This window comes from Sabethes cyaneus, chromosome 3 (assembly GCF_943734655.1).
Source record: "Sabethes cyaneus chromosome 3, idSabCyanKW18_F2, whole genome shotgun sequence".
Classification (NCBI taxonomy): Eukaryota; Metazoa; Arthropoda; class Insecta; order Diptera; family Culicidae; genus Sabethes; species Sabethes cyaneus.
Window position 1 is genome coordinate 50,563,143 of NC_071355.1, and position 144,179 is coordinate 50,707,321.

The following is a 144,179-nucleotide window of genomic DNA, read 5'->3' on the forward strand; positions in this document are numbered from 1 at the left end:
TTACAGAAAGCACGTGTGGAATAGTAGTGGAATAAGGATGGAATAAACGTGGCGCAAACGTATCAGCAGCATTGCTGACAGCACGTGCAGAATAAAAGTGGAATAAATGTTGCGCAAACGAATCAGCAGCATTGCTGAGAGCAACTGTGGAATAGTGATGGAATAAGGGTCGAATGAAAGTTGCGCAAACGTATCTGCTGGATTGTTGAGAGCAAGTGTGAAATATGTGTCGATTAATCGTCGTACAAACGTATCAGTAGCACCACCAAGAGCAGGTGTGGAATAAATAGTGCTTGATGGCAGCCAATAACACCAATAACTTGAATGACACTTTATACTTTACACTTTATAATTTATGTAAATAAATTTATATTAGGTACACTTTATTTTTTTTTTTACAGATTAAGAATAGAAAAAAATTGCATTACCACTTTTAGCAGAGACAAGTCTTTGCTGGTCGTGGCAATCCTTTTATTTGTTTCTGGACGGTATGTATCTTCTCCCTCGGCGTGTCGTTATCCCTCGTCCAAGGCAACCAGCTCTGCTTGACGCTTTGCGAGTTACTCACAATAGATTTGCTCAGCGAGATGAATTGCGTCGGGCTAAAGCCGCCAGAATTGTTATGGTCGGGTGGCATAGTGGCGATACCACCACTGCTGGTAGCGCCGTACCGTAATCGCGTGACCAGCTCCCGCTGCCGGTGCGCAAAAACCCCACTTCTGCTCGTGCCATCAACTGCTGCTTTTTGTTTTTTAGATGAAAAAAACTAAATCCGATCCGATGACAAATATACGTAGCGTTTAGCTCAGGAAGCAGTACTATCTGCTTAAACTAATGACGGGGTGACAATTCAAAGTACAAAGTACTATTCCTCTGCGGTACTGGCACGAACCACTTCTGCTGTTAACTAATCACTGCTGCTGCTAACTAATAACATCACTGCTAACTAACTGAAGAATCGCACACAATGTTCGCAGCTAGCCGAAAGTTCTGGATTTCCAGTTTTCAGTGAATTTCACTCAGTAGCACCGCTCACCGTCGTCAATATTCAAGAGAAAAAAAACTTTGCGTTGTGAGTGTGTTATGTTGCTTGTATTGCTGGTGGTACAAGCGAAATACTTTAGCACAAATAGTTTATTAAATGTTTAACACGTGCAGGATAAATACTTCTAAAGCAATCTTGTACAGCAGATGCCAAACATGATTTAAGAAACTACTCTTCAGCGCTTAAATGTATTTTAGCCCATTTTTGTTCCACGCTTGACAAACTTAAACTGGTAAATCCACATCGGCTAAAAACTCGGCGCCTGTCATCTGTCAGATTATCTCAGATGTGTTCGTCGATGGCTTCCGATCGTCAAGATGTAAGTTCGAATCCGGATGAATGAAAAAAGTATAATGGCAGGCTTGATAAATTTTGAGTCAACCAACGATTTCCTACTAAGTCTCTCATTAAATTATAAAAATACGAATACAAAAGTGAACATGAAAATAACGAAACCCACAAAATAAAATAACAGTAGCTACTTCCTGCATATTTTATTCTTTTTGCTTATCTAAATATTGAACTGCTGTGGAATAAACGTAGCTTCAGTGTCATTAGCAGCAGTTTAATAAACATCTCTATGCGTACTGAATAAACGTTTTACTATACGTTGATTAACAGTCATACAAACGCATCTTCCACGTCCATATTCAGCACTGTGCTGTTTAAATTCTCCAAAACCAACTGTATAAGCATTGAACAGAGGTGTTTAGATATACTTTAAAAGCAGCTATACAACATGTGCTGAATAAAAGCTGTCGGTGAAACGTTTAATAAGCAAAAATTGTTCCTTGGGAATGGACACCAATACTAATGCAGGGTCGAGTCGATAGTACCTTTCTAATAAATATTTTTTGGTTCACCTCATCATAACAACTCTTGTCACTAGTGTTTGACTGTATAGAGATTGCTGACATTTATCTTATGCACACTTCGCCACGTATACGTATACGCGATGTGTATTCATCATGAAATTTTTTTTCCATAGCGAAATCGTTTCGCGATGCACACAAACCACCAATACAGTCAGACACTAGCAACCCTTATTGGTGGTTTGTGTGCATTGCGAAACGATTTCGCTATGGAAAAAAAATTTCGCGATAAACACAAATCGCTTATATTGTACCTCGCAGCAACGAGTCCTACCTCCTACGCAAATTTTTTTTATTAATAATTATGCTGTACTTACTAAATACATTGAAAATATGCTCGTGGCAAGGAGGGGTGCAGTGAGGAGGCAATAACGAAAAACTGATGGTTCAAATTGCTAAATTGCAAACATGTGTGGCATACGCAGAAAATAACCACGCTAATAATTTTCACGTGGGACTCTAAATAGGTGGAAACTCCGCAATACGTATACGCGGCGAAGTGTGCGTGCGGTAAATGTCAGCAATCTTTACACGCAAAATAATCCACACGTCCTTTCCACGTGAAAAATCACGTAAATTTCTCTACAGGGAGTTACGTGACTTTCAGTTGAACGTTATTGGAAAATACAATAACATCCCAAAAGGCCAAAAAGGGCCGTGAATACAGAGTTCCCACGCATCATTTATTCGTTGACTTCAAAGCCGCATATGATACCATCGACCGGAAAGAGCTATGGAAAATCATGGACGAGAACAGCTTCCCCAGGGAGCTCATCAAACTGATTAAATCTACGATGGATGGTACACAGTGCTGTGTTCGGATTTCGGGTGGATTGTCAAGTTCATTCGAATCACACAGAGGGCTTCGTCAAGGTGATGGTCTTTCATGCCTGCTGTTAAACATAGCGCTACAAGGTGTTATGAACCGAGCGGATATCAACACGCGGGGCACGATATTCAACAAATCTAGTCAATTCGTCTGCTTTGCCGATGACATGGATATTATCGGCAAAACATCTGTGGTGGTGGCTGAACAGTACACCAGACTAAAGCACGAAGCAGAAAAGATTGGGTTAAAGGTAAATACGTCTAAAACAAAGTACAGCTAGCCAGCGGAACCGAGGTCGAACGACTCACTGGTAACGGCGGACAATGGTACCAGCCATGAGATTCGGAGGCGTATTATCAGCGGAAGTCGGGCTTACTATGGGCTCCACAAGCAATTGCGGTCGCGCAGACTAAGTCCCCGTACAAAGTGCACCCTGTACCAGACGCTTATTAGACCGGTTGTTCTCTACGGGCATGAAACATTGACAATGCTCGAGGAGGACCTGCGAGTGCTCGGAGCTTTCGAGCGACGAGTGCTAAGAACGATCTTCGGTGGCACACAGGAGAACGGAGTATGGAGGCAGAGGATGAACCATGAACTCGCACAGCTCTATGGCGAACCCAGTATCCAGAAGGTGGCTAAAGCTGGACGGATACGATGGGCAGGACATGTTGCAAGAATGCCGGACAACTACCCTGCAAAGATGGCGTTCGCCTCAAATCCGGTAGGAACGAGACGACCAGGAGCGCAGCGAGCAAGATGGTTAGACCAGGTGGAGCGAGATCTGGCGGAGAATACTCGGTGTCCGAGGAATTGGAGAGCGGTAGCCCTCAATCGAGTTATATAGAGAAACTGTTCAACAGGCTTATGACGTCTTAAGACGGCAAGCCACCTAAGTAAGTAAGTAAGTAAATACGACGTATGCTCATTATCTGTAGATATTATGAAAATAGAAAATATTTTCGGGAAAATTCTCAAATTTGGTGAAAAATATTGAAAGATAAAAAAGTTACGGCCATTTTAGTGAATTTTGCGGTACTAAAAATTATGTAGACCTTAGAGGGGTTAATTGAAGCATTTATTTCGGATATTAATAATAACCAATATTAATTATTTAATGAAAGATTATTTAATGAAAGAAAGATTTTTGCAACCTACCACTCACACCTCAATCGGAGATTTGAACACGAGAACTCCTTCTTTCGGTAACTAGATGCAGAACACTGCTCCGTTGCTGAAAAATGCGATCTGCATCGCTTTTATTCGATGTGCTAAATAGTCGTTTACAACAGCCTCGAAACGAACTTACACTCAAGAAGAACTCTGCATTGCATTGGTACGAGCACTTTTAAAGCCTACCTATCCAGGCAGCAACAACTCGTATATCGTACGTAATATTGTACGTAAACTATCGTAAATATCTCTTAACAAATTCGGAATCGTAAATATAGCATAATAAAGCGCGCACAAGTTGATATTCTATCGTTTATAATGGTAGTAGCAGACAAACATACGATTTCAGCACAAAATTGTATAGCTGTATGAAGCTGGTCTCACTTAATCGGATTGTATCGTATGGAAATACCTATATAAATGTATCGCTTATGATTATCCCTCAGTGCGTATATCGCCTCCAAAATGGTACGACTAAACAGATTTTGCGCGTCGAATTCGATTTTGTTGGATACATATTAGTACCAACGGACAAGCAAGTTGATTGCTTCCTGAAGCTACCACAAGACATTGCATCACTGCAAGTGCAGAGTGATTTTCAAGAACCATGCATACTGTGAACCGTGAATCGAGCCATATATACCAGTTCACTCCGAATCCGAACATATCCTGTTCCTTACCAATTCGTTATCCTTCGCATTAAAATGCGTGTTTCAAAGTTCGGTAATACTAGATGTTACTAAAAACATCTCAGAAAACCGAAAAATATTTCAATTAGATGGTACCAGTCCAGCGGATGTTTCGGTATGAAGAGAGCTTTAACCACAGAGAACAGATTAACAGGCTCGAAGGAAGTAATCGATTTTTTGTGTGTAAAATCTGTTGGTAGCGCCCTCCAGAAATAGTTTGCCAAACGCATCAAAAAATATGCATGTACCTTTATCAATATTTCTTTGTGTTGGAGTTACATAGCAGCGATGGCAGCGACATCAAGATTTAGTTTGCCACTTACTGCTCGAGGGGTGCTCTATTGAAGGATTACTTGTTGATTACATAAAAACTTTTTACACACTTTTTGTTAATTACCTGGTAGTCTGTTCTCTGTGCTTTAACTGAAAGATAAGCTGTCATGCTGGACCACTGGACCAATATTTCGGCTTTACTCAAATTGTATGCAGATGGCAGTCTTGCTGCTGGGTAGTACTGCGAATACTCTTGATATTAGGGATAGACGACGTAACAAAATCGTAGGGAGCACCTTGTAGGCGATGTTGACCAGCGTAAAAAAAAGCAAAACCTTATGAGAATAAACATCTTTCTAAGGCTTGACCCTTCTTTATCGACACTGGTTTATTAGATTAGCATCGTATCATACCTCGAAGCTAACTGGATCGTTGACCAACGCAATGCCCCGGTAATAACATCAATCTATCCAAACGCCCTCTTTGTTGATGGGACAAACCACATCTTCTATCCACTCATTCGGTAGTGTCTCCTTCTCTCAAATCATTGAAATTATCCTGTGAAGGGCTGTTGCTAGCGGTTCTTGACCATTTTTGCAGAGTTCTGGCGGCGGTCCGTCCTTTCGTGGTGAACTCATTCCGCGCTCGTCGCTATTTGGTCAAATTATTCCTCGTAGCAGTGCTTAGGAAATTTTTTCAAGCACTTTATACCCCCGCCATCGCATCACTTGTTGGCATTCCGGGCTAACGAATCTAACCGGGCGCGCTCGAAGTTCCTCCACATAGCACCGCGGTTGCGGCCTCATTGACGGCCGAGCGTATCCTGCTCTATCCATCTTCGAAGGTTGAGGTTGCTGGAGAAGAGGGTAAAGATCACTTTGGGCTTTGACCCATCACCAGCTGTACATAATTTATAATTGAACACTTCCATTTGATTTTTCCGTAAGTGTCCAAGTTATGTGTAGCTGCTGATGGGGTCCAAAATACGTTGGTCACCCTACTTGGTGAGATTTCTATCGTTCACGTGAAGAAAGTTGGGAGACTACGGTGGGCCGGCCACGTTGCAAGGATGCCGGACGACTGAGCAGTGAAATACGTTCTCTTCAAGAACCCCACCAGGAATAGAGGGGTACCACGTGCTGATGCGATGGCTCTACCGGGTTGAAGCCAACTTGCCTGTGTCGAAACGAGAAGCTTTGATCAACCACGTCAGTATATCGTCGGTTTTCGTGTATTATCTGCACAGCTGTTCGACTGTATCATAAGCTGCTCTGAAATCCACGAAATGAAATATGGTGCTTAGGCACTGTTACGAAGCCTGCACTCGTGTGGTCTAATTTTCTCAGCCGCATGTTCTTGTTCTAATGAACACACTACTGGTATGAGCATCTTTATCGAGCTACCATTGCCACTCCTGAGCAGTTGACATCGAACGCCCACGAGGGCCCGCACTCTTACCCGCGTGTGAAGCGAAGGCGTAATAAGAAGAAGAATAGAAGAAGTAAAGCAATATATGCAGCCATTCTACATCCTACTCACGCTCGCGGGCTGTCGGTAGCTCATGAACTGTTGGTTTCGTGAACGTGCTGCGCAGAACAACGCTACGAGACTGTGTGCTCGCGAGTGTGTCGGTAGCAGAAAGTATGCACACTACCCCTGGGTACTCTAAATTCGTCGGTGAGAACCACTATCCATGCCCGCTTGCCATTTAGTATTATGCTTCTAAGCAAGTTGCGCAGTTTTCTTAGTTACTTTAATAAAGACTTAAGGATATTTCTTTCCCGCACTCAGTCAGAAAGCGAACACATCACTGCTTCATCCATCAATTCTTCTGTTTTAATATGTATATGTATATATCCATCCACGAATCCTCATCAATATATAAACATCTAATAATTATCATATATAGGTTTATCTCTCCTTACGTTTGTTCTGCATCGTCGGCGGCTCGTATATATATACACTATACATCGACATTTCACGGTGTCCGTCTACAGTTATTGTTACATCTCCGCTAGTCCTGTTTCACTTACCTTAAATTTTAATACACATTTCATATAGCATTCCGATTGTTCAAATTTTGATTATTCCCTTCTGCAAACTCTCCTTCCACTCTTCCTTCAGCAGCGCCCGATCCGTCTGTGTCTATAAATTTACATATAAAATATTCAGTTCCTTCACGATTTGCATTGTTTGTCTTTTTTTTTTTGGCGAGCAACAGCATTACTGTGGCTGCTGCTGCTGCTTTATGTTTTTCGCTACGATGGCCTATATTCTACAGGGGGATATTCCAAGCCAAGCCTTGAATATGCGATTGGAGGTGTGAACTCAGCAAATGAAGTTAATGTTGATTCAGTTGATTGATGTGACTGTTGAAATAATTTAAAACGTTTCCGAACTAAACAGTTTAACATGCCCAGAGAATATTTTGCAGCTGCATTAGAAATTAACCCGGATCGCATTTCCAAGGTTAGACTGAATGATTTTTTCTTATTCACAGGGGAAAGAAACCTTCTTTTTTTATTCCATATTTGCATTTATGATTATGTTGTTACTGTCATGCTATTGATTGAGTGTGGCATCGCTAGTACGCACGGACAGCAGCTCAGCTACTAACTACTGCGAAGTTAGCAACAGTACAGTATTGGAAACCCAAGCAAGTTTCCTTCGTGCGTGATTCAGCTGCCTCTTGGTGAGAAGCAAGAGTTGAAGATCTGAACTTTGACGAAAGTTGCACATTTCAAGACGGGCTATGGAAGGGTTGCCCCTTCTGGCGCAGGACATTTTGAACGGAGGACCACGCCTCGATATGTGTAACCTTCGATATGCATCAGAATAAAACCAATTTGTCACTAGCAAAGCAGTATCATTAAGTACATTATCTACTTCTGCCAAAAGACAGAGTTTGCACAATTTTCTCAGATGCATTTGATTAAGTGTTTTTTTTTTTGTTCTGTCTATGTCTGTCGTCCAGAGTATATATAAACTTTTTTTACTTATAAACAGTTCATTACTATATATAGTCAACAGCCATGTAGAAGTTTTGTTTTGTTGCTCTTATACGAACAAAAAAGTTCAACGGGACATAAAAGTTCTCTTGTATAAAGATTCGACCTAAACTCACAACAAAGTCTAAAGGAAACGATCTAACACTTTGCTGCTAGCTTCAAACTGTTCAAAAAACATTACACGAAATACGACAACAATTCTGCTATCAAAATCAATCAATTCTTTCCGCGAGATCAGCGTCTAATAATCAACGAAAAAATCCAACAGCTTACTATAGAATCTCTAGAACACATAACAATAAAGTTCATCTGTTAGGAGGATTCTCGAAGGTGTCGGCACATCCTGGCGATGGAATCGGGTGGAGCGTTGTGCATCGGATATCGATTCATGCGGCGGAACTGGTTGTATTGCAGGAGAACGAGGAGCACAGGGAGGATCAGCTGTTCCACTACAGCTGATCTTCATCCTATAAGCCACAGTCGAAGCTCTCGCCCCACTCACTGTACCGGCTGTCCTGCTTCTGAAGGCGCTGCTGACATGCCTCCAGGTAGCTGTCCTGGATCCGGTACATGCCACTGTTGGCCTGATACATTAACGTTTCCAGGATGCGCTCATTCTTAATTGCCTTCGACGGAAGGACGATTTTGATCAGTTCTTGCGGGGAAATCCGGTGTAACTTCAGATCACGTGCCAATCGCTCCATAATGCAGCGGAACTCCACTTTGGCGTCCGTTTTGGCCGATGCTTTCGATTTCACCTGCTCAAAAATTAAAAGAAAAGATATAGTGTCATAATTTTAACAAAATAAAATTGATTTGCACCTTTTGCTTTGCCCACGCTAGCATCGCTTCAAATTTGCGCACTTCAGGAATCTCCAGATTGCGGCACATGATCATCTGCACCATACTTTCGCTGAGCGTGAGGAAATCCGACGTCTGAAACAAGGCGTACGCACGGGTTTCGACGAACGCCAGAATCATGTTCACCAGCTCGGAAGCGGACGTGTACCGCCAGTAGTAGTTCTCCAGCGAGGTCAACATCGGACAGACGACGTCTATCCGTAGGAACTGTTTTGCGTGATGGAAACAAGCCTGTAACAGCTCGGGGAGATCGTAGTGTTCCGCGGCACAGATGAGACCTGTCAATCACAATCATGTTTTAATTACAATCCGATTACGTATACAACTAGCAAATTACCAGGGATTGATATGCACGTCAGTGGACAGCTGCCGGTATGTAAGTAATCCAGCAGCACTCGGAACGTCTCGGGATCGAACTCAATGATGGTGAACTCAGTCTGTGCTAGCTTCGCTCGATCCACCTTCTGCGCGTCGGCACACACGGACAGTCTTGGAACGGCCAACTGGTTGGCATTGGCCTTATTTTTGGAACTACTCTCTTTGCCATCCTTATCTGTAAAACAAATCAAACCAATAACATCGAACCCGCCAGACTATGCTAACAGTGAAAACCTAACCTGAACAGTCCTGCGAGGAAGCCCACTTCTTCTTGTCGTCGGCATTAAGCTGGGACTGCTGTTTCCGAATCGATCGTCCCCAGCCGGCCGTGATTGTGCCGAGACGTGAGAAGGCGCGCTTCACCATCGGCGACGAGGGAACACTTTTCGGTCGGGGCGATTCGATGTCTGGCACCTGGAGAAAGTTACTGCTCTTCGGTCGCTGGTTTTGCGGCGACAAAAGTGTTGGCGCTGGCCGTGCCAGCAGCTCGGCGACCGGAACTTGGGGTGATCCGAACCCGGTTTGGATGCCATACAGCATTTCCTGTGCCAAGGGATATAAAATTCGTAAATTTCAGTCACTGAAAACTATGGAAAAATACCTGAAAAACGCGACTCCGCACGCCGAGGATGGCGCGGACGCCGATGAAACGGGCCCGCTGTTTCGACTGCTGCCCGACCAGGAACACCACATCGAATAGCTGTGCGTTCTGAAGACACGACGGTTCTGAGTTTAAAAATACGCGTGTAAAATCCTTCGCTAATTGATCGTAGTCCTCGAACTGATCTCTAACCGAATCTAGTAGCGGTGAAGAAGGCCTCATGTGTCCTGCGAAAGGTGCAAAACAAATCAGAGCGCGGTGTTAGATTGGAGGGTTTCGATTCGCTTTCGTTAACGACGAACGGCGGAATACATCGACGGTGGATGTGGGTTGGGGAGAATGGTATTAAACTTTGATCCGCCGTAACGCGATGGTCCAGTACGAAGTTCGGTTATTAGATTAACCCCCACAACCTTCTTTCTAATAAATAACATTTGATTAAATTTGAGGGCGCCCAATAATAAAGTAGTACATATGCCTCTAAACCAGGGTTAGACTACAACAGAAGACTGTAAAGTCTAAAAAAACACTTTAAAACTTTAAAATTACTTTACTAGTCTTCAAGAAGCCTAAAAATGTCTGAAAATGCTTAAAGTAATCTAAAAAATATAGAAGCAATCTAATAGCCGTCTAAAAAATCTAAAAACAGTTTTAAAGAAGTTTTCAAGATATCTACAAACAGTCTAAAAAAAGTCTAACAGAAGTCTAAAAAAGTATAAAAGAAGTCTAAAAGACGTTTGAAAAGACAAGTTTAAATTAAAACTAGAACAGTCTGATAAAGTCTCAAAGAAGTATACTGCTGCTACTGGCATGTCTGTCCCATTTATATAGGAAACTTCATAGATAATGGGACTGTTATGGGTGTAGCGGTAGTATAAAAGCTACAGTTAATGTCTAAGGGGCCCAAAAAAATTCTGAAACAATTCTAAATGAGGTCTAAAAGATCTCTAAAACTAGCCGTAGGGAAGTAAGGAAGGAATCTAAAACAAGGCAAAAAGAGTTCTGAATGAGGTCTCAAGGAAGTCAAAAACATGTCTAAAAGAAGTCTAAAGAAAGGGACTAGCCGGTTTTCCATACAAAAAATGCCCCCGAACCTAATTAAATTAGGCAATGATTCAAACAAAGTACTTGACCTGGGGAGCATTTTGGCAAATTTTCAAATGATTAGACGCCATCTTGAATCAGTAATGGCGGCTAGAGTGAATTTCATTTTTCGCAATTAACTCCGAAACCATAAAAATCTGAAAAAAATCACAAATGTTATGGTCACTGCAGGACACATTCCCACTGTTTTTTGCGAATATCACAGTAAAAAAATCGAAAAAGTTTTCAAGAGCTTTTTTTTTCAGTGTTCCAAAGATGGCGCCGCTTTTTTTCTATCAAAAAATTGTTCAATCAAATGTATAAATAATATGGTTTTTTTAGATTTTAAGAAAATGTGGATGGCGGTCAATTTTTCTTTGAAAAGTTCAAGATTAAAATTGCTCTTAAATGTAGTTCAGGAATACATCAATAGGTTACTAAACCAACATACTGCTTACACTAATGATAATTTATGATGGCTGGTAGTGCTTTTGAAATAAGAATTGTGTTTGTATTTGAAATTTTATTTCCACAAGATGCTTTTGAAAATATTTTCGATTTTTTTTACTGTGATATTCGCATCGGAAAATTTCCAAAAAACAATGGAAATGTGTCCTGCATTGAGCATAACATCTGTGATTTTTTTTTTCTGATTTTTATGATAATTGGTTTCGGAGTAAACTGCGAAAACTGAAATTCACTCTAGCCGCCATTACTGATTCAAGATGGCGTCTAATGGTCTGAAAATTTGCCTAAATGCTCCCCAGGTCAAGTACTTTGTTTGAATTATTGCATAATTGCATAAATGCAAGGTTCGAGGGCATTTTTTGTATGGAAAACCGGCTAGTTAATTTAAAGGTAGTCTAACAGAAGTCTAAAGAAAATATAATAAAAATCTGAAAGAATTCTAAACGAACTTCTAAAAATAATCCTCAAAGCATACGGTGGAAAAAAGTTTTAAATGAAATCTAAAAGAATTTTAAGAGAAGTTTAAAAAATATTTCAAATAAGTATAAAAGAAGTCTGAAAGAAATCTAAAAGAGGCTTAAAAATTACTAAAACTAGTCATAATAAAGTCTGGAAGAAATCAAAAAGATGAAAAGAGTTCTAAACGAAGCCCAAAAGAAGTCTAAAAGTAATCTAAAAAGTATAAAAGAAGCCTAAATGAAATCTAAAAATAGTCTAAAAAACCTAAAAGAAAGCTAATCAAAGTTTAAAAAATTTAAGAGAAGTTTCAAAGGAATTAAATTGTAGTCTACAAGAAGCCTAAAAAAAGCATAAAAGAAGCCTAAAAGAAATCTAAAAGTAGTATAAACGAAGTCTAAAGAAGTCCAAAATATGTCAAGAAACCGAAAGAAGCCTAAAGATGTCCAAAATAAGTTTAAAAGAAGTCTAAAAGTTTAAAAAAGTCCAAAGCATGTTTAAATTAAATTCTTATTCTAGGTCTGATAAAAGTCTGAAAGCAGTGTATAAAAGATATCCAGAATAAGTCTTAAGGATCTCAAAAAAGTCTGAAATAATTCTAGGTGAGGTTTAAAAGATCTAGCCAAAACTAGCCATAAAGAAGTCTGGTAGAAATCTAGAATAATGCGAAGAGTTCTAAATGAAGTCTAAAAGAAGTTTAAAAGAAATCTAAAAGAAGTTTAACAGAAATCTGAATGAAGTCCGAAAGTAATCCTAAAGCGGTTCAAAAGAAGTCTTAATGACATCTAAAAGTAGCTTTACAAAGTCTTAAAGACGTCTACAAAAATCTAAAAGAATTTCAAAAGAACTTTAAAAATAATCTCAAAGAAGTTTGGCAGGAATTTAAAATAGTTTTGAATTAAGTCTAAAACAAGTCTAAAGAAGTCTAAAAGAAGTCTGAAAAAATATGAAAGAAATATAAAAGAACTCAAAGATTGTCTTAAAACGTCCGGTAGGAATCTAACAGATTTTTAAATAAGAATTCTAAGAAAAGTCTAAAAGAAGTATTGCTGGTTACAAGGAAGATTGTCCAATCAATAAGTGCGCAATCGCTCATAAAGTGCTATTTTGGCTTAAAGCGTTTCGGTCCCTTCGGCGCACTTATTGCTTGGAATGCAACGAAAAAGTGCGCCGAAGATACCGAAACGATTTAATGCAGGATCGTATTTTTATGAGCAATTTCGCACTTTGGATGGTATAATTTTTCTTGCAATCAGCAATATAAAAGATATTCAAACCCTAATAAGGAACCCTAAAAAAAGTCCGAAAGAATTCGAAGAGTTTAAATATCTCTAAAAAAGAACTAGCTATAAGGAAATCTGGAAAGAATCTAAAAAGAGCAAAAAGAGTTCTAAATAAAGCCCAAAAACAATTCTGAACGAGGTTTAACAGAAGTCTATATGAAGTCTGAAAAAATATAATTATAAAAGAACTCTAAAAATAATCTTAAATATGTCCGGTGGGAATCTAAAAGAGTAACGAAACTAAAATGAAGTCTAAAAGAAATTCAAAAAAAAAGTTTGAAAAAATCATGAAAGAAATCTAAGACACCTAAAAAAAGTCTAAAAGACGTTTAAGAAAAAGTCTAAAATAAGTTGAAAATAAATCTAGCAGAATTCTTAAAGAAGTCCGAAAGAAGTATAAATGATATACAAAACGAGTCTTAAGGAACTCCAAACGAAGTCTCAAGAATTCTAACTAAAGTTTTAGACAAGTCTAAACTAAGACTTCTATTAAGAAGTCTAAAAGAGGTTTTAAAATAATCTAAAAAAGTCTAATAGCAGTCAAAAAGAAGCCTAAAAGAAACCTAAAAATAGTCCAGAAGAAGTTTGAAAGGAGGGTTCAGTCCCGGTGTAATGGTTAGCATTCACGCCTCTCACGCCGAGGACCCAGGTTCAAATCCCAACCCCGCAGAAGTCACGAATGACTTAAGCTGTTAATGTGACTATAATCCTATAAAAAAAAACTTTGAAAGGAGTTTAAAAGACATCTAAAAAAGTCTAGAATAAGTCTGGAAGATGCCTAACGGAACTCCAAAAGAAATCTGAAAGAATTCTAAACGGGGTCTAAGAGAACTCAGTTATTTAACCAACGGTTATGACGAGGCCATTCCTCCTATAAATAGCAATCAATGCACTAGTGCAATCGTCAGCTCAACTTGAAGTGTAGAAGAACTTCTCCAGCATGTGTAGTCACAATAATTTTCAAAAACTAAAATATCCCGGTAATTAATCCCTGATTTACTGTCGATTTACGGCCTTTATCTGTTCTGTTATTGACATTCCTGCCGCGCAGGTTTGAGTGAACATATAACGGGTGGCAACTAAAATTTTGGAATTTTTTTTCTCAAGCTGTCAAAAAAAGACAAAGATACTTGAAGAAGATCTGATTTACCAAAATTGAAGATACATTATCCATTGTTGAAAGAAACTTAGTGTACATTTGAAAACAATTCGTAATCGGCTGTTCGGCGAAGCTTTCGTTTGGCGTCGAAACAGGAGCGTTGTACGGCCTTCATGTCAACCTTACGAATGCATCTCTTGATTCTACCAATCAACTGTTTGGAATTCGTGGCTCTCCAGTTATTTTTGTACATCAAGGAACTCAAAATCCTGAAGCAATCTTCGATTGGGCGCACTGAGACAGATTTTTCGGGTCGTGGTTTGTGTTTTTTTGGCGCAATGCGATGATGCTCTATCCGACCAAAACACGTATTGTCCATCTGCATGATGTTTTTGTAGAAACGGGATCAAACGGAATCTCCAAACATTCGTCTGCAACACCTTAATTGATAGTCAAACCAGACGACTTGTTGTTGAAGAAATGAGAAAGAGAACGATGTCCTTCTGCGTCCATAAGTTTGGCTGGTCTTCCACTACCTTGCTTGCGAATAGTTGTTGGGCATCTTAGGATATGGTAAACAGTCGAAGCCGCAACATATTTGCTTTCTAAATGTTGTACCACATACTTTTTGCCGAGATTTCCGTTGCAGTTCGTTGAAGGGTACAACGCGCTCCCGGAATGCTTTTTGTTTCGACGCCATTTTTAGCAAAACTGGGCAAGCATAAACAAAACCAAAAATATTAACATAAAGAGGAGAAAGAGAGCTAATACATACATACTCTCATTTCTCTCTGAGCTCTTTTATTGTTGAGTATAAGGGCCGCGAAAAAATTCCAAAATTTTAGTTGCCACCCGTTAGTCAGTGATATAGGTTCGATTGGCAAGGACCTGTTGGACTTTGGGTTTGGTCGATTCAAAGGTTTCACAAAAGAATAGTTTCGGGTGATTGCCACTGAATCTGCTCTGTCTAATCATCGATACGTAAATCAACTTTATCGGAGGTTTCACTCTATCGTTCCGAGATTTACACCTTAAGGACTGAGCTCGAAAAAATTCGGACACGGAAATGTTATTACAATAAAATTATAAGTTAGTTCGATTTTAAATGTACCGTGTATATCCAATCAGCGAATTAGGTTTTACTACGTTCCTCCCCAAGTAACATTTTGGGTTTTTTTTACGCTCTTATGATGGCATTTAAGACCAAAATTAGTCATGAAGAGTACAATAAAACTTACATTGTTGCTTGAGTCTAGTTGTTTTCATGAACAATTTCATAAAACCGCATATAAAACTATAAGCTCTACTAGAACTCTCTGATGACCGCTTTAAAACTGCCTTGCGACCAAGTGGCCCGCTCCTCAGAAGGTTAAGAAGCAGATTAATAGCTCGAGTCGGTTTACCACGCTCTGCAAATCAGTAATAAAACCGATTGTGCTTTGCAGCTTGACCGTCAGCGCTATAACTTAATGAAGCTTTTTGCTTTGTTCTACAAAGCTATTAAGTATAAAGCATGCTCTGGTAAAAAACGAAAGTAAATACCCGTGAGCAGAAATGTAAAAGTTCTATTGTCGGACCATCCTGCTCGATTTTGTTTATAGCGACCATAATAAGTCCGATAGAATAAATAATAAATTTTCAGCAGTTTCTGAGTCTTGCAGCATATGCGTATTAAATTTTATTGTGCATATAGTACGATGATAGGTGGATATAACAAGCGCGCCATCGAAGTTTTGCAATTTTTGAAGACTATTTGTTTGAACCAAATAAATAAATTTAATTGGTCAGTCTCAATTTCTAGCAAAATCATTCTAGTTGTATTCAGTGACTTTTTTTCTGCAACGCACAGTTTGCAAAATACCTAGGAATGGCCGAAATAATTAATAGCAAAATAGATATAATGACCGAATTGCAAGCAACCGAATTACAAATGGCCGAATGTCATATTCGGTCGAAAATATTTAATGGTTAAACATGCTAAAATAGGCTAAAATATGCTTTAGAAAAGTCAGCCTCACCTTCTATTTACGTTTGGGCACGCCTGTGTCTTAATAATACCAAGAAAAACTAATATACATTCCAGGGTCCACTCTGTTGAGAGCAGTATTGCCGTGCTGTGTTCTATTAAAACCTTTGGAGAAGCTAGGTGGTCTCAAATTGCTTCCTTACGGAACGCCACACGTATAAACAAGGGGCAAAGAAACGCATTCTGCGTTCTTCCAGTTTGGTAGAATGTTAACCATGACACACGCTATGTCCGAAGGCACTTATTAAACATGTACCTCCGATTTTTCTTTACAGGATGTTAGTATATTCTATCTTGGGTTTTTTGAAAAATTCAAATTTTAAGTTATTTATTTATTTACTGTTTGATGGGGCTTTCAACCGTTGGTTGGTTCCCCCCAAAAAAATTTTTAGTTACCATAGGAGTCATTTCCTAAGCGATCTTACCCGTTGTAATCGACCACCTCCGATTTCAATCAAATTTGGTTTAATTGTTCATTCCAACCCCACATTTAATTTCCCAAAATTTTTGACGAATTGATCAATCCCCCTTGTAGTCACATGCAGTGAAAAACGAATTTTTTTTCGAAAATCTGAGAGAAATAGAGAAGTGGCATTGCAAGGGGGATTGATCAATACGTGCAAAACTTTGAGAAATTGAATGTGAAACTTCACTGTTTTACAACCGGAGCGAACGACGAGTTTGTAAAAAATTGTATAATATTTTTTAAATAAATTATTTCACTTAAAATTTGTCTGTGTGATGAAATAGAGGTTCAAAACTATATTACTGCTTTTTTCGATTCTCTTTGGTACACAAAAAAATCAATCCCAAAGCATTCTAAAAAACTTTTTCGGCATGTTTTTCGAACACGTTTCCTACAAAATATTTTATAAGCTGTATTATGATTGTTGTTTTCTCAAAAAGTAGAGTACAATGAGACGAGACGTTGGTAGTAATTTGGTAGTGCTAGTTTAATAAACACGTCAAAAATGATGGGTGTTTCGCAACCGGAGCCGTTTCACAACAGGGGACAATCCCCTACTTTTGCGATTGAAAATAAGGCTACGAAGATGTGCATACAATCCGGGAATTCGCCATGGGCAATGTGCGGGAATGATGATGTTGATGGTCTACAGGTACCAGGGAGTCCTTGGACACCAAGGTTATTCAGCTATAGGTTTACTTGATTTATCTTCAAGAAGTCTATGACAACGATTAGGGCTGTACTCGTAGAAGCCGTTAGGACCAATGTCATTCTTGTCTTTGCACCATACAAAGCGAAACTAATTTTAATCGCCGCACACGAGGACAATATCATTTTGAGAAGCACTCTTCCAGCGTTCACGGACCGTACTAATGATTTTTTCTATTAGACCAACTGACCAGTTTTTGTCGTAAGGAAAACCTAGCAAACGTTCTGGACTTGGCTGACTTGCTCCGAAAGACCAAGTTTCCTGGGACGTATCTCGCCTTGATTGAGATTTTTATCATCCCAGTTGAATGTTGAAACGCCCAGTGAAATACTCAGGTAAGAGGTACCTGTTGGCATAAACGAGTCGTAATAACAATTAAAAGATCCTCGACAGCTGACGTCAAGCTTGGTCCGCTGCCCTCTTACGTTCTGGTAATAAAACCACACGTCATCACATCAGTTGCCGTTTGTTAACAAACTAAAGTCTATAAAATGAAAAAAATTTTATTCCTAAAAATTTGTTTTGACCCTAACATAAACGCTTTGAATAACTATAACACTGTCTGATTTGCACCAAACCCCATTCACTGTTCATCAACTACAGGAAATGTCATTGTTAGTAGAGTCAGGATTACGCGAACATGTAGGACACAAAATAGGAAGGGTTTTAAGTATGCATAGCATAAATTCTCCAGTTTTATATATATCAAAAATATCGTGAAAAAAAATTAAGTTTTGAGTCACGGTGATTGAATTATTCATGTCACTCGATAGAGTTCAATTGCTCGTTCACTTCCCCCTTCGTCGTAGCTGCACATGGTAGCTTCAGTTGAAAACCGCCAGAATATACCTTCAACGACTACCCAGATACGTGAGCGGAAAAACATTGCTCCAAAAGATAGACGAACGTCATTCATTGTATTCAGAGTGCAGAGGAAAGCAAATATTTAGAGTGCGGAAAGCATACGAGCAAACAGACAGCAAGAAAAAGCTACACTGCCCATGGATGCATAGTCGACGTAACGACCAGCACCATGATTGTTGAGAAAACACATTTTTATCGTGAAAAACGTTTAAAGCCATATAATCTTTGCTATAAACTTTTTCAAACGAATAATCTGTCCATTTAGTAGAGTTTATTAATCAAAACAGGACTGATGGGGTTTTATGATTCATTCCTCATTTATTGTGTTTAAAAAATGCGAACGCCAGTTTATGTGAATAAACAGACTGTTTTTTGAACGATTATTCCCATAACTTGGCGTAAAGCTACAAAAATAAATAGGTTGCTATGCTGATTGATTATGCGAGGAATTACGTCAACCATTAGCATCACGTGAAACCAATAGCAGAGAAGCTCGATTTTCCTAAATTTCTCGAATATTTTCGAACAAACATATGTTGTTTGAGTATTGGGCATGTGAACAACATAGTTAAGAGTGCGTAGGACCGAAAAAGTACATTTTGGTTATTTTGGCTTTTACGTCAACTATGCATCCATGGGCAGTACAGGGTACAAAGCAAGAGCAGAGCAGTTGGCTAAGAAAACGAAAGTATTTCAGTTTCAGCACTTGATAGATTATGGCACACTAGTTCAGACAATTGAACCAAGATGGTCATATTTCCTAGTTTTACAGAGACATATGATATACCGTGCGCACAACTGAGCTATGAAATACATTAAAGGCTAGTGGAAGCGTTCAGTCTATGCACAAAAAACAGAGCAGAGTTTGAAGCAGATAGCTGAAATGGTAGTGAATCTGAAGCATTGGTAGAAACTAGGCTACGCAAGAATGTGGAAGCTAAAAGAGCCAACAATTTTGAGTAAATCACTGCTGAAATTATTTACGGTAAACGTGCCAACAATAGCATCATTAAGCAACATTTATAAAATTTATATTTTTCCCACAATAGGTATTATATTGCGACGATGGTGCTTCATTTTTTATTCAATTTAGTTTCCCGTCATTTGTGATAAAGTAACGATATCAAAAGATAACAGCAAATAATACAGAGAGAGAGAGAATCCGATAGTCGGAAGAGAAGCCTTTCTACGGATAGCAGTGCCGAAGCGAAGTGAGTTGATGAACGAAATGAGACAGTGTAGGAGTAGAAGAGTGCAACACAAATAGAAAGATTTGCTCCGGTGCCCGGGTTGGCGAGTCTCGGCCAGTCGAGACCGTGTTGAGTGCTGAGTGTGGTTGTTGAGCATGTGCTGAACAGGAGACAGACAGAGATAGCGTTTGTTTGCGAAGTACATACTATGCGGCACATAGACGCGCATACAGCAACTAACTGTCACTCGTAACATGCAAGGATCCTCACCGATGGGTCTCCACGAACCCCTTCGGTATGGTTTGGGGATCTGTCCGGTTTCGGCGTGGTTGGCCAGGTTGGCCACGATGTCCTCGAGCATCTGCGAACGGGTGCGCTCCTGCATCCGGGCGAACTTGGGCGCCGAATAGGACGCCCGCTCGCCGTTCACGATCTTCGTCAGCAGCCATTCCCTAGTTGGGGGAGGAGAATCGAAGCAAAAAAATTAAAAATCAAAAATTAAATCCCTCGAAAGATAGAACAAAATAATACCTAAACATAGGACCCTTTTCGAACACCGATTGCTCCCAAAGATACGGTTTGTAGGCACCAACTTCGTCCCTCGTAACCACCGACACTTCGTAGCGGGTCGGTTTCCGTTTAATTCGAGCTGATACACGAACCTGTATGAATAAAAAAAATTCAAATACCAATTATGAAAGTTAAAGGATTAAAATTTTCGATTTGAATAAGTCCAACTTGAAAAAATTCCCATTCTGTTTCATTTTTCACCAAGCATTATTTAGACTACCACTCGCCTCCATCAGAAAAAAATAACCAAGGGAACGCAAAGTGCTTTTGATTCGAGAGGAAAAAGCATACATTAATAATCGATGACACTTAGCCAATCTTTGCTGGTGTGCACCTCCCAGCTCAGGGACGTTTTCCCAGTGTCAATGACAGTCTAGTTGTTGTGAAAACCTTCATTCCTTCTTTATGATGGTCCTAACTCATCGGATTTTTTTTATCTTCCCGAGACACTATCTGTTTTGTGCACAATCACAGCAGCAGCGCAGCAGCGGTACAAAAATGGTGTGCACAAATTCACGGACGAGCGGCATAGCAAAAGCAAAATTGCTAGTAGAAAAACCAGCCACTGGAAGCTTCCGCTGCTGGTGAAGAAACCGCCTCAAGAGGGCCTCCAAATGAACACTCGGGGAGTCGAAAAAGTCTATCGTTGATGGTGCTTGGAAGCTGCGGTTCATTGTTGACGAAATTCGAACGACAGAAGCGTACGTTTGGTCTGCGAGGGATGTCTATGATGGCTGGTTTCCATTGCCACTGTGAGCCTAACCAAAACAAAGTGTACTTAATTTGTTCCCCTTGACTGTACATCCCGACGAGAGGATGAAGAATTGAGCAGTCGAGTGATTTCATAATTTATGGGAAAAATGAAGGCGGAGATTTACATCTCTACCACTCCGGCGAGTATTTTCAGAAGACTTTTGATAACTGCGTTTTGTGCTCTGGTATTCACAGTTTCTACGAATCTACGCTTCAAAACGCTCTTATACAACAATCTGCAGAAGTGTACTCCTTATTCGTTGACATTGAATAAATAAAGCAGGCAACCGGGGCGAGACTTTATCTACCGAACCATCTTCTGTGTTATTATTTCAGTGCTTCAGTAGGTAAAGGTTTCCACTATTTGAACGTAACTGACTCACCAGAATAAACGTGTGTAAAAAATGGCTCTTGATGCACGCCGGACTGAAGGCGGTATTGTCCGCCTCGAGAAAGACAACGCAGACAATGTCGTTGCCGATGTGGCGCTTCCGCTGCAGCTTCTGCGGGTCGTGCCGTTCGTACGGCAGTTGCGTAGAAACGTGAAACATAATCTCTATTGAACGCCAGTTTGTATAAACGGAGTAAAGTCCTGCAAAAAGGAAGGGAATCAACAAACATCAAAGTTAGCCACGGGTTGCGCACGTCCTGGCAGGAACAGCCAGCAGGATGCTACTCTACTACCTACCTGTTAAATCGTGAACAGTGTCAAGGCCGCCTTTGTATTTATCAAAACCACGTAATCTAACTTTATCACCTAGTAGCTGTAAAAATTCCTCAAATAACGGTGAATTTTCATTATTGTCTAAAATTTGTTCTTCGGTATATTGACCCTCCTTCACGTAGATGACGCCCACCTTCAGTTCAGATTTTATGAAAACCTGTCGGTCGGTGAATAAAGTAAAGAATGTAAAAGTAGAAGATTAAGTGCCTTTCGGAAGGATTTGCTACCGGGTTTGCTCACCTGATCCAGTTTGAGAAGTTCCTCCGGGGTATCTGGCAATTGTCCTAACGTTAAAGGTGGATTTAAGTTTACTTCCTTACCTAACGATCTAACTACTTCTTCCCTATTATACCTGTTCGAAAGAAAAAATAGAATGAACATTCATTATACCTACATATTATAAAATTGGTATTAAGATTTCGATATCATGTTGATGATGATAAGGGCTTGTTCGCGACAAAATCTGGACACCTCAATTTTGCAATAAAACAAATTTGCTAGAAGTTTAATCCACGAAACAATTTTATATCATTTATGTGTGTATCGTTAATAATTATCAAACAAATTAACATTACTTATTTGGTCTGCTTGAAAAATTGGCGAACTTTGGAGTTTAGCCTTGCCATGAGGATTAGTGCAGACTTGTTGGCAACTAATTTAGCTGCGTTTGTCCAAGATTTTTGAAATTTAACTATAGTTGTTGCTCGTTGTTTGTGTTGAGACAGCTCTCTCTTCACCAAAGCCCAATACCGCTCGATGGGGCGTAACTCTGGACAGTTAGGTGGATTCGCCTCCTTCGGTACAATATGGACTCCATCAGTATCATACCATTCCAAAACATCTTTGGCGTAGTGACAGGATACCAAATCAGGCCAAAACAGCGACGGTACATCATGGCTGTGTAGGAACGGTAACAATCATTTCTGCAGGCATTCTTCACGGTATATTTCCTTGTTAACCGTTCCCGTAGTGATGTAACTTTTGCTTGCTCGACCACAGCTGCATTTGGCCTGCCATACTAAATATTTTTTGGAGAACTTGGCTTTCTTCTTTGTCCTAAAATGCTCTGCAACGCCTTTCCGTTTCATGGCAGTGTAAAAAGGCATACCAGGAAGCTGTTTAAAGCCTTCTAGGACATACGTTTCATCGTCCATTATAACGCATGGAATTTTCGTTAAATATTCGCGATAAAGCTTACAAGTGCGTGTTTTGGCCGTCGTATTTTGCTTATCATTACGGTTCGGCACAGTCCTCATCTTGAAAGACTTCATGCCTTGTCGTTGCTTAGAAGTGTGCACGAATGCTGGCGTCATTTTTATTTTACGAGCAATGGTACGTACAGAAAGATATGGTCTCCTCCGTAATATTTGTTTTAACTTCGCATCCTCGTGGAGGCTCCTCAGATCCGTTTTTGTTTCACTTCCCTTCTTCCTAGCTGTTGTCAAGCGAATATCGAACGATTTTAAAACACTGTGAACAGTGCTAGGAGGAAATCCAAGCTTTTTGGCAAGTTTTTTTAACGAGAGATCCGGATTTTCATTGCGACCGCACTCAATTGCTTTCGCACCTGCTCTTCTTTCGACGCCATTTTACGCTGAGCGCTTGTAATATAAACAAGTGTTATATTTTCAGAAAGAATAGACATACGTCTACCACTCTGCAAAATACTTCACTCATTGTTTATGTATTTCCGAAGCTGTGTGTGTTTAGGGGTGTCCAAATTTTGTCGCGATATTCTAAATTTTTATGTCCTTATTTATGATATTCTAAAGAGAAATTCGCCGTATTTGGTTTTTTATATACTGTTTTGGGGAAGAGTAAATGTTTGATATGACAAACATTTAGGTGAACTGTTTTTATATTTAAGACCTTTTAAAGATTTTGATCATTCAGGTGCTTTTTATATATCAAGAGATTTACTTTTCCAATGTTTCGTTTTAAAACATTAATTCGAAAAACTGTTGGAGTTTACTAAATAGTATCTTATGCTTTTCGCTGCCTGACAGCCGCCGCCATAATTTACTGAAGCTTTTTGCTACAAAGCTATAAAGCATACAGCTTGCTCTGGTAAAAAGCTAAATCTGTCTGAAATTAAAGAAAAGAAGAAAACTTTATTCCAAATTAATTTGACGCTTCAAAAATCAATGTTAACTTGAGGGGTCAATCCCATCGTAGTGGTTAGCATTCACACCACTTACGCCGAGGACCCGGGTTCGAATCTCAACCCCGCAGAAGTCACGAATGATCCAAGCTGTTAAAGTGACTATAATAATAAAAAAATGTTAACTTGAAAATACTTGAAATGTGAGCAAAAAATTAAATTTTTACTGTCAGATCATCCGAGTCGATTTAGTTTATAGTGAACACAATAAAATATCCCATATAATAAATAATTAATTTTCCGCAGTCTCCGTAGTTGTGCAGCATATGCGCATCAAATTTTATCGTCAGCTAGTAAGCTGACCCGACAAACTTCGTATTGCCACAAATTAAACTGTGTTGTTCATAAATCGTAAATCTCCGATGACCTTTGTCACAATCTCGAGTTTTGCAAGTTTCTGAGGAGTTCATTGGTGGTTTAATATTCAAATTTTCCTCAGAGTAAAGTAAAAAAACTCCCCCATTGCTTAGCCTGATAAAATAAAGCGGATAGCATTAAAATAGTCGCCATGACTATATAACATTTCGCCGCATACCGTTTTGCGGAACACCAATTCTCGATTGACCATAACGCGGAATACAGAGTTTCGCGGAATACCATTTTGCGAAAAACCTTACGCGGGATGTACCATTTCACGGAAAATGTTTTCGTGGAAAGTACCATTTCGCAGGGGTTATACTCTCCTTACTCGCTGTCGTTCGTTCGGACCCAACTGGAAGAAAGTAATAGAGGTCAGTAGACCTAGAAAAATGAATAAACCTAATCGATAGTTTTTGATGATCTTGTTTTTGTCTAATGTTTTATGGAAGAGTCTAAAATTTCTCGACTTCGATTGATTTGTAAGTTACGCGAAAATTTCTGTTTTATTTGTATGAGAGTCCTTATCCCCCTACCACAGGGGTGAGGCGGCTAAAGTCATAAAAAAACCTGCCTCTAAAAACCTCCACATGCCAAATTTGGCTCCATTTGTTTGATTAGTTCTCGAGTTATGAGGAAATTTGTTTGTCATGTGTATAGGAGCCCTCCTCCTAAAGTGGGAAGGGGTCCTAATTCCCCATAGAAAAAATTCTTGCCTCTTAAAACCTACACATGCCAGATTTGGTTCTATTTGACTGATTAGTTCTCGAATTAAGAAGAAATTTGTATTTCATTTGTATGGAAGCCCCCCCCCCTCCTGGAAAGGTAAGGGGTCCTAATTCATCATAGAAAAAATTCTTGTCTCCGAAAACACCTACATTGCAAATATGGTTCCATATGATTGATTAGTTCTCGAGTTATGAGAAAATTTGTATTTCATTTGTATAGGAGCCCCCCCTCCTAAAGTGGGGAGAGGTCCTAATTCACCATAGAAAAAATTCTTGACTCCAAAAACCTTCACATGCCAAATTTGGTTCCATTTGCTTGATTAGTTCTCGAATTATGCAGAAATTGGTGTTTCATTTGTATGGGAGCCCCCCCTCTTAATGGGGGGAGGGGTCTCTAACCATAATAAGATCCTTCCCTGGCCCCAAAAACCTCTACATGCAAATTTTCACGCCGATTGGTTCATTAGTTTTTGATTCTATAAGGAACATCCCGACAGACAGACAGACAGACAGAAATCCATTTTTATATATAAGATTTAAAATCAATCCGCCATCACTTTTTTACAATTTTTCAAAACTAGTTGTTTCAACTGGTTAATCTCAAACTTTAGCAAAATCATTTTCGTTGCTACTTGTGACATAAAAACCGATGGATGATAACATTCTTTCTGCAACACGCTTTGCAGAATTTTTACTTGGGTTATTATCAAACTTTGCTTTTTATTCTACTAAATTCATTCTTACACTCAAAATAATTTTCACGTCGAAATTACGTGAAAAGTTATGTGATTATTTTCCATCTAACTTTTCCCGTATTATTTACGTGAATTTAACGTAGTTTGCATTAGTATGCGTGCATTTACGTGGAAATCAGATAGATGTTATTGTATTTTCCAATAATGTTTAACTGAAAGTCATGTAACTACCTGTATAGAAATTTACGTGATTTTTCACGTGGAAAGAACGTGTGGATTATTTTGCGTGTAACAATCTCTGCGGTCTGCGTCTCCCGAGCAGGAGCGAAGAGCAAAATAAAATAAAAACAATATCAAACTGAACTATAATGCTATATTTTGTTATTGAACAAATATGGACATACATTGATAACACATTTTGTTATTGAGTAGATATTTGGAACATTGGTTGTAAGATGAGTTTAGTAACTGATTTTGTTATCATATCTTATTGTGACCTTAAAATGACATTCGATATATTTAATAAAAAAAATTTATTGATTAGAGATTTTAAATTATAAATATTATATGAATTGATTTTGTAATATGTCATATGCTACTGTTTTTGTTATTCAATAATACCAAAATATGTTATTCCAAACTCTGAATACAGTCATATTATTGCTTTGTTATTCAAGTAACATAAGTAGTTATTCTTTTGGCCTAAAAGGAGCAAAATTTTGATATTATTTTTTGTTGTTTTACTAACTATGTCAGCCAAAACAAGACCAAATTTTGATATGAGTTACTCGATTTCCATAACACATTTTGATATTATTTTGCTCTTCGCTCCTGCTCGGGCTGCCTGTACTGCAGGTTGAGAGTGGCTCACGACAACGTCTGATCCGAAGCTGATGACTGAATTAAGAAACGGTAGTCAAGCTAGAATATTATGAGATTCGGTACCGTGGCCCTCATAAGACAAATAACCTAAACAATAATTACTACGGACACACTGGCAAATACAGATAGGAATATTCGGTATAGATCAAGGCAAAGAAACATGACTGGCGAATAGAAACGCGTTAAGTGGAACTGCAATCAATAAATTTCATAAGTGACGACCGGGTCCTGCTCGAACAGCTTGAAGCCCGCAAACTCAGCACCCACGAACTGAAAGCAGACCCGACGATGCACGACAGGAATTAACGTACGATAGTTGTTCGCCACGGGACATCAAGATCGTCATCAGGGATATGGACGCCCTGGATATTGATCCTCCCCATCAACTAGTAGCAGAACATTTGCACTCAAAACTGTAAACCGTAACCCGTAATCAGCCGAGAACTACGCACGAATACTGGATAAGGCACTGCCTTCAACGCTCGAAGATGGCCATCGGAGAGGCCGCTACCGCGGTACTAAGTGAAAAGTTCCGGAGTATACGACAGGATGCGGGAACCCCCTTCGGCCTTATTAACTAAAAACTAAAGAACTAAATAATCTTGTCGCCAACCATAAGGGTTTACGGTCGAAAATCGAATCATATACATATCATATATCACTCTAACCTTCTTCTTCTTCTTCAGCAGCATAGAGCCGGGGTGGCTCGTGCTGTTTCAAGCACTCGTCTCCATTCAACTCGGTCTTGGGCCACTCGTCGCCAATTTCCTAGTCGTCTCAGAAGTCGCAAATCGCTTTCGACCTGGTCGAGCCATCGTGCACGTTGGGCCCCCCTGTTCCTGGTGCCGGTGGGGTTGTTGAAGAGGACCGTTTTCGTCGCACTGTCGTCCGGCATCCTTACGACGTGTCCGGCCCACCGTAGCCTGCTAATTTTCGCTAGATGTACGATGGGAGTCTCCCCAAGCAGTGCCTGTAGCTCGTGATTCATACGCCTCCGCCACTCTCCGCTTTCAGTTTGTACTCCGCCAAATATCGTCCGCAGCACTTTCCGCTCAAACACGGCAAGGGCGCGTATGTCCTCCGTAAGCAGCGTCACGGCTTCAAGTCCATAAAGAACTACCGGTCTAATAATGGTTTTGTACATTGTTAGCTTCGTGCGGCGGCGTATGCTTCCTGATCGTAGCGTTTTACGAAGGGCAAAGTAGGCCCGATTTCCCGCTTGGATGCGCCGCTGGATCTCCTTACTAGTGTTGTTGTCCGCGGTCACCAGCGATCCCAAATACACGAACTCTTCTACCAGTGGGTTTTGTTCTGGCCAAAAATAAAAGGGGAATGTCCCCACCTACTTGGCGTCTCTAAACGATTTTTTAGTATGAGGATCTCATCTTCCTATTCTTCCTATTCGTATCTTCCTAATAATAAATGGCATTCCGCATGTGGGTGCCTCGCTCGCTCTCATTCTCGCATAAGTTCATTTCGCATGCTCAGCGCATGCTGTGGTAAAGAAATTGATAAACGAATTCAGTCAAGCGGAGAGCGCCTCCCGCCTCTCGTCACTTAACGTGTGCACTCTCATCGAACCAAGAGGTTACCCGTCGTAAATGGCAAAGCGGCTGGTGGTGATGCGTCGGTCAATTAGATTGAGGTAGTCTACAAAAATTGTTCGTATGTTTGTTTCTCCTGGATAAACAAGGGATGTAGAAGAAATAGTTTAAATAAGCGTTTTGTTGTGTTTAACTTCAATGTGCGAAACTGTGTCCACCGTTCTTGGAAAGGTTTTATGTTTTTATGCCTATGACCAACACGACTACTTATATTTCTGCATGGATTAACCGGGATCTGATTATCCGGATACTGGAGAGATTTCGAAATTGGGTTGAATAGCGCGCAGGGTCGTTATACCATTAAAACACAGTTAACGCTATGGTGAATTTCGTGCAACTTCATTCAACTTCGATAAAGACGAAATTTCGCCAAAGTTCCACTAGGGAGAACTCGACCAAATACCGACCAGTTGACCACGATCCAGAGCAATAAAAAGTGCCAGAAGGAGGGCGGATGTCGTAAGGAATTAGAAGAAATGTTCCGAGCTAATGACACGAAGAACTTTTACGAGAGGGGTGAATCAATTCCGTAGAAGCTACACACTGAAACCTGACACGTGTAGGGACTAGGGAAGGAATAATCTGATCACAAACGAGCGCGAAGTGATCGACAGGTGGAAGCAGTTCATCAATGAATACTTTAACGTAAAACGTTGACGACGGCTCTACACTGGGGTTTGCCCAAATTTTGTAAAGAGCAGAAACTATTGGAGGAATGGTAAACGCCGCCTACAAGGTACTCTTCACGATCTTGTTACGCGAGCTATCACCGATAGCACAAGTTTTATAGGGAATTAATAGGCGGATTTCATTGGGACTCGCACCAGTGCAGATTACATTTTTATCATCCGACAGATTTTGCAGAAATGTCGGGAGTGCAACGTGCCCACGCATCACATCTTTATTGACTTCAAAGGAGCATACGATATAGTCGACCAAAACCAGCTGTGGCAGACTATGGCACAAACACGTATTTTTCGACAAACTGACGCGGCTGATCAGTGCTGTGCATCTCGGGAACACTCTCGAGACCCTCTAAGACGTGGTGAAGGTTGAGGCAAGGATGCTAATCAACATCGATTATGAGAAGATGATCTGACGAGAGGTCATCGAAACGAGTGGCACAATTTTCAGCAAAGGTAGTCGACTTCTGTGCTTCACAGATGATTTGATATCATAGCCAGGAACTTTGCGACGGCGGAGGTAATCTACGTCATACTGAAAGCGGAGTCTAGAAGGATTGGGTTAATAAATAAAATAAATGTGTCCAAGTCCGAAAACATGAAAAAAGAAGCTGAAAGAAGACGAACTAGAGGTGGTAGATGAGATCGTGTATTTGGAATCGCTGGTAATTGCTGACAACAACATTATTATTTGGCGATGTACGAACTGAAAGCAGAGTGGCGAAAACGTTCGAATGGAAAGCTACAAGTACTCGACAGATTCCCATCGCAACTCTGGCAAATCTTAGTATGATACGATGGGCTGGACACATCGTAAGAATGCCAGACGACGGTGCGACGAAAATGGTTCTCTTCGGAAACTCCACCGGCACCAGGAACAGAGAGGCTGCAATGATGGTGTTTGTCTCTAATCCGCTAGGAACAATATAACCAAGGACACAGCGACCAGGATGGTTAGACAACCTTTGAAAAAGGAGGAGTGAGATCTGGCAGAGAGTACCCGGTGTCTGCGGAATTGAAGAGCGGCAGCCCACAACCGAGTAAATTGGCGAAACTTTGTTCATTAGGCTTTGTCTTAGTATGGCAAGTCACCTAAGTAAGTTGTTAAATGGAAAAGGAAACATTATGTGTTCCTTTCAAATGTATATCTCGACGAATAATCATGTAAACTATTTACAAAATTTTACGTTACACGGTTTTTGTTAAAAAATGTGAAGCTTATACGGATGCTGTAATCGCTTCTGCTAATATTCCTGTTGGTTTAATGTAGATAAGCATGGACGAACTGACATGACATTAACATGTATGCCATTTATAATGAAGATCCGTGTAGGCATCCCGGAGTTATGAAGGTTATATAGACAGATAAGTCGTTAGAACATGGAGAGTTTTTTATAATCTGGAAGCAGACTTTCATATTCCTGCTCTTCAGAAGTGGCGACCATTGCAGAGGAACATCTGAAAATGCTACGACAGGGGTTAATAGTAGTTAGCAACTTTGTTCTTGCTAGAACAAAATACAGTCTTCCTTCTGACCAACACAGATTTATGCCTAGTCGATCCGCGAGCGACAAGCATTTGGGTTTCACGTCAACCTTCGTATTCCATATAGAACAGAAAGCACAAGTCAATCTGTACGGATATAAAACCAACATTCGATCAAATAAATGGTTTGTACTACTAAAGAAAACTGTGTGACTCTGTGCTTCGCGGAACTATACGGAATAACTAAGTTCTTACATATTTAAGAGTGCTCTGCGGTTGCCGATTAACTTTTTTTCTCCTTCCAGTTTACTAATTTCTCTGTTCCTCAAGGTGGCAATATGGGACTTCTGGTCTTCATATTATTTTATAACGATACTAGCTGACCCGACAAACTTCGTATTGCCACAAATTAACCTGTGTTGTACATAAATCATGAATCTCGGATGATCTTTGTCACAATCTCGAGTTTTGCAAGCCCCCCAGTGGGAGGCGCTTCCGACGGCGGGTCACCGGCAACACTCGCGACCGTCTCGTCCTGAATGATCTAGTGTTACTATAGATAGTTTTTGTGGTCTTGTATTGACTAATGTTTTATGGAAGAGTCTCGAATTTCTCGAGTTCGATTAGTTTTTGAGTTTCGCAAAAATTTCTGTTTTATTTGTATGAGAGTCCATATCCCCCTACCACAGGGGTGAGAGGTCTCTAACTATCGTAAAATAAATTCAAGACTCCAAAATCTCCCACATGCCACATTTGGTTCCATTTGCTTGATTAGTTCTCAAGTTATAAGGAAATTTGAATTTCATTTGTATGGGAGCTCCCCTCTTAAAAGGGGAAGGGGTCCTAATTCACCATAGAAAATATTTTTGCCTCTAGAAACCTCCACATGCCAAATTTGGTTCTATTTGCTTGATTAGTTCTCGAGTTATGAGGAAATTTGTGTTTCGATTGTATAGGAGCCCCCCCTCTTAAAGTTGGGAGGGGTCTCAATTCACCATAGAAAATATTCTTGCCCTCGAAAACTTTCACATGCCAAATTTGGTTACATTTGCTTGATTAGCTCTCGAGTTATGAGGAAATTTGTATTTCATTTGTATAGGAGCCCCCCTCCTAAAGTGAGGAAGGGTCCCATTTCATCATAGAAAAAAATTTTGTCTCTAAAAACACCCACGTGTCAAATTTGGTTCCATTTGCTTGATTAGTTCTCGAGTTATGAGGAAATTTGTATTTCGTTTGTATAGGAGCCCCCCTCCTAAAGTGAGGAGGGGTCCCAGTTTATCATAGAAAACATTTTTGTCTCCAAAAACATCCACGTATCAAATTTGGTTCCATTTGCTTGATTAGTTCCCGAGTTATGAGGAAATTTGTATTTCGTTTGTATAGGAGCCCCCCCTCCTAAAGTGGGGAGGGGTTCTAATTCACCATAGAAAATATTCATGCCCTAGAAAACTTTCACATGCCAAATTTGGTTCCATTTGCTTGATTAATTCTCGAGTTATGAGGAAATTTGCATTTCATTTGTATAGGAGCCCCCCTTCCTAAAGTGGGGAAGGGTCCAATTCATCATAGAAAAAATTTTTGTCTCCAAAAACACCCACATGCCAAATTTGGTTCCATTTGCTTAATTACTTCTCGAGTTATGAGGAAAATTGTGTTTCTTTGGTACAGGAGCCCCCCCTCTTAAAGTTGGGAGGGGTCCTAATTTACTATAGAAAATATTCTTGCCCTCGAAAACCTTCGCATGCCAAATTTGGTTCCATTTGCTTGATTAGTTCTCGAGTTATGAGGAAATTTGTATGGAAGCCCCCCCTTTTAAAGAGGAGAGGAGTTATAATTCCCCTTATAAAGAGGGGAGGGGTCTCAATTTATCATAGAATAAATTCTTGTCACCGAAAACACCCACAAGCCAAATTTTGTTCTATTTGCTTGATTAGTTGTCGAGTTATGCAGAAATTTGTGTTTCATTTGTATGGGAGCCCCCCCTCTTAGTGGGGGGAGGGGTTTCTAACCATCACTAAAACCTTTCCTGGCCCCAAAAAACCTCTACATGCATATTTTCATGCCGATTGGTTCAGTAGTTTTCGATTCTATAAGGAACATACGGACAGACAGACAGACAGACAGACAGACAGAAATCCTTCTTTATAGGTATAGATTACTTTACTGCTTCGAGTTGGTTGCAAGCTGCAAGTCGACGGTAGTTCGTTCTATATATGATTGTTTCCGGAGGGCTTCAAAACCTCTCTGTTTTATCCGGCAAATAACAAGTCATATATCAATGTTCGAAACCAGGGGGGTCCCGTAGCCGCAAGTTACCAATTGAACAAAATGGCCTCCACGATATTTTGCCTTGAAAAGTTACCGGAAATTATTGAATTCTGCATAGATTTTTGCAGCGTCCCGCATGGAACCTAGCAAAATAAACTTTTACTCGGTTTTGGGCACAGACAAACGGACATAACTCTTTGAAGAATATCTTACCAAAACTTATCGTCATATGTATGCAAACTTGCACTATCTATGGTCGACATTCTCAGATATTAAGTATAGAAAAACGGCCACTCACCTATCAGCAAAAACACAGGAGGCTGGTATCAGTCCATGTACGGTGTACGATATAGCTCTAACTAATATCCGAAATTGATCGCGCCCGTTGATCGTTTCCTGCTTGATCGAGAGGATGACCGGACCGAGGTCCTCGTCGTTGGTGAAGTAGTTCCAGTGCTCGGTCCCGTAGAAGTACTTCTCGTACGTTTCCTGCTCGACGGAGGTAAGTTCGAAACCTTGCTGCTGTTCCCACTGTTCCTCGATTGCTGTCTTTTTTCTGCGGAAACGCTGACTGGTGAGTGCGAGTGAAATCACCCGTTTGGTGTACGTGCGTGCGTGTATGAGTGTGTGTAAGCGTGTATGGTGTTAAATGTAAGTGTGAAAGCATGTGTGTTTTTGAAAGATGTAAAGAAACAGAGAGAGAGAGAAAAGATCGATTCTACTCTACTTCTACATTGATTGGCTACAGAATGAAATGAGCTGTTGCGAGGACAGATCCTTGTAAGAAGAAAGCACGGTCACCAGTGTGTGCGTGTGCTAATGTTTCAGCTACCTTGGCACATTGTCCGAATCTTCGTCGTCCTCGTAGAGGTCGCTGCAGTTTCGCTCCAGCGGTGGGTCGATGCCACCCCGTGCAGCATCCTCGTGCTCAGATTCGCTATCGTCCCAAATGGTGTGCTGGTTCGGGAAGGCAATCTTCTGGCGGGAACATTCGATCCAGTAACCGGGCGTGGGAATCAAGTTGTGCGGAAAATCCTCGCAGAATTCGTCTGAAAGTAGTAGAGCGTAAAAATTGACTTTCAATAACTATACTTTTGTGTACAGGTAAACTAATCAAAACAGGTACAGTTCAATCGATTTAGTAATCAACTACCAAAAAAACTAACTTAAATTAATCCCAACACTAGCAACAAATATCCGTAAGGAAGTAACCGATAATTACTGTTAATTCATTTAGAATTCAGATAGCAGAAAGGAAAAAAAGCATATACGGCTTTAGTCCCAAACTAGGTTAATGGCTTGCTGAAGCACGCCATTCGAAGCTAGCTTTACTGCTTTGATGCCCGAAAAAAGGTATTTTTTGACTATTAATAATTAATGATATAATTAGATGATGTTAGGACAAGCTCTTTCGGTGTTGCTGGAGTGTAGGTATTTATGTACCTACCACGACACGATATACTGTCCTAATATGTTTATTTTTCTTTTTCATGTAATGTTTCCCGAAAGGGCGTGGAAAGCCAAACCACTAACGGGTTCTTGATGAGTTGGCCGCTTCATACGACAGTATAATGTTTATGTTTACTCATAATGTTGAATGGGACCGCTGCTGCTGTTCGTTCATGTGAGAACAAAAAAATACAAATTGGGGTGAACAGGTGGCCATTCCAGATATAGTTAGCCAATGGCTCGTAACTCGCAGCTCGATTGTCTGGCCAATGGCTGTGGTTTCTTGAGGGAAAGTTTAGCAATATGTTTTTGTATCACGATAAAACCCACGTTGAATTTAATTGAAATTGAATATAACTCTGCCTAGTGGTCCTGTTTATAATGCTAATAGATCGGTTATTTCCCAACCAATAATTTCCTTTGAACGATATTTGTATCAATCGATTCAAACATTTTCTGCGAATTAAATAATATACAGCGGTTTCCCGAATAAGGCGGTGGGTGGTGGTGTACGCCTGCGGCGATTTCTTAGTTGCCTACCAATCAATAAAGTTGATTTTTGGTACATTGCTAGTATGTGGTATAACCTAGTCAACTACCAAAAATCAACTTTATTGGTTAATGCACAGCTGAGATATCGCGATGGGCGTTCAGCACAACCCATCGCCGTATCCAGGGGGTTCCTGTATATTGAAACCCATTTATTTTTGAGAATTCAAAATAACAATCAATTCATTATTCAATAATTCAATATTTGAATAACGCATAGATGTCGTGCATCGTCGTAATTGATGAATAAGCCAACATAAGCACAGATTGTCAAATTAACGTAACGAGAATGTACGGATGAAAAAAGTGACACAGTCTCGCCATCCGAACAGGTCTGAAACTATTTTGTTCATAGGAACCTAATTAAATTTGATGTCCTGAGAGTAAAATGTCATTAATGGCATCGGATTTAAATCATTGGTGGCATAAAATTCCTGCCAAAAAAAAGTTAGAAAATGTATTGTTGTTATACACCTAAAACCTAAAAACTATAAATTCTGTTAAACTGATAAAATAATTATTGCGTCGTAGATTTCAAATAACCCCTGTTCGGATAAAATAGCGATACAGCCCTATCTATTATCGACAGTACAATTTTTTACGATTATATATATAAAGAGTAACGGGAAGTGAATCTAACCCTCTTTTGCTTAGTGATCGCTATAGACCTCGTTATGATGTCTAAAAGGCATCGTGAAAGTTATATCATATATTATAAATTGTGTTATTAAATTGGAAATTACTAATGATATTTCGTAAAAGTTAATTTGATGAAGGTATGGCAATTTGTGTTATTTTCGCGCTATACAGTATTAGTAAAACATATTAATATTTCGGTGTAGGTTAGAGTCATCCGATAATGGCTATCGACATAGGCAACCAAAATTATATTGTAGTATCTATCGTAAGTTATAGTGAATTTACCATCCGTGAAGCAAGTTATAATTGATTCTATTTAATATAGTCGTAACCGTGACAAGTTACATACCTTCGGAAAGTTATTGTCATCGAACGAAGTATTGTAAGTAAAAGTCTAAAACCTTTGTAACTTAAGATTTGCTAAATAAAATTAATCTCAGTTCGAGTTTCTTCGAACAAACGGATTACGAAAAGTTTTACATTAATAACAGAGAGTTCTACGTCAACTTCTCGTACATCCCAAGGGGACGTATAGTTTAAATTTTTGGTATTGTTGATTTTTCATCGGCACCTGTCTATCCCATACTCCGCCGACAGTGGTTGCGAAGAGGCGACTTCACTTCAGGACTCTAAATATCGATCCGTGTATCAAGATCTCTGGCATCCAATTGAGATTATACCCTAGTGAGTTGAAATATATGGCAGTCGGGCATTTTATTTTCAGTGATTTTAACTTTTTATCGATTTTCTGTATTACTAAGACCAAAACCAAGACCAAGATCAAGAGTGAACCAAAAATGATATCTATACCTATAAAAAATGAATTTCTGTCTGTCTGCTTATCTGTCTGTAAGTTCCTTATAGACTCAGAAACTACTGAACCGATCAGCGTTAAAAGTTGTATGCAGGGGTTTCAGCGCCGGGGAAGGTTCTTATGATGGTTAGAGATCTTTTCCACTTCCAATGCCCCTCAAGAGGGGCGGCTCCCATACAAATGAAAAACAAATTTCGAGTATTGCCGGCAACCCGCCTCACTTCTGTCTAGGTTTATTTGTTTTCCTAGGTCTACTAATTTCTATTATTTTCCTTCAGTTAGGTCCAAACGAGTGACAGAGAGTAAGGAGAGGATCACCCCGGCGAAATGGTACTTTCTGCGAAAAGGTTTTCCGTAAAATGGTACATTTCGCGTAAAGGGGTTTTCGTGAAATGGTATTCCACGAAATTGGTTATAAATTAGCTATTTTATAAAGTTTTTGGCCTTCTGTTGTTGGACAATCGACGGGGGCACAGTGGTCAAATTTTGAAAAAACGCGGACATTAGCAATTGGGTAAAAATTACGTAATTTTTTAAGGGTGATGTCTTCAGAGAAGTTTGATAATAAAATATAGCGCATCTTTCTGCACTATTAGGGTGACCGTGAATTCACCTATTAGGGTGATACGAACTTTTGTTTTTTTTAAATAATTTCATGAAAAAAATTTTCTTCAAAAAGTTGCAGTAGGTACATACTAAAATAAGCAATTTTGCTGAATACATTAACTATCTATCTCTTACCGGTTGCGAAATATAATGATGTGTTAAAAAGGAGCGCTTAAAAATCAATTATGCTCAATAACTTTGCACACGATTTTTTACTGCTTTCGAGTGTCCTACAAAGTTATTTAGTATGCTAAAATACACATTTTAACTGAAGATTGTTTGTCACTAGGACGCATGTTTAATAAGTTACTAGCTGAGTGCCCGATCTTACTCGGGGCGCCTTTGTCTCACAGCAGCTTGTACATCAGTTATTGTAACCGACATGCTTATAATGCAAAAATATAACGCTTGTTCCTCTTTTGGACGTTCCTCCCCATTTGTCAGCTCCCCCTGTTTTGTCTACTTGGTCACTTACACATCTGTTTTCTTTACGGAAATCCCTATAAAACCCTACAAAGAAAGAGAAACAAAAATATTTATCCCATTTGCACCTTCCGCTAACAATGGCCCTACTCATAGGTAATGAATAGTTTTGTTATTGTACTTTTCAAAAAAAAGTACAAACAACCTGTCACTCCTTCATCTCACTTCAAGACAAAACTTGTTTGTAAACAATGCTTTTAGTTTCACCACTAGGAGCAAGTATGCACAAATTATTGGCCGAGTCCACGCTGAAACATGCCACATAAAGTTGACCATGGGGAAAACATGGAGTTCTCAGATCAACTCCGCACTGTTTGAATGATTGCCCCCGTGACTCAGATAGAGTCGGCCAGCAACACTTAGCACTAATGGTCGAACACTTTTTATATGGGTCACTTTGATTCGGTGCATAATTACACTTGATCTACAAATCTACAGCTGCGAGCATTGCCGTTTAGTGTTTCGTATTTTGATTTTTTCTGTTGTACGGATAAATTGTTACAGTCATGTAGGCGTTACTCCCACCTTCCTGTCAGCAACCTCTTGTCATCAGCTCCCTCTTTTGTCCCACCGTCACTTAAGGAAGAACCGTCCAAACATTTCGGAGTCTTTCCCCTGTTACACCTATTATCAACCCTTTCAGTTCTGATTCCCTTATATCAAGGAACATGTGTGAAAGGTTGATAAAGAACGGTTAAGACGTTTCGGAGTTATCGTCTCCGCCCCCCCCTATTAGTCCCATCCCCCTTTGTCAACCCCCGGTGCTGATTCCCTGATGTCAAGGAACTTGTGTGCCAAGTTTGATAAAGAACGGTCAAGGCGTTTCGGAGTTATCCCATCCCCCCTATTAGGGACCCTCTCCCCCTAGCAGGGAGCCTCCCTCCCTCGTTTTTGTTAACCCCCCAGTGCTGATTCTCCTATGGCAAGGAACAATTGTGCCAAGTTTGATGAATAACCGTCCAGGCATTTCGGAGTTATGGCCTCCCCCCTTTTACAAACCCCCCTTTTGTCAACCCTCCAGTACTGATTCTCTTATATCAAGGAACATGTGTGCCAAGTTTGGTGGAGATCGGCCGAGGCGTTCTGGAGTTATGGTGGAACATACAAACATACAAACGTACAAACATACTCACGCTCACTTTTATATATAGAGTAGGGCGGGGCATAAGTGCGATGTTTGAAGTTGTCACAAATTTTCGTGAGATATAAAGAAGGACAACAACATAATATATTTTATAGTGATGCAGTAAGTCAATGCCTTCACATTCAACTATAAATCATCTGCGGTAATCGTGTTTTGCAAAATAAATTCTTCTTTCTACTGATCAAGTGCAGAAACGCGCTTTTACCCCACTAGCGGGGCAAAAGTGCGAATACCGCGGGGCAAAACTTCGAAGCTAAAATCCATGAGATTAGTCCAGCAGTAGCTAACAAAACCATATTATCTTCAATCTGCGTTATGTTGTGGTAAGGAATATTCTCAATTTGCACCTTTTCTATTTTGCGCTGGTGTATTGCAGCCTCCATTAGATCGAAACTTTTCCAAACGTTTATCTGTTATTTCATCAGCGGAAACACATTGTTTTTCTTCAGCCAACATCTGTAGAGCACACAGTCTTCTGCAGATCTTTCATTTCTAGTATCTGTAATATAGTGACTAAAGCTGTATATAATTAGCTATACATTTTTGCGTTAGATTCAAGTTTACGTTAGATTCAAGCTGTCAAAGTAGTCACCCATCCATGCCAATGTAGAAAATTTACTCGGAATCTGTACCGATAAATCATTGAATCACACTTTTAGCCGCATCGCACTTTTACCCCTTCTTACTCTTTAGAAGATAAAATAAATGAAAAAAAAATTTGCAATATTAAAAAAAAATTTATCAATTTCGGGCAGCTTCGCTTAAATTAGACAAACATTGGGTGAAAGTACTATATTTTATCTATCAAAAAATAAATCCATCAGGAGCACTCCAAAGGAATCTCAGAAAAATCAATTGAAAAATGTGTTATTTTTTGATAAAATTTTTTATAACTCATTAAATATGCATCTTCGTGAAAAACAGTCTTCAGAGAAAATATGTATTTTAGCACATTGAATAACTTTGTAGAACATTTGAAAGCAATAAAAAAATTGTGTGCAAAGTTATTGAGCATAATTGATTTTCAAGTGCTCCTTTTTGGCATATCATTATATGCTATTATATGCAACGGGTAAGAGATAGATAATTACTATACTCAGCAAAATTGCTTATTTTAGTATGCTCTGCTACTTTTTGAAGAAAAATTTTTTTTTTGTAATTATTTGAAAAAACAAAAGTTTGTATCACCCTAATAGATGAATTCACGGTCACCCTAATAGTGCGGAAAGATGCGATATATTTTATTATTAAACTTCTCTGAAGACGCTACCCTTGAAGACGCTACCCGCATTTTTTACCCAATTGCTCATGTCCGCGTTTTTTCAAAATTTGACCACTGTGGGGTGGTGGCGAAAAAAAACAAAGAGATTTTTTCAATCGGGCAAAAACAAAGCGTTTTAAGTATTTTTACCTAAAGTTTAAACGTGAAAACCAAATCTATTCTTGCTTTTCATATACATGTTATTGTTTTCCAAGCAAAAACCTACGAAACGTACGACAAAAACGAAAGCCATTTTTTTGTTATTTTTCGGAAATTTCAATGTTCGAATTTCCGCTTCTGTTCCGTGCTAGAAGCGTTAAATCCGCTCGTACACTCGTTTTTCGAGTTCTTTTGGTTGTAGAGCGCACAGACAATTCATTTTATTAAAATAATAACTTTTATCCTGCAAATTATTTTTTTACCCCCCGATTTCTCAAGCCTATATCAAAGGGGGGCGGAGGTGACAAAAACTTTAAAAAATATTTGCAATGGCCTAAATAGCCTAAAAGTACTAAGTACTAAGCCAAAACTGATTCAAAAATGACGAAAAACGCACAGAAATTCGTAATAACATTTGAAATAAATCAACTTTTTGGCAAAAACCAAATGTTTCAAATTAAAAGTATTTTATTTTGAATCATGCCTTATTTCAAAGGTTAATATAAACAATTCTAGTTTCATAACCAAAATGCCAATTAGAGAAATGACTCAAGAATGATTTGAATAGGATAAAAGACAATAGAAAACGATACAAATATAACAAGAAATAGCGGGCGAATATGTACAAACATAAAACAGAAATAATGCAAAAAATTGAAATAAATGAGATACAAAAATGATTCACAAATACAATATACAAATGCCTTGGTGTGTGACTCAAAAACATACAAATACCGTATGATAATTATACAAAAATACAAATATAAAAATGATACTAATAATAATAGTTGAGCTGATTAGTGTTACACGCTATGAAAATGAGCCAAACATCTCTCCCCCCGCAAAAACCATTTCTATTTAGGTGCATGTATTTTCTTAGGTTTACTGGGTATGAAATGGGGAAGGCAAACGAGAAAGTGATCAATGTAGATTTTGCCAGCCCAAGCTCCTACCTAGCGCCTCCACGCGGCCATCCCCGGTAATACTCTATTGAGTAGCTAAGCTAGCGGGTGCGATGCTGCGTGGTTCCCAGATGCCAGACCTCAAAACTAAGATTTTGCGCATACGGCTGAGCCACCCGGCCTTGGTAGCAGGTAAGTCTAATATGTTATTTTAATTATTTGTTTCGTTTTAGCTCATCAAGTATCTCCTACGATTAAAACTATGCCCGTAACAAGTTAAAATGATACACATGGATATCATGGATATGGAAGAATTTAAATTAATTATCGGATATTAGATGCATTGATGGAAATTCAAATGACGCAATTGTCTTTCACGCGACGGATTGCTAGTGAGATTGTTGTATTTTTTCATATATATATATACTCAATATATACTATATACAGTTTATTATTGAATAAATCTTCCTCATGATCCTTATTGTTTGCCTTGCCCTACTAACATGATATACTCTGTTTTCCTGTAACATCTATGAAGGTAGTATGGGTTCCCTGCACTTTCAAAAGTAGATGCTCCACTAACATTCCTACCCACTTCCCCTGCGGTTGTTCGGACGTAGTCAGGTATATAATACGATTATATAGCCACCTACGATGTGTGCAGCCACATATGCTAATGCTAATCCTAATGCATTTTCTTAGGTTTACTGACTAGTAGGGATTATCCCTTAGTTGAGTTGGAACAAGCGGCAGCGAGTTAGAACAGAATATACCCAACAGTTGTGCAGGTTGATGGCCGTGAAGATTTTCGCCCAAATGTGAAATTTGTAATTGGGCCATTTGTGATTCGACCATTAGATCGATTACACCATATGTTTTTCTGCCATAATTCGATTGACACGACACATTGAAGAAAATCCTTCTACGCAGTCCGCTTGCACTGACTTATACCCTCTGTTAAGCATGTTGCGAAATAACTTTTATTTGCAGGGTTTTATATTATGAGGGTTTCACATTTGTACGGTTCTACTCAGCACTCGAAGCAATACTCAAGTGCCACGATGTGGTCATGTTGCGAAACATTACTTTTGAAAAAATGAGTGACTTTTGAATGGACGATAGAATTGTCTCCAGTTGTCTGAGGTTTTAATTATTTAGTCTTCTTAATCCATGTAAATAAACCACCGATAAACGTCAAAGAAGTGAGGTTAGCGTACGCGACAGTTATCGTACGCAATTTTTGGTAAACATGTTCTTGTGATTACTAAAAATTAATGATTAGCAATGATTACTTAAGATTATCATTGATCATTGCATTGATTACCGTTGGCTACCTATTTGAGACGTAAATGATTGCAAAAGTTCTCTGATTACTACGCGCATATATGCCTTCCTCGACAATATGGTGTTCTGTCAGGAGTCTGGTTTTAGTTACAGACAAGACTCTTATGTAGCCTAGATGCTACATTCTATTATCGAAACTTGACCTTCGGTTTTTATACGACAGACTTCGCAACCAGCTGTTAAGAGTGCAGAACAATTGCAGGGCCAGTTGCTACGATCTTATTGACTCTAAAAGCCTCTCCCAGCACTATGGTCGAAAAAGCCAAAATTCCAGACAAAAATCAATATCTCGAAAACCGTTGGCTCTACATATTTCATGTATTCAGAAGATTTTGTTTAGAAAAAAAGACTTATTTACAACTTTGTAGTAGAAAGTATTGCTCTATATCGCAAGACAAAAAAGTTAAAATTTTTATAACGAGTAAAAGTGGACCACCCTAATGACTAATTATACCAAAAGATAGGTCTTTTTTTCTAAACAAAATCTTCTGAATACATGAAATATGTAGAGCCAATGGTTTTCGAGATATTGATTTTTGTCTGGAATTTTGGTTTCTTGGACCATAGTGCCCAGTCGAGATTCGAACATACGACGACTGGCTTATTAGGCCAGCGTCATACCTCGAAGCCAACTGGGAGGAGAGGCTCTTATATATTAGAAGATAAAAGATGAAAATGAAGAATCAGGGATTTATATAGATTTAAAAAGAAATGTCTCTATCCGCCAACTGGTGGCGTTGCGCAACCCAAATTAATTAAACCTAACCAACGCAAAATTGACACGTTGACGTTTGACAGAAGAAATACCAATTGATTCAACATGGTACAAAATAACACAAAAATGATATTAACAGATAAACAATAACACAAGAACAAAAAAAAACTAGAAACAACCAAAAACACAAAAATCCTGTTAAAACGGCACCAAAAATCCTAAATAAACGGCACCCAAAAATATGAAAATAGCCATAATAACATAAAAATGTTTAACTTGCATTTTTCAAATATTTTTTGCCTCAAGTTAGCATTGGTTATGTATAAGAACACTTTATACAGTTATTAGATTGGCTCACAAGGATTCCATAAAACTCCATTTTTTAAATTTAATTCAATTAAGACAATTCTTGTTGACCAGTTCCAATTATTTTTATCGAATAACAAACTCTGGACGATAAATTATGGTTATCAAATCACTCCTCTTGAAATTTAGCACTAACATGCTGGCTTAAAATTAAATATAAATGTGGGGCACGTTCTGCTTGGGCTCGGGCAGCCCAACCGGGCAACCGGAATAAAAAAGAGGTGTTGGTCGTGCCGTATGTAGAGGAGGGAGAGTTCATACCTTTGAAAAATGAATGGTGCCAAAAGAACAGCCGACGAGGTAAACAGATAACATGCAAACTTTTGCTGATGTTTGGGATTAACTTAGCTAAATTTAAATATTTTGATTTAAATATTTAGTTGAACTTTTAACCAGTTTAGCAGAACCACGTGATTTTTATATGTATTTCATTCTACTGAACTGTACGACAGTAATTCAAAACACAATTAATTCCCAAAATTATAAAAAACCTATTCTACGTGCCAACACCTTTTCCACTGCTTAAATCAACAACCATACGAGAGTGGAGCGTTGTTTTTCCACCGCCCTGCCTAAAAGATAGAAGCTGCTGCTTAGTACCTATAGTATTTCGCTGCCATAATTGCTGATTTGCTGTTTTTTTTCGGCTGCCACACATTAACTGAATAAAGGTGGCGCCGGCGGCGTGCGAGCGATCTGCTAGCTAGCACGTGTCAGATTTATTACCGTAAAGCCATTGTATGCACCTGACCGGCGTCGTAATTTTCGGGGCACACTGTCGGGTCGGCTTGCCTGGGTTCGGCAGGGCAGGGCTGGGCAGGGCTGGGCTAATGAAATCCGACCCCGTCGGCAAAAGATACGATGCGACGGTCCCAGCAGTGGAAGATAAATCAATATACCGGTTGTAATGAGCCGTCGCTGCTGCTACAATTCCGGAAAATTGTTTTCTTGCTAGACATTAGTTTTTAATAACAAACAAACTCTGTGCTCGGTTGGGTTCAGGTGTGGTAATGAATCCATTTCTCACGTTGTAAAACTGCTTTCCGAAATTGATAGAATGTTTAGATCTTTTCGATCTGCAGAATATTAGCATACTAGGTAGGTGCCAGCCGAAAGCAATTCTGTTCAGCCACCGGAAATTGCTTTCGTGTTATGAATTTTCGAAAAGGGGACTTTGTTTGGAGTCGTAGGCGAAAGTGAAGATTACATTTTTCGAGCTTGCAAGTTTCTACCTGTTGATAATAATAATCGATAGTCCGGCCAGTCTAACGGACCAAGCTTGTAGTCGCGCTGAAAAACGCCACCCGTCGCGTCGCCGGTACACCTTCAGGAAACAGACTTCCTTCCCAAGGCGGATGTAGTTAAGCTTTCATGCCAAAGCCACAGCTTTGAATGACTACGTACGTACCGCGACCGGAAGAGAAAGCGTTCGTGTTTCTTTAGGAATATGGGGAAATTTTCTTACTTCACTTCGTCGTGCCTAAGCGCTAGTTTGCCTACCATGGAGTACGAATATTGTTCAACTGAAATGTGCCAGAATGAGCACATGAAAACATGCTGCTCAAATTATAGTAAAATGTTCGCATGCTGTTTGTCCATAAACTGTTCGGCAATTGACCACACTATAAATACCCGCTTGATACAGCAACCGGTCGAAACACGCAACTATAAAGGTATAGTTCGTGAACGAAGAGCTATGTGCAAAGTTTCATCAGCAGCTGTTGTTGATGAAAATTTACGATGAATGATTGCGTGAAATTTCGGTCGCCGTAGAGTAGAGCGTTTGCTGTGTTTATGTGTGTGTATTTGCTGCGGGCGTGCATGACCATTTCGAACAGCACATCAACCATCACGCGCGGTAGGACTCTTTAAGTTCCCCCGTGCAACCGACAGGGACTAAAAGGCTACCTGTATAGCTAGGTGAAACGTAATCATTAATCTTCCGGTTATGTTGTGCAAAATCGCATGAAGTGGCGAACGATTCCGCCGGCGTCAGCTGGTGCTGCTGCTACCGTAATGGCACTGAGGACCCATTTCCGTCTAGTTTATGGGCTCGAATTTGTTTGTCTTACCACGACGGGAATGGAAATCCGGGTAATGAATTTTGGCAAGATTGAGCACCACAGAATTCGGAATGTTTTATCTTGCTGTCCATACCTTTGCCGTCCATCAACCGGGGGGCCGGACTAATGCATGTGAGACGAGTTACGATTATGGTTCAGGATTGAAATTGTCAACAGAATTTAGTTCAACACATAATTCTATGCACTCCATATGTTTAATTTGAATTTATATAACACTGAACTAAATAACTATTTAATTGTCGTTCCGAATAATCCACAAGTGAAAACACATACGTCCAACACATGTTGAAAGCTCCGTTGAACTCGGAGACGGTGATTTTATTGATTTTTTGACGGATTTCATTTAAAAAGTGGAAATTCTCTACTTCCACAATTACGATGGAGGCGCATTGTATCGCACTGCACGGAGATCCGTTAGATGGATAACCATGGTATGGCGTCCCCTCGCATATGTAACATTAATTTACAGACTTGTAGTAGAAGCTGTTAGTAATTAACAAAGTGGGAAAATAGTTAGCAGTCCCAACTGAACCAGTGGTGCGAACCTGTTGCTCATATGCTACCGTTTGCAGGACATCACACGCATACAATCTACTCCGAATAGGGAGTATCATTCCGTGGAGGCTATGCTGCCACCACTCCCTACGCCGGCAATGATCGAGTAGCTTAGCTAGAGGTACGTCCTATCATGGCTTGAAAGAAAAACTTTATCGTGCGTTCCATTTGTGTGTGCATCGTTCGAAATGAAGCTAGCAACTGACGCCGACGACGTCGTCGGTTCATCAAATCATGATAAACAAAGCCTGACACCATTCGCTTGTGCTTGGTGGAACGACAGCTGGCTTGGCTTGCATTGGTTGACTGCTCAATTTAGGCTCCGAATGATGAATTGGATAGGTCATTGTTCATTGTAACGATACCTCCTATCGCACGTTATTTGATTAAAAAGGTAAATACTGTTTCTGTGAATTACTCCATTACTCGTCCAAAGTGGACGCTTCGTACGCACATCAGACATTCCGAGTGGTACACATTCAACTGAATTAACTAACATTCATTATTCAACTTTGTAATTTCAACGACACTAGCAATACCTTTTTCTCACTTACTGAGTCACTGAGTAAAGGCACACGGAGATATCCGACCCGACCCGGACCTTGTCGTCGCCGTCAACTGTGAGCTGATCCAATTACAACCCAAGGATGTAAAATTCAATCTGTCTGAAAGCAACCATCCATAACGGCAGTCCGTCGTCGTCGTCCGTGCGGCCCGTTCTGTGCCCGGTTTCACACCTACGTACGTAAAAGTTTCCTAGGCCTGCCTGCCTGCCTGTCTGCCTGCCACCGAACGAAAGTATAATTACCAAATAAACAGTCTCCATTATACGGTACATTCCCTATTCAGCCCGGCCGCTCGCTCTCCGCTAAGGCGGCAGTGCCGATAAATCCTCGTAAATGGATTTCGGCGTTCCTCAAATATTTGCCCTTTCCAGCTGGCGAAACTGACAGGCGCGTACATAAAGAGAAGAATAAGAATGAAGCAGGAGCGGGTTTGCCGGAAGGACGATAGTGTACAAACGTTTAGTGGAGCGCGGAGCGGATCCAATGCTTACATGATTGCATGGGAAGTTGGTTCCGCTGCTGATGCTGGTCTGGTCTGGTCTGGTGGAACTAATGTGTTCAATGTTTGTACGACTGGTTAGAGCGAAGTTTAATGTATACTGTACACAGTCAGTGTAGTGAGTAGTTTCGCTCGGTTGGGCAATTTTCCGGTACAAATAATGGTCGACCTAATTGTAACCGATTATTGTTAGCCTTTGGAAAATCGGCGCTTTCGGTAATTGGCGTTGAAAATCACGGCTAGGCTCACCCATATGTTGGTTGTGATTGCGATGATGATTTAATAATTCGCGAGTGCTACCTTCACTGTGGTTTGCTTGCATAACCTGACAGCTAAATTTTTGTATTATCGTTCAAATACCAGCGCAGAGCTAAGCGTACCGGACGCCATATCTTTGCATATTAGCGTTTGTAAGAGGAAATACTTATTTGCTTTGGGACCAGAGCTGATTCTATCACTTTGATTTGATTTTGATTCAATCGACAGTACAGTTTTAACTAAGCAGAGTTTGAAAAAGTTACTCATGAGATAATTGTAGAACTAGTTATTATGTACAATATTGCTGAATAAAGTTTTGGTATATTTTTTAACATCAACTTAAACATAGATTTACTTTTGGTTTTAGACTAAGACATGGCTATAACCTTGGCTATGCGATTAATGGTCGATCCCTATCCTTCCAACCAGCCGCAAGTTGTAGCAGAATCAAATGTATAGCTTATACGGATATTTTTCGTGAAACGACATCTAAACCGGATTACCACTAGAGGAGTCGAACATAGATCGAGAAGCAACAGCTAACGAAGAGACGAGGCGATATCGTAGACCTTCTTCGGTGAATGTCAAATCCACAGACATAACCGATTACCGCCAGCTCAATGCCACTGACAGGTGCGCACTGTTATTGATATCGCGGATGTTTTCGTTCTCTCCGCTGAAGCTAGCCATTCCAGCCAGTAGCTAGAAGTCGTATCAGTTCCACAAGCGAGTGCACTGACCACAACCTATCAAAATTCTTCATCAAAGAAGTTCAAAGTTTCGCCGGTTCTCGTCCTCTAGCCTAAACAATCATGCTCTTTTCCGAATCCTCAAGCCGGTCTTTCTTTAACAACCAAAATGTTCGAGGACTCAGCACAAAAACTAAGGAATTATGTTTGTCGCTTACATTCCGATTAATGCTTCATCTAAGTACAAAAATCCCTGATAATCCATTCCTGTACGCTTGTAACAGCAGATTCAGGATATGCGAATGAAAGATTATTTGACCTGATTTTCGTTAGTGACACTGACAGAATCAAATTTTCCGAATCGCCTTGTGGAATTTTAAAACTTCAGAGGATTCGAAAGCCCTCGAACAGGCCCGAGCACTCAGCTATCATTAATAATATCTATGTAACTAATAACGGGTGGCAACTAAAATTTTGGATTTTTTTTTCTCAAACTGTCAAAAAAAGACAAAGATACATGAAGAAGTTCTGATCTACCGAAATTAAAGGTACATTATCAATTGTTGAAAAAAAAAATTAGTGAACATTTGAAAACGGTCTGTAATCGGCTATTCGGCGAAGCTTTCGTTTGACGACGAAATAGGAGCGTTGTACGGCCATCATGTCAACTTTGCGAATGCATCTTTTGATTCTACCAATTAACTGTTTGCAATTCGAGGCTCTCCAGTTATTTTTGTACACCAAAAAACTCGAAATCCCGAAGAAATCTTCGATTGGGCGCACTGAGATAGATTTTTCGGGTCGTGGTTTTCGAGTAAAAATTGGATCGAATGAGTATCCAGCAACGATTGTGTTTTTTTTGGCGTAATGCGATGATGCTCTATCCGGACAAAAAACCGTATTGTCCATCTGCATGATGTTTTTGTAGAAACGGGATCAAAATTTTCTTCAGACATTCGTCTGGTGCATCTTAATTGATAGCCAAACCAGAGGGCTTGTTGTTGAAGAAACAAGAAAGAGAACGATGTCCTTCTGCGTCCATAATTTTGGCTGGTCTTCCACTACCTTGCTTGCGAATAGTTGTTGGGCATCTTAGGATATGGTAAACAGTCGAAACCGCAACATATTTGCTTTCTAAATGTTGTACCGTATACTTTTTGCAGAGATTTCTGTTGCAGCTCGTAGAGTTGTACAACGCGCTCTTAAAATGCTTCTTGTTTCGATGCCATTTTTAGTAAAGCTTGGCAAGCATAAACAAAACAAAATATATGAGCAAAAAGAGGAGAGAGAGAGAAAACTAAGCCATACTCTCATTTCTCTCTGAGCTCGTACAACATAAACATCAAAGGCACTGTTTTTACACTGGCACGTAATCAGGCTGAAAAAACCAGCAGCAATCGCTTACGCGTATCCGCTCTTGATGATGGTTTAGAAAACACACAATTATGATCACGTTTACTTATTCTAGCAACTAAATAACTGTGAGTATGATGTCACAGAACCATTCTACTTCTTTTTATGAACCCGGAATGTAGGCAATAGCGACACGTTATCCATCGATCTCTCTTTTGATCTGTTTTTGCAAAGCATCTAATCCCTGTGCAGGCTATTTCAGCCGGTCGGATTTAAAAAGCACAGACAACACTATAGAAAATGGGCCAAAATAAGCCGCAGCGACTTCATCATTTCTCGCGACTATAACTCAAATTCAGTAGCGTTTCATTAAGACCAAAATACACGTCAATATTCAATAAATAATATTCTATCAACTGGTATAAAAAGCTTGTCTCGAATAAATATAGTTTCAACGTAATTCCTGAATATTGTTCAGGCTACCGCTTAATGGACTGGAAATACTCTCCCGTACCCTATCAGTAAACCTTTATTCCAATCAAAAATAATCAAAGCAAGCCGATTTACTTTTTGAGGCTGTAAATACTCATATTAAATGACAAATAAGATAGTATAACAAAGGTTCCTTTCACAACTTGGAGGATTAAATCGGGTTTTTCGTCTCTTAATCTCTTTTTGATCTTTAAAACTGATATAGTTAAATGTAATTTATACCAAAAGCGCGACGTTAGGCATACGGACGATAAGCATACAGCCTTTAGGCCTTTAACACACGCGCTGAGACATAAAAACTCATAACTTCCAGGGTTTTCATTTCTCCATTTCTAAATTTGGCATGCTTCTTCGAGAAAGATCAACAAATATTTTAAAGTAAAAAAAATCGAGAAAAAAAAGTTCCAACTTTGAAAACATTGCAATTGTTTATAAAAATGCACTATTTAACTATTAAAAAACAATCGAGAGGAGGTATGGTATACCAATTTTGAAAGCTTGTGGAATAGTGAACACATCTGGTAGAAAGTCATTTTTTGATATTACAAACTATGTTTACAATCAGTATTTAAAAAATAGTGATTTTTTCGAATTACAATACTTTAAAAAATCATATCTTGCGAATTCCAACAGTAACATCGAAATACAAAAATACATGTCGATTTTTTTTAACAAAGAACGTAAAAAAAATATTCTGAAGAGAAAAATAATTTTGACTGTAAATTTCCCGTGGAATGACCCATATATAAATATACAGTCAAGTACTTTTTACACGTTTTGTTTTTTCGAATATTAAGAACGGGGCAACTTAGGGACCATTCATTTATATCTCAATACATTTGGAAGCGGCCCGACATTCACCACGTATTTTGTAAATGGTCGCTAAGTTGCACCGTTCTTGAGTAATAAAAAAAACAAACCGTGTAAAAAAAGACTTGAGCTTATAAGCGAAGACTCAAACAAATTATGTCAGATTGCATTCAAGATAAGCATCAGTTATGTAGCTGCGTCTCATAGAGTTACATAGCATTAACGATACATTTAGGCGTTGTGGTCATACATTTCGGTTATCTCCGCTATAGTGAATACAGATTATCACATCAATAAAGTGTTTTTCGTTGAAATTATAGCAAATTTGGTTAGGTACCACCGATTCACTCTCAAACAGACGCGAGGTGACGTACACGGACTACAGCTAGTTTAATCCGTTGTGAAAACTGATATATGACTAATTTCAGTCATAAATAAGTTGCTTCAACTAGACGAATGCCGATAGTATGCTGCTTGGGTTATTCAAACCAACTGTTTAGTTAGTCCTCATAACCAGACAAAACTAGTGCGAATTGTTATACGCCATTTTGTTTTCTCTTCGAACCAACATGTATAGATTGCCACTGCACAACTCTTTAGAAAAATTTTCGAGAGGAAAATAACCAAAATATCGTTTGCACTTAAGCCAATACTGTGGTGGTGCAAACAAAATTTGCTTAAATTACTTATTTTTTGCTGGGAGCAGAACGGTTATCCCTAACTGCGCCATTGTCGTAATTCTCCATCTTTATTTTTTTTTCACCTCACTAACGATTTTTTTCTATGACTGCACTTTTTTACGATTATCTGAAATCTGATCTGAGTTGAAGCTTAAGATTAAGATTCCAATGAGGAACTCTATCGTCGGTTTCATCAACGGCCGATAGCCACAGAAATTCGTGAACGTAGGTGGAAGTGGATCGTACACACGTTGAGGAAAGGAGCGAACGAGGTCTGCTGAGACAAGTGCTTCTCGTCTGGAATCCACAAGGACAGCGTAGAAGAGGCAGACCCAGAGGCTCATGGCGACGCAGCTTAGCCAACGATAGCCGGGCTGTAGACGAGAACCTGTCCTGGCGACCGGTAAAAATCATGGAGCTTTCCGATGGTGGTCTTGAAATTAAAATCGATTGGGGAGATCATGGCAAAAACGGCGTTTTTTGATTAAACCCAACATGGCGGCCAAATTTGCTACTGCCAATTTTTTTCACTTTGTTTATAAGCCCTATCTCTCCTCTGTACATGATCGTGTCGATTGTAGTTTGTTTCATAGCAAATTTTGGAAATATCACAATATTTGTATGAAAATTGTGAACCTTGCTACAAATAACCGGTTGTTTTATTCAGTTAATGCCATTGCACACCTAATTTTATGAATGTTTCTTGTAGCATTTAAAATGAAAATCGGTTGGGGGGCTCATGGTGAAAACGGCGATTGTTTGATAAAATCCAATATGGCGACCAAATCCAAGATGGCCGCCAAAAATATTTTTACTCCATTTGAAAGCTTTTTCTTTACAGACCCGGGCCATTTATTAGTTGTTTCATGGCAAATTTATGAATTATCACATGATATAGATCTCAAGGTTTGCTCAAAATTCAACTTTTCTTGAACCTGTTAGATCCCTTGGCGCACGAGGGGTCCACTATTTCGAGGTATCAGAAGTGTTATTCTTATTTTTTAACCATATTCAACCAATTAAGCGCAAAAGTTCCAATATTTGAAGACCTCGTGTCAGTAGTGACCCCGTTTCAGCTAGAATTACTCATTACTGCTGGAAATAATAATAACCATGCGCCTTCATCACCTTCGAAAAGAATATGATTTCACATAAATACCAAGGTTTACCATGATTCATGAAGTTAAACGTCTGGTAGAAATATTAAAATACTCTGAAGATCATTTTGCTTATATTATTTTAGCGCCATATTGTTATGCTAGTACAGAATTGCGACGATTTGTCTAGAGATTATTGGCAGTGTAATAACAGCAGGGGATGAGCAGGGGGGAGGGGGACAAAAACTTTGCCGATCTGACTTCCGTCGCAATTATAATTACCAAATCAGATAGTCCTAAAGGTTAAAGCTTAGTTTGGCCTGTCCGATTTGTTAATTATGATTACGGTCGAAGTCGGACCGAGTAATCAGACTGCCTAAATGACTGCCTCTAGCTAGAATCAAAATAGACTTTCAAACTAATACCAGATCAGGATTATTTTTATTTTCCTCAAATTACGTCGTATTTTTTGTGCATCATGTGACTCGGACATGACACGGCAAAACGTAACTAAACTTGTTTATAAAGGGATGAAACAATCTACACAATGTGGTTCGAGTGTTGAAAGCAGGACGGTTGTAGGAGCGAGTGTTGTTCTAATTAATTTCTTAGCAGGATCATTTCATCTGTCGAGCAGCTCTCCCACGGTTGGTCGAAGTCGAAACGAACCGAAACGGGCCATGTGTGCGTGCTTGCTGAAATTGTATATGGCCATTCGATACTCTTGTGTTGTGTGTCCTGTGTCCTTGTAGACTAGAAAGTTGTCTAGGCTGGGCGTTCACTGGTTGCTTTGCTCGCTAAGCTTGGAATGCTTGAATCTAATTACCGAACGGTTGACCGACTCAGTCGACAGAAACTTTATTATCGCTACTAGTGAGAGGGAAGTTGAACCCGACACAGAGAGAGAAAGGAACTTACCGGTGCTGAAAGGCACAAGATGAGTGGGATTAATTATTGTTATATCATCGCCCTCGTCGCCCGGCAGATGGTGATGGCGGATGATTAAATTTGATGTTGCTCGATTTCACCACCAGACTAGGGAGTAAATGAGATTTGACCAGTGCATCAGTATTGTGTACATGCGATGGTGCCATTCAAAAAAGGAAACTCAACGGAAATCTTGATACTTTTGTTTCAATTAAAATATTCTTTCCGTATGCCTTCATACAGCTACGAAATTACGATACGTAAATATTGCCCAACCGTAAATTTCTATCAGAAAATTAAATCCAAACACGCCTCACCGGTCCGGTCATTCATAGTTATAGTCACGTCACGATATGCTCTTGTTTAAAACTATCTATCAACACAACCCAACCTTCTGTCTTCCTAGTTCCGGCACTAGCGTGGTTACCGCCAGCATACTTCACCATTTAACTCTTCCACTTCAGGGCATAATCTCTGTCGGTTCAGTGATCGGCGGTGTCATCCTGGCTCTGCTCACTGTAAGATATAACACCAAGCGACTTTCCAATAGCAAGCTTGCTGTAATACTTACAGCCAGCCGAGCAGCAGGTCAAGTTTTTCCATCACTACACTTTTCCACGTTCGGTAAACACTCACCTGTGTTTCGACTGGTCCATGAGTTTACTTTTCAACTTTTCCTCCGGAGACCTTCGCTCGCTTCGACACCTGATGGTCACTCAGGGAAACTCGGCAAGACTGGCATGCCCGCTCGTTCATCGGCATTAGTAGTTCAGACGACGAAGTCGTTTCGACAGCAACTCGAGGCGGAATGATAATCCATAAAACTAACTAACCAACCAACCAGCCAGCCAACAAAACTTTTCCTATAGAGATTGGAAAAACTTTCATATTTTCACCAGAACACGCCCCGGCTAGTCGTAAAACATGAAAAATATACTTTCCAATATTTGTGCACCCTTGCCAGACGACAGCAGAGGTGTACAAGCATTGTTTGAAAATTCCACTTGCCGTAAAGTTACTCTCTCTAAGCTTGCTGAGTAATTTCGAAAAGGCCAATAGTTTCGAAGTGTTGCAAATTATTGCACACCAATAAAGACAGCAATTCGGCAAAACTATAGGTAACTGAATTAGAAGATGAAACCATGCGGTTGAAACTGTTGTTTCCAATTCTCACCCCGGCACTGATGAAGGCTGGTGGTAAGTAGCAGCCGAGTTTATTTATATTTGAGATTCTACTAAGACACCGAACAATTGAAATTTTGATCATTTAAAAATTTTGAACGTTTTTAGTTTTGCTTTGCCATAATGGTGTACAAATAAACAACGTGTTCCAGAAAATAATTGTGTACATTTTCGGTCGTACACAATCCGAAAAAAATCTGGATCCAGAAGACATTCTCCTTCATTGGGAAAGGACGAAGAAATAGAACAAAGTGTGTGATGATAGCGATAATATATTTTCCGGAGATAAAACAAATGTTGCGAAGTCTACACAAGATAGAAAGCAACTACAAATAAGAGGTCTAAAAAGCGAAAACAACTAAATAGAAAAATGGACGAAAGAATTAGTTAAAAGCAATAAAGAGAAAAAAAGACTAAACACGAAAATATAAAGTAAATAAAAAAAACTTGGCAAATGATAAAAAGAAAATGAAAACACTAAATGCAAGAGCAAAAATGGTTCTGGAACTGAAAATGATCAAAACTAAAAGATAACCCAGGTAACGATGTGAGTTTTATTGCACTCTTATTGCGATTTACGTGACCAATTTTGGTCTTAAAAACCATCATAAGAGTGTAATAAAATGCAAATTGTTACTTTGGTAAGTGTAAGAGGATAAAAACAGTAAATGAATAAAAAGTCCAGAAAATAAAACAAGCCATAAACAGTAAGAACTAAACTTGAATCTCCTTTTACGTCCTCTCATTTTACATTTTTTTGTATTTCCATTTGTGTTCGTCCTAATTTTGAATAAATGTTCGTTTTTTACGTCCAAAATTTAAATTAAGGTCTTCCTTTTTTACATCCGAAATTTTATTTAACGTCGTCTAATTTTACGTCCAAAATCATTTGAACCAACGTTGACGTTCTCTCATTTTACGTCCGAAATTTGAGTTAACGTTCACCCATTTCACGTCCGAAAATTCAATTAACGTCCTTTTTTCCGTCTAAAATTAGAATTAACATCCTCTCATTTTACATCTAAAGTCCTCTAATTTTACATCCGAAATTTGTATAAACGTTCTCTTTTCCCACGCCCGAAATTTGAATTATCGTCCTCTCTTTTTACGTCCGAAATTTGAATTACCGACCTCATTTTTACGTCTGAAATTTGAATTAGCGTCCTCTCTTTTTACGTCCGAAATTTGAATTAACGTTCTCCCATTTAACGTCCGAAATTTGAATAACGTCCTCTCTGTTTACGTCCAAAATTTGAATTACCGATCTCATTTTTACGTCCGAATTTTGAATTAACATCCTCTCTTTTTACGTCCGAAATTTGAATTAACGTCCTCTCTTTTTACGTCTAAAATTTGAATTACCGATCTCATTTTTACGTCCGAAATTTGAGTTAACGTCCTCTCTTTTTACGTCTAAAATTTTAATAACCGTCCTCACTTTTTACGTACAAAATTTGAATTACCATCCATCTTTTTTACGTCCGAAATTTGAATGAACGTCCTCTCATTTTACGTCCCAAATTTAAATTATCGTCCCCTTTTACGTCCAAAATTTGAATTAACATCCTCTCATTTTACTTCCGGGTCCTCTTAGGTCCGAGAATTGAATTAACACCCTCGTCAAATACCGTGAGATAATTTCAGGAAATTCAAAATAGCGCCTTTTATTTTTACGTCTAAAATTCGAATTACCGTCCGCTTCTTATACATCCGAAATTTGAATTACCGCTCTCTTTTTTAACGTCCCCCAATAGTCGACGTTAAATAAGACTTGAGTGTATAATGTCGAAAATGGCCAAAGAGGAAAATGGCAAAATCATGAAAACGACAAAACCGACAAAGATGACAAAGAAGATATGAAACATAGAATAAGAAAAAGGGCGAGCGATTAAACATAAGCATAAGCATAGGAAGAAAAAAGAGCAGGCGAATAAAATAGAAAACTTAAAGAGGATGGGAAACCGAAAAGACTCAACAGACAAAAAGATATAAAACTCAAATAATAGAGAAAAAGTTAAAAAAGATAACAGTAAGGCAAGACAGTGAACTGAAAAACAAACGTTTAAATAACAATGCGGTTGAAGATGCAAAAAGGAACATCGATAGAAAGACAAGCTTTCTATCTATAGGCTAACGCACAAAAAAATCAAAAGTGCGTCAGACCTAAAGAAGACACTTCATAATAGACACAAAAGGCCAACAATCCAGAAATACACCAAAAGCAAAACAGGCGAAACTGGCAAGATAAGGGAGTGAAGTCGAAAAGTTGGAAAACTGAAACAGACAAACAAATATTGAAAGGTGCAAAAACTCAAATAAATAAGAAAGGCAAAGAAAGCATATAAACACAGAATGACAGCAAGACTAAAACGAACCGAAACAACGCTGACAAAAAGGACGCGCGAAAATGAACGCGAAGGAAGCTCAAGTTAATATGGTAAAAAGTAATTAAAAAGAACAAAAAGTCGGTAAAACAATAAACTATGAAAAAAGACAAGAAATAATACTACAAAAAAAAAAAAACAAAAAAGTGAGGAATGAAATGACGGAAATATCGGAAAGCAGGTAACAGTGAGGTAGACACAGTAGATCACAATAGATCCAAGTGCTTGTCGCAGTGGTCTCGCAATCGCAGTGGTCCTGTAAAAAAAAACAAAAATCAGTGAGGTAAGAATAATAAAAAATAAAACAAAGATGAAAGGAAAAACATTTTTTTCATTTGCAAAACCAAAAAGCGATAAGTAAAATGACAAAAGAAAGAAAAAAAATATTGGGAAAAAATAAGAGTAAGAAAAACCACGATACGTCAAACAAAAGAGAAATACATAAAAACAAAAACATACAAATCAAAGGTTACAACACGCAAAATACGGTACAATAAGTAAATAATGAAGAATGTGTAGCAATGATTAAAAAGACAAAAATAACAAAACAAGAAATACAAAATAACCAATAACGAAAGACAAGAAGGCAAAAATGTAAAATATGCCTTAATCGAAAAAAAACTAAAAGACCAGAAACACAAAGCAGAAAAAGGGAGACATACCGTATAAGAGAAAAATGGCGTAAAAGCCGAGAAGCATAAAGAAGAAAAACAAAATAAAAGAAGAAAACTATTGAAAACGGCCAACGAAATCCACAAAACGATGCACAAAGATAACGATAGCAACAAATGCATAAAAGTCCAGAAATAATATAGCCAAAAAAATATGGGCTCGATTATCCCAGGATTCGATTACCAGACCAGCATCATCATTCGATCATCATCATCATTCGATCATCATCATCATCTTCATCATTTGATAATTTTTTTCCATGTGTGTACTCATCACTACGACCAGTATAGTTGATCTATTGTGATATCGGCCGGGTGTTTGCTGTATGACCTGCACTGCATTTCTTTTTGCAATAAAATCGCTATTGAGTGAGCGATATGCTTATTAAATTTTATGCGTGCTTGTGTGTACTGGGGTTTACCCTTCCTTCAAAGCTTGATCTACTTTACCCACTTATTCCTCGCTGCCAGCACTATCCCATATTATAGCCGTCCCTGGCAAGGACTTATTCGTACCTCTGACCAGTACACTTGACTATAGGATAGACATTTGCACTGTCAAAAGTCTTAAGAGGGTAAATGTAGAATTCAGTATGTAGGAAGGGCAAGTAAGGGGCCTGAGAATAAACTCATGCTAAAGTCACTTGACATCGAATAGCTTGATTCTACTAAGATTTGAAACCACGACCACTCACTTGTCAAAGCAGACTCGGTAACCTTGCGGCTACGAGCCCCCCCATCATTCGATCATCATCATCATTCGATCATCATCATCATCAACATTATCATCATCATCATCAGCATCATCTCCCCACCCGGTATATTCACCAGACTTGGTGTCGCCCGGCCAATATTTATTTCGATTGATGCAAAACATCCTCATTGAAGTACATACGCGTCAGTTCAAAAGCAAGGCATTTAAAAATGCCTCAATTCGCCCTTGGCTGCAAAGGTCGAAGCATTTTTCTAACACGAAATTTGTCTATCCTCTCTGCGAAAGAAACAAAAAGCGGTCATACAAAAACAACATTGTCGCTGAGTAAGTGTGTGTGGCGTGTGTAAAATGGTAAAATTGGAAAAGCGACTAGACTCGACAAAACTAGATATTAGACTACCTAATAGAAGGGTGCGGCGGTCGTATAGACCAAAATATATTGGGTTGTGCAAGGGTAGGTGGAGCTCGCATCCACGCTCTTTCGGTTGGTACTCGAATGTTTTACTCACTAAACTACTGCCTAATACCTATACCTATTTATGGACATTTATGGACGTTAGCACATTTTTGTTTTATTGTTCAGGCATTTTACTATATTCCGCACTTTGTTTGTTTTGCAGTATCGTTATTGAATGAGCGAAATGCTTACTACCCTACTAGCACAATTGTTACAAAACAGTTGTGGCAACCGATATGTGACTAATTTTAGCCATAAATAAATTGTTGCAACCAGAGGTGCCTAAAGTGTGCTACTTGTGTATTTATTATCCGTGGTTGAGTATCGGTGTTTTTCATGCTTTTTCCGTTGATTATTTACTACCTTTCAACCAATCTCGCTCTCTAGAGCTAGAAAGTGCGGAGACTAGTTATAACTTTTCCTGGTAAAACAGCTTTATTTTTGCTAAATTCGTAATTCAATATGAAAGAAGGAGTTAAAGGGGCCTAAGAACAAACAAATGCTAAAGTCATTTAACATCAAATGACCTGATTCTACTAAGATTCTATTTGAATCCACGACCAACCGCTTGACATAGCAGTCTTAGTACCCTTGCGGTTACAGAGCCTTATTACTACAAATTTTAGGCACAATTTAAGCATCTTCTCAATATATAAAAGTAAATGTAACTCCTGGACACGATTCTTCCTCAAACTAGGCATACATGTTGCTTGGCATAAGGCAATCAGAAAAGGGGTTGCCCTATAAAGGGGGATAAGGTCCAAGTAAAAATGGCTATGTTTGTCTTACATTGCTCGAATTTCTGGATCGATAACAGATGTACAAGTGGCTAGTAGACAAGGCAGGGTCTGAAAAGAAGGAGTGGGTATTGACAAGGAGGGAGGTTCAAATAAGGAAAAAAGGCTTTGTTTCTTGCATTATGAAAATTTCTATTACGATGAGAGATGTGCCACAAGTGACTGGAAAACAAAGGTGCCGAATAAAAATCCGGCACTCAGCTAGTAATTTTTAAAAGCTGAATCAGAAGATTTCAAAGTTATTGTTGGAGTTAGTCGAAAACGAGAAAATATTCAAGTCAATGGTCTAATTTACCGATTTTTGATGGTTAAAATATTCACATCAAAGGCATAGGTTTGGAGAAAGCTGGAGAGAGGTTTTCATACCAATCATGTTGATGATAGTAATTTTCCCAAAAAGTTTATTTCACGAGTTCGAAATACTTCCCAAACAGTTGATCAGCAATTAACCTTTCGTTCGTGACAGGATTTTCATCGCCTATGCCTAGTTATCATATCTTTCAAGCCCTTTCAATACGATATCTTCCAGAGTTATAACGTATGAATAAATTACAACTTAAGATGAGTGAACTTTCATCATCGCTGCTGGCTGAAGCACGACACTCCGGAAATAGCACCAACCAGGAGTACAATACCGCCTCCTACGCTGCTGTTCTGTTCACAAATTATCTATGTGAATGTTTGTTCAACTCTTTTGGTGTGCTATTTTTCCACTTTTCCCTACATCACATCATTCCACTATGATCGGTGCAGGATCCAAACCAAGCCAAACCAAGGTCTTGCACATGGTGGCTGCTGACTGGTCATACACCAGCCAGCCAGCCAACCAGCCAAATGCTCGATGCCTGCCTGTGCAATGTTGTTCCTCCTGCTCAGTCCAAGGAAAAACATTTATTAAGATGAATGAACGCGACGTGATGTGTTTATAATTTGATTATCAACTTGTACGACTTGTCCTACAGCACTTTGCTAAGCGAAAACAGAAAAGGCGCCGCACAGCACTGTTCCGGTGGTCGGTGGATGGTGGGTGGCGGATGGCTGAGAGTGGTGCGGTAATTGATGAAGGTGCGTCGCTGACAGTTCTGACTTCTAGGCAAGTTGGCGGTTGGCTTGTATCGTTTTACCATCCATCACTTGGAGGAAAGTTTTTGAAATCATTGTGAAACCCGACGTGTTCAACCATGCATAGACTCTCACGTACAATGCACTTTATGTAGATAACGAATAAAACTCAAAAGTTTACCCATTGAGATTGGTATCACTTGCGACGTGTAAACTAGATGTGCTTGTTGCTACTGTTGAAGATTGACGAAACTCGGTGAGAAAAATTTGATCACACTTGTTAGTTGCTTGAAGTAGGTACTAGTTTTCATTCATTCCGAAAAGTGTTCTCGCGCACGTAAACATTGAATCACATTTCCCCGTGTCACATTTGATGTGTGTAATCACATTATTTGCCACCGTTGCGCTGTACCTATATACATCATTTTATGTAGCTACCTGTTGTATGTTTCACTGGAGTCGACTACGTATCTCGAGACTAGTCACTTTGTCAAATTTCTATGGGTAGGCGATGCATGTTCTATGCAAACGGAGAAGGTACTAATGTTTGCCGTTTGTACATTTATCATCATGTTCGTATATCAATTTTTGAACGCTTTTAGTTTTATGAAGGTTCAAACATAAAACGGTACCTACAATCGACGGTTATATTGTATTTAAATCAAACAAACTGATTATTTTTATCTTGACTAACACGGTTGAGACAAAAAAAGACATCCTTTTTAATAAGAACTATTGAAACGAGCAGTGACCTGTGAAACAAATGGAAAGAATTTTGTAATTGTCGAATTCTTTCGGTTGATTTTCTGCCCGGAACGGTGCGCTTTCAGTTCACTCCGTTGCCCGTGGTGCTGACTCATGCCGTTAGCATTTTGGCAAGTATTTTCCCGTGGTCACTAAACGCCGCCGCCGCCGGTGCCGCCAAGCAACCAACACCATACATAACCTATATGTGAGTGTGGTGCTTACGAACTAAGATGATACGACATATTTGCCAAAATATTTCAACAATGTCTGACCACGAACTGTAGCCACCGGACGGCCCGGTGGCGCCGTGTGTAATATGCCGAGGATGACTCCTTGAAAATGTGAACGACTATCGTCGGTAAATATAAAGCCCCACGGATGAAAAACATTTCAATAACCGGTTTTGTGCGCATTATTAGTTTTGTTCAACATTTTTGTACTTTGTGACATGTGGTTTGGTCTGATTTACAATTTTATGTTTTATTTCTGCCGGTTGTTTCTCATTAAACCAGAGTAGATTTTATATTTTCTTTGACGTTTCGACTATACTTTTGTAGTCATTGTCAAGAATCTAATATGGTCTGTTCTTTATCAACTGTTTTTGTTTTGTTAGAGTGACATGACCTAAGTTATGGCCCACAACGAGTCAAACTACGCATAATCATATTTAATACAATAATCTGTGGGCTGGTCATTCACGACATGCTAGAAATGCAGTTTCAATTAGTCTTTAATCTAGTGATCTGACATTAAGTTATAACGGGTGGCAACTACAATTTTGGAATTTTTTCGCGGCCCTTATGCTCAACAACAAACGAGCTCAGAGAGAAATGAAAGTATGTATGTGTTAGCTCTCTCTCCTCTTTTTGTTAATATTTTTTGTTTTGTTTATGCTTGCCCAGTTTTGCTAAAAGTGGCGTCGAAACAAGAAGCATTTCGGGAGCGTGGGAACTTCTACGAACAGAAATCTCGGGAAAAAGTATACGGCACAACATTTAAAGAGCAAATATGTTGCGGCTTCGACTGTTTACCATATCCTAAGATGCCCAACAACTATTCGCAAGTAAGGGAATGGAAGACCAGCCAAAATTATGGACGCAGAAGGACGTCGTTCACTTTCTCGTTTCTTCAACAACAAGCCCTCTGGTTTGGCTATCAATTAAGATGCACCAGACGAATGTTTGAAGAAAATTTTGATCCCGTTACTACGAAAACATCATGCAGATTTCTACAGTAGACGGAAGAAGAGGTACAAGTTGTGCCTAAAAATAACCCAACCAGATACGTTGCTACATTAATAAGGGGGGTTGAGCAGTCTCCTTTTGTCCAGTGCCTCGATGGTTCAAAGGTACACGGGTACCAGCGAGCCACACGCCCTGGCGGGTGTGATGGGTTCAAATTCGGTTATAATCTCTGATTATAGCTCGGTTTAACCCATGCACCTTCCAGCATTGGACAAAAGGTAGGAGTCACAACGACAACTTGTTAACCGTAGCTACCTATTACACTCCCCCCTTTCCTTTCCATTCTTTCTCGTCCATTCCCAAAAAATTTTCATTACTTTCCCCTACCGTCCCTCCATCAATACTAGAACCATCGTTTCAAAAAAATATTAATATTAATGCCTGACCGCATTTCAAGGTCAAAAGACTAAAAACACGAGTTTGGTCAATCATGCAGATAGACAATACATGTTTTGGCCAGATAGAGCATCATCGCATTACGCCATAAAAACACAATCGTTCCTGAATACTCATTCGATCCCATTTTTACCCAAAAACCACGACCCGAAAAATCTGTCTCAATGCGCCCAATCGAAGATTTCTTCGGGATACTGAGTTCCTTGGTGTACAAAAATGAGCCATGAATTGCAAACCGTTGATTGGTAGAATCAAGAGAAGCATTCGCAAAGTTGACATGACAGCCGTACAAAGCTCCTGCTTCGACGGCAAACGTAAGCTCTGCCGAACAGCCGATTACGGACCGTTTTCAATTGTACAGTAATTTTTTTTTCAACAATGGATAATGTATCTTTAATTTCGGTAAATCAGATCTTCTTCATGTATCTTGGTCTTATTTTGGCAGCATGAGAAAAAAATTCCAAAATTTTATTTGCCACCCGTTACTTCATCGAGTAACACACTTTATCAATAGAACGCACATAGGAGTATTTGAGGCAAAAAGTATTGTTAATCATTTTTATTAGAGTAAACAAGCGGTAATGAGTGAAAAATAGTATCATTAGTTCTATGAACTAATTTTTTATAGAGTTATGTTTGTATCTACTTAGTAGTGTAGCACAACTTTTCTGATATTGCTTCTACTGTAGTTGCAGAATGGAAACTTTGGAAGAATGGATCTTAAACACTTGCCTTCGTTTTCCTGCGCATGCTTCTCGTTCGGTTCATTATTATTGAATCCCTTCGATGGGAATTATCACAGGATATTATCACAGGAAAACCTAATCCAGATCCAGCATGTACTTATTCTTCTTACAAAACAGGCCTTTTGACTGATAACACGCTTATCGAATGAATTGGGTAATGAAGAGACTCGAAGCATGCGCAAGTTTGATAGAAATTAAAGAAATTTGGCGAATTTTTCTTTTAATACCTAAAATTTCTTGTTCAATTACTTTATAGAGCATTCCTCTAGTGTCTCACAAGCACAATGACATAAAATTTACCTTTCAAATGCTTGAAATTTCATGATAGTATAATTTACCATAAGAAAAATGCTGCGAAATTGAATATTACATCATTTAGTAAAAAGTTTTTATTTCATAAAATTGCAAAAAGTTGCAAAAATTTCACTCACACCACTATTCCTGGGACTCTAAGCTATCAAATGGCATAAAAGATTGTGATGAGAAAAGGTGAGAACATAAACAAATATCACTTTAAAGTAGCAACATATTTGTGCTAATTTACTATAATAATTACTGCTCACTTGTCATCATTATATTCATTGAAATCTAAGATAAAATCTTTGAGTATCAAAAGCCTTTTTACAGCTGGTCGATAGGATATATATAGCCTTAAAAATGTGAAAGGCAACATTCTTACCTACATAAGCGAAAATATATGGCCCATTTTTACTCGAAGTTTGACAGCTCTATGCAAGATGTAAACAAAACAAATGGTTTCAAAATTAACGTTACATTGTGTGATAGGTATCTGGGAACACAGCAAGGTTTAATTAGAGGGGATTAAACGAGTTTCAACTTTCCTCATTTTGATCAGCTTTTTGGTCCAAATACTCCTCTGTGCAACGAGTATTATGCAAATAGTCTTACGTCATCCTTTCGTACAACCCTTAGCACTGGATACTTTGTAGTTTTTTGATATTTCACCAGGAATATGTGTAAGAAACACACACATATGTGGAACAAACACACCGTAGTTCTGCAAAATGACGTTTTGCTTAAGTGGCACGTTCTGTACCACATTACTCTATTGTTCTTGATTGTGTGTGAAGGAAATTAGGTACACATTTTGCCTATTAGGTCTCTTACATTATCGTCCATCATCCTATAATCCGACACGAATGCACTAACAAGTGTAAAGTGTCGTTAATAAAAAACAACAACAACAATAATTATCGTATAATGTGCCCAATGTATTTATGCATAACGTAATTTCCGTCGTATTTTTTTTTTGTCTTTTTATGGTGTTTTTTGCCATCTTTTCCTCATACATTTTTTCATCGTTTCGTCTTTTCGTTGTTGTTGCCTGTTCGTCACTTTTTGCTGGTATTTTTCATCGTTCTTTTTGTTAACGGGACGACAAAAATGGTATCTTTTTACTGCCTTTTCATCGTTCGTTCATCATGTTTTTGTCGTTTATTATCATTCTTCATCATGTGTCTTTTGTACATTTTCTGATGTTTTTTTTTGCCAGTTTTTATCTTTTTTTTTTGTTGCTGTTTTAACATGTTTTAGTCGTCTTTGTATCGTATTTTCATGTTATTTACGTCTTATTTTTGTCGTCTTCCCTCGTTTTCTCGTCAACTTCTAAATCGTCTTTTATGGTTTTTTGTCATCTTTTCCTTATCTTTTCTGGCGTCGTTTTGGCAACAACGTTTTTTTGTTGTGTCGTCCTTTCTTGTGTTGTGTTGTGTCGTCCTTTCTATTGTCGCCGTTTGCCGTCTTTTTGACGGTTTCTAACGGGTGGCAACTAAAATTTTGGATTTTTTTTTCAAGCTGTCAAAAAAAAGACAAAGATACATGAAGAAGATTTGATTTAGCGAAATGAAAGATACATTATGCATTGTTAAAAAAAAATTAGTGTACATTTGAAAACGGTCCGTAATCGGCTGTTCAACGAAGCTTCCGTTTGATGTCCGAACAGGAGCGTTGTACAGCCGTCATGTCAACTTTGCGAATACTTCTCTTGATTCTACCAATCAACTGTCTGCAATTTGGGGCTCTCCAGTTAATTTTGTACACCAAGGAACTCAGTATCCCGAAGAAATCTTCGATTGGGCACACTGAGACAGATTTATTGGGTCGTAGTTTTTGGGTACGAATGGGATCGAATGGGTATTCAGGAACGGATGTGTTTTTATGGCGTTATGCGATGATGCTCTATCCGGCAAAAACACATATTGTCCATCCGCATGATGTTTTCGTAGAAACGGGATCAAAATTTTCTTCAAATATTCGTCTGGTGCACATCTATTGATAGCCAAACCAGAGGGCTTGTTGTTGAAGAAACGTGAAAGTGAACGATGTTCTTCTGCGTCCATAATTTTGGCTGGTCTTGCACTACCTTAGTACCTTGCTTGCGAATAGTTGTCGGGGATCTTAGAACATGGTAGACAATCGAAGCCGCAACATCTTCGCTTTTTAAATGTTGTACCGTATACTTTTTGTCGAGATTTCTGTGGCAGTTCGTAGAAGTGTACAACGCGCTCCCGACATGCTTCTTGTTTCGACTCCATTTTTAGCAAAACTGGGTGAGCATAAACAAAACAGAAAATATTGACAAAAAGAGGAGCGAGAGAGTATTCTCATTTCTCTCTGAGCTCGTTTGTTGTTGAGTATAGGGGCCGCGAAAAAATTCCAACATTTTAGTTGCCACCCGTTAAACTTGTTTTTTGTAGTTTTCTGTAGTATTTTTTAATATTTTGTTGCTGTTTTGGCGTCTTTACGTCACGTGTTTTCGTCATTTTTTATTGCATTTTTGTCGTCTTTACGCCGTCTCTTCGTTGTCTTTTTTCGTATTTTATTTAGTGTTAGTTTGCACTGTCTTTTTATTGTGTTTTGAAGAAAACAATGTTTACGAATTTGTACCAATATATAATAAGAAAAATACAAATACCTAGCATGAAAATTATATTGAATTTTTCCTAAACTATCAACCTAACCCAATATATTTGTGGTCTATATATTGAAATTTTCCAGTTCGTCCAAATAATCATTTGGGTTTGATTGTCTTTTCTAGCCCGGCTTGATAAGTTGTCAGTAAAGCAAAGCTTTGAGCTGTCTGTCTAAAACTTGACACTTCTTTATCGACAGACTTCGCAGCCAGCTGTTGGAGTACAGGACAACTATGGAGCTAGTCATTGGTCCTATTGACTCTACCTACCAAGTACTGCCTAGCCGAGATTCAAACAGACGACTGGCTTGTTACACCAGCATTGATACCTCGGAGCTAACTGGACAAATGTTGACACTATTTAAGGTGAAATTAGTCGTCATCGATCCTGCCAATTTCAAAAGCAGATTTTTTGTATGAAACAAAAATACTGTTCATGAAAATACATTTGCTGTCTTCAGATTGACAAGAAGAATGCAGTATTTACATGCTCATAAACAGAATCCCGCTTTTGGGCCCAAAACCCGCTTCAAAAATTGGGCTCTCCGACGAAAAGTTAATGACTGCTAGCAGTGGACAAGAAAATACTGAGATTTGATAGCTTCCGTTTATTAGTGCGCTTCAAAGCTAGAATTAATAATTGATATCTTTAAGAGATTGCATAAATTAGGATTGCATAACACTCACAATTCAGTGTTTCCTGCACTACTTGAGGTATCCACGTACCAACGAAGTTTGTGTTTGTGTGTTGAAGTTTGATCGGATGAAAGGATGGAACAGTTAGCGACGAAACTGGGAACACTGCAAATGATGACGAGCCGAGTGTTCATGAAAGGTGCGAGCAAAGTTATATCACAAACTATACAGACAACACGCGAACGATTTTTCCAGGTACCAGAAGGGACGTGAGAAAGTCACTCACGGTCCCTTCACAAGCACTCATTTGTCTCACTGTTGAATGTTCATCAACAGGCTATATAGCAACGAAAAACAAACGACTTTGGTAACCATGCAAAACAAAAACAAATTGTATAAGAACTGCAAATTTCGGCCATCTCTTGATCTTGTTCACAACGCTCAAGCCGGCAATTTCTCGATTTCGTTTCTATTAGAACAACGGCTTATCACGTTGGTCAGCAACAGAGGCTATAGCAGGATGTTCTTCGCGCAGCAGTATCCAGTGTTTTGGGTGGCAGTTCCAATCCTCGCTGACCATTGAAACGCAAATCTGCCTCAATAATTCCCGCCCAGTTAGGAGCGCATGGCTAAGATACAGTCTGAGATATTCTAGCAAACGCTTGGCGATGCTACCAGTCCTAAAATATGTTTGAAAGGTATCTGCAAACAATTCAACCAACGATTAAAATTGATTAAATTATAACTTCTTGCAATGGATATTCTTGGAAAACTCCATGCCACTACCTAGTGTTGCATTATCAAAACCATTCAAAACAATCAAAACCATTAAAACAATTTTCCGCAGATGAAGCTGTATACTTCCATTACACATCGGTATTCACGCAGCGTTACATTCTTTATAGCAAGATGGATCAGTGGAACTAGTTCCTCGTACATCTGGGCAGTTTTGTCGTAGGGCGAATGATTAGCCCCTCGCAGTATTCCAGGGGCACACTGAGGACTGCCCATCGATGTTAAATCGTCTCAAGTGTACTAGGAATTTATTAAATAATAAATCCCCAAAGGCATTTATAAATCCCTTTGTTAAACTGAAATCGTTTTATTCCCATGTTTTGGAGCGTAAGCAAAAGTTTCCACAGCGGCCAAATTATTTTAAACATATTAGAATATGAACTCAACATTATAATTTAACACTATGGACAAACCGTTTTCTTTAATCTATAAATACTGCCAGGATTTCGAACAGAAGGACCCTCATAACGAATACAAATACACGGGCATTGTGCCACTATTGAAATCTTTTATTATTCATACTTTTTCAAATACTTTTTCTAATCTTTGTAATTAACATGATGTTTCATTTTTCATTTGTGTTGGGGTCCGCAAACACATTCGCTCTATTCTGCACAGCGATCGGACTTGTTCCGATCAGAAATTTCACTGCATGGCATGATTTTCGATTGGATCGGGCTCCACTGGGCCAGCTTTTCTGGTCCCATTTTAATAAGCTCCGCTCCGATGCCATCTTTTCCAGCTGACTTGTTATTCTTTAGCTGCATGATGGCCTCCTTAACTTCGCCTATCGTTGGGGCTGGCACCTCTTCCCCGTTTGTTGCACCGTCGAATTCGCTTTCCCCGTCGCCATGGTTCTCCGCCTGGGTGCCATTCAGATGTTCGTCGAATGCTGCTTCCACCTATCGGTCACCTCACGATCGTCCGTCAGAATACTGCCAGTCTTATTCCGACACATTTCGACTCGCGGCACAAAGCCTTTGCGGGATCCATTCAGTTTCTGGTAGAACTTTCGCGTTTTCTGAGAACGATGCAGCCGCTCCAACTCTGCATATTCCTGCTCTTCCAGGTAACGCTTTTTCTACCTGTTTTGATTTGGTTTCGCAGCATCTTCTTCTGTTTGTGTCTTTCCACGTTCTGTCGTGTGACACTGCGCATTTTGGCCGCCCGCGCAGCGTTCTCCTCATCCATCCTACATTCATCGTCAAACCAATCGTTCCGCTGATTCCGGGCCACATGCCCGATGGAGCTCTCCATCGCTCTCCAGCAGCAAACGAACGTGCCTTTTTAATATTATTATTCTATAGTTGCCGTTATCTAATTTTAGTACCTGTAACTGTACTTTTCCAGCGGATTAATTATTTCCGGGCGAATCCATTTGTTTCGATAGAAGTTCGGCTCCCTTGGTTTGTTTTTAAGAATTGACGTCAATGCGGTTGTTACAGCAAAAGCTCTAGGCTGAGACTGGCCGCCGGAAGCCGGATGACAGTTTTCCGTGTTAATGGGATTAACAGTCAGCTGTGGAGATAGCGAACAGTAGGACATCACAGTCGAAACCATAACGAATGGATTATTGAAGATAGATAGTTTCAGAGTGACAACTACTTCTCCTGGTGCTAGTGGACAATTTAATGTATATTACCGTCTGAAATAAAGTATTGTCACTGCAAAACTGGCTGTCTTCAATAATCCACTGCTCTGGATTGCTAATAAATTTATCAGAAAATTTAACAAATCAGGCAAAAAGTACAAATCCGGATTCATATGTCGGAAAACCGGCCTTTTTGGCGGATTGATCGGCCACTGGCTTTGCAAGTGAAAAACCGGTCGGGCCGGCCGAAAACTGGCCACTTGGCAACCCTAAGTGGATTGGGTTACTTCGGGTTTTTAGACAGACTTGTTTTGACCGTTGATAGCTCTTATACGACTGAATGACAATCAGGTAATTAAGCTCTAAAAAGTAGATTAACAATGCCAGCGATTAGAATTGGATCAGGCAGGAATATCGTAAAATTTTCAAATTCAATTATTGGTCTAATTTATATTTTTATTCAACGAATCATCAACGGATGGCAGATTGAAATTATTGTTTTTGTCGACCTTTCAATAAATTCTAGTAGAATACAGATTATAGATACATAAGCTATTGTCGGCATTGAGCGAGCAACGTCAACCCAACACCTAATCAAAACATCATTCTCGTTACGTCTATTAAGTCCTTCATGGAGTTGACGACAGTTGTTTTTCGGATCGAACGCGAGTCCTGCATCCGAATCGCTCATTCTGTTCCTCGTATCTTCGCATATCTGAATTGATTTGCTAGTATTTCGCACACAGGCTATACGGGATGTCGAAAACAAATATAGTTGATCATACATGAGCGAAACTAGAGCGATGGCCGCTGCTAGGACGCTAATCAGCAACCGCCTGTTGTTAAAGAAGTTATGCTTCTTTACGCTAGTCCGATTCATCAAAGCCTTTCTGACAGAAATACTCGCTCAGTCTTCACTGGCTAGAATACGAATAATAACCAGTTACTTTTTTCTAAAAAATATCGTATGTAAAATATTTACAGACGAAATTATTATTATAATCACTATCTCGCCGTTCTGTAAATAATATTTTCACAAATGAGCTCACAGATAACAAATATGAATAATTGGGTTGCTAAGATTGCTGTGCGACTGAGTTTTCCAAAACTCCTGCAGAGTAAATGCAATAGATAGTGTTTGAGAGCCACATGAATACGTGAGATCATGAGATAAGCAAGGGACGAAATTCACTCACGACAAATGAAACTGGTCCCTGAGATTTCATGCTTTTTGTTCCACGCGTGGTGTCTGTATAGTTTGTGGTTATATGGTAAGAATTAAGGCTTAAACAATAATATTACAATAAACATAAAAACTAATAATGTATGCGTTAAAAACTAATATTTAAATATTTAATTTCCCTGTAATAACTGTCCGAATTTTTTATTGTTCAACCTTTTGAAGAGAGGCCACCACTAAGTAAATTGAAAATTCAAATTGTCAGTACCTAGGCATCAGTGCTCAGCAATCAACTTTCAGTAATTAATTTTACCATTCAACGATCAACAGCATATAGTTAGCAAATACACCAAACAAACATAAACACGCTTCGAGTTGAAAAGGATCCCAAAGTTTAGATTCCGCACACGACCCCCCCAGACTGACAATGGGTGTTACGGATGATGAAGATGATGATGCCTCTCAACGCTGATGACGACGACGACGACTTCTTCCACTTGACCTCAAGGGTGACTTGAGCACACGATTAACCGGGAAACTTTATTGAAAATTACCACTCACAGCACGACCCATGTCTGGTCTCCTGCTACTTCCGGGCGATAACGAGTTGGGATTTTATTTTTATTTATTTACCTATTTTTTTTTTACTTTCTGGGTTGCGTTTGCTCTTTCCGTTTGGCATTTGGTATCTTTTTTCCGCGCTCACTGAGTCGGCAAAAAATAGATAAAAATCTGTCAAGGGTTCTGAAAGCGACAGTCAGCAAACGAAATTACTTCTGAAGGTTTACTGCGTGCAGTGTGTAGCGTCGGAAGACAACATCTCGGGAGTTGTGAGATCCACTTCATGAACGTCACGCTTACTTGCCACCGAGCACGACCTTTTGATGAAGTTGGATGAAAATAAAAGAACTAATAACAGGCTCTTTTGTCGTCTTGATTTATCAGTGTATTTGGATTCCTTTAATGTTGGGTATAATTTCGAAATATTGTTGATAAAAATAGGATGTAGGATGATTGACAGTGCGGAAGCTGTCAAGCTTGACTTTGTAAGACGTCATTCTCGATAGTACTACCTATACTTTGATTATACTGACCGGTTTCCGATGCCTTGAAGAAGTGGCTTGAAACCGTTAATTTTCTCGCATTCAAACTGTTTTCGTGATACAATGTTATTCGAATGCCCTGAATTCGGGTCCACCCAGCATGACACACTAAAAATCACGGCTTTTGTTATGTATCTTGGTTGAATACATGACGGAGCATATATTCTTCCCATTGTTCGTTGATCTCCACCGTCCAGGTTTCCGTCCTGCATATGTTTTCAAGGTGGTAAAAGGCGAACTGCTAGCTCTTCTTTATCTTTCCTATATCCCCTGAAGGAAAGGAAAGCAACAAAAACGCGATACTTTCTTACTAACTCATTCCAATATATGAAATACATTTTCCTCGTAACAGCGGCTGCGGAACGGGGGTATGGGTCAGGAATTGGGCCAAAGCTTGTGAGAAACGAGCCATCACAACTTTGAATGGGGCGGTAAATGTACCATGCATGGGCTAGCGATGCGATGAGAAGCGCCCGAGCGAGAGATCCTAAATCTACTCAACCCACAAAGGAACGCTCTCGTTCGTCATCTTATCATCTTGTGTATGGGCAACAACTTTCGGCTGGCAGTCGCTTTGAAATGAATACAAATCCCTGCGGCAATTGTCAACGCGTAAATGTTTCTTTTAGCAGCGTTTCATCGTGCTGACAGCTGTCAGAAACCACAGACGCAGAATCTTTACCTGGAGCAGTATTTGCGCTTCTACATTATAGCCGAAATGGACCCTGCTCGTGACAGGCTCTCACTGAGGGTGGCTTTGTTCCGTTCGATTGCCGATCGGACCCAGGCTACCAGGCAGCTAGCGTTAGAATGGAGCCAGAAGCAGTGAACGATGTTTAGCCAACTGGTTACAGAAATTAATAATACCAATATAGATAAACGACCCTACGCTACTTTTCGTTCGCTACCATTCGATGTTTCGATTTGTTACAGAAAACAAAGAAAGGAGGGAAAATTTGTTAGCAATCGTTTATTTTCCATTGGTTTTGAAGCTATGAGCTGGGTAGGAGGGTGAATTTGTTCGAGGGCTTTACGTCAAAAAGGAAAATTGAAATAGACCAAGGCGATGCTTTCTCGTTATGGATGGTTGTATCAGATTAGCTACATTTCGAATCATTCTTAGAATTTATCACAACACGTAAAATATACTTGGGTATAATAAGCAAATAGTAAAAACTTTAGAAATACGATTCAAATTTAATTAAAAACCCTCGACACTGGCTGTTCTCCAAAATAGTTTCGATTGAGTAGCAAACAACTTTCTCCAACTATCGCACGGCATTCCTGCAGCCTAGCCTATGTACATAGTGAAGCAGCGTTAAAAGCATTACGACTTTCGCGATAAAATCATTCCAGCTCTCGGGCACAAGGAAGGATGGATCGGTATGCAGAACTGCGTTGCAGGCATGCAACGAGATATCGATTTCCTTTCCATTCATCTTAATCACGTTTCTATCGTTTTTAATTTAGCACTGGCATGTCAATAATACTTTATCCCTCTGACGTGGCGAGTGTCTGCTCGCAGCTACTGCCCAGCGCGCTGGCTGTTCTCTTCGTTGTAGGTCCGACCGGGCCAGGCAAATTTCAGGAATGCTCTCTTGCCGCAGGATAGAATTCCCTTTTCCGTTCGCCTGCGTGTAAATTACTGCTATGAATAACCTTGTAGGGCAGTTCGAAAGTTCTGGTACTGGAGTGAACTGATGATGATGATGATGATGGATAGTGAAGTGAAAGGTGGAGTCAGTTACCGGGTATTAATTCGCACGAATATTTATTTCAAAGCAGCGCTTGTGGAATATACAGCGACCTAAAATAAGTTAAGGTGCCCAGAGGCGCATTGCAAAAGCAATTTGCACTACAATTCGTAACAGTAATGTTTCTTGTAAACGAAGCAATTAGAGATCAACTGTGATATAGCTTCATGTAATTTCTATAATCGATGAAAATTTTTCAAAGGATTTACAACTATTCGAACAAAAAATTTAAAATTGAATGCTTAAATTTTAATTTTGAGTGTGTTTCGCGTAAAGCATATCCATAACATTTATCATAAATTAGTCCAATTTAAGGATTTCTCCCTTTGCTTTAATTACCAGTCGCAATCGTTGTTAAAAAGCATTACAGCTGGCATGCACGATATTCAGAGGCATTTCATCCCAAATCTTCTCCAAACGTTGCTCGCAGGTATCCACTGTTAGTCCTTTGGTGCTCCCCAGTTTGCCTAGCATGTAACCTGAGGTATAAAAGTCGAGTGGTTTCGAATCAGGCGCAGAGATAGGCCAACGAAGAAATAAAATCCGGAAAATTGTTCTCACACCACACCTGTGTAGCTTTCGCCTGGTGAGACGGTGCAGAATTATGCTGTAAGCAGTATGGTGCATTATTGTAGAGTTTTTTGACGATAGGAAGCAAATGGTTCTTCAAAACATCAATGATGAATATTCAGTGTTGAATTTCACACCAGCTTCAATAGCAGCAATGAAACCTTCAAAATTTTGGAGAAACATCCCCATACCATCACTCTGGAAACTCTAGAACTTTTGAACAGCCAGTTTGTCCCGAGGAGTATCCCGATCATTCTGTTGGTTGTGATGATCCTGTAGCAGAAACATTTTTTCGTTCGAGAACAGAATTCACAATCACTGTGCCGCTTGAGCAGCTGCCATCATCTTTCCACTCTTGCAACTTCTCCTTTTCAGTCAAACCGTGCACCCATAATTGACATGGTTGACTGCGAAATTTTCAGTTCCTTCTTACCATCTTACGTCCAGATTGATCTGGTTTCTTTCGAATTCACTCTCTTACTCGTTTGGTGGCTTCCGGTGTCCTTACAGAGCGTTTACGGTCAAGTTCCAAGAGCCGGTTTCCTTGCATGTTGCATCGCTTGCTGGCACGAACGATGAATCTTTCGTTTCTTCCGAGTGGCTTCAACTTGCTAAAAATGTCACACGGTCGAAAATTTTTCAAAAGCAGACTTATCACAAGTTGCCTTTTTCGTCCATGATTACAACGCCTCTTAAACGAATGAAAATACAAAACGAACTTTCAAGCTGTGTTGACATTTGAATATATTCTAAACTCTACACAAAAAAATATGCAGACATATCTATGATTGACCAATTTTTAATTACGTTCACGTCCAAAAACACTGACTGTTATTACTAGTCACCCTGCAGTATCGTTCTTTACTGTGTAAATGGGAGCCTTCTGCTATGCTCAGTCTTGAATTTTGTAGTCTTCATTTAGGGTCAAAGCCACGAATAATTTTTCTTATTCAAATGTTTATAGCCAACCTAACGCAATTATACGCCAGTCATGGGGTCATATGTCTGCAATGCAATCTTCTGGTTGTGTTTTGACTTTCGTATTTGGATCATTTGATTAAAGAATAAAATAATTAAAAGGATCTAAATAAAAAGGTAAAAAAATACTCCGTTAGACTGGCTATTACATTCCCAAGTAACAATTTGGGTTTTATTGCGCTCTTATGATGGCATTTAAGACTAAAATTGGTCTTGAATGCTGCAATACGAGTACTATAAAACTCACATTGTTGCTTGGGATTGCCATTGTTCGATTATGCCTATAAGCTGCACTCCCGTATCCTGTTCTGTAGACTGAGATCGTTAGTGGAGCCCTTCGTAGGTGAGTACCAAGCTGGTTTTCGTGAGGGACGTTCCACGATGGATCAGATGTTCACCCTGTTTCTGTTACTAGAAAAGTTTCGGGAGTACAACTTACAGACTCATCATTTGTTTGTGGACTTTAAGGCGACGTACGATTCAGTCAAATTAAATGAGCTGTGGTTTTCTGACATGGTTTTTTAAATCTGATCTGAATGCGACGCTGGATGGTTCAAAATCATGCGTCAGAATAGCGGGTGAGACCTCAGCCGCTTTTGGGACGTTGGATAGACTTAAGCAATGCACTCTCTAGCCTGCCGTTCAGTATTGTCTTGGAAGGTGCAATATGAAAGACAATCAGGGAAGGGAACGGGACATCACGAAATCTCACATGCATCTTGGTTTTGCGGATTAGTTTGAAGAGGCCTGTAGGTCTTTTAAACGGGCAGTAGCGAGATTGGGACTTACCATTAACACCACTAAAACATGGTTGCTGACAGGGTGCGCAGGGGCTATATGGGCTGGTGCCGAGGTGGAGCTAGATGGGAAACGATATGAAGTAGTGGAGGAATTCATATACCTTGGTAAGCTCGTGACATGTAACAACGATATAAGCCACGAAGTAAACCGACAAATTGTAGCTACGAATCGGGTTAATGTCGACAACCGCATGCTGCTAAACCCCAACAAGTGTAAAGTCATCACATTTTCTAGAAAGTTGAGGCCGTTCGCTTTTGACTACAGGCTGTCAAATACGCCATTACGTTGGGAAAACTGCGTCAAGGATCTGGGGATACTGCTCGACTCTAAACTTACTTTCAAACAGCACATCGCGTTCATCGTGGACAAAGCCTGATGCATGAACTTTGGGTTCATTATGCGCATCGGCAAGAATTTCAACGAACTTTACTGCTTGAAAGTTCTCTATTGCGCATTAGTCCGCTCCAATCTTGAATATTGTGCTCCAGTTTGGAGTCCCTACTATTGAAATGGAGTTAGCCGAATCGAGTCAGTGCAGTGAAGATTCATTCGTTTTGCTCTTCGGAGACTTCCGTGGAATAACTTTTTCGGCGGCCATCTTGAATTTGGTCGCCATATCGGGTTTTATCAAAAAATGGCTGTTTTCACCATGAGTCCCCAAACCGATTTTCAGTTTAAGACTATCATCAGAAAGCTGAGAAAAAATGCTATAAGGAACATTTATCAAATTACATGTGTAGTGGCATTGAATAAACGAAACAATTAATTATCTGTAATAAGGTTTACAACGCTCATATAATGGAATATCTTGCTACAGAAAATTAATTGCTTTATTTAGTTAATGCCATTGCACACCTAACCTGATGAATGTTTTTCATTACATTTTTTCTCAGCTTTCCGATGGTGGTCTTGAAATTAAAATCGGTTGGGGGGATCATGACGAAAATGGCGATTTTTTGATAAAATCCAATATGGCGACCAAATCCAAGATGGCCGCCAAAAAATTTTACTTCATTTGAAAGCCATGTTCTTCTTCTTTACAGAAACGGGCCATTTGTTAGTTGTTTCATGGCAAATTTATGAAATATCACATGACATAAATCTCAAGGTTTGCTCAAAATTCAACTTTTTTGAAACTGTTAGGCTGTCGTTCCTAACGGGGAACGAGGGATCCACTATTTCGAGGTATCAAAAGTGTAATTCTTATTTTTTAACCATTTTCAACCAATTAAGCGCAAAATTTCCAATATTTGAAGACCTCGTGTCAGCAGTGGCCCCGTTTCAGCGAGAATTACTCATCTACTGTGTTACCTGACTCATAACGAACCCCTATTTCCGAAATTCTAAAATCTCTCATGCTCTTATTTTTGGAGTAAACTTGTAATTTCTTATGTTATATAGTTGATATTTTTATGCTCTATTCGAATTTATGATCAATTAAACGAAAAACCACAAAGTTTGTGAGTTACGAGACCCTCCCCGTATATAACGTATATACGTTATGAGTTAGGTAACACAGTAGGCTTTGATTTGCTTTGCATTTGCACAAAACTGGCGCTCTACAGAACACCAAACCTCCCGGTGGCCGTTTACGGACATTAATTATGGATGCTAAAGGATGCTGATCGACAAATGCTTGGGGTTTTTGAGTGTAAAATTTTGCCAGTCAATGCAGGCCGCGATGCGCTGGGCATGTGGCTAGAATGCCCAATGAATGAGCAGCTAAAATTGTTTTCAACCGAGAACCAAGAAGAGGCTGTACACTTCGGAGCATACCTCACACCCCCTGAATGTGCGCTGTCAAGAACGTTGCACGTTCAGCTAGTGTTGGAGGGTATTAGAGAACGGCAAACCAAAACCGACAGTAGTGGAGCACAACAATTTGTTCGGCGTAAGATCGATAACGGACAGTCACACAGTAGTACGGATAACGAAGTACGTTGATATTTGTGACGAAACTGTTTGAGTCTGTAAAGTTTCTTTGTTTTTTAAGAGCTTTCTACTAGTATAGGAAAATTATGGCTCAAGGGGATAATACCATACACAGCAAAAATTACTTCTTCGTTTCAAGTTTAACAGCTTCAATGGGTAAAAAATATTTATAGATAATGTTGTTTTGAGAAACTTCACCTAAGACTAAAAGTAGCTACCCTAAGGGAAAAAAGTTACGGAGCGCAACTTGCGAGTACCCCCTTAATATTAATTTTATTCAAATAGCTCTTTTATTTCAACTACCATAACTATGAGAGGCTGTGTAAAGTTGTAGACAGTATTAAGTTAATATTTTTGCAGAATATATGAAAACTCTACAGTAAACGGTTTTCAATTTATTTAGGTTTTTTGCGGTTTTAGAGCAAACTTTAGCCTTGCTTTGCCAATGCTACGAATTTGATTTGTTCAATAAAGATTGACTGTAGTTTTTGGAGCGTCTTAGAAGAATACGAAACCTTAAATTAAAGAAAAGAAGAAAACTTTTTCCAAATTAAATTCTACTATTTATATTTATTCCCGACAGATACGTATTTCGTAGGTTTTCTTCTTCTCTTCAATTTCAGGTCAATAAAGATTGTCATTCGTTAGTCAACCATCAAGCAAGATATACTGGTTCAGTCACTCCGAACTACCGTTGGTAGCCGAACAATTGGCGAGCTAAATCCGGCCGGCAGCGGCAGTGAGAAAATCATTGAATCCCTGGCCAGCGGTATTCAAAATTTCCAGTATGATATGGACACCGGAGTTTTCTTCGACGGCTGGTATCGATATGCGAAATACGAGGACGTTTTCACGAAGGACAGCAAAACCCTAAATGATTCCACCCGAGTGAGATTGCTTCCACGCAAGCTACATACGATTCACGAGAAGTACGTAAATACCATCCTTCCCAAGTACCCTTGGGACTACACTCTGGACGAGAAATTAAAAAAATTGTTCGGACGCCAGAAGTCCGTTTTCCATTACTGTTAACAGTGTCTGCATTACTCCAAAAACGATACGGATGGCTTCACATCTTATGCCGCCATGGTGAACAAACACTGTGAAGCGTATCAACTGCAACTCACTTCGGATCAATTTAAAGCCCTCCGTTTCGTCTGTAGACTCCAATCGCCATGAGACTCGGATATCCGAGCCAGATTAATTCCGATGCCGGTAGCCAATAAAAACATAGGTAAAGTAACTCTGGTAAAGATAGGTAACACAGGTAAAGAAACTTGTGGAAGAATGTGATCGCTTAGCGAACCTCAAGCAGGACGCTCTGATGATGGAGAGCAAAGAAGTACGTCAGAAGGAGAACCAAAAAATTCCCAAAATACCCTTTTAGAAGTGCAGTGATCAGCACTATGTCTGTGAGAGTCCGTTAACAAGCAAGCCCAGCCCATCGAAGCAGTCGAAGCCTAAAGTGAACAAGATGAGAAGCCTTTTCACGGTTTACAATGTTGGAAGCAAGCCCCTACTAACAAAGTTATTCTAAAGTTGTTATGACAACTGTTATATGACTAATTCTGGTTATAAATAAGTCGCCGCAACTAGAAGTCCTAAAATTGTGTTACTCGGGGCGAAAGTTCATTCCGGTTGAGCTTAACCGGTGTAGCAGTCAAACATGACTCGGTGTCCGACATGACCATCATTTCGAACGAAACGTGGATTCTCATCGAACAACCAGTCATTCAACCGACGATAGAGTCTGTGACTATAAGACACAAGACCACCATCGGTGACGTCACTAAAACTGGTCGTTTTGGGAATCGAAACTATGGATCTTTTCGATCTATGGTGGGTACCGATTAGCAGCCTGATCAACGTCAACCCCTACTAGCACAGTTGTTACAAATCAGTTGTGACAACCGATTTATGACTTAATTCAGTCATAAATAAGTCTTTGCAACCATAAGTGTGAATAGTGTGCTGCTTTGGAAGCCATCCAACAAACGCAAGATCAGTCCATCAGCCCTTTTAGGTACCAGTTCCTGAAAGGCAGCTTCGGAGTAAGATGCTGTCCTAACAAGCCAGTCGTTGTATGCCGTTGCTGCCATAGAGTCAATAGGATCGTTACACTAGCCCAGTTATTGTCCTGTACTCTAAAAGCTGACTGCGAAGTCTGTCGATAAAGAAGGGTCAAGTTTTCAACAGGATGTCCATACCCATGGCTTGGCTTTTTCACTACAACCCATCAAAGAAGATCACCGTCGCAGCAAATGCATCAAGGTATGGTCACTGACGAACTGACATGACACATAAAAGAAAATCCTTCAAAAACCATCGTCCTACACATTTTGCTTGTACATTAGCGCTCTCTGTTATACATGTTGCGGCGTAGCTTGCATTTGCATGGTTTTATACTGAAGGTTTTTTACATTTGTAGGGTTTTATATTGTAGGTTTTTTACATTTGTACGGTTTTATACTGGAAAATCGAAGCAACACTCGAGCGCCGCGGTGTGGCCATGTTGCAAAACATGCTTTTTTGAAAAGTAAGTGGTTTTTGAATGGACGATGGAATTTACGCGAGTGTCTCATCTGTTTGTCTGTGGTATGGTCTTGGCGCTGTCATCATGCACCGTTTCCCAACCGGTGGGGTAAAGGCAAACGCTCACTGACGCTTGCGGAAATGCACTACAAACAAATAGAAAAGGAAGTATTGACCCTGATATTCGATGTGACCCACTCTAACAAGATCTTGTATGGATGGCATTTTCTCCTGCAAACCGATCACCAATCACTGCTCAAGAAGGGTTTCGGATCAAAGAAAGGTATTTCAGATTACACACCAAACCGCTTGGAGTAGTGTTCTTCCATGGTTTCACATAAACCAAGCATCGTGAATGATGAACAAGCAACAACTTTGAAGATTTTTCGCGAAATAGAACATGGCTTTTGCGAATTTTGCGAGTTTTTACCATCGTAGAAAGTTTTGTGAACAGTTTTTCCAGATAATGTATTTTTCTTCAAATGCTTTTTCAATTAAAAATGTTTGTTCTACGATGCTTGGTTCAAGAGTTAGAAATTTTTGAAATAAACAATGTCCGCGAAAACCGGAAGATTGTCCTTATACATAGTTTATACATAGACCTCGAATTTTTAACGTAGGGATACGTCTTACGGCAAGTTTTGAGATAGGGTGTCATTCCAAAAAATCGAAAAATGCGAGCGTCACGAAAAATGATAGGTTTTGAGCGCTAATAGCTCAGCGGTTTTCCGATCGATTTTCAATATTCTTACACCAATCGATTGGAAAATCTTCTAAGAATTGGCCCAAATGAAGAAAAGTATGGATTCTTGATGTTGAACTATTGAAAAATTGAAAATAATGAACCCATGTTTTACCAGAATTCTCGCTTCGTGATTGGTTGTCGGAAATGACGTCATCAAAGTGGAAATGCGTTTTCACACTTCGCCTTATAATTCAGTCAATTTTCAATAGATTTCAAAGAAAATATTAAAATATAGAAAACTATTGATTTTCAATGCGCGTCATTGGAATATTGAATTATTTTTATTTTTTGCCTTCCCACGTCAGTGCTTCCCTAGCACGGATGACAGAAATATATACGAAATAAGCTATGGGTTAAGCTTCCTGATGATTGTATTTAATTTACGCTCTATAGAATCCGATAGAAAATTGTTGAGCTTCAGCTGTTGCTCCTTCCCCGGATAAGGCAATGAAGACATCCAAATTCACCAAGCGAGACGCCAACAAACCGAAGAATCCATCGACTCATCCGCCAGTGAACGATATGGTTTTGGTTGCTACGCCTTTTACTGCAGATCGTCAGTCGGTCAGCGGCTTTCGTTGGTGTCGCACCAATGCCTGATTCTATAATCAATTCGCGTTGTAACCAAACCTTGATATAAGACCACAGAGTATAGACGGCTTAGTGGTGTAATTGGTTAAACAACACGCTCAACTAGAGATTGGGAGCTGTGAGTTCGACTCTCACCTTCGCTAAGTCTATATTTTTGGCCTTATATCAAGAATTTTCAGATTGCCTGAATCTACATTTCTCGCATTAAGCATTTATTCTTCCCCAACAGAAAAAGTAAAAAGCCGACTGCTATACGTCGTTAGAAAAAAGAAAAGAGAATCAGTACATACTATTTATTTTGTATTAGAAACAGCTAGTTAACCATTCTGTAGAATTCGGGAGCCTTGTTTAATTCCTCTTATGACCTTCAATAGTTCAATTATTATCGTCAATGCGAGGTTTTATACTTCCAATTTGTATCGTCTCATGGATAGGATTATTCATTATTGATTAGTATGGCCGCCACTAGGCTGAATTTAGGCTATTGAACTCCAGACAAGAAAACTGATCGGTAGCACAATCTCTACTTGTTTTTTGAGAAATTTCACTACGAAAAGACAATAGGGTTCGGATGTTTTTCTTTCTTTCTTGCAGTCTCTCTCCTAGAATTAGATTAATAATAAATATCCTGACAACCTATTTATTGCATTACACACCGCCTGGCACGTGCTTATCACAACCTTTAGCGGAACATAGTCTTCCTACATCACTGTCAGGACAGCGTCTGCCCGTGACAGGTAACACGAACTTTTGTGTGAATGTGTACGCACCGAATATGTTCCATCAGCGCAGCGTTCAGGTTGACACAAAAGCGTTCCCTTTCGGGTGCAGACAAGCGGAAAACGACACTTGCCACATTGCACGGACTTGTTCCAATGTTCCCCGGTAGATTATATGTCGAATTGGTCTGGTTCTTTTTTTCTTTTTCTTCGATATGATTTCAGAGAATTTCTGTTAATGAAAGAACGAGTAAAATGGGTTGGACTTTAATCAAGAATAACGTAGCAAGCTGCTGGAACGAAAAAAATAATAATTCTGTGGGAAAGAAAAATTGTCCGAAACTTTTTGCCGAGTGGAGCCAACCGCTAGTTAATCAAAGCCGAAATTCCTGGCAACAGATTGTGTCCGGTGAGATTCAACTCGTTCGCCGTTTGCCGGCACGCGCGGAATTGCGGTGAAACAATTTATTCAACAAAGTCTGACCTATTTGCAACAGTAGCCTTTCATCCGACAGTTTCACGTGTATACATAGAGAAACAACTCGCTGCAAAGCTCTAAACAACGGAAGAAAGCCAGTAAAAATGTGTCCACGAAAACTCGGGAAAACAATTCCAACCGAGATGGAATAGTAGTAGATCGCTGGTATGCGAATTGCGAACATGGCATGGCAGCAGTAAACAGCGAAAAACAAGGTGAAAAAAGGGAAAAGCTCCTGGAAAGAGCAGCTCAGGCGCGCGCATTTTTCCGTCCCGAAGGAGGAAAACTTTTAATAATAAATATGCGCTTCGGGCGTAGAAATACTTTGCTCGTTTTGTTCTGTTATTGCTGCCGCTGTTGCTTTTGCTTTTGCTGTTACTGTTCCAGATGCAAAGCGCATTCTTTGCACAAGTTTTACCTTCCCCTCCACATCACCGTGCGCCGACCGTGGGGAAGCCAGAGCTCTGCATATGACGACACGACTCTCTTCCACTTTCTTCGAGCACCGGAAAGTGAGGGATGTTTTTATTCGCAAATATGATTCAGGTGTACTCGTTTGGAATGTGTATGCAAATCACAAGGCGGCACTGTTGAATAGACCGGGATCTCTCGACAACTAAACTATCACCGTTTCACCGACCGACGACCGACGTAGAACGTAACAACTGCAGTGTTGCCTCCTGATCCGGCGGATGCAATTTGTGCACGGGTGAAATGATCGTGTGAGGCGAACGAAAAATGTTCCACACGAAATTCAATTTTCTTTGTAATTTTTCCTAGCTGCAGCGTCGGCACGTTGTGTGAGTAATGCGAAGTGAAACAAAAGTAAATAATGAAATAGATCCAATGTTGCTGGGTGTTTGGTTTTGAATGGCTATTTATTTAGTTTCCATTTAGTTGTGAAAAAGCAAACAATTCCTGATAATTTCGAATCTGGTCAATGCAACCTCACGGAACGATAAAACAATTATCAACAAACAATAACGGTTAGGTCAATCGAAATATTTACACTCCATGACATCACATAAGATAAAACACTCAACTCCACACAGATTGGGGTCACCCATTTAAGAAATTTACGTTCCAAGTGCTTCGAGTGTGCCACGCAACCCACAGTAGGTATATTTGTGCTGCACGCAAAAACACCACCGAAAGGAGTCAGCAGCTGCCAGGAGAGTGCCAGAGCGGCAAACAACTTCGAATCAGCTGGGAATAAAAGTTTTCCCATCATCAACTTGTCGTCCACTTGCACATCACGACGCCGATTTTCTATCTCTGGAGGAAATTGAGACGACCTCCGGTGCCAGCTGCCAGGATTTGCCTTCACAAACCAGGGGTAGACAAACCCTTTGCCCTTGCCCAGCAGCCAGCGGGTGCATCCCCGCGAGAGTCGCGCCCATCTATCGTGAGACGACAGATCCATCCATCCGATATTGTGACGCCAGCGCTGGTGAAACAACTGACGGCGGCGGCGAAGGCGGCGCACAGTGGGACAATTCTAAAAATAGTGAGACATAAGGAATAACATCGAAACCTTAAAGCATAGCATAATAGTACCTTCAGAAAAGTTTCTCCATTCAAAAAGCGCTTTCTAGTTGGGGAAAAATATTTGAACATTAGGGTGTCCCTAAGCAGATACAAAAAATATTTTCTCTATTTCAAGTCAGAAATGATTACGATCCACAGAAGATTTATAGATAAACTAATTTTAAGAAACTTTGTTGAATACTGAAGGTTTCTATCTCTTACATGAAAAAAGTTATAGAGCCAAACTCTTAGGGACACCCTTAAAAACAGTTTTTTTCGATGTAGCTCTTGAATTACGCTTTGTATACATTTCAAATGTACTAAGAAATTGGTAATCTGATTAAATTTCACATTTTTGTCGAAGATAGTAAAGCTCTATCTTGTTTCCTTTAGAAGCCATCACTGGTTTTTATATTTTTTCACGTAATCTTTGAAGGAGTGTATCTCGGGGGAGAGCAGCTATGAGCAGCTAATCTCACTTGTTTTTTGTGAATCAATTTATGCTATATCCCACCATGTACAACTTAGGGTGGAACACTGTGGAACATCTGAAAAAACTTATCACGAAGGCAACCGTTTTTAAAACCTTCACTAAGCCAATAAAAAATTAAGACATTGTAGTTTAATAGGACTTTATTTAAATTGATGAATTCTGGCTTTAGTTTTCATAAGGTCGCATAATCAACCCTTTTGCTTGGATTATGCGACCTTTTGAAAACTGAAGCCAGAATTGTGTGTTGTTGTTTAGTGTAGTAGTGAATTGAGTGTTGTTGTTTAGCATAGTAATTTTGCTTCGGTTAAGCCCGAAACACAATGCATACGGATTTTACTACGTTGCGGCAATTTGGCAGTTTTTACATGGGTTTTCTGTCAAATTTCCGCAACGTAGTAAAATCCGTATGCATTGTGTCTGGGGCTTTAGTCAATTCTCCAAACGGTTTCCTGGGTCAACAGAATTTTTCTGAATTTGGGGTATTCATGGCTAGGCATGCTTCTGGGAAAACTTTCTCTGATAGCCAAATAATGTTTTGCTTGCGGAAACGGACAACATCTCGTTGGCTTTTCTCCCATCTCTTTTGAAGCTTGTAGCAAAACATTGATACCTGTCTTTCCATCCTGCACGTGAAATGCGCTTTCTCCTCAAGCTTATTTTTTATGTAATCAACGCAGTGATTCTTCTTGCTATCTGCTCCTGACTTGCATTTTTCTATCCACACTTCGAATAAAGCCGATAGTCGCAAGTTATACATATTCATCTCACTATTTGACGCGATAAAACAAGTATAACTAAAGTATTGACAGGTTTTGTATCGGGTTACTAAGTTACCGTTACAAAATTAGTTGATTTGATTCAGAGAACATGCGAAAGCGGTACAAAACTATGGTTTTCATAGTTTCAGGCTTTAAAAACGGTTGCCTTCGTGATAAGTTTTTTCAGATGTTCCACAGTGTTCCACCCTAAGTTGTATATGGTGGGATACAGCATAAATTGATTCACAAAAAACAAGTGAGATTAGCTGCTCATAGCTGCTCTCCCCCGAGATATACCCCTTCAAAGATTACGTAAAAAAAATATAAAAACCAGTGATGGCTTCTAAAGGAAACAAGATAGAGCTCTACTATCTTCGACAAAAATGTGCAATTCAATTAGATTACCAATTTCTTAGTACATTTGAAATGCATACGAAGCGTAATTCAAGAGCTACATCGAAAAAACTGTTTTTAAGGGTGTCCCTAAGAGTTTGGCTCTATAACTTTTATCATGTAAGAGATAGAAACCTTCAGTATTCAACAAAGTTTCTTAAAATTAGTTTATCTATAAATCTTCTGTGGATCGTAATCATTTCTGACTTGAAATAGAGAAAATATTTTTTGTATCTGCTTAGGGACACCCTAATGTTCAAATATTTTTCCCCAACTAGAAAGCGCTTTTTGAATGGAGAAAACCTTCAGTATTCAACAAAGTTTCTTAAAATTAGTTTATCTATAAATCTTCTGTGGATCGTAATCATTTCTGACTTGAAATAGAGAAAATATTTTTTGTATCTGCTTAAGGACACCCTAATGTTCAAATATTTTTCCCCCACTAGAAAGCGCTTTTTGAATGGAGAAACTTTTCTGAAGGTACTATTATGCTATGCTTTAAGGTTTCGATGTTATTCCTTATGTCTCACTATTTTTAGAATTGTCCCACTGTGCGGCGGCGGCGGCAACGGTGGTTCCGAGACAAAACGACAAAACGGACGATGGGAAACCGTATAGGAAAACTTTTCTCTTTAATAGCTCTAAAACAGATTGATTGATGAGCCAAGGAGGGGGTCCTAGCGGTAGGGGTTTTGGGAGTTTTGGTCGTCGCCCGAACAAGTCGTTCCTGCGCTTCTATGTAGGACAATATGAGGGCAGCAAATTGAGTTTACAAGGACGTAAAACTGTGCAACGTAACCCCATTTCCGGTTTTCTATAATTGTGAAAAAATGTTGACTGCTGTAATTTTCTTTGTACCTACCGAAACGACAGTTTACGATAGATTACAGTTTCGAAGGATAAAGTTTTTGGGAGTAATGTTTTACGACGTACAAAACCAAACCAATCACATTAAAATACTTTACAAAAAGAATATTTCTTGAACGTTACTCCTTTTTAGTTCTCTTCTGTTTACTCACATGAGAGGAGCAAAAATCCCATCCAATAATTTAATGGCACTCGATGCGTTGCATCGATCAACCACCAAAGGTTGAGTAATTAATTCGTTCTCAACCACTACGGAAACGTTTTCCGGTACAAGATTTAATTAAACTCGAACGGTTCGAGGTTTTGCAAAGCTCAGCTAGCATCCCGGATAGCGCCACCCCGGGGCACTATGGGCCAGAAATTGAAATTTCGGGACAAAAATATTTGCGGTTAAACGGCGTGTCTCAGCTCAATGTAGTCTTCGGCAACTTTTTGAATGAAAAAATGATGCATCTTTTGAAGAGGTCGTCCAATATTTACGTGTTACTTTAACAACAATTTAAGTAATAACTTTTTGAGTAAATTTTTTTTCACCATTTTGGTTTCAGAATATTAAAGATATACCAATTTCAAGTATTTTTTCTGAAGATATCAAACTTCTACCTTTTACCCATTTTCAGCAATAGACCTTTGTTTATAAACGACCCCTCCAATCGCATTTCTTCTTGTAACATGTTTATTTCAACAGACAGCTCAATGTGATGTTCTAGACCAGCGGTTCCCAAATGGGGGTTCGCGAACCCCCAGGGGTTCGCCAAAACTTTAGTTCGCTGCAGAGTAGTATAGGGAAATCCGCCAGGGGGTACGCGAAGCGAAAAAAGGTTGGGAACCGCTGTTCTAGACAACATTTTGCACATTAAAGAGGAATATTTTTGCTGAAGACTGTTTCGTTTTTACTGCATTAATTAATAAGATATAACCATTTTTACGCTAAAAACCGTTTGAAGAAAAATGTGTATTTTTTCAAGGGTGGTGTCTTCGGAGAAGTAAAATAATAAAATAAAGCGCATCTTCCTGCACTATTAGGGTGACCATGAATTCACCTATTAGGGTGATACAAACTTTTGTTTTCTTAAATAATTTAAAAAAAACGTTTTTTTTCTCCAAAAGTTGCAGAAAATACTAAAATAAGCAACTTTGCTGAATAAAGTAAATATCTATCTCTTACCGGTTACGAAATATAATGATGTGTTAAAAAAGAACATTTGAAAATCAATTACACTCAATAACTTTGCACACGATTATTTTATTGCTTACGAATGTTCTACAAAGTTATTTAGTATGCTGAAATACATATTTCCTGTGAAGATTGTTTGACGCTAGGGCGCATATTTATTAAGTTATAAAATGTATGAAAAAAAATCCGTACTATTCCCAGGTATTCCCAGCCATGGTATTCCCAGGTATTCTCTGAAATACACATTTGGGCAGATAGCTTTAATAATTCCCTACAAATTGGTATGCAAACTAATTGCAGATACTTGCAGATGGCTAAGATATTCGGATTTTTCATCAGACAGTTTTTAACCTAAAATCAGTTATATCTTATTAATTAATGCATATAAAGCAAAACAGTCTTCAGCAAATATATTCCTCTTTTATGTGCAAAATATTTTCTAGAACATGGCATTGAGCTGTCTGTTGAAATAAACATGTTACAAGAAGAAATGTGATTTGAGGAGTCGTTTATAAACAAAGGTCTATTGCTGAAAATGGGTAAAAGGTAGAAGTTTCATATCTTCAGAAAAATTACTTGAAATTGGTTTATCTTTAATATTTTGAAACCAAAAAGGTGAAAAAAAGTTTACTCTGAAAGTTATTACTTAAATTGTTGTTTAAGTGACGCTTAAATATTGGATGACCCTTTCAAAATATGCATCAATTTTTTATTCAAAAAGTTGCCGAAGACCACATTGAGCTGAGACATGCTGTTTAACCACAAATATTTTTGTCCCGAAATTTTAATTTCTGGCCCATAGTGCGGGGATGCGAAGGTCCGAAATTGGAGTCTGCCCGCAAATTAACTACTTTTGGGTTTCTGTTTGATTATATCGCTGCTCGTGCCTCTATGATTGTGTTGACTTACCTGAGCATGCCTGCGGTGGCAGCGGAAAAATCAACGTGGTGGAGCTTTTCCGCCGGGCCACAGCACATCCAAGCGATTGCGGCTTAAAGCTGCGCAGTTGCTGCATAAAATCCGAGCACTCCATCAGGGCGACGTCCGCGAAGTGTAGATCGCACAAGATTTGATTCTGGCGAGGAAAGTGAAATGGTAATTAGACGAAGGTGAACACGAAATACGATTTAAAATAAAATTTTCTTGCATTTTAGTTAGATTTTATATCAGTTTAGATTTTGCCACTCAATTTCCTAGACATGAATGTTATAACAATCATGGTAAAGTGTGCATAATAAAATAAAATAAATGAATGAACACAATTTCCTTAACTTTTATGTCCCTAGGAATATTACGAGTATCACTAGAAAGTACCCAGACATCACGGATTACGATTTGGTTGAAAAGCAATTGGCGCCAACCACAGTGCACTACAGTACGTGACATTCATCTTCGGGTAGGTATTACAGCACTTACTATGCCATCAAATAACGGAAACAAATAAAACGAAGTGACCACAATACGCTTCCGCAAGCTGGATGACCAGCAGTTAACCAAATTCAACGAGTCTGTGGAATTTACGTGACGGGCAATTTTAGTTATATGCCAGTGACAAACAACTTACACGATCCTGACAAATGTTGGTTTATTATCCTTTTAAGCACTAGTCCCCACTTAATTGGGTAGGTGAGAGCTCTGGTAAAATGACTGTATAAAATCGTACACGTGACCCATTAAGTACAACAGTTGCGTAACGTTAGCTTAAAAGTTACACCCATTTAGAAAAAAATATAAATTTAGTTTTCAAATGGAATTCAAAAGTATTTGGCCACACTACCGTTCAAAATAGTATATTTTTTGATTCTTTGAGCAATTTTCTGTGAAAATGTGAAAATAGTTTTTTCTAACCTTGTATTTTCGGAGATATAAGAGACTGTAAGGTGAAATTAGTGGTCATTGTTTCCGCAAATTTCAAAAGCAAAACATTTCTATAAACAGAACCGTGCTTTTGGGCCAAAAACTGTTTCCAAAATTGGCTCTCCGACGAAAAGTTTATAACTGCTAATTTTTCGTTATCATTCATTTATAGAGCTAATTCTCAAAAGGACGTAAGTAGCAACAAGAGGTTTCTCTTGGTGTCTCCATTCTTCCGCTTACTACGCCGATGAAAATCACTTAAGAGACAATTTGAAATTAATTAAATCGAAATTGTGATTAAATTAGACTTATAATCGAATATGCAAAGTGACAGAAAAGAAGGAAAACCGATGAATAAACGAGGAAAACGAGAAAGAACATGAGAGCAAACTGGACCAAAAACGATAAAAAATGGAACAAAAAGAAAAAGTAGGCTAAACCAAGACAAACAGAAAAGCGGAAAATACGGGAGCAGGGAAATTGAGAAACGAGAACAGAAAAAATAAGAAATAGAGAGAAAAAATATGAAAATGGAAGACAAACGGAATAAAACGGAAAACAGAACGACGGAAATGAAGGAAAATCAGGATATAATAAGAAGAGAAACGGAAGAGACGAAAACAAAAAATAGAAAAGTGGTTAACGTAACCACAAATAGAACAAATAGAACACAAAAAACCTGATTTAATCCACCTAGTGGTGAAAGGAACCTTTGTTATACGGTCTTACTTGCTATTAGATAGAAATCGACAAGTCCTCGGAAAATAAATCATCTATTGGTTAAGATTGCGTGGTGCGTTTGTTTAAATAAAATTTTTGGAAACTGAATAAGTTTACAAACTTTGAACGAAATAGAAGTACTGTAAAACGGGGAAACATTGATCAGTTCAGGAAAGTTGGCAGTAGTGGTTTATTTCACTTATTTATGCGAATGATCCATTTGATCAATGTTACCCCGGTGATCAATGTTAGCCCGTTTTACGGCACTTATAAATTTTGATAGTACCTTTTCTTATGAAATTGCTGAGTAAGTTGTTACTAATGTGGGTAAATGCAAGTAAAAGTAAGTTGTAAGAAGAAATAATATTCTTTAACATATACATTGCGTAGTAAAGGTCTAGTTTATGAGTTTTTGAACTATACATAATTTCCTGTCATGCCATTCTATCTGATTCACAATAATAAAGTTTTCTTGAATAAATTTCATCAATTTCTATTAACCTTCGGTTACTCACGCTGTTGTCTTTTATACAACACGTGTAGGTTTTTGAACGCCATAGTGTTATAAAGTTACAAATCGTTGTTTATCTAACGTATATTTTTCAATAAACTTGTTATGAGAAAAATGTCATAATTATTCAATGCATTAGTACGTTAAATTGTTGGGAAAATAGTTCAGCATAAATCGACATTACAGAAACGAAGCTAGCAGCATTAAGGTGTACCGCAATTGGCCCCAACTGAAATTTTCTCTCGTTTCTTCATATGGAAAAATGGTGTCTGTATGCAGCAAATGTAAAATGTATAAAATGTATCCATCTGTTGGTAGTCGAGTAATTCGGGGTCAAAATCAGAGTATCTTTTATGATCAAAGTTCAAAGTAGAGGGATACTATGTTCAGCAAAGTTGTGTATTTTTACTGTTTGCACAGCTTTGTAATACACAAAAAAGTCATATAACAATTACAAAAAGAGCTAAAATAGATAAACTGATTTTACAAATGCATATACCATAAATAAAATTTCTCTAACTTCGCTGAAGAGATAGAAGATTACTGTCTTCAGCAAAATTTCTTGTAATGATATGCTCTAAAACTTTGCAGAGCATATCAATGTGTTATATTGAAACTGAAGAAAAATAATTTTTTTATATCACTTTTAGGGGGATTAATCAAAATTTAAATTCTATCGGACGATAGAGCATTCAATTTCAAGAAACTCTCCCAAAGGTTTGATAAACTTTAAACCAAGTTTTCCTAGTCAAAAGTCTAATACGCACGTTTTCTTTGGTTTGGGCTATTGTGCGCGCGAGTAACCGTGTTACAAAAGTTGGCGCGAGTGTTAATATCTTTTGACCGGTAAAACCAATTCTTATGAAATTTTGTATATATATTCGTAGTGTCAAAACCTCTCGTTTGATATAAAAATAATTGAAATTAGGTAAATTATCTTGGTTAAAATCATTATAAATAATTGTTAATTTTGGTGTGGTGTATACGATTGCTCATAACTTTCAAATTAAACGTCCAATCAAAAAACCATTCAATAGTGATCTATCCGGCTATATTACCTGCCAAATGAAACTAATAGCGCATAAATCGATTTGGCTATCTCTGAGAAACAGGCGATCATTTGAACCTTGTCAAAACTGGTTTTTTAAGGCTAACTTTTAAACCACTTGTTTGTTTTCAATAAAACTTGGCATAATGTTTAGCAATAGTAAGATCTTTCATTTGGTGCGAAGATCGTTGAAATTGATTGTGTGGTTCCGGAGAAAATCGTGTCACGTAGTTTTCACATTCTTGCTTATAACTTTTAAACGAAAAGTCGGACCACGAAACAGATAGCACAGCAATGTTCTCCACTATAATACCTTTCAAACAAAAGTAATAGCAGACAAATCGGTTCAGCCATCTCCGAGAAATAGGCGATAGAAAATAAGCAGCGCACACACACACACACACACACACACACACACACACACACACACACACACACACACACACACACACACACACACACACACACACACACACAAACAGACATTGCTCAATTCGTCGATCAACTTCATCTTTTTCGACCAATTCCTAAACCTTTGTTATATAGTATAACAAAGGTAAAACGAGCGTAGAATGAAGGAAAAACGGGCCTGGAAATAAAAAAAACCGAAAAACAGAACAGAAGAAAGAAAAACAAGAGGAAAATCAACAACAAAATAGGAAAAGAAGAGAAAGAGGAGAAAGCGGGCAGATAAAAGGAAACCCCAGAGATATTAGATCGAGCACGAGAAAAATAGAGGGAAGATGGGACACAAAAAAACGTGACCAAAAAGATGGAAAAAATGAGAAACAGAGCGAAAACGAGACAATAAAAGGGAAAGCGTATACGAAACAGAAAACAAAAGAAACTAAAACGGAAGAGAAGCTTAGCGAAAGAGAAAAGAACCCCCATTAAGGAAATGAGGAAAATGGTAAAACGGTAGATCAAACAGAAAATAAAAAAAAAGAAGAAATACGGACAATAAAACAGAAAATACTGTACAGAACTTAGAGAAAAACGGGACAGAAACTGAAGAAAAGTGAGAGCAAAAACCAAGAACAAAAAAAAGAAAAAACTGGACTAGAAAACAGAAAAAACAGGTAAAACGGGAGAGAGAGAGAGAGAGAGAGAGAGAGAGAGAGAGAGAGAGAGAGAGAGAGAGAGAGAGAGAGAGAGAGAGAGAGAGAGAGAGAGAGAGAGAGAGAGAGAGAGTAAGGTGATATATGTCAATCCTAATGTGAAGTAACCCAAGTAACAATTCCAAGTTTTATTACGTTCGTATAGCGGTTTTCATGACCAATTTCATAAAACCGCTAATAAAACTATGAGCTCCACCAGAACTTTCTGATGACCGCTATAAAACTGCTTTCTGACCAAGTGGCCCACGCCTCAGAATGTTTTCATAACCGCTATAAGAATCAGGCTATAAACTCAAGTAGTCGTATCACGCTCTGCTAAAAGCAGCAATAAAACCGATTAAGCTTTCGCTACTTGACAGCCATCGCCATAATTTAAAAAAGCTTTTCGCTTTTTGCTTTTCGCTTTATGCTTTTCGCTTTTTGCTTTTCGCTTTACTTGCAAACGCCAGATAAGTTCGGTAGCTTTGTCAACTTGAAAATATATCCGTGAGCAGAAAAGTTTTAGTTTTACTGGCAGATCATTCTGAACGATTTGGTTTATAGCTACCACAATAAAATATCCCATAGAATATTTATTAATTTTAAGTAATTTCGTTGGTTTGCACTATGTGCGCATTTAATTTCATCGTGCATTTTGATATGATAGGTCGATAAAATCAGCGCGCCACTGAAATTTTGCAATTTTCGAAAACTGGTTGTTTTAACAAATTGAAAATATTCAGTTAGTAGAACTCAATTTCTAGCAAAATCATTTTAGTTGCTTCCTCTGACAGGAAAACCGATTGATAATGACCTTCTTTCTGCAAAATACTTTGCTTTGATGAATTGTTGTTTGCGAGCTAAAACAAAATACTAGAATATGGCAATATGGCTTCGCATAAAAAAATGATTTTGGTGTTGAACTTTGGTATTCTTCATAATAGCAGCAAAAAAACTGTTTGGTTAGGGTGGTACTATTTTAATAGCTCTATAAAACTAACAGATTTATTGCGGTTTGACAAGTAACCGTGATAAGATCAATTTCGATTGGTGCGCCATTTTGTGTTGCTACGCCACACTTATAGTAAGTTTATAGCAGACGTGGTTCAGCCAACAAGTTTTAACGTGGTAATATAAGCAACCACAATAAATTCGCTTTATTAACAGTTTTATTATGGTTTTCTAGCTAGCTATAAGTGTGTTTGGACTCGTATCCTCTTGGTATTACGCAATACCACCATAAATCCAGTGGTAATGATTCATACCGCAATAAAACCTTTATAAAATGCAAGTAAAACCAAGTAGCTTTGAATTGTTACTTGGGAAAACTTCATGTCTAATTTCGTGTCCAAGTCTAAATTGAAATCTAATTTAATGTCAAATTGCATGTTAGATTTTAAGCCCCATTTCTAGTCCAATTTAATTACAACTCAAGTCTAATGGCGAATTCTCTCCTAAGTCCAATTTCATGACAAATGACTCTAAATTTAAGTCCAATTTCCAGCTCATTTCAAAAAAGCTTCGAGTCCAAATTAATTCTAATTTAATGCGGTAAAACCCTTCAAAGGACTCATACGTGCGGGGTAGGATCTGTTCCTGAAATAGTCCTATGCCTCGGGTTGATGAAGTTAAATACGGTTTAATTAAAATTGCAAACAGTAAAAAATAATATAGGTTGATGAACGTACATGGGAATATAAAAACTATTTGAAGTGAATCAGTAAAACTGATAACCTGGCAATTGAAAAAGTTTATGTGTAAAAACAAGTGGAAAGACAAAACAATTTAAATACCGTCAAACGGGGTAACTTGCAACAGCGGGGTAACATGCAACAACGCTATATCGTTCCAATTTGCAGTACTTTTTGATCTGTTACTTCAATTTTTTATCTGTATCAGTCACTGAATCTTATTGGTAACACTTCAAAGAAGCCTTAGACACTGTAATGTTGATTTTATGCTGTTTTGATGATTTTTAAAAAATCTTACAAGATGGTGTTAAATTCATCGTCAATTTTTCGTTAGTAAAACGTTTGTGTCGTCCACAGGCACTTCAAATAAAAGAAGCCTAACATACATTTTTTATAGTAAAATAAACAATAAGGAAACAAAATAATTGATTTATGATGACTAGTTTTGTTTATCTTACTTGTTACCACGTTATTCGTAAAACAAGTACTTAAACGGGGTAACTTGCAACAGCTGGTAGGTATAAAAAGCTGTGTTCCGTTACCTTCAAGAGGCACGTTATCATTAAATTTTGCATCAAACAATACTAAAGCACACTTGAAGAGTGTAAGATACTCTCGGTAAGCCGGAAATATGCCAGTTTTTCTCTAGATATACTGAAAATGGCCATAGAAGATGCCAAAACAAAAATAACCTCACTGAGAGAATCGACCAGCAATATGACAGTGTCTAATTACGATCACTCGTAACGTAATGAACATTCCTATATTACGTAACCGAGATATCGATGATTTTTAACTCTCCCGCTCCACTTCATGACGCGATTTTGCATAATGGATATACGACGTGTAATGCGTTGTTACACAACTCCCGCTTCCCTAAGTGCGTAACGTAATATGTGAACGGTCCTTAAAAGGCAGCTCTATCGGATCCAGACAAGGAATATCAACTGCATGAATAATATAAAAAGTTATTTCTGTCTTTTCCGTTACGGGGCTCATAAATTTTTTTTCACCAACGTGACATAGGGCATTTATGCGTATATTCATAGCAAAAGCATTAAAAATCGCAAGTCGGATTATCATTTGCATATTCAAGTCAAAAGAAACTCATACAAATCTTTAAATTCGTTCAATTTCCAAAAAATATTGCTTGTTGCAAGTTACCCCGTTTAAGGGGTTACTACTAACAAATTAGTTAAAAAATTCTACAACAGCCAATATTGATCGCATATTTTTTCTCAATATGTGAAATTGTTCTATGGTAGACCTAATCACTTTGTATTAATTAAATGCCCTCAAATGTACTACAGATAAGTTTTCACTTGCACTCATAGTTGAGAACTGTTGCAAGTTACCCCGTTTGACGGTATCTAATTAGATAAACTCGCCCAATTCCCATGTATGGGGTAAATGGTGGGCCATCATCATCTTCTTCTTCTTCAGCATATAGTCGGGGTGGCTCGTGCTGTTTCAAGCACTCGTCTCCATTCAACTCGGTCTTAGGCCACTCGTTGCCAATTTTCTAGTCATCTCAGAAGTCGCAAATCGCTTTCGACCTGGTCAAGCCATCGTGCACGTTGGTCCCCCCTGTTCCTGGTGCCAGTGGGGTTGTTGAAGAGTACTATTTTCGTCGCACTGTCGTCCGGCATCCTTACGACGTGTCCGGCCCACCGAGCCTGCTAACTTGCGCTAGATGTACGATGGGAGTCTCCCCAAGCAGTGCCTGTAGTTCGAGATTCATACGCCTCCGCCATTCTCCGCTTTCAGTTTATACTCCGCCAAATATCGTCCGCAGCACTTTCCGCTCGAACACGGCAAGGGCGCGTATGTCCTACGTGAGCAGTGTCACGGCTTCAAGTCAATAAAGAACTACCGGTCTAATAAGGGTTTTGTACATAGTTAGCTTCGTGCGGCGGCGTACGCTTCCTGATCGTAGCGTTTTGCGAAGGGCAAAGTAGGCCCGATTTCTCGCTTGAATGCGCCGCTGGATCTCCTTACTAGTGTTGTTGTCCGCGGTCACCAGCGATCCCAAATACACGAACTCCTCTGCCACTTCTAGTTCGTCGCCGTCAACGGTTACCGTCCGTGGGCGACGCATTTTTTTTAGCCCAATTCTCCTAGACTCAGTCTGGCGTAGACTACCTCCGCCGTCGCAAAGTTCCTGGTTATGATATCGAAGTCATCTGCAAAGCCTAGAAGTTGGCTACCCTTGGTAAAAATCGTGCCTCTCGTTTCGATGCCTGCTCGTCGGATTACCCGCTCAAGAGCGATGTTGAACAGCATGCAGAATAAACTGTCATCTTGTCTCAACCCTCGCCGCGTCTCGAAGGGACTCGAGAGTGTCCCAGAGATGCGTACGAAACACATCACTCGATACAATGTAGTTCTGATTAGTCGCGTCAGTTTGTCTGGAAAACCGTGTTCGTGCATTATCTGCCATAGCTTGTCTCGATCGACTGTATCGTATGCTGCTTTGAAATCAATAAAGATGTGGTGCGTGGGCACGTTGTACTCCCGACAGCCGCCGATCACCCTTTTTGTAGATGGGACAAACTACTTCTTCCATCTATTCCTCCGGTAGCTTTTCCTCTTCCCAAATCCTCGAAATAACCCAGTGTAGAGTCTTTGCTAGCGTTTCTCCACCATGTTTATAAAGCTCTGCCGGTAGGCGGTCCTTCCCAGCATCATTATTGGTCTTCAGCAGCCCGATTTCTCGTTTGACTTCTTGGAGATCAGGTGCTAGGACATTACTATCTTCCATGGTCTCTCCTAGGTTAATTTCCGTTCCGCCTCCTTCTGCGACTTCGCCATTGAGGTGTTCATCGAAGAACTGCTTCCATCTGTCGACCATCATCATCAATGCCTAATGACAAGTCCGAATTCAAATCCAATTTCACCTCTAATTCTAATCCAGTTCCAAGTCCAATTTCTAGTCCAATTTCAACTTTGATTTTAAATCCAGATGCACCCGAAAGTCCGGATTTTTTAGCCTAATCGGCCGGTATTTTTGTGATAAGTAATAATAGAGTAACCATCCTATGATTACGTGATTTTCCAGGGTAAAATATTCTTCTGAAAGTTAGGTTGCCCCAATTTTTGTTTATATCTTGGCTCGCTAGTGGTTGTCACTAGTTGGCTACGTGTTAAGAAAATTGTCTTTTAAACACATTTATTTTGCCGTAATAATCTAAAGAGAGCGACAACAAAGAATACCGCACAATGTTACTTAGGTGCTTTTGAAAGATACCCGAGAATTTTTATCATAATTTTTTTGGCCTTTTCAGTCTTTTACGGAAATTAAAGCTGGCTTTTTCAATTCACTCCGACGTTTCGACTATTTATTTTAGTCTTTTTCAAGGACTGGTGTGACTAACTGGTGTATTCGTCTGTGAAATTTGAAAAAGTAGGTTCAACTATGATTGTAACAAAGTTTTTGGAAAGACGACAGATATGCACAGAAAAACTGAAGAAGACATTTACATTCTTAAAATTAAAAATTTTTAACGACGAACTGAGACAACTCTATCCTTGAAAAAGACTAAAATAAATAGTCGAAACGTCGGAGTGAATTGAAAAAATCAGTTCTAATTTCCGTAAAAGACTGAAAAGGCAAAAAAAGTACGATAAAAATTACGAAACTAACAGTCGACAGAGTCAAAAGATACCCGAGAATTATTCATCTTCTATTATTTAAACAGTGATGCCCAGCCATATGCATGGCGCAGGTCAAGTCAGATCGCTCCAAGAATGCCGCGGACCGTAATGACCTCTGGCGACTCCAGCGCATAACAAAATGTAAAATATGCGGCGGCAAAAACCATTTTCTAAGATTCATCACAAGATTTGAACCAAAAAATATTTAGATTCACAACAAACACGAGGTATTAGGATTGAACTGAACGAGCCCCTGTGTCATCAAAAAATCTTCCAAAAAAATATATAAAAGTGAGCGTGAGTATGCTTGAAGTATGTTGGGGGAGGTTCCCTAATAGGTGGGGAGGGTCCCTAATAGGGGGGAGGCCATAACTCCGAAACGGCTTGACCGTTCTTCGTCAAACTTGGCACACATGTTCCTTGACATAAGAGAATCAGAACTCAGGGGGTTGACAAAAGAGGGGGGGGATCATAACAGGGGGGGAAGGCCATAACTCTTAAATGTCTGGACAATTCTTCATCAAACTTGGCACAAATATTCCTTGACATTAGAGAATCAGCACTGGGAAGATGACAAAAGGGGGAATCCCTAACCAGGGGGGGGGGAGATCTAAATAAGTAAAAGGGGTTGCGTATCTCTTGCATTTAAACCGATTGTAGTATGCAACTGACTTTGAGAAAAGAGGGAAGTTCCATCGAGAAGGAATATATGGTAAATAAACCTTTGTTTCGTTTGCATTATAGCGATTTTCATTGAGCAAACCGATGCATAATTAGCTACGTGACAAAAGGGGGAGCTAACTAGAAAAGAGCTAACTAGACAGAAGGGGGAGCTAACTAATCGAATCTATAAAAAAATGTTACCGAACTCGGTGCTTTTTTTCAAGTGTGTAGGAGGATTGCGTTACAAATCACTGCGTCAAAAACCAAATAGAGTAGGGCGGGGCATAAGTGTGATGTTTGAAGTTGTCATCAATATTCGTGAGAAATAAAGAAGGACAACAACCGAATATATTTTACATTGATGCAGTAACTCAATGTCTTCACATTCAACTGTATATCATCTGGAATAATAGTGTTATGCAAAATAAATTCTTCATAAAAAAAAGTGCGAAGCTCGCATCCATGAAATTACAGCAGTAGCTAACAAAACCATATTATCTTCAATCTGCGGTATGTTTCGGTAAGGAATATCCTCAATTTGCACCTTTCCTATTTTGTGCTGGTGTATTGCAGCCTCCGTCAAATCGAAAGTTTTCCAATAATTTGTTTATTGTTATATCAGTGAAAAGACATTGTTTTCATTCGGCCAACATCTGTAGCGCACACAGTTTTCTGCAGATCTTCCATTTCTAGTATATGTCATGTAGTGTCTAAAACTGTATATAATTAGCTATATATTGCACTTTTGCCCCATACGTGAATCGCACTTTTACCCCGCTAGGCGTTTGCCGGGGTTTGATTAAATTATGGAAAAGCGAAATATATTTTGTAAATTCTTTTCACCGTATTTTCAAAACAGATATATGAGAGATGTAAAACGCTGCTACAAATTTTCAACAAGTATTGTCCTCCTGTTGATATCGTGTTTGCCATATAACGAAAAAATACATCGAAACCGCCCTAAAATAAAATTTCCATATAACTCAGCAACTATGGTACGTAAACAACCACAGTTTACGATAGATTCAAGCTGTCAAAATAGTCACCGATCCATGCCAATGTAATCAATTTATTCGGAATCTGCACCGATAAATCATTGAATCGCACTTTTACCCCCATCGCACTTTTGCCTCTCCTTACTCTATAGATAGACTACAGGGAAAATAAGGTTCGTCTCCTGCGGGCAATGACTATTGACGGCGATGAGTTGGCAGTGGTTGATGAGTTCATATATTTGGGTTCTCTGATCATCGCCGGCAAAAATACGACTAACGATAGGACTCAACGACGCATTCAAGCTGGAAGTCGAACCTACTTTCCCTCTGCAAGACGCTTCGATTAAGGAGCGTATGCCACCTCACAAATCTGACGAGGTACAAAATGCTAATCAGGCCGGTAGTTCCCTATGGATTTGAGACTTCAACTTTTCTTACGTGCACTTGCCGTATTTGTACGAAAGGTATTGCGGACTATTTTTAGTGGAGTATAAACAGAAAGTAGAGAGTGGCGCAGATGTATGAACCACGTGCTGCAGGCACTTCTTGGAGAGGTTCTCATCGTACAGCTGGTGAAAGTTGGAAAACTTTTGTGGGCCGGCCATGTCGCAAGGATGTCGGACGACTGTACAGCAAATTCTTTTTCTTGAAGAACGCTACCGGCACTAGAAACTGAGGGGTCCAAAGAGTTAGATGGCTCGACCAGATTGGAGCCGACTTGCGTGTGTCGAGACGCTTAACGAATTGGCGACGAGTAGCCCAGGACCCAGTACAGTGAAGAGGACTTCGTGATACGGCAAGAGCTGTACCCCGGCTCTTAGCAATGATAATATAGCAATAATATAGAATCGGGGCGAGAAAAGTAAAAGTTCTCATTATTTATAACTAGATCTTAGCTTAACAAATAGTACACTGAAGAAGTTTTCAAAAAGTATGGTGAAATCAATATTTAATATCTCTAAAATTCTGTTAATTCTGTTGAAATTTGCCTCATTTTTACTACAGCCTGTTTTATATACTGAAAATAAGAAGGATGAATTCCAAACAACGATAAATTTTCCTTATACAAAACACTTGAGCATTTGTTGTGTATATTCCATTGACAAATCGTTCCTTCGAATTTCATAATCATATTTTGTAACAAATCAACCCAAGTAATACTAATAGTACGTTCTGATTTTTAATAGCTGAACCTCTCATCATTGAGCATTCTGCGCATAAAGTAGAGAATGAATTGATTTTAAAGTCATATTTGCACTCGTCACTGCAGTTGATGTTGCATGAAACTTAACGATTTGAATTTTATTCGCTTTTTTAACGATCAATTCAGTTCATTAAGTGCTCACAGTTTTTATTGCAGTAATAACATTAGCCTACAATAAATTAGCATATTTTTTAGAACGAATTCGGGCTACTCTTCTGGGCGGCAGGGCAAGGGTACTGTGCAATCGAGCATTGCCGGCCATAATCAATTAGGCAAATTGATTATTGCCAGCAACGGTGATTTGTTCGCGTCTCACCATGGTGCAATCTTTGCGTAATTTATGCAAGACGTCCCACGGCTAACGACAAACTGCACCTTCCCGAGGGGTTCAGAAGAAAAGAAAGTTTACTACTGCCTGAGTAATTAACGATACTTATCAACATTTAACTGACCAACTGGCAGATGTTGACCATTTTACTATTTATAAAGCTACTTGGGGTCTCATAAGTGGTTTTTTTGCAAGTAGCGAATACTTTAGTCCAGACTGCATATTGTACCCGTATTTCTCTACTGTAACAAACCGTAAATTGATATAAAACTTGCACTGGACTCCATCACAACGAAGAATATACTTTCGAACCCAGTATGGAACTTCTAACCGCAGGTGAGCAACGATACGACACTGTTTTTCAATTGTTTGTTATCCAAATATTTTTCATTTCAGTACTACTTTTGGCTATCGTCGGACTTTCCAGTCAGGCAATTAATTACTGCAACTCACAGCTGTGCCCGAAGGGCATCTCCCACGTTGCTTGCAACGGTTTATCAACGTTGGCACCCTCCTGCGGTGCAGGATCGGAGGAAATTATAATGGATGAGGCGAAGATAAATTTAATCGTAAGCTTACACAATGAACTCCGCAACAAAGTCGCTACCGGAAAGCAAACCTATGCTCGGGACAAGCTCTACCCGCAGGCTTCCCGGATGGCTACCCTGGTAAGTAAACCATCCGTGTGGTAAGTGTTGTTTGGGACGTGAATGTAGCCAAATATGTGACATTGCTTTCAGCAATGGTCTCCGGAATTGGCTGCAATTGCTGGTGCTAACACCAGACGATGTGTGTATGGCCATGACCAATGTCGCAACACCGAGCAATTCAAGCATGCCGGTCAAAACATTGCCCAAATATCCCTGCAAGGAAAATCGGTGCCGGATGTGGTACTAATTAAACAATTGATCAACAATTGGTTCTCGGAATATTCGAATGCTAATCCTGATATTATTGCACGGTATACGAATAATATTTCTGGGTGAGTTGAGATTGTATACCTACGGGTAATTGAAACAAATAACTTAACTTATTCATTATTACAGTCCCGTTGGTCACTTCACACAGATGGTTTCAGATCGTACAACGCGAATCGGTTGTGCTATGGTTAGCTACAACCAGCAGCCTTGGGTCAGAAAGTATCTTGTCTGTAATTATGCCCTAACTAACATCCTTGAACAGGCAGTGTATAAAACGGGAACAGCTTGCTCACAGTGTCGCACCGGGTGTAACCCGCAACACCCTGGCTTATGTAATATAAATGAACCAATTTCGTCAAACCTTTAGAAAAACGAGTGAATTCTATTGTGTAACACCGTAACGTGCCCAGATTTTGGTCCTGTAATAGGACCTCCAAGCTTTTATAATACCAGACACATCGAGAGAATATCAGTTGTAATCGGTCCTTAAGTAGTTTGTTATTTGTAGTCAAATTGAACTAATATTCCTTTCTTTGTTGCAATTATCGCATTTCGCTCAAATGCAATTTGGAAATATTTTAATTTTATCTCATTATTTTATTTTTATTACGGCTTTTCCTAAGTTTAGGTAATTTGGAATTAACCTAATCACATCTTTATCTATTAATCTTGCATAAATTTGCTAAAATTATGTTATTTTTTAACATTTTGTTTTGGTGTGCTGTGCTGTGGTGTGCTTGTTAGGTAAATTTCAACCCATTTTAACAATATAGGACTAAAACTTAATTTGAATAATTAGAAAAGCAGCACTGGTATGTCTAGTCTGTCAAATGCACTGCTTCTATAACAATTTATGAGCCCATTAAATATCCACAGATCCGTTAAACGTACGAAACAGCTGATAACACTTCATCGATATGAGAAAAGAAAGTCAGGCATAATGGACGATAGGCATAATAGGCGCGATAAGTATAATGTATAGTAGGTTTAATGGACGTTAGGCAATCTGCCGTTGGGTTGCAAGAGATCCAATCGACACGGCTTAAAAAAGCATTGCATATAGTGGGAGTCGGTTTATCTCGAATAGTCGTAACACGAATGGGCAAATGTCATAGAAAACATTCGCGGCCCTCGACCTGCTTAAATAATGGATATATACTGTCCTTACCCGCTACCGCTCATTCGAAGTCAACTGGAGGACAACAATACACCTAGAAAAATAGTAAACCTAAATAGAGGGGATTTCTGCTGGGGGACTGTCCGGTTGGGGGGGTTGGTCATTCCGACGGCACGCCGACCGACGGCGGCATTATTTTGATGGTAGCTTAACCAACGTTAAAAATGTGATGTTTATTAATATTATTCGAAAAAATTGTTTTCGGCGAGATGCAGCCAAGCAAGAATTAGGCCTTTCGTGTTTCAGCTAAACAGGGGTTCGCCCATTCGTTATTCGGCCAAATACATTGTCCGTCTTCAGTGAGAGTTGTAGAAATTGGGCCATTTGGATTTCGGGTACTTGTTATTTGGCCACTTGGTATCAGCCCGCAAAGTCGATGCGAGGGATAGGAAAAACTAACGACAGACGGTAGACCTTACTTCTACCAGCCGAGGGCCGGGATGGCTCTTACCGTACTAAGAATTCCCCTCCTGTATTCGGTCCTGGACTATTCGACGCATATTCGTTGAGCGTCTCGACACACGCAAGTGGGCTTCAACCTGGACGAGCCTTCTAGCACGTTGGCCACCTCTAATACTTGTGTCGGTGGAGTTATTGAAGAGAACGGATTCCACTGCACAGTTGTCCGGCATCCTTGTGACGTGGCCGGCCAACCGTAGTCTCCCAGCTTTCGCTAAGTATATGATGGGAATCTTTACAAGTAGTGCCTGCAATCCGAAGTTCATACGCCTTCGCCACTCTCCGCTATCCGTTTGTACTCCGTCAAAACTAGTCCGCAACAGTTTCCGTTCAAATACGGCAAGTGCACGTATATCTTCCGTAAGCATAGTTATAATTTCAAGTTCGTAGAGGACTACCGATCTGATTAGTGTCAGCCTTGTGTGACGGTGTATGCTGCGTTTTCGAAGCGTCTTGCGGGGGGGGGGGGGGGGGGGGGTAAGTAGGTCCGACTTCCAGCTTGAATGCGTCGTTGAATATCCCATATATGCGAACTCATCAACCACTTACAGTTCATCGCCGTCAATAGCCACTGTCCGTAAAATGTGACGTTATTTTCTCTAGAGCTATCTCTTCCTACCATATATTTGATTTTCGACGCATTGATTTGTAATCCAATTCTCCTAACCTTTAAGTTTGGCCTGGCGCAGATTGCCTCCGCCGTCCCAAGGTTTCTCTATCGTATGCGGCCCTGAAATCCACGAAAATTTGATTCGTGGACACGTTGCACTCCTGACATTTCTGGATGATTTGTCGTAGAGTGAAAATTTGATCCGTAGTACCACGGGTCCCCATGAAACCTTCCTGATACTGCCCTAAGACTGTGCGAGATTTCGCCAAATTTTGTGTTCACCGAAATTTAACGAAATCGTACAAAATTTACCCAAGATTTTACGATAAATCACCATTAAATTACAGTTAACGCTATGGCAAATTTCGCCCAGTTTCGTTAGATTTCGGTAAACGAATTCACTTGCTATTGGAGATAGAATACGTAACAAAACCTCTTCGAGATCGGGAGCCGGCACGCTGTTATCGTTTGTAGGCACTCCTAGGGTAACCTCCGTTGTCAGTAGACCTAGGAAAGCGAATGAACCTAGACAGATGTGATTTCTGCGGGGAGATTGCTACATTTATAAAGAGTTATAAAATATTTTTTACGGAACAATGCTAAAAGGTCATTATGCCAATTATTTTTCTGCCAAATGGCCTCTTATGGTTGGTGTTATGCCAATGTTTTACGGTAAACGACGTTCTGCCAAACAACATTATGTCAAATGAATTTATGTTAAATGGGCGGAATCGGTTGTTATTGTATTGTGACGAAATGATGATTTTCTCTAGTGCTTATTCACAAGAAAACGAAGTTTTGTAAATAATGCCTATCGGCCATTATGCCTATCATCCATTACGCCTAAAGTTCATATGCCTAACGTCCGTATACCTAACGCCGCGCACCCCTACGCACCGAAACCTGTCATGTGTAGGGACGAGGGAAGGAATCTGATCACAAACGAGCGCGAGGTAGACTATCAGATGGAAGCAGTTCTTCGATGAACGCCTCAATGGCGAAGCTGCACAATGAGACGGACAGAAGTTAACCAAATAGTGCCCACGGAAGTTAATCATGTCCCTGCCTTGTTTCTTGATCTACAAGAAACGTCAAACAAGAAATCGAGTCGCTAAAGATCAATTAAGCCGTCGGTGAGGAGCGCTTACAAGCAGAGCTTTATAAACATGGCCGAAAAACGCTGGCAACGGCTTGACGCCGCCTACAGACTGTACGAGAAAAAAAATGCAACGCTTTCTTTTGTGTATAACTTTTTATTGCATGAGTAAAAATAAACGAAATTTGGGTAAAATTGGTTAAGAGTGTAATGTTTACATGTACAAAATTTCCTCATAATTTGTCAAGTGGTTATCAAGATGGCTTCCAAACAAGAAGTGCTTCAACAAAAAATTATGGGTCCTGGGAAATCCAGGCCAGTCTCACAGGTGGATCGCGAAAAAGTTGGGAGTTGATTATTCAGCCATGTCCCGTGTGATAAAATCGTTCAAGGCGACCCAGCGACGAGCTAGAAGTGGAAGGAAATCGAAGACGACCGACCCCGAGAAGGCAAGGAAAGTAAGGAATTATTTTCAGCACATTCCGAACCTTTCGATTCGGGACGTAGCCAAGAAGGTCCATTCTTCCGTCTGGTTCGCAGGCAATGAAGCGGGTCGGGGTCGGACTTCATGCCCTCAAGGTAAGGAAGGCACCTAACCGAATCGATAAACAGAATACGATGGCCCACGCTAGGAAGCTATACCGCTAGTAATTGGCATTTTCGCTGCATGCATCGTAATGGTCAACGTGACGTACATTAAAGCAGACGCTAAGCAGATTCCAGGCCTGGAGTTTTTCATCGGCAAGTCCCGCCTGGTTGTTCTGGAGAAGTTCCAGAAGAAGAAGATCGACAAATTTGTCAAGAAGTACATGGTGTTGTAGGCGATCAGTGGGTTCGGCAAATTGAGCAAGCCATACATAACGACCGGCACCAAAAAAAAAAGCAAAGCAAAACCTTGAGCTTACATGACTTGACCCTTCTTTATCGACAGGTTCAAGAGCTGCTGCGCCTGCGAATAAAGCTAAGCAGCTTGAGTTTCATAAAATTATGTAACCAAAAGTGGAGTCAAACAATCAATTTATGAAAAACATTGTTGTTGCTGTTGTTATTTTTCATACGGGTCAGATTGTGTTCGTCGCACGCGATTATCTAGTGTGCTATGCGTGATGTATGAATGCTTACAGTTTTCAGATACTAATTCTACACCTAACACGATTCGAGAAATCGGGCCTACTTTCGCCTTCGCAATACGCAATGATCAAGAAGCATACGCCGCGGTGCAAAGATGACAGTGTCCAAAATCCTTATTAGATCGGTAGTTCTTTATGAACTTGATGCTGTGACGCTGCTCATACGCGTTCTTGCCGTATTCGAGCGGTAGGTATTGCGGATGATATTTGGTGGAGTACAAACCGAAAGCGGAGAGTGGCGGAGGTGTATCAATCACGAGGCACAGGCACTGCTTGGAGAGATTCCCATTGTACATCTGGCCAAAATCAGTAGACTACGCAACGACGCAAAAAGATACAATTTTAGTGTTTGTTTGTTTCAAATAGGTCTTTACAGCATGTGACAACTGTCATACTTGCATAGTAGGCTAGTCCCATCAAATACTATGGTGTTTGGGTGGTTTTGCATTTTAATTTCGCTTGTTTAGGGAAAAACAAAGGGGGGCAAATTGGCCAGGTAGTCACGTTATACACAATTGCCCTACTAAATCAGTAAAAACAACCACATTATGCTACATGTACCAATAATGGTCGACCTCCAACCGGAAAGACTTGACGCTTATGTCGCTCCATTCAACGATGTTGACATAGACTATTTTGGGCCAATCAAAGTCAAAGATAGTCGCCATGTAGAACAACGATGGGGGATGCTGTCATGGGAATTAGCATCAATCGAACCACACGTCAGCACACATAGGTGGATGCTGGAAAAAGCTGGTGGCGATCGTCAAAAAAATCTATTAGCTTTATGTTCCTCCCCAAGACCCAATAATGAAATGCTACGAAATATGTTAGTGGAAGTCGACTCTTTTTTGTTCAGATTCCGTTCGTGTGCGTTGTGACATTGTGTAACATGTGTGCTCCCAGTTTTTTTCAATTACATCTTCTAGTTATGGTATTTCATTTTAATTAAATGCTGGCGCTAAATTGTCTAATTGTTATAATTTATGACGCCAAATCATAGAAAGAAGGTGAAGCAAATTTGATTTGGGTTGAATTAAATAACTATGTACTATCATCAAAACACACCGTAATTTCCCGGTAGCAAACTTACCTTGAAACGTCTGGCTCTCTTCTGGTTGGGTCCGGTTAGATTGAGACCGCATGAGTTGCACCTCAAGCATTCCTCGTGATAGTGGTTGTTCTCATACAGCGGGGATGGTTCTGCAAGAGGCAACAGAAGGGAAAAGAAAAAAGAGGGTAGCAACAAAGTGCTTCAGTTAACTTTGGACGAAGATCCACTCGGTACGCCGGTTTACCGCTACTTAAGCACAAACAAACTAGTCACTGTGTAAACAAAAAAGCCAAACAAAAACAAAACTCGAACGATACAACATTGAACAACGATCATATAGGACTATGCATGAAGTGTATGGAAAAATGGATGGACTAGAATAGCCGGAATGCCTAATCCGTTTACCGAACAAAGAAGCTGCAGAAAAACGAATCGAACGTCAACTTCCGAATTCGGGCTGGTGGGTTCCGGTTATCCTAGTCGTGTCAGTGTGTGCGTTTTTTTATTTGTTTTATTTTTGGTATTCTGGTTCATGCAGGAGTTGCACACAGCAATTTTCTACGTTTTGTTTTGCGATGGAGGTCTTTTGTTGCTTTTACTAATGGAAAGCGATGAAGTATGTAGAGAAACGAGCGCAACGCAGCATTGGAAAAGAAAAATTCCACCCAAACAAAACCGAGGCAGCGAAGCCGAAGAGTGAACCTCGAGTAGATAAGCTGATTAGAGTCGTTCGTGTATGTGTATGGCTCACTTGGGACATGACTGAGGCAAGTTATTGAAACATTTACAAAAATACACAACGGTTGATGTCAGGTTGAGATAATGGTGATTATGCGAAGCTAGCAGAACGGCGCCACCCACCCGTCCGGTTGTTGGTGCTTTTCTGGAAACTCAGACGGCAGGCACGGAGTGGGCGAACATGTGTGTACGAAAACAAAGAACAACAACAACCGGAAAGAACAACCATTAACAACAACAATCGGAGTTCCGCACGGAAGGGAGAGAATTGTTCACGCTAAATTAAATTTCCAACAGACAGCACCATGCCACATCCCGGAACTGTACTGTACGCTTGCCTAGACTAGTGAAAAAGGATCACGGGGCACGTTCACGGTACCACAGACTTCGTCCTGCTGCCGGAAGATGATTTTGAGAACTGTGATCAACACTTTTTGTGTTGTGTGTTGAGTGCTAGAGTACATACTTGCTGTATGCTGCCTGCCAACATGATATTGTGCTTTGGGAAAAGTTCACGCAAATAATTAATGCTTTGCGCGAAGGTTAGCTTAGCAGTTGAGTTGGCGAAATTTTTCCTGTCCTGTATGAAACGGTTAACCGTTTACTGAATGATATTAAGTGAAAGTAATCTCATGTTGGCGTAATGAGCACGGAATCGCTAAACATTCGTTCGAGATAAACTGATTGCGAGGATGACTTTCTGCTAAATTTGTTCGGTTAGGGGTTTTCACTTGGCCCCAGTAGGGAAACGTTAAAGCGAAGAATAGTTTTTATCCTGAGTTAATGCTATTTTGAACCCCGAACTAATGAGTGTTTTTCACAGTTTGACAGCTCGATGCGAAACTTTTTTCGCAAATGAACAGTCTCGTGCTAATGGAGATAAATCTGGGTTAATGCAGGATTGTGTGAGTTTAAAACTAGTTACCAACAGCCTTTCTGGGAATGATTTTTAAGACAGCAACTATGGTTTTAAAAAAAAATTAAAGTAATGATTTACTTTAGTTATTTTCCGCATAAATTATTTGAAGCTATTGAATCAAATTTTCATTGCTATTTCAGCATGCGGAAAGAATTCCGATTCACGAAGGCAACAATCATAAAAATCAAATCAGCTTTCGCTTTTGTTTACCCGTAAAATCAAATGTTCATATCAAATGCTTCCCAATCTTAGCTGCCACTTACTTCCGATTGATTGGCAGAGCTTGAAAAATTGATAACGAAAGCTCATTTTTCTGCAAACCCATCATGTGCGAGAATGTTTTGCTGCCACATATGTTTTGAATCAAGCGAGCCAATTTAGGATTATATTCTTTCCATCGAACTTCTATCGTGCAACTTACGACCGTCGTAACCGTTCTCTATACGTATGAATTGACCACTCGGGTGCTTCGGATTTATTTACAAATTTGTTCTGAAAATCAATGGCATCGCGAGTCTTTTATAAAGTACGACCCGCTTGGTATCGGGACCACTACTGTGTGTTTATTTTTGCCTCTACTTTCTGGACTTCTGGTCCTGATTCTCGTTGGGTCGAACTTTACTTCCACGAATTACTCCCCCCGCTCGGTGAGTGAGTTCGCATCCAATCAATCCCTTAAATATTTGATGATGAAAAGGAAGATTAAGCTATTTTTGTTGTTTTCTTCGTTTCCCCGGCAATCTTCGAATGAGTTCCACGCTTACACACGCGAATCAGGCACGCGTTTCTGCCGACACGAAGCGAAGGACCGAGTCCGTCATTTGTTGCGAAAGCGTTCGTGGCTTTGAGCGACGCAACAGCGCAGCGTAGCTCTTCGGAATCAACACATCCTGTAGCGGAGAAAAATTTGATCATACGTTTTTTTCGTTCCGCTAAAGGAAAATAAAATAAAAAACACTGCTTGACTCTTACAGTGATGGATAGGAGACAAGTCAATCGATAAATCTACCCGCCAATCCAGTTCTGACGGAAGAGCATCGGAGCCCGCTGTTATCCGCACAAACTGATAGAGTGAGTTATATACTCTCATATCGTCCTAATATGTACAGCTCATAACTTTTAGCTGATTGATGTACTGTCGTTATCGTTCCAGCGCAGTTCGAATGTTGAAGAAATTTAATTTGCGACTAGTAGCGAGCGAGGTTCACTGAAGTCGTCCTTCCTTTCCGATGCGTAATACTGCTGCTCCTTGCGAACCGAGACAAATGAATGAAACTTTTTACGAGATAAAATATGCTATCCTTTGGCGTGTATAAAAGAGTTGAGTTTTTTTCCATTTTTGAAATGGGAAAGGAAAAGTTGAGCTCATGAAAATCGCACTGACAATATGCGAGTATCAAGCAACATCTGGTACATTTCGAAGCAATTCGCAGTTTGCTATTGGTAGTTGGGTATTGGGTGTAGAATGTTCTGTGAGGCATTAATCTTACGATATGAAGCAGAAACTCAAAAGCAAGGTCCAATAAATAATTGGAATTCGCACCCATTCCCAGCGTGGGGAGTTTCACGATGAATTAACATTCGAAGATAGATTTGAGAGAAACAGTTCAACCGTAATTAGTTACGTGAGAAAATAAAATTGCAATTGGAAGAAATTGAAAACAAAATACGTGAGAGTTTACTTTCCAATGGAACAAATATGTTCCGCTACTGCATGAAGGACAGCCGGTAGGATAACTATATTAAAAGTTTTCTATTTGATAACTTGTTCTACAAATGTCCAATATATTACCTTAACAAATTTTGCTCGGCTGAGACGGTACTCTCAAATAAATCAAAATTGAGTCAAAGTGATCGAGCCATCCTTGATGGACAGTCAATATTCAAGTCAGATTTGAAGACAAAATAACTATTATATAATCTCAAAGGTAAGTTATCCGTATCTTAACGAACGGATTTTAATAGTCGAGTTAACTATTTCACTAAAAGTGCCTGCGTGACAGATAAATCTGCTGCCAATAAATTACGGTTAAACGTATGCTATGACTTGCTGTTCTTTTTACGCATCTGCTTAGATGCCGGCGACATAATCATGGCGCCATCACATCCCCGTGTAAAATCAATTTTCAAGGTGCATTAAAATTTGTTTATTCAGCTACTAGCTGACCCGGCAAATTTCGTATTGCCACAAATTAAACTGTGTTGTACATAAATCGTGAATCTCGGATGACCTTTGCCACAATCTCGAGTTTTGCAAGTTTCTGAGGAGTTCATGGGTGTTTTAATATACAAATTTTCCACACAGTAAAGTAGAAAACAACTCCCCCTACTTCTAGAGTTATGAGAAAATTTGTAATTCATTTGTATAGGAGCCCCCCTCCTAAAGCAGGGAGAGGTTTCAATTCACCATAGAAAACATTCTTGTCTCCAAAAACACCCACATGTCAAATTTTGTTCCATTTGCTTGATTAGTTCTCGAGTTATGAGGAAATTTGTATTTCATTTGTATAGGAGCCCTCCCTCCTAAAAAGGTAAGGGGTCCTAATTCATCATAGAAAAAATTCATGCCTCCAAAAACACTCACATGCCAAATATGGTTCCATTTGATTAGTTAGTTCTCGAGTTATGAGGAAATTTGTATTTCATTTGTATAGGAGCCCCCCCTCCTTAAGTAGAGAGAGGTTTCAATTTACCATAGAAAAAATTCTTGTCTCCAAAAACACCCACATGCTAAATTTGGTTCCATTCGCTTGATTAGTTCTGGAGTTATGTGGAAATTTATTTTTCTTTTGTATGAGAGCCCCCTTCCTAAAAAGGTAAGGATTCCTAAATCATCATAGAAAAAATTCATGCCTCCAAAAACACCCACATGCCAAATATGGTTCGATTTGATCAATTAGTTCTCGAGTTATGAGGAAATTTATATTTCATTTGTATAGGAGCCCCCCCCCCTCCTAAAGTTGGGAGAGGTTTCAATTGGGGTTTTGCATCGAGAGAACCTTCCCTAGCACCAAAAACCTCTACATGCAAATTTTCACGCCGATCGGTTCAGTAGTTTTCGGTTCTATAAAGAACATAGGGACAGAAAGACAGACAGAAATCGTTTTTTATAGGTATAGATTCCGCAGAGAATGGCCACAGTAGACAGTTTGGAGACATTTGCTGTCAAAATCAAATTTTAAAGCAGCGTGAGAAAAATGTCTTTTTTTGTGGTTTTTTTACAGCGTGAGAAAAATGGAACAGTGAGTGGTAATTCTGTAATTCTGCGAGAGTTAAAAATAGAATTAAACAGCGATCTTCGACTTCTAATTGCCATATCCTAGCTCAGAATATGAAAAACCAGATTTATAGGGTTAATCATTTAATATTTTGAACCACTATCCGCCATCTTGGCGCCAGTTATCGATTCGGCAGATTCTGCACTCTTCTCAAATCCACCTCCGCTGCGTTTTCCATGAAAATATTGAACAATAATCGGTCATCTTGCATTTCGAAAACAGTGCGCCAGAGCTTTTTGTCGTCCAGCAGCACTCCCCGTTTACACAAATTACTCAAAAATGTCATAAGTATTATACCGTGCTGCATCACTATCCGGACACTTAAGCAGGTCATGTTTTCAATATGGTTCGTAAAAAATAATTTCGCAACATAACGATAAATGCTTTGTACTATAATCAAATATAAAGCTTAAACTTACAGATTACAGTAACACATCAATTTAATAGTAAAAACTCAATGAAATACATTCTAATCAGAGAAACAATGGTTGTCTTGTTCATAAATCCGAACACCTTACATCTCAATGAATCAAAATCCGGACACTTTTGAATCGTTTTCCGGACAGGCAATATTTTGTCTAAGAAATTTATGCCTATAGGCAAACAACTTCGCAATTGTAATAAGAAGTACTAAATAATCATTCTTCTATACATTTTTCACCATTAATTTCACTTTTGTGTCATCAAAGGAACGATTTTAGTCAAGTACGATACTGAAGAAGTTACCTACTAAGCCAGAGAACGAAAGCGATTAAGTACTTCAATATTAAATGCTTAAAAGTATTTAAGGCATGGATTTCATAAGTAAAAAGATGTATTTCGTAAGGAATAGATCAGTAAGAAGTTATTTCATTTTTATTAAGATATATTATTTTTCTTAATCATAGATGGTTTGATCATAATCTCTGGTTGCTAAAATTGTCTGATGCACAAATATGTACAAATATGCGAAAGTATTACAAAAACAATACAAGATGAGGTAAAAATGATATCAATAAAAAAACTCCGATGATATCAATAATATCAAAGTGGTCCCCCGATTTCTAGAGCATTTTTGAAGGAGAGGGGTGACAAAAACTTTAAAAATAATTTGCAATGGCCTAATTGTGCATTTAGGTATTTGCCACAGTTTTGTATCAAATTCAATTTCAGGATCATTAGGGTAGCTAGGAAATTTCACTGGGAGGGGCCCAGGGGCCCAAAAATTTTCACTATGTATGAAAATATCGATCTACTAAAAACTACATAAATTAAATGTTCTCAGCATGAATATTTCATTTATTTTATTTTGCCGAGTCGTCGCGTCGATGTAAAACGAAATGAGCATGTTCAAGCGGAAAACTCTCAAACGCGAAACTTATATAAGCGCCATCGTCGTCAGCAGCATAGAGCCAGAGCGGCTCATGCTGTTTCAAGCATCCTGCATATTGAACCCCCCCTGTTACTAGTACCGGTGGGGTTGTTGAAGAGAGCTACTTTCCTCGCATTGTCGCCCGGCATCCTTACGACGTCTCCGGCCCACCGTAGCCTACCGACTTTCACCAGATGTACGATGGGTCTTTCCAAGCAGTGCCTTGTAGCTCGTGCTTCATACGCCTCCGCCATACTCCGCTTTCAGTTTGAACTCCACCAAATATCATCATTAGTAGTTTCCGCTCGAACAAGGCAAGGGCGCGTATGTCATTCGTGAGCAGCGTCACGGCTTCAGGTCCAAAAAAAACTACCGGTTTTTGACCGTAGCGTTTTGCATCACAAAGTTCCTGGCTAGGAATTGGCTACCGTTGGTAAAAATTCTGCCTGTGGTTTCGATACCCGCTCGTCAAATCGCTCCTTTAAGAGCGATGTTGAAGGGCATGCAGGACAAGTCGCCACCTTGTCGCAACCCTCGCCATGTCTTGAAGGGACTCGAGAGTGTCTCTGAGATGCGCACGAAACAGATACGCAATTCAATGTAGCTCCGATCAATCCCGTCAATTTATGCGGGGAACCGTGTTCTTGCAATATCTGTCATATTTGGTTTCCATCGACTGTATCGTATGCTGCTTTGAAACCAATAATGATGTGATGCGTGGGCACGTTGTACTCCCGACATTTTTTGCAATATCTGCGGATGATAAAAATATGGTCCGTAGTTGCGCGAGCTTCCATGAAACCTACCTTGAAGATAACCCAATAGAGTCGTTGCCACACCAGCGGACCAATGAAATGGGCCTTAGACTTATCGACTCTGTCGCCTAGTAGAACATGACCGTAAGTAGTACCTTTTTCCAACACAAGTACACATGGAGGTCACCAAATCAGACAGAAGTTCATTCGAATCACACAGCGGGCTTCACCACGGTGATGGTCTCTCATGGCTGCTGTTCAACATAGCGTTACAAAGTGTTATGAACCGAGCGGATATCTACACGCGGGGTACGATCTTCAACAAATCTAGTCAATTCGTCTGCTTTGTCGATGACATGGGCAGTAGTATAATGATCGACGCCGATGAGTTTGAGGTAGTCGCAGAAACATTAAATGTACTGGTTGGTGACAAAAATTTGAAGACATTGACCATTCTTTCTTGCTACCAGTCTTGCGACATGTTACTGGTACACAAGCACCGAAAAAAATGCAAGAACAACGAAAACATCGTCTGTTCTACGTGTTGTACACTTTTCGGTATGGTAAAGAAACTGTCACCAGTCTTGGAGACACTTTTTTCATTCTTTTTTGCTGCTGCGCACGTAAGTCAAACATGCAGCTTTCCCCCAAATAACACAGTTTTAAATAAGAAGGTTCCCCATACATCTTATTCTCTATCACTTCTCCATACTACAGTCGTATTTCGCTGGCTGGGCCACCACCTCGGCCCAACTAGTGAAAGTGATTCGTTAGTTGAGCCAACTGACAGAAGAGCAAGTTTTCATGAGGGGTGCATGCATCGTTTTTTGTTGGTGTTACAATTTTGTAAAACGTTGAATCGATATTGAGCTAATATCGGATTTTTTGTTTGTTTAAAACATAAAATGAGATGTTTGATTTGAGAACAGGAGTAAAATGCACATAAATATACATATATATTATTGAGTTGAATATATTGCTACGTCAGATATGTAAACAATAGTCCTGTACTCTAGCTGCGAAGTCTGCCGTATAAAAAAGCTACTTTTTCAAAAAGAGCAAAGTAAGCTGATGTATTAAAGTGCATTTGCATAGCCGTATAGACTTAGCCGAGTCCGAGTTTAATTATTCAATACGTTGAGAACAATGTATAGGGAGCTACGCGACTTGATTTCGAAGTTTGGTGAAGCGAAACGGGTACCTAACATGTGGATTTTATTCTGTTTTAAATTAACTGAAAATTTCAAAAAATTTTTATTGAAAATGAATTAACGCGAATTACAAGTTGGTACGCTTTTGCTCACCCCTTGGAAGAATTGACATCTGATTGTCAGTTCTAATTTGACAACCAATTTTGACATCCAGTTTCGTTTTAGTTGGGCAGTAGCCCAACTAGCGAAGGCCCAAAATAAAACGAAGCCCAAGTATTAAAGGCCCAACCAGCGAAATTCGACTGTATTCCAACTATAACTGTGAGTAAAATGCGGCAAATGCATGTTATTTCTACACGACATTTTGATGACTGGTCGGCTCACGTACAAAAATGTTTGCCTAATATCATGTACGTAGATATTCAGGCTAGTCTCGACACTTACAAGAGATAAGCACTGTCGATACAGAAACAATACTGAGCGATGGTATTGGTTAAGAGTGTGGCATGGCACTGCATGCTGAAAAATGTATAGAAAAAGTGTAACTGTTTCGGTCCCTGGGTAGTCGACGAATTTATCTATCTTGGCTACTGGTAACGGGGTGGACAATGATACCAGCCGTAAGATTCGGAGGTGTATTATCAGCGGAAGTCGTGCTTAGTATGGGCTTCACAAGCAATTGCGGTCGAGCAGACTAAGTCCCCGTACAAAGTGCACCCTGTACAAGACGCTTATTGAACCGGTGGTTCTCTACATGGACAATGCCCGAGGAGGACCTGCGAGTGCTCGGAGTTTTCGAACGGCGAGTGCTAAGAACGATCTTCGGCGGCGTACAGGAGAACGAAGTTTGGAGGCGAAGGATGAAACATGAACACAGCTCTATGGGGAACCCAGTACCCAAAAGGTGACTAAAGCTGGACGGCAAGCCACTTAAATATATAGCTAAAATTAAACTTCGTAGTAGTAATTGATACAAAACCGAAAAGATATTGATTTTAAAATAATGCAAGTACAAAACATAAAATATTTCTCAATTTGATTTAAATAGACTGGAACACCCAATTCAAGTCTGATTTCAACTCTGATTTCCAATTTCGAGTCTAATTTAAAGTACAAGTTAAATCCATTTCTTTTGCAATTTTAAACTCTATTTCAAATTTATTTTCATGTCCGATTTCAAGTCTACTTCCAAGTACAATTGCAACTTTAATTTCTATTCCTAATTTATGTTCAATTTTAAGTCCACATCGAGGCCTGATTTAAAGACGTTTGCAGTGTTTCTATACTCAAATTCAACAAATATTTTACTGGCAATTTTCAAAGATGCGTTTTTTAACAGAAGATCTTCAGAAAATGCTTCACTTGACGGTACATTAAAGATTAAAGCAACGCAAATGAGTCTAGTAAATATTGATGAACAAATTAGTGAAGTTTCATTTTCGCCACAGTGCACAAGCACAAGCAGTCGTTTATTCGATCCATAGCACCGCACCGGCGAATTACGCATACTTAGAAGCACATTACCCGCCCATTTGATGGCACGGAAAAAGATTGAACCGAGGAGCACGCAGTGCTCGTTATTTTTTGTTTAACTTTTAGCCCGCCCGGATAATGTCTAATATTTGCGTGTTCAGTGTCAGTTTCGCCATCGATGTGCTCCATTGCTGTATAGATAGGTCGCAGATAAAAACTTTCTCCTTATTCAACGCAACCTTTTTCGATAGGCCAAATTTCAATCGAAACAAATTTAAAAGTATGCTAACAATTATTGCGTGACTCGAATTCAGGGTACTCCAACCAACTTTTGTACAACAAAAACACTGATAGGTATCTTTATTATTCGACAGTTGTCAAAAATCATTCCTAAAGTCTCGTTCCATCATCATCACTCGCTCGCCGCCCCGATCGGTCGGATGATTTAGGTAGAGCACAATTGAAACCGCTATGGAGTCATTGAATCCCAAAGCACCGATTTCGATTGAAATATGCAAATTATTAGTGAACCGGTAGAATGACGAAGAAATGGCACCGGAACCGGCCGGGCACACAACCATAGAGACAAAGTTTCCGGCACGGCACCGAACTCACCGCTCGGACTCCGGTGCTTTCGACTGGGATTAATGCCACGGTCGACCGGCAGGAGGATTAAATTAATCAATAATGTTATCCCGTCCGGAACGGAAACGTACTGCGCCGTGGGCAGCCGGTGTCCCGCTTGGGGCTGCTGCGCTGGTCCCGGTTGTGTACATAGAACGTTGCGTAGATTTTAGGGGTGTCACACCACCGGTCGCCCACACAGACTCAAACACAGACTCCGCGTTATCTGACTTGTGCCACTAGCGCTGTAGGTAGATTAGAGCAGGTCGCTAGTTTAAAATGCAAATTTTCAGAAATAACTAGAGTTTAGCTTGTGAAGTGTTACGAAATTTTGGACAGAATTCACGGTTTTTAATCCAAATATATTAAAAAGTATTTAAGTCGTTTCTGAAGCACACTATAGCGCACTGTAGGTGAACGCTTGTAAAGCTTTACAGTTCGAAGTTTTTTAACCAAACAAAAAATAGGTAGGTAGGTACTGACATGCGAAACAGGGGGTTTATAAATTGAAAATTGCTTACTGAATTATAAACAAGATTACCGTGTGTGGGTTGTTCGTTTCATCGATGATCGGAATAGGCCCGTAAGTGGCGTAAAAGGCAAAACAGGTCAGATGGAATTTTGTTTCGGCAAAAATTTATATAGGAATACAGGTACTTGGCGATAATGGGTAAAATTATACCCCGCCGTACTATGGTAACTTTCGTTAATTTTTTCCCTTCCTATCTATGTCTGTGAACTTTTGCCTGCAATCGCAGAGATTATCATGTCAGCTAATTACATTAAATCACCATGGTATCGCTAATGGAATCGATTCCCTTAAGACAAGACGCGACACCTGGCTTCTTAGTATTCTATTTTCGTTAGTGCCCTTTCTACCGTCCTTGTTCAACTAATGGTTGCTGTAATGTTTCATCTATGTGGGTCGTACCTGGGTCTATTATAAGGGTAAAATTTGCATCCTCTTGCGTCACGGGCTATTCCCTAGTTTTATTTTTCATTTAACTTAAGTTTAAAATTTAACATCATGGCTACTCAGCTTTAGAATCACAGTTTTGTTTATTTTATATTTTAATATTAACCTGAAAAGGTCTCAAAAAGCAAATAAAAGGAAGTTTCTTTGCTCCTCGAGCCATGAAAATATAAAAAAGCATACATCTTTGATGTATCTATAATTTTTTTAAATTTATTTCATAATGCATAGCAGTAACTCAAACTTTTCAAAGATATACGGACAGATTTATGTGGAAATTTAAAGTTAATTGTATGAAAGAATACAGTATTTGTTGGATCAATCAACATAAGGGTTCGCATGTGTTTCGATACTCAATTGTGCTCGAACTAGAAAATATCTCATAAGTTTCAGTTTACGTTCCAAACATCAAAGTGAAGTTTTTAAAAATTTACAGCGGAAATGTCTTCAACTTCAACACAAAAGATTTTTCTCGTGTGTAATTTTCACATCACTCGTTTTAGTACGGTGGCATTCTTTTGGACTGGATCAATAATATCAACAGCAGTTTGATAATAACATTGGTTCCAGTCCAGCTCAAAAATGTTCAACTTTCACAAGTCGTTGGCAACTTTTTTATGTGTTTTTTTTTCTCGACACATTATCTTTCAAAACAACTTCACCATTGAACCGTATCACCGTGAAGCCAATAAAAATGTCCCCCTACATGTCAACCCACATCCATGTGGCCAGAAAAAAAGAGCGACAAAAAAATACAAAACAAAAGTTTCAGTCCATTATATTAGCACGAACTGAGAATGTCTTTTCCCAACGTAGGGAATATATGACAGTCCGGTTTACATTGAGAAAATGTTGACAGAAACGGGACGCGTCTATCGGTTTTACGCCAGCCAGCCAGCTAGTCCGGCCGACCAGGTCGGGTAATTTAAAGCCACAAAATTAACGAACAGTTGGGTCCTTATTTATGGACGACCGTAAATATTTGCTACATTTCGTCACACCACTGGAGGCCATTGGACACAGCTGGCATATCGGTCTGAAGAGTGGTATGGCGTGGCACACGGTTCACCGACCGAAAGGTCGATTGAATTTAAGGTGCCCGTTGGAAGCTTTTACATGGCTTTCGAATACATCAAATTGAGGTACAGGTCGTACATATTGTACTATTTTGGGTAGAAATATGGAGAACAAGACAAAAATCGCTGTTCATTAGCATGCACAATCACGACTAGCCGCACTTTCATTTTGTTATTTTTTCATTATAAATTATTCATCCAGTTCGGGGCGAGAGAGGAGGTACATCTGCGAAAGGTCACAACCGTGTTGCCTCTCGCAAAAACGTGAATAACAAATTTGCGGGATATCACATTGTCATCAGCACCGAATTGCCAGACCGACCGGGGTGTATGTAAACAGTGCGGCCTCGTCGCCTGCTAACGAAGCCAATCTGCAATATTGGACGGGACGTTTATTTTTCCGTTTTCGGAAACCAGTAGGACGCTTTTAATTATAAATTAGCAATAAACTTTAAAAATGCAAAATCCTGATGAGTTGCTTATTAGCATAGGTAAAACCGATTTTAACTTTTCTAACTAATTTTCTTGAACAGATTAATTTTTGAACTGGTTGACCCAATTATCAGATGTGTTATAAGTAATAATAACTGAAATTATTTACACAAAATCTGAATTCAAATTTAGTGCACCATGAAGCAGCATCCAATGGAATCGCATATTGATATTCTGGACCATTCCGACGATGAAACTGCGACATAGGCGGAAAAGAAGCACATAAAAACATCAACTTTCCGCAATTTGACCTCACCATGCACCGGACTGGCCTGCCAGCCAGCCAGCCAGTGACAGCTGATCGTAAGCTGGTTGTTTGCGTTCGGACAGCAGCAGCAGCAGCAGCGGAACGGTTGTTTTGCTGATCCAGTCCGAGTGTCACCACCTCTTTCGACCCAATCAGCATAATCATGATGCCCATCGTCATCATCGTCGTTGTCGTCGTAATGGGCGGAAATGACCAGCTCGATTGAATAATAACCGATATTTGTCCAATCGCTACTATGTCGTCTCGGTGTCCTATCGCACATATCCGCCTGTTGTTGATGCCAATCAGAATGGGTTACAGTTTCACGTTCCGTGTCATCAATAAATATACAGCGTGGAGACTATTTTGAGCGTAACTAATGGCTGCTCAGCTCAAGCGTGGACGTGGTTTCAGTTTAGTTCACAAAACTACGATGCACGTCGTCAGCTGACATTTCAACTTGGCTGCATTTTCATACTTAGTTTGTATTGAATCGTTCCAAATTGTTGCTACTGGCAAAATTATGAATAAATCGGAATATTTAGGAGTCGATAGCAAGTATCAGATGCTAGATAACAGCCGATTTAGAAGGATGTTACGCATTTGGTTGACGAATAGAACAGAATACATAAACTTTTGACCATTCAGGAGCCTGTTTTAACCCGAAAACATCAAAAAATCATTGGATAAATGATCTATTCTTTACAAACTATGGAGCGGTTACAACTAGCAACTTGGAACGCTTTTACTACCAAAACGTATGAGGATTACGGACAAAGGTAAATCTATTCTTTTTGGCTGCAAGCGATGTTTATGTTTATGTTTATATAAAGGTTTATATAAATAGTACACAACTGTTTGGCTTGGGAAGTTTACGTTCTTACATCTAACGAAAGTCGGGACAACGCTGCACAGCGGTTCGAAAGGGTGAAAAGTAGAAATTTTTTCCTTCCTACCTCCTTTTCCTTCCTATTTTTATGTGTTTTACGTACGTCAAGCCATTACAATATTAACATTTTCAGATTATGGAAGGTAGTTATACAAACAAAAGTACTGAAAGCCCTAAATACTAAAATGTCTGGTACAAAGTTCCATGTTTCGCCCTTTTGGACCACTATGCGGTGGGCCGGAAATGTATCCAACTCCAACTGTTGAGTCCAAGTCCTACCCAGCTAGCATTTTTATATGTATATAAAAGTGAAAAATCAGCATTGCGTACATATATACATGCCAATAAATCGTATTTGATGCGCAAAATTGGCATATCCGTTGTATTTTGGAGGCGATATACGTGATGAGGATGAGGAATAAACATACGTATTTCATCGATATAAGTAATTATATACGATAATAGCCGAATGAGCCCGACCCGCTCCGTACTGCTACACGATTCTGTGCTGAATATCGTAAGTATGTCAGTTATTATCATTATATACGACTGAAAATCAACTTTGGCGGACTTTATTAAGCTTTAATTACGATACCGAGTTTGTTAAGAGTTATTTACGATAATTTTCGGTTATTGATGTACGATTTGGTACTAGCTGGGTGGTCTCCAACTGGTAACTAAGTGACTATGTTCTGCAGTTTAAGAGCTATAGTCAGCCTCAGCTCCCGGGGTATGAAATGGGGAAGGCAAATGAGGAGCGTCCAATAGGTCTAGCCATCCCAAGCCCCTACCTAGCGCCTTCACACGGCCATACCTGGTACCGCTCTGCTGAGCAACCAAGCTAGGAGGTGCGATGCTAGTTAATTCCCGGCTGCCTGATCTCAAAACCGGGGTTTTGGGCAGTCGACGATGTCTAAAACCTAATTAGTTAAAACTTTGGCCAAAACGAGTTTTAATCCTGCACATGGATACCAGAAGAAAAAATTAAATTAATTATTAGAAGCACTTATGGAACCTCCAAGGACGCACCTCTATTCCATTCGAAGGACTGCTGGTGAGATTGTTCTATTTTTGCACATGTACACCACATTTCATCTTAATATCATATTATTATTAGTATTATTATTGATATCATACATGTGGAAGACTGGACGATGGAGTGTATTGCCAACCCGAGTCCTTAAGCTCTAAAGCAAATATGGTAGTTCTCAATTCTCACAAACAAATCATCACGTGGGTTAAAGTTGGTACAGCGAAATTGATTATTACATGGAAGGATCCTAATACTGGAAGGCGACTCTTATAACCGCGGAATGCGCGCAAGTGCCTCTGCTTGTGGGTCCGCCCAATCCCTTTTGGCCCTTCTGTAACAGCATTAATGTGAAATTCATTGGATAATCAAATTTGGATCTACTTTAATTCTACCTACATACACTGGCAAGTCCTTGAAGTGATGGTGGCTTTCCCCTCCTACTACTACTATTACTACAGTCAGCCTCAGCTTCGATGTTATAAATCAGAAGACGGGACATTTCTGTTCGGCTCCCCAACGGTTTTATCTTCCGCCAGTTCCACGCTTATCGACGACTTTGCCCTACATGTCTTAGTACAAGTCGATGGCATAGCCAAAAAAACGCTTGATTTCTAACGAAGCCGCAACACCCATCTTCATCGTTTCAACAAACAATGTTAAACGTGAAGGCTGAACTTGTACCCAACGCCAACCCGCCGCCAAAGCCTTCTTAGTCTAATACCCAAGCAACAATGTGAGTTTTATTGTACTCTTATGGTTGTCTTAAAGACCAATTTTGGTCTTAAATGCTATCATAAGAGGGTAATAAAACCCAAATTGTTACTTGGGTAATCACCTACGCAGAGTTTAAAGATTTTATGTGCTGCTGGTCTAGATGGCATTCTGATTGAGTAGATCACAGAATTCTTTAAACAAACTGGATAAACTCGGAGCCTACATGTTGTTGATCGCCTGGTTTAGATCCTATTTGACAAGTCGTTCGTTTTGCGTTACGATCGGCGCTTCTCGTTCTAAGAAGTTTACGAATGTTTCCGGCGTCCCCCAGGGGAGTAATCTTGGACCCCTGGAAATTCAAGTCCAAATCTCCGAAAGCCCCAAACCCTAGTGACTAGTTTAAATTCGTTTTCAAGTCCAAGTTCAAGTTTAAATTCAAGTCCAAGTCCAAGTCCAAGTCCAAGTCCAAGTCCAAGTCCAAGTCCAAGTCCAAGTCCAAGTCCAAGTCCAAGTCCAAGTCCAAGTCCAAGTCCAAGTCCAAGTCCAAGTCCAAGTCCAAGTCCAAGTCCAAGTCCAAGTCCAAGTCCAAGTCCAAGTCCAAGTCCAAGTCCAAGTCCAAGTCCAAGTCCAAGTCCAAGTCCAAGTCCAAGTCCAAGTCCAAGTCCAAGTCCAAGTCCAAGTCCAAGTCCAAGTCCAAGTCCAAGTCCAAGTCCAAGTCCAAGTCCAAGTCCAAGTCCAAGTCCAAGTCCAAGTCCAAGTCCAAGTCCAAGTCCAAGTCCAAGTCCAAGTCCAAGTCCAAGTCCAAGTCCAAGTCCAAGTCCAAGTCCAAGTCCAAGTCCAAGTCCAAGTCCAAGCCCAAGTCCAAGTTCAAGTTCAAGTCCAAGTCCAAGTCCATGTCCAAGTCCAAGTCCATGTCCAAGTCCAAGTCCAAGTCCAAGTCCACGTCCAAGTTCAAGTCCAAGTCCAAGTCCAAGTCCAAGTCCAAGTCCAAGTCCACGTCCAAGTCCAAGTTCAAGTCCAAGTCCAACTCCAAGTCCAAGTCCAAGTTCAAGTCCAAGTCCAAGTCCAAGTCCAAGTCCAAGTCCAAGTCCAAGTCCAAGTCCAAGTCCAAGTCCAAGTCCAAGTCCAAGTCCAAGTCCAAGTCCAAGTCCAAGTCCACGTCCAAGTCCAAGTTCAAGTCCAAGTCCAAGTCCAAGTCCAAGTCCAAGTTCAAGTCCAAGTCCAAGTCCAAGTCCAAGTTCAAGTCCAAGTACAAGTCACGGCCCAACTCCAACTCCAACAAGTTGGGCCTAGCCCCGATGATGGGTAACATCTACCTGAAACCGGTTGGCGAATGGTAAATGCTCATTTTTATTTTGTAAGAACAATAAATGATAGTGTCCAGCATATACATTACATTATTAGTATATTAAAGGGTGTCCCACATCAAATTGCACCACGGAAGAAACGCTGTAGAAAATTACCCATTGGGTATTTTTTCTTGAAAATTTGGGTAGAAGTAGTTTAGAGTGTATTATTTACACTCTATTTTTATCGCGATCAGTTTTTCGAAAATTGAAAAAAATGGCGTCATCCGAAAAGCAACGTCGCGAATTTATTTTGCGCAACCGCTTGGAAAATCCTCAACTCTATCATCATGAATGATGAGACTTACGTCAAGGCGGACTTCCGGCAGTTCCCGAGGCTACTGTACTTCACCACCCAGCACAAGTTTGACTACCGAGACTGTAAACGGGCAGATCTACCTCAAGGAGTGTTTACAGAAGCATCTGACTTCTCTGTCGAAGCAACACGAGGGCCCTACGATCTTCTGGCCGGATCCACCTCCGGGCCAATATTCAAAAGATGTATTGGAGTAGTACGAAGCTAACGGAGTCACTTTCCCAAGGGCAGGAACGCCACCAACGCACCGGAACTAAGGCCCATCGAAAAATACTAAAATACTTATGAAGCAGCCACTACGGAAGCATCCCAAGGAGGTGAAGTCTGACGAAGACATGAAGAAAAAGTGGATTTCCATTCAAAGAAAGCTACAGCTAGGTTGTACAAAGCTTTTTGAGTGGAGTTAAGCGTAAGGTGCGAGCATACGGTTATGGTATTGAAGTTGAATGAAACAAATATGCCAAAAGCTTACAAATGGATTATATTTTGTTGTCTGAAAGTTTGAAAAGGATCGGTCAGTTAGGTAATTTTCTACAACGTTTTTTTCTCTGGTGCAATTAGATGTGGGACACCCTTTATGTAGAAAGCATTTGGTACGGGAGGTCACGCTTTCTTCCTTTCCCTTGATTTCAAGGAGTCTAATGGAATAAGACATTATTTCTGGTTACATTTGATTTCTAGAAATTCTCTCTGCGGTACGTGTTGCGCAGTTGACCTGGTCGTTGAAAAGAAAAATGGATGATTCAAGTAATCATCATTTCCCAGGATGGCTGCGTTAGTGTGAAATTAGATTATTTTCCTGTATGGACTCATCACTGCGACCAGTAACGTTTGATCTATTGTGATATCGCCCGGGTGTTTGCTGTATGACCCGCACTGCATTTATTTTTGCTATAATCGCTATTGATTGAGCGATATGCTTATTGAATTTTTTATGCGTGCTTGTGTGTAATTGGGTACCCTTCTTTCAATGCTTTACTCTACTTTACCCACCTCGTTCCACATGACAGCGCGCAGTCCCCAATTATAGTCATCCCTGGCGTAGCAAACCAGTGCATTTTTACTATAAGGGTCTCATTTTTGCACTGTCAATAGGCCATATTGGGATAATATAGAACTCAGCATGAAGGAAGGGCGATGAGGGGCCTGAGAATAAACCCATGCTAAAGTCACTTTGACATCGAATGGCCTGATTTTACTAAGATTCGAACCCACGACCATTCGCTTGTCAAAGCAGACTCGGTAACCTTGCGGCTACAGAGCCCCCCCGTGAAATTAGATTAGATGAGATTAGAAATAAAGAATATTTAGTTTAAGTTTATTCCCAATTTCGACTAAAGAACTCTAGGATAAGTTCTGCCAGATTTTTTTTTTTGAAAAATTGTGTTCCTAAGTTATATGCTTCATCTTTCAACATCCATTATAAAGGATTGAATATGGTGCTGGGATTGACGGGCTCGTGTTCACCAGTCCGAGTCAATAATTTTGTTACGGATACGAGAAATTCAAAGTCGCTAGCAAAATGATTATCAATGTAGGTTTTTGAAATGTGGAAAATAGTTCATATATAAGCGTGACTAAAATTTCAAACCAATGAATATTTCATAAATCAAAAGCTGCGGAATTTACTAATCAGTCAATTTAACAGTATTTCACTGTTACCATACTGTAACCATTGCCTTGCTGCAAGAAAAACCAATTTCAACACAAAATGTTCCAACAAAGCAAAACGCATAATTAGCGGTGCTCCACTAACCATAATTAATGGCCAAACAACAAACGATTAATGACAGAAGAACAAACGAAATCGTAATCGCGATAACTTTTATGATTTCCGTTTCACTTCAGTAATAATCGATTGGCGGCTGGATTGGATATATTGATTAATGAATGAAATTATTGGATGAGTAAACTAAATTACTGCTATATGTAATAAATGTTAGAGTTCACAATAGTTAATGACTCACTGCCCCCATATTTTTTCGCTGTCATGAACTGTGCATAACAACAACATAAATGACTGAAAGAGATTCCTAATTAATAATTAACAATCAATAACCTTGACTTCCTTCAACTTCGCCGGTTTTAAACGTAATACCTTGGTAGGTATATCAACAATAATGAGCTCACGCCTGTAAGCCTGTGGTACGGGTACGGATTAATTAAATGCAGTGAGTTAAATTTTCATGCTGCGTACAATTTTTACTCAGCATGACAAATGCGATATTTCAACTTTGTTCTCATTTAAATTGTGGTGCCTTTTACCACTTTTACCCTCTACGTTCGGAAGTCTTGTTGGTTTTAACGTTAACGGATATAACATAATTATCTGCTATCGATCACATATTGAATTTACTATTTTACTGTACAGTCTATTGCAAGAAAAGTGTTAAAAAGAAAACCTTCTAGTGTGGTTAGAACTAAAAGGGTCAATAGGCTGTATAGTACTCAATCGGATATTTGCTTTGACATAGTTTGAGTCCTGTTAGCAAATCTAATACACCACAAAATTCCGTGTAAAGCATTTCTCGGAGTACAGTTTGTTTTAGACTGCGCTAGAAAGCTTAGTCCACACAATCAGCTACTGCGGCTGAGTTACAGTACAATGTACTTGCATGTAGCTACATTGCAGCCATTGTACCTCTAAGCTTCCGAGTATGTGTATGTGTGTGTGTGCCTAGTTTTGCGTTCTGTGGGCAAAGTACCACTGGTGCAGCTGCTGGTGCTGCAACCACAAGTGTCCGGATGAAATGGAAAATTTCAGTAAGCTTTTCTGGTTTATGGCAATAACAATTGCTGCTCTCGTGCAGGATTGATTCGATTGTCTACATATCTGCCAAGTTTCAAGCTTACGGAACGACGGATGGCTGAGGAGTGCAGCAGAGGAGAACTTCAGTTCCTGCTCATGTTTATTTGCCTAGACTTGCCTAGACTACTGCACTCTGTCTTGACTTGAGTCTATCTGCCACTACTTGGTGTAATGCTTATGGAACTGGAAATGACTTGTGCTACTGTTACGTTCGCACCGAACTGATGCAACGATGTTAGATCTAGGGAATTCAACGTAGCACTGCGAAGATATTTATATTTTTCCATTTCACGCAAATGAAACCATCCAGCTTGTTGGTACAAGATCAGTTTAATAAAATGGCTCAAAAAATAAAGTAAACATCTTCCCTTTGCAAACAGTAACCTAAACTTGTAAATTGATTCGTTGGTAAAGTTTCTACATACATTAAATCTGTCTGTAGGCAACATTTGGCTTGCTATATCACAACATAATAACTCGAAAGCCCTGGAAGATGTTTCAGCTTCGTATTGAATTAATTTACTGAATTGTATTTGCATAAATAATTTCGAAATTTAATTCGTAGGTACCTCCTTCCGCAATAAAAGAAGCAAAAGTGGTCTCTTTTGATTCAGAAGACGACGTTGATTAGACTGCTAATTTAATACGACTTTGAATATGAAAGCAAAAATTCATTTTCAAAGCAAAATGTTAGATTCTCCTGTTAGATTAAAACTGCTGATTAGATAGGCAAATGTAGATATTTCACAATTATCGAAGAATTTGGTTTAACGGGTATCAGAATTTCATGAAAAAATAGCACGATAATTTTGAAAATTTCTATTGTTTCCATTACCGTGGAAACCTTAATGAAAACCATTTTCCAAATAGTAGTTTTACTGAATTACTGAGAAAATTTGTTTACATTTTGATAAAAAATAACAATCGGTTTGCGATGCAATGCTTCAAGAGTTAGAAATTTCTAAAATTCATAACTCGAATTTTTATAATAATAATTTTTAGAGATGCCAATATCAAAACTTGTTCTTTAAATGGATCAATTATCGCGTTTTAATATATCAGTAGAGACTAACGGAGATATTTCTGTATATGTTTTTTTGCCAATTTCAAAGACGAAGGGGACGCATGGTTGGTTTGCTACTGTGCTACAGTGCTAGACAATGTTGCAAATCGAGCGCAAAATTAAGCGAACTTAAAATTGAGAAGTTACCCTGTTTTACGGCACGTTCATAAGTAATAATACATACTAGTATTTAACAAAATATTAATGAAAGCATATTAATTATTGTGCTGTTGGTCAATATAAACTGTAAAAAAATGCAATCAATTAGAATATTGTGAAATCATCGTGAAACCGTCCAATTTGAGATTTGTTTTTCTCTTTGAATAGTTAGATCATTCTTCTAAACGGGGGAACCGAAATTATTCTTAAAAAAAATTTACCTACAGCGATGACATAATTCTGACTGCTCTCGGCGATCATGTCGCTGTATACATTTTCATATGCATATCAGAGTAACAAATGAGTTATATGTACTTATAAATACCCTGAAAAATCGTATCCGATGCACAAAACTAGCATATGCGTACTAATTTGGAGGCCATATACATACTACAAAATATACATTAACAATTCAACTTTATAAGTCTTTGTATGCGATAAGATCCGACTCAAAGCGATTAGTTTTATAATGCTATACAATTTTGTACTGGAAGGCGTAGGTCAATCATTTGTTATCGTCAAATACGACAGAACATGAATTTGTGTGCATTTGGTTAGGCTATATTTACGATCCTGAATTTATTAAAAGTCAATAACGATAATTTTCGTACATTGATATACGAGTTGGTGTTTGCTGGGGTTGATCGTCAAATCTTTGATGTTTTGTTAAAGCAAACGAGATGGTAATTTTATACTCTCGACGTAGGACTACGTCTTTCTGGAAGGTAGCTGGTATAGAGGATCATTCCAGAAAATTGATCTCGACCAGTGGTCATATTTTGAACGCTAATAACTTAGTGTTCTCTGGTCGTTTTTTAATATTGTTGCGCCAATCAATCGAAAAATCTTTAATGCGTCGATCCAAATGCAGAAAAGTATTGGAAATGAAGCATCGTCGAATTGAAAATCCTTGCTTTGTAATTGATTGAAAAAAACGTCATCAAAGTCTTAAGATATTTTTAGAAATCACTTTGTTTCCCATCCTCCCATTCCAAAAGGTGATAATTTTTTTACGACGATTGAACCTAGACCGATTTGATGTCTCTGCTTCTAAAGTACGCCAGAAAAAGTGGGAAGAGGGGGTCCCAACAGGTCAAAAAATTTTTAGGCCAATTTGATATTTGTGTTGAGGAAGTGCGCTACAGCTGTAGAGTACGGTTGTAATCACTGGCGTGCCCAGGCTCGGATCTCTAAATCTAAACATCTCTAAAAAAATTAATATAGAACAAAATAATTCCTCAGGGTATAACCTGAAATTCTGGAGTAGCCATTTCAATAGGTGTTTTTTTTTGCAATAAGTAAATTAACTGCGCAAAAATAGATCCAGTCAGTGTCAAGTCCCATTTTAATTACAATGCGAGTCCATTTTCAAGATAGTTTTCTAGTCCTAGTTCAGTTTTAAGTCCTATTTCATGTCTAACCACATTTCCAATTTTCTAATTCATAACAATTCATGACAATTTCCCAGAGTTAAGTACATCATAAATATCGTTCAAAAAGCACGGAGAAGTCAACACCAGTAGAACAGGAGAACCAAGTCAAGTAAATTGATCCAAATTTGAGTCCAATTTCAAGTCTAATGCCATTCCAGTTTCAACATTGATTTCAATTTTAATAACAAATGCATTTTATGATAAAACTAGCTGATTGCCCGATCTCACTCAGGACCCCTTTGTAAATCTGTCTTCTGCTCAGTAATCCCTATAAATCGACACAAAACCTTTTTACGTTTTTGAACCTTCCCGTTTTTAGTGGCCACCCTATTCCCCCTTTCAGAAATAAAACAGCTTGTACAACTGCTATCGTTCCAAATGCAAGAAAAACGCACCCCTTTACCCATTTGAACCTTTCTCTCCCCTTGTAAGAGACCGTCTCTCTCTTTTGTCAACCGGTGCTGGTTCTTTTAATGCAAAAAACATGTGTTTGACAAACGACGTTTGATGAAGAACATACCAGAAGTTTCTTCTAGTGTTTGACAAACGACGTTTGATGAAGACGTTTGATGAAGTCCAGAAGTTTCTCAGGCGGAACATACATTCACACTCACGTTTCTTGTCCCCCTACGTATCGGTTCCTTCCCAGTTAGCTTCTGTCACGAATCCCATTAAGCATCGGTTTCCTCCTCGGTGGAACCCCCCTCTTTTCTCAAAGCCAGTAGCACAACTGCAATCGGTTTAAATGCAATAGAAATGCAACCCTTTTCACTTATTTAGACCTCTACCCCCCCCCCCCTTGTTAGGGATTCCCGCCTTTTGCCAACTTCCCAGTGCTGATTCTCTAATGTCAAGGAACATGTGTGCCAAGTTTAATGAAGAATTATCCAGGCATTTCGTAGTTGTGGCTTCCCCCCTGTTATGAAGCCACCCACTTCCCTCTCTTTGTCAACTCCCTGAGTTCTGATTCCCTTATGCCAAAGAATATGTGTGCCAAGTTTGATGAAGAACCTTCCAGGTGTTTCGGAGTTATGAACCGCCCCCCCTCTTCTTGTCAACCCTTCAATGCTGTTTCCTTTATGTTAATGAACATGTATGCCATGTTTGGCGAAGAACCGTTCGGGCAATTCGGAGTTATGGCCTCCTCCTCTGTTACGAATACCCCCTCCTGCTATAAACCCCCCAGTGCTGATTCTCTTATATCAAGGAATATGTGTGCCAAGTTTGGTGGAGATTGGTCGAGGCGTTTTGGAGTTATGGTGAAACATACATTCAAACATACAAACATACTCACGCTCATTTTTATATATGTATATAGATTTAAGTGAAATTTCAGGCCGAATTATGTCTTATGTCCAGTTCAGCTTTAAGCTTAGGCTGTGAACCATTTCGCGAAATTTTTAACTTTTTAGTTCGCTAGTTTTGTTCGCTTGTTGCTGGTGATTAGGAAGTCGGTCGTCTCGGAAGGTACCAAAGCAGCCAACAAATATTCCAGCTCCAAGTAAATGTGTTCGGTCAAGCGTCAAAATGAATGAAACCATAGGTTTAATAAAATGAAAGAGTTTTAGTAACATATTTTGCATCTTCATATAAGAATTTGTTCGTTCTTCAGAGAACGGTTTTCAGTAATTGATGATACCTAGGAAGCTTGGAACTTAGGGCTTTTCACTCGGTTTTCTTAAGCAACACAAATTTATCCATCACCAATGCTACAGTAATAATACGTAGCGTAATTTTTCTTTGGCAGCAAAAGGCGAACAGCTCACTGGTAACTGCTCTTTTGTTCAGACTGAAATTGAAATGCTCTATTTTATTTTACGTACATGAAAGAATGAAGGACCATGAAAAATAGGTGTGGCCGATTCTTGTCGCTTGCTCTGGTACATATCACATGGTAAGCCGGCGAACAGCATTATTCAAATGCTAGCTGAGTTACTGCCAACATCGTTTGCCAGGGCAAACAAAAGTCACGCTCGACTCGTGCACTTTTGCAGTGTGTGTGCAGTGCAGTATGTTGGAGCTGGCGCACTCGTTTCGTTACCGTGATGAAATATCTGACTGCTGAAGTTCTGGAATTGGCAGGAAATATGCTGCACGCGACAACAAAACGACCAGAAGCATCCCACGTCACTTGCAGCTGGCCACTTGGAGTGGTATTTCATCGTGATTCAGGACCATACACAAACGGCTTCGTTAATCGCATAGCTGCTGAAGCTTTCCGGCTGGTCCGTTGCAACAAGCCGTGCCTGGTTAGCGGTTATCGGTACTCCAATTTACCGAACAGGGAATGACGTTAAGTGCGTTAGTGCAAGTTTATTGCAAGCTGGAGTTATGATAATCAAACAATCGGCCCTTTCAAGGGCCACACAACGATTGAAGAGTTTATTATATTTTCTTGCCCAGTTAATACCATAATAACACAGGCACCGGGGGAAAAGTTGAATTTTTCGCTATTGCGAACGACCAACAAATTACGGAAATAAGTTTTCTGGTCACGGGCGACATTTTCTGCGACTTCCAAAAAGTCTGCAGATTGTAAATGCTTTATCAGTGTTCTTTTGTAAGCCGCAGAAAAATTGCGCAAAATTTTCAACTTCTTGAAAACTCACGCGTACCGTCTACCGATTATCAGAGGAAAAGCACTATTCAACGTAGAAACATATAAATTTTTTTTACTGTTTGGTTTAGTTACTGACTTGGTTTCTTTTTAATAAAATATATTCAATCAATTCATGGATATAACTCCAAAATCGGTTGAGGATTGAATGTATACAATGTTTCTACTTTGATAAACGTTACGTATGTAGCTTGTATACATCAAGAATCGTATTATTACATACATGGATACATCCTACTATCGCTACAAAGAGACTTACGTGGTCCTACGTCACCTATGCGGTCGTGTCTTGTGCACAACCCGTCTGATTTTTTTTGCTTTGTTGAAAGGCAGAAGGAGAAGTTAGTTCGTTTGTGTGCTCTATTACTCACACATTTCTTTTAGGTTGTCTGATTACAACATTCAGTTCAGAGTACGTTTTTAATGTTCACTTTTTTAACTAGTAACACGAATCTTGTTCGTTAATGGATCAATAAAAAAGCTGAAAATTCCCACAAGTGGCTCCAGAATAGACATATTCTGTCAAACATACACGACGAACATCAGAACTCGCGATGACACTGGTAACTTTTTAACCCAAGCAGCACACTTTTGGCACTTTTAATTGAACTTATTTACCACTGAAATTGGTTTTAAATCAGTTGCTACAACTGCTTTATAACAACTGTGCTAGTAAGGTAACTGTCAAACTGCATTTCAATCTGATTGGTCAACCCAAAAAGGCCGAATCAAATTAATCGTTAGCAACCGTCAACAACAACGGAACGGAAAGAAATTATGGCGTGTAATCTGTAACAGCCTTAAAGTATACTCTAAATATGACACGTGGCGCTTTGGTGTCCATCTAGCGGTAAACATGAGCAAAAGCTATCTAAAATGATCCATTAACATGTAGCTCTGTGCTATTTGAACAATATTACCTATGCAGAGCCCTGGAAGCTTCGCAGATCTGTATCAATATTTCAAGACTAGTCACTGAATATACGTGTCGGATACAGCTTGATTCAAAAATTGACGGACAATATGTCATTACAGAGTTTGCATTAAATCGATCAAATCTGTCTATCTATCTATCTATAAGAGGCTTGTCTGTAGCCAAAACCAGGTCTCTGAGAGGGCGCCATAAGAGGCTTATCGGTAACTAAAAGCAGGCCCCTGACAGGACGCCATGCTTTCGTGGCAATTCTCTTTTCGGGGTTCTATTCTCAGTCACCTCATTGGTCGACTGCTGGACTGCTCAATTGCTCAACCGGCTCGACTAGACTAGACTGGTCGACTGGACTGATCGACTAGACTGGTCGATTTGAATGCTCGATTTGATTGCTCGTCTGGACTGCTCAACTGGACTGTTGGACGATTGATTTGACCACTTGACCGATCAGCTCGATTTAACTGTTCGACTGGACTACTCGACACAACTGCTCGACTCGACTGTTCGACTCATTTACACGACTTACTACTCGACTCGAATGCTCGATTTAACTGCTCGACTTAACTACTCGACTTAACTACTCGACTTAACTGCTTGATTGGATTGCTCGATTCGACTGATCAACTAAAACTGCTCGATTGAACTACTCAACTCGACTACTCTACTGTATTGCTCGTCTGAACTCTTGATTTAACTGCTCTACTCAACTGCTCGATTCGACTGCTTGATTCAACTATTCGAATCGGCTACTCGACTTACTACTCGACATGACTGCTTGACTAGACTCGATTTAACTGCTCGACTGGATTATTTGACTTAACCACTCGACTCGACTGCTTGACTAAACTGTTCGATTCGACTACTCGACTGAACTACTTGATCCAACTACTCGATTCTACTGCTCGATTCAACTGTTTGACTCGACTGTTTGATTCGACTGCTCTACTCGCCTCCTCGACTCGATTGCTCGTCACGATTTCAACGTGCCGCTCAATTGAATTGACGAATTGGCTCACTTACAGAGACTATAGATTACAAAGGCGACAAAGCACTCGAAAACCGCTAAATTTTGAATCATAGCGGAGAGTACCATAATAAATAAACTCATTGCTTTGATTCAAAATTTAGCGGTTTTTGAGTGCCTTGTCGCCTCTAATCTATAGTCTCTGTGGAGTCACTCACACAAAAAAGCCTTTTTGACCACTTATAGCATCAGCACAATGGAGATAATGCTTTTATTTAGTTAAATAAAACCCAGGCTATGACTCTTTTATGTACAACATCTTACAGCTAGGGGGATTAGGGGCATAATGAGCACCCTAACTTGTTGACTGATTTAAGCACCCAAAATGACAGAATTTTTAAAGTGTCGTCATTGCAAAACATACATTCACTATCGATAATTAAAGGCATACTGTTAACAAATTGAAAAATAATTGATATGATGACGAAAATTGCAATTTAAACTTATGTTTCAAAAACTAAAAATTGGTCAGTGTGTGGGGCACAATGAGCACCCCCTGGGGCATAATGAGCACCCTTATAAACACATGCTTGAAGGGTGTATATAAGAACAACAATCACACACACACACTCACACACATATATAAACACATACATACACATATACACATACACATACACACCCATACATACACAAACATAAAACGTGTCAAAACGCCGATAAAACTGTTGACCGCAAGCCGCTTAAAGGTAATTAATCCGCGGAGGTTGCCTCTTGAACACACAAGGAAAGTTTCGGATGACGCTTAAGCTAGCTGTGTTTTAGTGTTGAAGACATATGCTTTTCCGTTTCCCTCTACCAGCTGGTATACGAGGGTTCTGATTTCACGGGTAGTAATACCGTAGCATTAAACCTCCATATACAAAATATGGACCACCAGCTCTTGTCCAGTAGCGGGAGCGGAAACAGTTTTGAAGGAATCAATTTGGTCCACCTCCTGCCCAGAGATTGCCCTTTCGTTTGGCCTCACATACCGAGCTAACGTCTGCCGCAGAATGCTGTGGTACTTGACGACTTGTTTTGTGAGTATTCCGTCTCGCCTTAGAGTGGTCAAGGCCACTTGCAAGGCCTTTTTTGACCAATTATGTCTTCCGGATTCTCTTGGCATATTCATACCATCACTGTAAACAAGCATTGACGCGATAAACAAAGAAACTGACAGGTTAGTTAATGTGACATAGTGCTCGTTTCACCTCACCTAAGGGTACCCATTTCGCCCCCAGGCAAGTAGTTAAAGTAAAAATGGGGTTTTACACTATTTATAGTATAAAATCAAAACTTCAATGATGGTGAAATTTGAGATACAATGTATACATCATGTTGCAGTGTGCACTTTATAGTTTAAGATATTTAAATGATCGTAAAACCTTATTTGGTAGTGCACCAAAATTATAATTTTTTCAGCGTCTGAGAACCAAGTTGAGTTTTTTAATATAACTTCGTGTTTTAAAAGTAGAGATCACTCATTTTTTGATAAATAGATACTGTAGTACCTACAGCAGTGTTCCGAATGCCATATGATGTTACAAAATGCGTACTTTCGTAGAAAAGAGGGGTGCCCATTTCGCCCCGTGTGCTCATTATGCCCCTAATCCCCCTATATTATTGTAATCGTAAGATCTTCGCATGCCGTGATGTAAATTAATTTAATATCAAAGAATTAATACAAAGGACAAATATCTTGCCAAACACTGGAAAATGGAATGTATCCGCAGTTTTCTTGACATACATTTATATTTTCCTGATCGTAAGATTCGGGCTCAACTAGTTAGATAACAATTGAAAACCACCACTCTGTCTTGAACCAAAGTTTGACGGAGGGCGAATTGTGTTCCATCATTTAAAATATTTAACGAGTGGAATTCATAAATTGTTGTAGATATATTGAATTGTAACATACGCTATGACCTAATAATGTTCTTTATAAGATCTCGTATAACGGACTTCAATATTAAAGTATCCAGTATCAATATTAAGGAGAGGGACTGTACCTATAGGTGTATACATTCGTATTCCTACGCCAAGTTTGCGATTGTGTCCTGAGACGCAGAACCTTCTGCTTTTTATATTAGGCTTCGTTCACAAATTACGTAACGCTGGGAGGGGAGGGAGGGGGGTCCAGTTTGCGTTACTTTTTGTTACATAGGGGGGAGGGGGAGTCCGAAGAATAGTTACGTAACAAAATTATGAACACCAAAAAACAGCTGCAAAACGGAGAAAGGACGTGTTGATTGTGTGAAACAGTGAATTGATTTAGACTGATGGCGATTCAAATTCAAAGTTCTAGTTTGTAGCTGATGAAGACGATCCTACTACATTTCCAAATATTGTGTATCCAGGACAAAATTGGACTTCCGAAAAAACGGCAAAAAATTTTTCTTCCGGTACGTACATTAAACCTAGTGTTGGAAGTAGTGCGCTGTATAGCACGTCTCATTTGCTATAGCGCACTACTTCCGACACTAGGTTTAATGTATGGTACGGAAGAAAAATCGTTTGCCGTTTTTCCGGAAGTCCAATTTATTACTGGCGACTCAATGTTATGGTTGAAAACCAATTGACCTCAACATGGATAAGTGCCTGATTGTTGTTTTTAACATGATTTTGTTAAATTTTATTAGAAAAAAAAATTATACGATTTATGTGAATTTTTTCAATGTCACGGGGGGAGGGGGTTTGGCCAACGTTACGTAATTTAATGGGGGGGTTAGGCCAAGCGTTACTTATCGTTACATAGGGGAGGGAGGGGGTAAAAAATTCGGATTTTTAGCGTTACGTAATTTGTGTACCACGCCTTATCAAACTAGAAAGTTTGGAACAATTTCCAAATATTTCTATTATTATTCATTGACTTCCATGACTTGCCACACTGATGAAAGTTATAAGTCGTAAGCGAGATGTACGTATTCGTAAATCGTTGTAGGTTGTAGTAGGATTGGGCGATACCGTATCGATACCCGCGATATCGATACTCGAAGGCCGATATTTCGATATATTTCATCGATACTTACAACGTCGATATTATGCTAAATCGATAATTTCATCCCGATACTGTTCTGATAAAGCGGGATATGCAGCTGAAAAAATATAGACTAAAACTAGGTCAGAAAATGCTCAAAAAAACAAAATTTTTAGGATTTTTTCTCGCACTGTATTCTTTTCGGGTAGCTTCTAAGCTTAATTCTCAAATTTACTTTATTAGAAATGACCTCGACACAGCCGTTTTTACGTTAGACGACTTGAAACGAGCCGAACTGTGCCGATTTCGGTACAAATGCCGAACTGCAAGATTTGTTAAATTCGCTATAATCTTATCGATCTGGCAACCGTACTGTGCAATGTGCTGAGTGTCCGACCCCTTGGAATTGACTCTTATGCAAAATCTTGAACAATGTCATTTACATGTTTAACGCTTATTGAACAGTAAGTGCGTACGATATGCGATTTTCAGCAATTCAAAACGCCCATATAGCCCTAGCTGTGCTGGCGGCCGGCCAAATGGAAGCAATTCAAAACTGACCAGAGAACACATAGAGTAGTATTGGGCGTTGAAGGCATAAAGATTTTCCAGTTTTTTACGCGCCATAATAGCGGTGAAAGTGGCAGAGCTGGGACAGAGATCGAGCAGAGCTAGAACCGGAAAGGAGCATTCTGCAGGAATGGCCGAGAACCGCCAGCAACGACACATCACTGGATGGTTTCAGGGGTTTGGGAGAGAGCTGCCGGGTGAGTGGATTGAGGGTGTGGTTTGTCCCATCTACAGAAAGGGGGATCGGATAGATTGCTGCAATTACCGCAGCATAACGCTGGTCAAAGTCACCAACAGATTTTGTTACGTCGTCTATCCCCGGTGGCTGGAGAGTTCGTAGGGTAGTACCAGGTTGTCTTTTGAAGGCCCGTGCTAATACGGATCAAATTTTTTACTCTTCGGCATGTCATCTAGATGTGTCGGGAGTACAACCCATCATATTTTTGTGGATTCCGGGGCAGCATACGATTCAGTCGGGCGTGAACAGCTGTGGTGCGGTTTTCCGTACAAAGCGACGTGTCCGAAATAGAGTTGTACTGAAGCGAGTGATGTGTTGCGTGCGTGTTTTGGGGGCACACTCTCTGCCGCCTTAAATAGTATCGATAAATCTAATATCGATGCTTCACGAGCGATATATCGACGGTATCGATAAAGCGGCGGATTTGATATTGATATTCAATTATCGATACTTTCGGGAATTTTGCCCAATCCTAGGTTGTAGTAAAGGTAAATTGAAATTGATCCAAGTTTTCCAGTTTATTAGTAAATTCTACTATGACGCTGGTAAATAACTCAAAATCATTTTCATATAATTTAATCTAGTGTTCCTTCCAATTCCAACTAACGTCAATTTTCTCTTAGTGTGAATATGAAATTTCGCTGAATATAAATCCAAATGTGTTTTCCATTTGCTGCAATACTATCAATTAGCTCCATTTAGCTATTAATTATTGACATTACCCAATGTTGGGTAGGAAATTAGACAGGTTAGCAACTAGACCGCGCGCATAACTACGACCTAATTAAAGAATAACATTGAACTACTGACAGTGCTTATCGTCAATATCACTAAACAGTCCACACTCAAACTCTCTATTAGCAGGCCGCGTCGGCAGCTGGACTAACCGACAGGAGGCCTAGCTACGTGTGAATTGAGTGCGTCACTTGGAAATATCCGGATCCCCGACGTGCAACGAGCGACGGGATAGCAGTTTTATTCACCACTTGGACTCAATTGTTGCCCAGCTCGATGATTATTACAACCTTACACAACAGGATCCGACCGAACCCGCACATCCCGCACCGCACACCTGCGGTGAATCAATGTCGATAGGTGTCATTTGCTATCGACCGCTAGAGTTGCAAAATATGCTGAGCCTGATTTGGGCGGCATACTTTGCACGTGCCGGTCCAGTACCGAGTCAGGTCAGGTTAGTCGAAATGATTATTGTGTGTGATTGTCGTCTGTTCGCAGCAGATCGACTCTGAAGGCCTGCAGTGGACAGATAATGACAATCGTTCATGTGGAAAGGTTTGTTGCGATTGAAAATTTAGATAGGACTAAATCCGGTTTTGCCGAAGGTGGGATTAAGTTTCTAATTTATCGGTGCTACTATTTAAAACTGAATTATGTCAGTGCGAACGTTGAAATTTAATTTTGATTAATACACACAAATATCTGTGACATTATTTGATAGAAGTCGTAACAAAAGGACCAAACACATAAAAAATGGATTGCACTTTAATTTTTTTTCTCTCCTGTTAAACTAATCGTGAATGTCGAAAACAGCAACGCCGCAGAGAGTGCAGTCTTACGAGTGCACGTGCTTTTGCCACTTGGAGTGCAGTAAATCGTTTGCCAGCTTGTTTTTGCACTCCGGTAATCGTGACAAACGATTCAAACTGGTCAACTCGTAAAACACAACCAAGGACCATTTCCCAGGACCGGAAAAACGTTTTTCATGCTTATTTTTTTCCACTACCGCATCCGGCTTTATCTGCAACCGGGCTTCTAATTAGCATGTCAAATAGATAAATAGGACTCTCAGGAAAGAATCAACAACGGCTTCTCGTCGTAAGCTAGTGCTCCTGATGGCCACAGCGGGGCAGCCCCTGCCCTGGTGTTGCATGCGATAACGGTGTCGAATGCTATTGCGGCCGTTGATGTGCCCTCTGCGGGTTTTGTCCTAGTTGACAGGCTTGATTTGCCGTTTGCCGTTTCCAATTTAGGTTGTCGTAATTGTGCTTCATTGTGCGTATTTAGCATTTGGGCTTGGAATAAGGGATTAAATGTAAATTATGCAAAACAGTTGAAAATGTAATCGATTTTCCTCGGTTTTGCTGTTTCCTCTTTGCTCCACAACACACAGGATAGAGAAAATTTTCTTTCTTACTGTATTTCTTATCGAAGCCAAAGTCGTTTTCCTGTCGGAAACCTGTATAAATTCGTTACTCATTTGTGGTTTCAGACTATTTTGCGTTTTCATTAGAGGAACTCATTGCCTTCACTGTAATAACTGCTGGTACGGGTAAAGACCCGAAAGCGTTAAGGCATCGCACTAACGGTCTGTCAGATAAGCATGAAGGTGATAAACGAGCATTTCACGTGTCAAATGTTTGTCGAAAAAGTGGACATGCAGTACTCTAGGAGTAGGATAGTTTCGCTAAGGTGCACTTGGCAAATTTAATTGCGGTGAATATTTTAGCAACAATTTCAAGCAGTTGCGTGATTCGCAAAAAAAATAATTTGGGAAGAACCATCGTTACCTTTATACTTTAGCAATGAAATTGTGTTTATTCATTGTCGGATGGAAAATACTTTTTCGTGTTTTCTTTGCTACTATTGTTTTAAAATCCGAGTGAAAACCGCGACAAGTGCCAGCTTTGCATGGTATGTTGTTTTCATCCTATCGAGATGACGAAGATAAAGAAACTTATGATAAATTTTGCATAATGATTTTTGCCTTGAATTGGTGTTTTTTCTTTCACTCAATTACATACGACACGCATACCATTAGATGGCGTTTGGGAGTAAATTGACCGTAACAAATAATAAGTGAACTTCATCGATACAATCAAATCAATTGACTGAACTGAGCACCAGACTCTGCAAGCCATCTTCATATAAAGTAAATATTTCTACAACCATATAGATAGGTTGATTCGACGTAGATACCCACCACTTTGCTTCACGATGTTGTCACGTGATTTCACTATATCATCGTCGGGATCATCAGCATCACCATCATCATCATCTTATCGCTATGCAAGCATCCATTCGTAGTTCGCATTTGCCTGGCTTCCAGCAGGGTACGGAGGACGAAGCACATACAGCACACGCACATATCGTCCGGTCATCATGCCGGTCGGAATCGTATGTTATCACACTTCTATTGTCATTAGTTTTACATCATTAAGCCGGCTGCTGCTGCTGCTGCTGCTGCTGCTTCTGCTTCCTTTGCTTCTCCACCATCAGGGATCGGGATTTAGGCTGACATTATCTCGAATTGCAATGAAATGGTGCGTCACCTTGCTCACATATGGGTCGCAAAGGATGGTTTTCTGATTTTCGTTCGGCGCCAGTGTTGTATCAATTGTGGTCATTCGGTGTGGTTGATTTACCTTAATTTAATTTTATCAAAACCGTAACCATAATTCAGGAAGCTTCTGATGAAGTTTCGCTTCATCATCTCTTTACCTTCAAGCCTGTTTAGAAATCTCGCAACTTTTGTAGTTATGAACGTGATGCAGCCTAATCAATTATCCCTAATTCAAGCATATTGGGAAACTTGGGTAATGAAGCAAATGAAACTTTAATATCTTATGTTATGTTGAAGTCATTGCAAGATACCTCAAGATGTTACATTCCATCATCATTAGCATATTTCCTGCAAAACATCAGTTTAAGATATACTCTAACTGCATATCGAATTGATCAAAAGGAACGGACCGCTGTCCACTTCTCCAACCCTGCTTATGCTCAGAATATCTGAAGTAGCTAAATCTGAAGTAGCGAAGCTAAAGAAACTTACTGTATTTTTGGATCTAAAACGCGCGTTTGAAACAATCTGTAGGCCCTTGTTATTACAAACCTTGAAGCGATTTGGTATTGTAGGGACGGCATATAAATGGTTTGAAAGCTATTTATGTGACAGAACTCAGAAAACTCGCATTGATAATTTGAATTCTGATTCCACTGACAACACACTTGGTGTACCGCAAGGAACTGTATTGAGGTCCCTTTTGTTCATAATATAAACAGCTGGTAAACGGCTGAATAATGCGTACCGTCGGTGCCTTGTGCACGTGTAGGCATAAAATAGACCCTACGGTGGTTCATGGACTCTTTTTCAGCAACTCCTATTCCTACCTCCTCGTGGTACCAGCTGGGATACGAGCAACTTTGGTGGAGATCGGGTAACCAACCCCGATGGAAGCCAAGGTCGTATGCTGACAGGAAAGGAGGGCTCTTTCGAGCTTCGTTGGCCCTCCGGCGAAACAGGGGATTGGTGTAGCAGGCTTTGCAAGCCGTCACCATGAAAAATACTAAAGCACGGAACGTAGAACAAATAAATTCTTACTGGAACAATCGGAATAGAGCCACGCGACAAAAAAAGACTGTGGATTGGAAACTCGAGACGTGGAACTGCCGATCTCTCAACCTCCAAGGGAGCACTCGAGTGCTCTCCGACGTATTGAAGAGCCGCAAGTTCGACGTCGTAGCGCTGCAGGAGATGTGCTGGAAGAGCTCAACGGTACATACGTTCAGAGATGGACATACCATCTACCAGAGTTGCGGCAACACATACGAGCTGGGTACACCTTTCATAGGGCAAGATGCGGAAACGGGTGATTGGGTGGTGGCCAATCAATCCTCAAATGTGCAGGTTGAGAATCAAGTGCCGATCCTTCAATATAAGCATCATCAACGTGCACAGCCCTCACCTCAGAAGTGCCGATGACGACAAGGATGAATTCTACGCGCAGTTGGAGAGTGAATACGACCGCTGCTTTTTTGGACGGGGTGGACCTTAAAAATCCGTTTTTTCTTAATATCTCCTTTCTCGTTTATATCTCACAAATCTTGCCTTCTGAGCACTTTCACATCCAACGAAAACGCATATTTTGTTTGAAGGAATCAAGTCGCTACTTTCATCGGTTCTGTAGCTATAGCCATTTTTCCTAAAAAATATGCATTTTTCAAATGTCAATATCGTAAAAACTGCTCAAAAGCAGCAAATCAAATTTTGTATAGGTGTTTAGTAATATATTGGCCACCGAAATTAGTTGAGAACGCATCGGTCGGCCGAAAATATAAAAGTAATTCTCGTTGAAACCGGGCTGCTACT

The 144,179-nt window shown here is 39.5% G+C and overlaps 2 protein-coding genes across 2 annotated transcripts; one reads left to right on the plus strand and one right to left on the minus strand.

Annotated features, from left to right (window-relative positions):
- Positions 1-8,356: 8,356 nt before the first annotated feature.
- On the minus strand, positions 8,357-108,035 carry LOC128741879 (uncharacterized). The gene is made up of 14 exons (XM_053837982.1): positions 107,931-108,035; positions 88,587-88,752; positions 33,116-33,332; positions 32,582-32,854; positions 21,661-21,772; positions 21,385-21,577; positions 21,080-21,288; positions 19,905-20,035; positions 19,581-19,825; positions 9,730-9,956; positions 9,368-9,671; positions 9,088-9,303; positions 8,712-9,028; positions 8,357-8,647 (listed from the first exon to the last, which is right to left on the minus strand). The coding sequence occupies exons 2-14, from the start codon at positions 88,708-88,710 to the stop codon at positions 8,357-8,359; spliced, it is 2,859 nt and encodes a 952-aa protein (XP_053693957.1). The 5' UTR covers positions 88,711-88,752; positions 107,931-108,035.
- Positions 101,763-106,528, plus strand: LOC128739577 (antigen 5 like allergen Cul n 1-like). The gene is made up of 5 exons (XM_053835071.1): positions 101,763-101,781; positions 101,842-102,113; positions 102,186-102,427; positions 102,492-102,576; positions 106,340-106,528. Exons 1-5 carry the CDS (start codon positions 101,763-101,765, stop codon positions 106,526-106,528), a joined length of 807 nt encoding a protein of 268 aa, XP_053691046.1.
- Positions 108,036-144,179: the final 36,144 nt, after the last annotated feature.

Excerpts from the sequence above, each read along its gene's own strand:
- LOC128741879 (XM_053837982.1), bottom strand. The coding sequence starts at position 88,710 with ATGGAGTGCTCGGATTTTATGCAGCAACTGCGCAGCTTTAAGCCGCAA. Across the intron at positions 9,672-9,729 it reads TGCGGAGTCGCGTTTTTCAG|GAAATGCTGTATGGCATCCA; the intron begins GTATTTTTCCAT and ends CCCTTGGCACAG. Across the intron at positions 8,648-8,711 it reads TAGCGTGGGCAAAGCAAAAG|GTGAAATCGAAAGCATCGGC; the intron begins GTGCAAATCAAT and ends ATTTTTGAGCAG.
- LOC128739577 (XM_053835071.1), top strand. Across the intron at positions 102,114-102,185 it reads CTTCCCGGATGGCTACCCTG|CAATGGTCTCCGGAATTGGC; the intron begins GTAAGTAAACCA and ends CATTGCTTTCAG. Across the intron at positions 102,428-102,491 it reads TATACGAATAATATTTCTGG|TCCCGTTGGTCACTTCACAC; the intron begins GTGAGTTGAGAT and ends TCATTATTACAG.